Here is a 144179-nt window from a genome sequence, read left to right on the forward strand (position 1 = left end):
AAAACGTACGGTTCGAGCACGAAATCCAATTCCAGAAACCCTGAATCAACTGGAAGCTGCCCTAACTGAAGAATGGCAACGGACCCCACAGGAAGACATTAAAAAGCTAATCAGGTCACTTAATAGGCGTATGCAGGCAGTGATTAGGTCAAGAGGAGGAAACACTCCCTATTAAAGTAAGATTTAGGCACCCAAATTTAAAAACAAACGGCATAATCGTTTTGTACACAAAAAAATAAAATTGCGTAAAATTTTGTGTTTTCGTGTTTTGTCACATATTTACCTAAAAACCTATTTTTTGCGCACTATTTCTGTTTTTGTACAATCCTATAATTGCATTTTTTCATTATCAATCTTAAAAATATAAATATGTGATAGTTTAAAACCATACGATAGCTTTTTTACAAAAAATGTAGGTGGGTCGATTTTTTTGGAGGCCAGTGTATATTTTTGTATTATATAAAACAAATAGATGTTGTCGGAAAATTTAAACAAAAGTTAGCAAAGCGTGCCTAGAACGAGTTTTTTTACGTATTCGTATGATATTGACGTTAACTGCGTTTTGTATGGATTTATTATAGTCACTAGATGGCGCTGTTTTCATTCCATACGCAGTTAGCTTAGCGCTATCGAATAATTAAATAAACTCCACTAGGCACACAATTATTTCGATGCGATGTATTATTTTCTATTTACTTTTTTAATTTCTGACAAAACTGCAGTAGCAGAGCAGTATAGTTGGGTAGCTGTGGGTCATTTTTAAGCTGTTACTTTACTTTTTTTTACTGAAATATAATTTAGAAAAGATAACCGCAATTAATATATTTCACCAAAAGATACTCGTAATATTAAAACATAAATATCTTAATAACGTTACTATTTATTTTAAACATGTATTATATAAAAAAAAATGTGAATTTGATACAATTATGTCAGACTAACCGCGATCGTCTCACGTATCTGTAACCAACACGCCTTACCAACCGCATTTCTTCTATTTTTAACATAATCGCTGTTACTAATGTAATACGAAAAAAAAAAACATTACACTGTCATATTAAACATATAATTTTTTTTATCGATGATATTTCTGCAATATAATTGATATAATTTTACTTGGAAGTGTATACACTCCCGTGCCTCGGAAAGCCCGTAAAGCCGTTGGTCCTGCGCCTGAACTCTTTCCGGTCGTGTCGGATTGCCGTCCCATCGGATTATGAGAGTTAGGGAATAGAGTGCACCTGTGTTTGCGCACACACTTGTGCACTATAATGTCTCCTGCGTAGTTGGCTATTCTCACTTGATATTGGCCGCCGTGGCCGAAATCGGTCTGGAGGACATTATAATTTTACTTAGTGACAGGGCTTCGTGCAAGCCCGTTTGGCCATATTCTGCCACCAAACAGCGAAATTTAGTATTGTCGTGTTCCGGTTTGAAGGGTGAATTTACTAATGCGCCACATTAGCGATGTACGGAACGGTTAATATTTCTTACTGCAGCAGTTATTTTTTTACCGCCCATGCAAACTTTAGTTCCTCATTTTACGAAACTACAAACGGCTACGCTTTTCCATGAACTAGTATCTAGATTTAACTTTTAAATATGTATATACAAAAGTCAAAATACATAATATATTCATATTTCTAACTTAATTGTATAATTTTCTACGTTATATAATTAACCTTTATTTAAAATTTCACGCTTCTAGACCCTTAGATTTTGTCTGTCAGTCAGTCATTTTTATTAAGTGGATTATCAAAGAGGTAACTTTTAAAGAAACTTGAATTATCGGGAAAACAGTATCAAATTTTATTGAATACAAGTCATAAATTGTGTACTGAATGATTTCTTTTTGCTGTTAAACGTTATCTCAAATAATAAACGAGTTAGAAGTCAGAACGAAATTATTTAATTTAATGATATTGTTATTCCAAGAGATCTTTCAAATAAATGCATCACAACAAAGACCCATCGCAACATTAATAAATAAAAATTCATATTATAAAATTTACGTAAACGCTTGATCAACTGAATTTTAATTGTTCCTATTTTATTTGTAAATATTCTGAAATCATTCGTATTAATGTTATAAATGGGTAAGTGTGGTTGTCGGTCGGTTTATGATAAGAGAGTAAAAAAAATATGTATCGAAGAGTGACATAGACAATCGTCGTTAGAAAAATTCTCATTCAGAATAACTCAAATCAAAATTACCAAACAAAGCTAAACACAACCAACGATTTTAGATGACTCATGATTAAGAAAATTAAGTTTTGAATAAAGAACGCCCCCAATTCTGGTATCTATAATATATCTATAATAATCTTTTTCAAATTATTCAAATAAATATCGATGAGAAATTAAAAAAAAAAAAAACATATATGATAAATAATAATCACGAGTGCTAAATAATTTTCCAACTATCGTTAAATAAAAGCTAAGTTCCGTAGCAAGTGGTTCAGTACACGACACCATGAGGTAGCCTGAAGTTATTAAAAAAAAAAAAAAAAAACTTACGAACAAAAAAAATATGATCCTAAACGATTAAAATATAATACTGCTACAACTATGATATCTATAAGTTTTAACCTTAACAGGATTCGTTTTTAAAAAGCTACAACAGTATTAGAGACTCGCTGCCAACAGTCACAGCATAAGTAACATGTACTGCGTACAGAAGTTGCCGCTTGCTCAAGCTTAAATGCACTTTGATGCCCACGCATATTATTTCGCAACCCGACACTGACTGAAAGGGCTGTCGCTTAGCATAATTATATACACCCAAAAATGTTTATTTAAACGGAACTCGAAATCTCATTAATAATTTAAAATATATTTAACACCACCTCCAAGTATGTGTCGGCGAATTAAAACAGCGCCATCTAGTGGCAGTAATATGAATTCCATACAAATCTTAGTGAATGACAACGCTATGGAATAAAATAATATAATAGTAAAAAACACTGGGCACAATGGTCTTTAAATAAAATACACTTAATCGATTAAGTGGGAATAAAAGCTGGCTATTAATTTAAGTTATTCTATAGCGATACATATAAGTCCTGAGAGTACAACTAGCGACAACCGTGAGGTTTTATTGTATTAAATATACTTACGCACTAAGTGACGAATGCCTTCCGAATTATTACAAAAACAAAATGTTCGTACATGCATATCATTAAAAACCATTTGTTCTCAGATGGATGGCTTTTTTTTTAACGTTTAATTATATTATGAATATGATTACCATCTTACTAATATTTTATCGTAGCTTTTAAACAGATTTGTTTCCAACGAATACACGGATACTAGCGTGGAACGTCATACGCGGCGTCCCGCTCATACATATCACTATCGTACGGGCGGCGAGTCTTTAATACTATATATGATAACATATACTACTTAACATATTAAGAATGAGAGCATTTGCCTAAATAACATGCTAGAATGAGAGGGCAGAGCAACGACGGTTAAACATTCCATATAAATATAATTTACGAACCGAAATCACTTATATACGAATATCTTAAAATTACCTTTTAATAATAAGATACATTGCGAAAATTCTGACGATCTGTTTCCATTGTACATATCGAATCGTTCTCGCCCAACCTAAACCCATCGCTAAATAATCAGTCTTTCTATAACCTCACTTCTAGGCTCGTGCCGATTCATTCCAATTTCCTTTTTAAATCACCTGTTTCGATTCCGTACGGAATATTCAAGGTTTTACCCATATATTTATATAACTTGTATGTATGTAGATTAAAGTCAACGTAACATTTTTATTAGTTTATAAATGAAAACAGACGTCTCTCGACAAACCACTTTTATATCACAGCCAATACGACCGTCGCAGCTCGATGCCCATATTATAATGAAACTATACTTCACGTGACCATATTTTTATATAAAGATATGCTATAGATGCACTATAAACCGTTATAATTATACTAAATGACGCTATTTATCTTTCAATTGAATAATTTTCAAGCTATGTAAATCTAATTTACCGCATATTAAGACCAAAAATGTGTATATAGTATATATACTTAGACAAATACAGATTATATATAATCACATTACATAATTATGTTAATTTATATCATTTCACAGTAGATAATTTTTATTTATTTATAGGTTTTTAGTGTAAAATAAATTAACGTGTAATGAAACGTTAATTTATTTAGATTTTGTTTTCATTTGTTTTATAATCTGTGCAGTTTTTTTTTAATTTGCAATTTAAATTCTTAATGACCAGTTTATTTAATGAATAATCACAAATATTGAAATAAATATGTCTTACAGATACAAAATACCACATTACGATGTCAAATTTCATAATTAAGTGATTATGTTACTATGTCATTATCCTAATATGCTAGAAAATTCGGTAACATTGTATCATACTCAACAATATTAGTTATAGATTTATCAACATGATTAAATTCGCATAAAATTACATCTACAATATTATAATAAAACCAAGCGAAATGCCTATATTGTGATATCCGATAATAAGCCTAATGCATATAGTCATAGAGTCCATTACGGTCACTGAAGTTTCTTTACGAGGCCCAAAATCAGACCTGACGCGCACTACAGGTCCTTGCAAATTGAACCTTAGCGTATAAGGAATGAGGCCCTTGTTTAATTAATCCTATTAACGGATTATTCGGTACAATTTTTGTATCTTTTACAGCTGTATTCCAAATTCAAATTTAACACGCACTTTTGTTCGAATAAAATTTCAACCATAGCATTTTCATTTCGATCGGTGGTGTTCGAATTTCGAATTAAATGTCATACACGCACTATTTAGTACAGTCTATCAAATCTGAAACTTTATTTAAAGAGTAAGATTCACTATTCAAGTTAATATGATGTTCAAATTTCGAATTAAGTGTCTCGCACAGTCATTTAAATTTGAACCTTAATTTATAATAAATAAGGCTCACTCTTTAAAGTGTTTGTGGCGTGTGTTTAGACGGCTGCCGTTTCAGCCGCCTACTGACGGGTCACTGTCAGTTGTTCTTGTCGAAGTTATGAAGCGCCCAGTTGAAGGAGGCTGTCCAAGAGTTCTTGACGGCTTCGATGAATTTCTGTCTAAAATGCTCCATCGCTTTCTCCTCGGATAGGTCCATTACCTTAAGAATACAATGTTTTTTTATAAACAATATGTATAATGTCATCATTATACATTTTTTTTTTAACTTTTGTAGAAAGTTATCTGTTAAGTTTAATCTTGAAACTGTATTTAACCAATACCACTCAACTGATGGAACCTCAATTTTAATCTATGGTATTTTTTTTAAACAAGTAGTAATTAAAAGCTTGCTTCACTAAAGTTTTCTGTTTTAATAGATAATATTTTTCTTTGTTTTATAATGTAATATACCCCAATAAAGTATTAAATACAAACTTACCAAAGTTTCTCTAAGGTACTGCAAATCCTTTTCCGAACTGAGTTCCGGCAAACCGGTGGAGATCATCATTGAAAACAGCGATAGGATGAGATGTCCGTGTTTTCGGAGGATTTTGAACGCCTAACAAATAAAAAAAAATTATATAAAAACAAAATCGGATGCGGTATGATATTTTTGAATTTATGGTACTACCAGAAAACACTGAACAAATAGTCTTAAATATTAAAATGTAATAACTATAATAGTACATATAAAGATATGTCTAAATCTGGAAAGCCAGATTCAATTAAAATTAATAATAAAAAATAATATAATAACTATAAATAAAATAAATTCATCGGACTATTTCGTCTCTAGTAAATTTTTACCGCTTTGTATACCATTCCCACGACCCGTAGGGGCGTAATGGGTAAACATTTTATAAGGTTGCTGAACCCCTCTCCGTTTTGCTTCAACTTATGGGTCGGAGTCTTGGAGTCTTGTCTATGATTAACTTCATCTATCAAACTATTTTGTCGCTAGGCAGACTGAAAAATGTGCCACGTGGTGGCAAACGGTCACTATTTCCCATAGACATTGGCATTATAATAAATATTAAACCATCCCTTACATAGCCCCTTATGTCTTTAGCTACACTGGCTCACTCACTCTTCAAACCACAACACAACAATACCGAGTATTGCTATTTGGCGGTAGTATATGTGATAGATGGGTGGACCTTCCCAGATATAGTCGGCACGATATACACACAGATAATACAAAGAGTACCGTCTCGCAAAGGTCGCGGAATATCTTGAAGTCCAGCTGCTCGTGCACGCCGCCCCGCTGCCCCTTGTTGATGACGTGGATAAAATCGTGCGTCAACACGAAGGGTACGCGCTCGCGTTTGAAGCCGTACTTCTGCTTAAAGTGCCCCAGGAAGTGCCCGAAGTCGATGTGGAACAGCTGCAACACACGAACGACAACATTGTTAACTAATGAAATATTTGGAATTTATCACCTTTTATTGGATCGCCAGATTTAGAATTGTTTTCTTTTTTATTAATGTTGTCTGTATGTGTATATACATACATACTTTTTATTCCAACGACTGAATAGACAAATAAACAACTTTGACTTTAAATTGACGCAATATCATTGTTCGAGATCTTGAATAATCTGGTATTAATATGTGTCGAGATGAATTATAATCACAAATGAAAATTCAGTGGTACTTGCCCGGGTTTGAATCTACGATCATCGGTCAAGATTCACGCGTTCTTACCACTGGGCCATCTCGTGCTTTACGGTGAAGAAAAACATCGTGAGGAAACCTACATATGTCTAATTTCACTGAAATTCTGCCACATGTGTATTCCACCAACCCGCACTGGAGCAGCGTGGTGGAATAAGCCCCAAATCTTCTCCTCAAAAAAGGGAGAGGAGGCCTTTAGCCCAGCAGTGGGACATTCACAGGCTGTTACTGTAATATGTGTCGCCTCACATGTGGTCAAATCAACCTTAAATTGAAGCGGCGCCGCGCTCGCCTCATGTAATTGCTTTACTACTACCGAATGACTTACTTACAACTACACAATATTAAAAATGGCAAAGCGTTTTGATGTTATTTGTAAAAATAGAACAATCACTATAAATATTAAGACAAGTGTCGTTTTTTAGCGAGTCAATTAGCAATTTAATTGCAATATTTATTTTTAAACATTTTTTAAACTTATTTATTGCGGGCAATTTAACATTCCAAAGTCATTAAAATAGTGATGCGTATAGTGTACCGAAATTTTATCTTTATATTAAATGTATAATTGAAATGATGAAAGATACTACTTTTTTATTCATAGATTAGAATAAGGTTTAAGGTCGAATGTATGTCTATTCGTGAATATTTCTATCAGCTGGTATAATATGATGAGAACATGATGAAACTTTCTCTGATTCTAAAACAATTTCATCTGACGCATCTGAATGTTTGATACAGTTTTTATTAAACGGTTGAGCCATTTCGGTTGTATTAATTCATCGTAGGAAAGTCAGGTACCTGTCCGCTCTTCTTGACCATGATGTTGTCGGGGTGCCTGTCAGCGATGCCCAGCACGTAAGTCGCCACGCAGTATCCCGCACAACTCATGGTGAACTCCTCCACCGCCTTGTTGAACGACTCGTCACTGGGGTTCTGCTTGCGGAGCCATTCTGTAATAAGAATAGTGTGCTACAATTAATCCGATCGAAGACTCAATATGCCTGAATCATCTGAACATACGACCGGAGGTTACATTATATATCGGCAGAACAGCAAAAATTTTTAAGGAATAATACTCATTTTGTTCTTTATAAGTTCATCAATTACGATGAAAAATTAACGTCACATTAATAATGTTATATATCAACAAAATACATAGCTTGTTTTTCAAGTAATTTATTACTTAACATAAGCACGCGCACGTGTTACACGCCGTATAAATACGGTTGAACTAAGCGCGCGCGGCACATTGTCGCTTGAACTGTTGAACAGTGCAGACCTCTCTGGAAAGTCGTTACGCTCTTAGGTTTGAAAATACTTGTGAAGTATTCTTTTGAAAAAAAAAAAAGATCATGAAGATTTTATCAGCATGGATGACGTCACTGATATCTTTTATATATATGAATAACTGACCGACTGACAAATTAACAAACAGCGTAATCTACTGGTGCTAGCACCATAATAGTTTGCATGAAACCCTTTGGAGAAAGAGCTATGGAAATCTCACAGAATTCTTCATCTAAATAGACTAAACTAGAGTAATATACTTTGTCTGTGCTGTTTAAATGATTTAACCTAGCCGAGTGGAGTTAGACACTCACGGATCAGGTTGCCCCTGGAAATGGTGGAAGCTGCATTGAAGAGCGCGCTCTGCTTCTGTATGTTGGCGACCGTCTCCGCCTCGTCCACCACCTCGATCATACCCACTGCATACTCCATCGAGATGCAGTTGTACGGATTCAGTCTGGAAACATTAACAGCTCATATAGTGAATTTAAAAAAATGTATGCCTGGACAAGACAAAATCGATATTCGATAGTTCCAAAATGTACAAGAATGCCAGAAAGAAAGAAAATGCTTGAAATGGATTACAAATTAGCCCATAGCAAAAAAGTATTGAACACATTTGTATCTTGTCTATGCGATCCAATGCATACAAATTATATATATGCGATACAAATCTTATATAGTGTATTTATTTATTTATATATTTATTTGGTTCTCCAACAGTTGTATATAAGACACATTCAAATCATTTTACATTAACTTTACAGGAGAACACACCATTTACAAACACAATTACAAAATATACAAATCAAAAATAGAATAAAAACAGAAAATAAAAATATTTAAATAAAGAACAAAAAACAAAAACAGAAACAAAAGGTAGTAACTAATTATATTTTTCAATAAATTAACAGTTTATACTAAAAAAATAAATAAACAAGTTTGACATTGAATTGATTGATAACGACTTCTTTGGTCTAGATCAAAATAATCTATGGTAGTAATGATCAATTAGAAAAAAAAATATTGCCAATGAACTACTTTTAGATGTTAATAAGATAAAATTACCTAAAATCATATCCTGCATTCTTCCACAGCCTGTCCATGATCCTCAACATTTGCAGCGTGAACATGTCCTGTCGGAGATCATCTCCAATCTTTAATATAATGCGAACGTCGGACCCCGTCGGATCGACGTTTTCGAACTCAAGAAGGAGGGGACGCATCTTGCTGTCCATGACTCGACATCTTTCAGGTCTAAAACAAATAAGTTCATCAGTATTTATTAAAATTATCATAAGTATTTATTTTTTATTCATTCATAGTCTCATAAAGAGAGCGTCACCTAATGAGAAGTGGTCACCACCGTCCATAGACATTAGCAATGTAAGAACTCCTTACTTCACCAATAGGCCACCGACCTTGGGAACTCGGATGTTATGTCACTTGTGCCTGAAGTTACACTGGCTCACTCACCCTTCAAACCGGAATGCAACAATCGTAAAAAAAGCCGAGATGGCCCAGTGATAAGAACGCGTGAATCTTAACCGATTATCGTTAAGCCTGCATGTGTCTAATTTCACTGAAATTCTGCCACATGTGTATTGTAAACTGGATGCGGAAGGCGGAGGTCAGGGAGCTTTGGCGCACCTTGGGAGAGGCCTATGTTCAGCAGTGGACAATGATTGGCTGTTGATGATGATGATGATGTGTATTCCACCAACCCGAATTGGAGCAGAAGAAGCTCCATACCTTCTCCTCAAAAAAGGAGAGGAGGCCTTAGCCCAGCAGTGGGACATTCACAGGCTGTTACTTTAAGTATTGCTACTTGGCGGGAGATGAGCGAAGAGTCGTTTAGTGTTATGTGAGTATAAAGTATGTTCCGACGAGTCGGAGGCGACGCACTTGATGCGCTTGCAGACGAGGCTGGGCGTGAGCGGCGACACGAAGTCGCAGAGCGTCTCGACGCAGTGCTGCTCCTGCAGGTGTTGCTGCAGCGCCGCGCGCGCCTTCGAGATCTCCTTCTTCTTGCGCACGCACTGGCTGGCCCCTGGGCGGACACGACTCTTACTATCATATAACACTTCGTAACTAACTACCCCTTTGTTTTTCGTGTGATTGACTAAATGTGTAGCCATTTCAATTTAATGTCGATGTAAAGTAAGCGAAATCGGAACATTTAATTTTATAAAAAGTTTCGCATCTAGTGCTAACTAAGAAATAATTAAAGTAACTACCCAGTTTACTTTTTTGTCCAGTTTACGTTTATTATATTTTTGTTTAAATCAAAGCAATGTAATTGTTTCAAATTCTTCTTTACTCACATTTGAGCTTATCCAGGCAGGTGATCTGCCGCATGAGGCTGTTGATGTGGTCTTGACAGCCGCGACAGTACGCTTCCAACACTAAACCGAAGCGCACCGACACCGACGGCACGTGCATCTCAGATCTGAGGACGTGAATACGCCAAAAAAGTATTAAGTATTTTATAACTATATATTTCTTTGTATATGTATGTAACACTTAAGGCATTTTAATTTTAGACATGCTTGCATTTATTTTACCTTAAATGCCAGAAGAGGTAATGTCCGATGGTCATGTTATTGAAAGCTCGTTGCAATAGAAACACGGCCAGGTCGCACATTAGATACGACTCATGTTTTAAAGCTTGGACCAGTTGCAATAGATAAAGCAGGAGATCTTCATCACTGTAATAAAGTAAATATTATAAGATAATTATTCTTAAACATTTAAATGTCGACGCAAATATTTTAGGCTCAAATAAAAAAACTATAATGCAACATCGTCATGATAACGCTACTACTAATTTTCCGACGTGAAAATTGCTTCCGATCAAAGGCCGAGCAAAAAGAGGTATATCTCAAGATTCAAGGCAATATTTGTCCGTCGTTCAATAGCATCAGCATAGCGTCTCGGCAACTCCTCTAGTGGCAGACAACCAACCCACCAGGAAAAGCACTTCCAAGCAATATGAGGTGGGCAGGATATTTTTGCTTTGTCATACAACACTCGACACCTTAAAATAAAGGCAGCGGATGACGATGGTCTGTGGTGTGTCGTGTGATGGTCGACCTGATCTTGGCGAGGCACTCGACGGCGAACCCGCGCACGGCGGCGTCGGCGTAGGCGTAGTCCAGCAGCTCCAGCGCCGACTCCACGCGCAGCATGGGCCACGACGCCAGCGAGCGCGCCACCAGCGCCGCCTCCGAGCGCTCCGTCCACTCCACGCAGGACAGCAGCTTGGGCAGCAGCTCCGGGGCCAGCGCGCGGAAGTACTCCCTGGGGGTTATAACGTAGTTTTGTCAGGCATAAAAATTGAGGAAAGATTTAGTGTTTTTATAATAAACTATTTTGAAATTATTAATTCTAATCGCATTTTTGTAACCAAAAGATGAAGCGATAAATTATTAGATCCGGCTCTTACTCGCACGCGTAAGCTGGTACTGAGCACAAATATTATATATTAGTTCCTACCTTGACGCCCAAATATCTTTTTTCTCCTGTTCGTGCATTTCATACATGGGATCCTTTTCAGCGGTCGCTCGAAGTTTCTCGAAGTCCTCGCTCAGTCGCGCCATCACGTCTGGGGAATTGTTCTCTAGTTGATCCGCGTACGCTTTGACTGCCTCTTGCTTAGGAAATAATATTGGGTATTGACAGTCGTAGCTGGAAAACAAATATTGCCCATGAATCATATAACTTTTTATTCATTAACAAAATTACCAAACCAGACATAAAAGACATCCTATTACAAACTATCGAACAAAATCTTTTAAAATTCCTCTTATATTATTAATTTACTTATGTTATTTAATTATACTTAGTTACTCTTATACTTCGTTGCCCAATACTCCTAATATCACATGAGTGAGTGAGCCAGTGTAATTACAGGCACAAGGGACATAAAATCTTAGTTCCCAAGGTTGGTGGCGCATTGGCTATAAGCGATGGTTGACATTTCTTACAAAGCCAAAGTCTAAGGGCGTTTGGTGACCACTTACCATCAGGTGGCCCATATGCTCGTCCACCTTCCTATTCTATAAAAAAAAAAAAATCTATATACCCAATAAATATACTAAATTATGGGGCAGCTATTATCACTAAAGTGTGTTTGCCTGTTTGTTTGTTACATTTTCTCTACTAAACCAACCATTATTGTGCATACACGTTGTCAAGGGTACAGAAAATGACATAGGGTACCTTACAAATGGTACGTAATTGTTAGCATATTCCACCTTCCACTCACTTAGAGAAGCGTACTTGGAGAGCAGCACAGGAATCGATGTTGGGGTTGGAGACCACAGTACCCAGCGGATGTGACAATAGGTCGTCCCCCTGCGTCTCGTCGGCGACGTGTGTCCACATGAACAGGGTCACTCCATCCGTGCGGAGTTGTTCCTTGTAGTCGAAAATCATTGTGTTCGCCCAAGCCAACCTATTTATAGCGTCCTGGAAAAATAAATTTTTGATTGGCATTATTTTTATAAAAAAAGTAAAAAGGGAGTCGAATAGACTCATTGATGGTAAGTGGTCACCATTGCCATCGACATTGTCAATGTTAGAAATTTCAATCAAACCCGTACATAATCATTGGGCCATCGGCCTGGGGAACTAAGATGTTATGTCCCTTGTGCCTGTAGTTAAATTGATTCCTACTACTTACATTTAGCGATTAATACATTTGACAGTTATCTTACAACTATCAAGAAATTATTTGTTTATGTTGACGTAACACCTATGACTTGAGGCGACATCTACATCAATAAAACTGACCCAACAGAATGTCATGGCTCGAGCATGCTCATATAGTCGGTAGGACGATATTGATGAAAATTTAAAGATAGACAGCGTTGCTTTACATTTAATTTCTTAAACAATCCTGTCTTCTTCTTTCGAATGTCAAATCAATAAAAATAGAAAGTGAGAAATCTGTGTTCAACTAAGTAGCTAAGCAACGTTTATATGTAAAGCAGTTAATTGTCAATAATGAATATCATAAGCACTTTCATTGGTAACAAAGTGTAACTAAAGGATTTCTCACTTGATGATTTTGATATTTGACTATAAAATTAAAAACGAAACGCCCCTTTTTTTGAAATAAATACTTAAATAAAATATTTTATTAAAAAGTTCTCTTTAATTATACGTGTTTACCTTATTAGCGTCCTTCCCTCTTCTTTTATTCTTGGCTTTGGATATCTCATATATGACAAAGCAGAGTCTCGCCATGCGTGGAACGTTACAAACTTTTATCGGGAACTGAAGTTCTTCATCCCACTGCGCTTCACCCTCTTTCGAAACAACTGCTAATCGAGTCTTCTGCGGCTCGCACAAGGACTTCCCACCATGATAGATACCGGCTTGGCAAACCACCTTTAAAATAAAAACATATGTACTTAACCTCTTCTGGATCCTAAAACTAGATCAAATAGTAATATATCTAGTCTATATTTATATCTATCAAGTGGGATCTAAATCAACTGGGACTTCATTTTTAATACTTTCACATATTTTTAATAGATTTGTAAATGATTATTATCAAAACAGTAATAATAACCATTGATGATATTTATAAAATTGTTTTTTTTTTCAAAGTACTGAAGTACTGTCAAGATGACAGCCAGATAATGTAAATCTTAACCAGATTACGGGTTCCTGCATGTATCGGAGGGTAAATTTCTCCATACAATTATCTATCAACTCGCATTAGAACAGCCCGCTGGTATAAATTCAAAGCCTTCTCTTCCAAAAGCCTTAGCCCAGCAGTAGAACATTAAGAGGCATTTACTTTAAATTACTTAAATTTTAACTTCCATATTTTCAGACAAAGAAACCGTCTGAGGAATTATTAACATAGAACAAAGTCATCAAAATATTTTATAATTTATTTATTAATTAATATATTACCTCAACGAGTCTGCCAGGATCAACGTTGAGTCCACCAACAGTTTGCACCATACATGAATAATTTCTCTCGATCTTCCACGATGACTCGAAGTTCTTCTTTTTCCTTATCGTGTTTGATTGTTCTGAAGCGAGTCGTCTTCTCTCGGACAGTGAATAATATTGAAACTCACACGCAACTGCAAAGATATAATTATACAGTCAGTAAATCAGTTAAACTTGTAACATTACATTAGAATTACATAGTGAATCCCTAGTTTGTGTTCATTGTGGACATTATTTCATATGAAAATATAATTTTAGACGTTAATTTTGTAGCCTAAAAATGTATATTGTTCATACTTCCATTTACGGACGGCTAGCGACATCTCGGGTCGATATACTCAACCAAACACAACGTCATACCTTTTATCGGCCGCGATTGGTTAATTTCACTATTGTACCCGCACCCCTTCTCCTTGATGTCTGTACATTCGTTTTCAAGATTACATGCAATTTGAATTAAGAGCCTAACGCATCTTTTTCCAAACTCATCATCTTTCAATCATCATCTTGGGTTATTCAACCCATCATTAATACCGCTACATATATCATACAAGCATTTATGCAAGGACAACAAGCTTTTAAAAAATCATTTTTATCTTTTCGCTTCTTTTATACAATAGATAATCGGACGTACAAATGGGCCATTTGACGGTAAATGATCACAATCACCGATAGACATTGGTGCTCTATGAAATACTAACCGTCCCTTGCATCACAAATGCGCGTCCCAACCTTAGGAACTAAGATGTTATATTCCTTGTGCCTGTAGTTACACTGGCTTACTCACCCTTCAAGCGGAACACAACAATACCAAGTATTGCTTTTTGGCGATTGAATATACGATGAGTGGCGGTATCTTAAAACATTTGGTTTTTCTATTGCATAACTCACCGGCTATTTTATCCATACTGACAGTCATGACTTGAGGGACGCCATCTCGTGATAGCATCTCTTGTATATAAAGGAACTGTATGAGGGGGTGGTCGCCCAGCAGGTACTCTTCCCGCCCGCAGACCTACCATAAAACGTACCACAATTAACATTTATAAATCAATATAAAGTTAAAATATACAATAAATGTATTATTTTTTTTTTTTCATTTTAAAAAGGTAGAATATTTTAAAAAGCCTTTGTTTCTATTCAAAAATTTAAACCATTAATATATATAGTAATTAAACATTTTCAATGAAATTATTAATTCAAATAAACATACATCAACACCCTGAAACTATCGGAACCTTCCTCACCTTGAGCACATAGTTACGAGGATGTTCTCCGCGCATGTTCAGTGAGTTCGCCTTTTTTCTTAGTATTGTTTCTATATGCTGCTGCGGCGTTAAGCCAACTGGCACATTTGATGTAAAGGAAAACTGCAATAAATAATTTATGTTATATGTTACGAATCGGCTAGATTTGAATTCAATAATTCTCAGGTCAATCACTCCCAAGTTTTTATGCTAGTAAACTCTGAGACACTTCTCTCAATGTCAAGTTAGATGAATATGCTGCTTCCTTTAACAAGTAGTATATATATATGCTACATTTTTAATTCAGTTATTTATTAATTTCGAAAATCGATATAGAATATGCAGTATTATTATGTATTATAAACCAATTTTAGTCGATTTAATTCATAAAAAAAATCATTCAAAGCTCCCAATCTACATCAGACCTCCTTAGAAAATATCTCTATTTTTAAACAACACTGGCTTTGAACAATTTATATTATGTCATACGTCAATGTATACATTGCTAGGCTATGTAAAAATAGTGTCACCTAATTTATAAACAGTTCCAAACTTCGTAAATTTAATAAAAATCTCTTTACATCTCGATTATATTTAATTAAACGCATTTGTATATCGTTATAAGAAAAAATGCTTAAATCACATTATAAACTCCAGCCCGATGTAGGAGTTGAGCAGGAGTTAGAAGAATCTTTACATTTAGAAAATTTAAGCGAGGCCGTGGCAGAAGAAGAGCAAAAAGAAGAAGTTCCGCCTGCATTTGTAAGCCCAGAGAGGAAGCTCAATCGGTCCGAGATAAGCGTTCGACTGAGTCTGCTCGGCAAAACAGCTGAAGGCGATGGGTAGTTCCTAAGTTTTCTAACTTTTCAAATTTTTAATACTAGAAGTTTTTATAAAATTAAAAAAATATATTCAATCATTAGCCTACTCTATATATTTATATTTGTGGACGTATAATTAGTATATAAATCACATTATATATCATTATGTTTTTTTTAATTGTGATGTTGCTTTTGTATGACTATACTCCTTCTTTTTTTGTCTATTTCATTCATACCTTTTGGGATTCGGATACGCTAGAAGAAATTATTTGTCGATTATTCTGTTTTCTTTTGAAAAAAATATATCGTAACTTATATATGACAACGATCGTATTTACCAGACGTTGCGACAATGTTGGGCTTGTCTTGGCCACGTCGACGCGTCAAGCGGTCAAACGCTTACAAAACCCAAATATAATTTATCAAACGGTTAAAATACATCACGAAAGTTTAAAGCGTAAACTTTATTTATAATTTTACAGATACACATATCTAAAGGCGGTTTGTACTGGAATGAGTTTAACAAATATCACAGCGATCAAATCGTTCCAACATTTACAATTCGTTGACGTTTCCAACAATTATTTGACTTTAGAAAACTTACAAGTTGTCACGGAACTACCATTTCTACTTCTAATTCATGCTGATAAGAATCTTCTAAGCTCGGCCGGTTTAAAAAAGATGAAATACATGCAAGTGATCATTATGAACGATAATAAAATAACTACAGTGCGTGACGTTTATCAACCAGAGTTGTCCACATTAGAAGTCGGCTACAATAAAATTAGAAAAGTCGAACTCGATAAAATGCCTAATTTAAAATGTTTAGATTTCCGATACAATTTAATTGAAGATATTTCGAATTTTAATTTTCCAAACTTAGACAGTTTATATTTAGCTGGAAACAAAATTACAAGTTTAGTTGGTATCGAAAAATTGTTGAATTTGAGAGTTTTGCACGTGAGGAATAATCCAATAAGAGTCTTAAACGGATTCGACTCAAAGTTAAAGAAATTACAATACGTAAATTTGCGAAACTGCAAAGTCTCGACTTTAAAACAAATAAAGAAGTTACGGGTTAGTCATCAATCTCACTAAAAATTTATAACTGGATATATAAATTAAAAGTTATGTATATTGATTGATTTTATTGATATCCGATTTTATTTATCTTATAACTTGGGAATTAAGATCTTATGTTCCTTGTGCCTGAAGTTACAATAGCTCACTACGTAAACCGGAACGCAATAATACTAAATATTGATGTATAGCGGTAGAATATCTGATGAGTGTTTACGTACCCAGACGGGCTTGCACAAAGCCCTACCAGTCAGTAATATAATTTTTGCGGTCTTTAATTAGATGAGATATAAGATTTGATTCTGATTAACGAAACGCAGGCTAAAATATAAGCAACACTGGTGTGATTTGCCATTTCACATAGGCCGAAATTTTTCTTTCGACAGGTATTACACTCACTGGAAACTCTTATCGTAAGAGGTTGTCCTTACATGGGTGGAATAGGAGAAGAGGACGCAGAAGTCGCTGTCGAAGAAGAAGACGAACAATTAAGAATTGAAGTCCTTGCTTCACTTCCAAAGCTTAAGAGGCTTAATAAAGGAGCCGTTACACCAGAAGAGAGGTAAATGATAAAATACATTTAAAGGATTTTCAAGCTACTATGTATGACAACTGGAAAATTCCTTATGTCCAATTACTGAAAACTTTTTAAATAGCTTTATTTTTAAAGTCCTTTAGAGCCTTTCTAAATATAATTGTTTAAAACAGGACCGAAGCTAAAGAGCTTATGAAGCAATGGATAGAAGATGGTGAGAATAATGAAGAAGAAATGATGGAAGAACAGCATGATGACGAAGAAGAATCTAATGTTGACTAACTTTACTTAATTATAAACGATTTCATAGATTATAGAATTTATAGAGCTTTATTTGATATTAGAATCTTTTATTTTATATAAATAATAATTTATAAATGTATGTCTTCTAATAAACTATTTTAACAAAATAGAGAACATTAGACCAGTTAATAATTTGTTACAAATATTCCTATGACAGTATTTATTAAATCACGGTAACAAATTGTTTTCAATATAGTGATATTCAAGCAATTTTACTCTTTCTAATAAGTGCAGCTTTATTCAAATGAATAATTTTATGTATTTCTTTTTATCCAAACCTTTTGTAATAGAAATTTGCCCTCTATTGCAAGATCTTCTATTAAGGTATTGTATAGACCATTCCAATCCTTAGTAGACCTAAACAAGCCTTGAAATTTACATACGCTATGCTTTGCTATATTATGCACTACAAACAGTACTTTATCAATATATGTTTGTTTATAAGACAACACTATTCCACTTAAATACTTATATCCACTTTAATTTTACTTCCACAGAACTGATAACAACTTTGCCGACATTCAGAACAATTTTTCCATAACTACATAATTAATTACTATGAATATTTTACTCCTGTGATCAGGAGAGGCTATAATTGTCTAGGTTGCCTAGATATTTATTGAATTTAAAAAGGTTTTATTGGACAAACAATATCAATATCACTGATAGCTTTTTGAGAATGTGTAGCGAGGCTGTAAAACAGTGTTTCCACCGGGATGTGTTGTGCGAGGATATTTAGCAGGCTTGTTTCTAATTCAATTATATTTTTTCGCATTCATATATATAATACGTATATTCTGTATAAATATTTCTGTTAATATATTATTTTGGTGTTATTTGATTACATAAATTCCTCATAAGTTTTCCTTCCAACTTTCCTCACAAGCACTTTTCTTAATATAATGTCAGTTTTCGGTTTAACAGTTTCTGTTAAATATGAAATATCTTATAAAATACATAATACATTTCAAAAAATGCTTTCTCAGAGTCGATTTAAAAAACAATGAGCTTTCAAAGTCAGAAATGTACATTATTATAAATGTATTTTAAAAAAACAATAAACTTTACTTACCTGCTCTCGTTATAATATTAGTTTGATATAAAATCTCTTACCTCTGTGTTTGCTACTTTAGTGACGAGTATAAAACAGTTATTATTAAGGTGGCTAATTAAGGTGGTGGGAACGGTAGGATGATCAGCTAATCTCGGTGGACAATGATATCTTAATCTTTCTAATTGTGTACTCTGAGCTCTTTTTATTAGACTCTCCTCAGCTAAATATCTCATTCGCATCCGAAAGTCATTGACTTCCGAACTTCTTAAACTATCAAATTCATTTAAACCTGAAATAAATTTGTAAACATGATACAAAAACAAAGTGTACACAGTAATTTTTTAATTTTTAAATATGAAGCAAAAATGTTTATATTTTAGTGATTTTTATGGTTATTCCTAAATTTAGGATATTTTAACTATATATTATAAAACAAACGAAACACAAAAGGCATAGTTGAGTGTCAATAACTTTAGAAAAATTAAGTTTTAAATTATCATACCTTTTCCAATTAAATGACTGATCTGTGTATTCAATAAATGTTCCCCAGGCCTCTTAATGGATCGCTCAATTATCATGAGCACCCCAAACACAGGCCTAATATCACGGACCCTTTTATTTTCATCGTCTACCTCTTCTGGAACCGCTAAGGAATTTATGAATTGGAATACATAGCCAGACATCTCATGCAACATCCCAAATAGAGGCTGCTTCCCTGCCAAATCCCATAGCTCCTGAAAATTTATTTTATTTATACATATTTTTCTCCTATGTAATAATTTTATTTTGTGAATAGAATATAAAATATTGTTAATGTTTAACAAAGAAAATATATTCGTAAAAATGCAATAATAAAAATCATATTTGTTGTTTATTTAAATGTGTTAAATAAACAATATCAGTTTTTATTTAAGAATTTGAAATTAAAGAATTTAAAAACAACATGTATTTAATAATACTTTATTGCCAAATCTCAATCAAATTTATTTCCTTAAGAGCTTTTGCATCTAACACATTAGTTGCAGCCATAATTAACATGATAATAGGAAAACAAAGTTTATGATCTACTTTCTAAATATTAAAAGTCAAGTTATCTCTGTACACATTACACAATAGTTTGACCTAGTTCTCTGGAGCAAAGGAAACAATGTGTTGACATGCATCATGAGTCATGTTGATCAAATCTACAACCACTAACCTCCTTAATATCTTGAAGAGTTGCATCCCAACTGACTGTCACAGGAAGGTATATAGAATTTGGCATCAGGCATGTCAACTCCACATAATCAGACGGCGTGGCCGTCCAATAATCCCACGTATATGGGCAACTCGGTGCGGGAACCATTGTTTTGGTAATATTTTACCAGTTCACACAAATATTGTTGAGGTATACAACATCTTAGCACTTTCACTGATAAACGACTCACATAGCAACCGCCTTGTTATTATTAACTGAAAATTTTATGCGGTAAACATTAGTCATTTAAATTATAACTATGATGTTGAATCATAGCATTTCCTGGTATTTTGATTAGGGGACAAATCGCCATTCGAAAAGAAACTGTCAATGATATTACACAAACAACATCGATTAAAATGTCGTAAACACTCTTTCACTCATTACCTCTTTATTAAATGTTTACATAATTTATAATATGACACGATCCAATAAAATCACTCAAATATGTTTCTGAGAAATTGTAAATAAAGATTAAAGATTACGTGCAACATCTACGGCAGGTACTTATTGTGAAAAAAGTTGAATGAATTGCTTATGGTAACAAACAAATATTTTCTTCAGAATCTGTTATTGACCGCTAATGCTATCTCTACACGTTTATCTTTTTGACGTAAATAATGTAATACTCTGAGTTCTCGCTATAACTGTTATTATCGATATGAGTAAATTAATAAATAATATTGTCTTGGTAAATATGGATTAGTCTAGATTATAAAATAATAACTTAATCAAAAAATAAATTTTCATGGAATGATCAATTTTATTTTATATTTAAGATTCTAAAGTTTATTATTAAATAAACGTTTTATTTTATATTTATAGTTTTATAGAGCTAAATATTATTATTGTGTACTATTTTATTTGGCATTTAACTTGAATGAAACTTAACCTAAATGATGGCAATAAAAAAAAAACTCAATGACATATAACTCGTGATAAAAATTTGGAATTTTGGATATTTAGAATTTGAGATTTGTCATCGAAGCTTAAGGCGACGTTATGTATCTTGTATAAAATGTTTGAGCATTCAGTTAAAGTTCCCAGACATTATAAAGTAGCGGCAAATATATTTAAAAAAGCTTATACAGAAGGTGGCAGTGTAAAAACTTTATTGTACGACGAAAAACTGAGGCATTTTGTAAGTATATTATGTATTAAAATATAAATATTTTTTATATATATTTAAGATTGAAGCGAAATTTGTATGAGTTATACGTATTTGCAGAGAACTAATGTGCTTTACGCACTCATAACGGAAACTATTAAACATGCTGTCGATATAGAAAAGATGTTTGAAAGTTGTGAAATTTTGACAAAAGAACCGCGCTTAGATCCTTGGCTGGCAAAGATATTAGCCGCAGAGTTGCTTTTTGGAAAAAAGACATTGCCGGGAAAAAGCAAACCTGAGCTAACGATATTGTCTTACAAAGAGCAGTTAGAGAAAAACATACCAGAACATCAGGATGACTTGAAATCTAAAGGTAATATATATATTTTTTCTTTTACAGATTAATTCTGCAATATAGTACAGAGCAATGGCTGAAAATAAAGAGGGTCCTCTAATACCGAAACAAACACAGATGGCTGCTTTGGCATTGGCAAATTTATTTTTGTATAGTGTCGCAATGTTTACTTTGCCTTTTGTAGCATTCTTTGGTGTTCGTCACATCCTAACTGACTATTATCCTACAGAGCCATTTATAAGAACTTGCTGGTCGGTTGGTGCAGCAGTAGTTGTAGTTCAAATTATAGTGTGTCTTTATGCATATAAAGCATATCATGAAAAAGAGTATGATGAGGATGGTAATGAAGTTGATCAACATGCTTACACACCATCAACTGTGCCAGAAAAAAGTTCATTAAATGTGAAACAAGATTAATGCTTGCGTTTCAGTGTTTCAAACATTCCGTTGCACTTGTGTTCAGTATTATTACCAAAAAATTTCTTTGTATCACAAAGTGTATGTGTTTAAGTGCAAATAAATAGCCTATTCATAATACCCTCTTTTATTTAATAGAGAAAGTTATTTAGAAAATTAAGTGAAAGTAGTTATTGGTTATGTCAACGGTCGGTTGTCTCAAAATATTAAGAAACAAACAAACTCACTTTTGCATTTATGATATTAATATAGATCATGTTATGATGAAAAGAAAGATTAAACTTTATACTATGTATGGTGGATATTTACTTAGTAAAACTATGAATTGCAATGCATCTTTATTATTATTTGTAGTTAAATGTCCGATAAAACCTGTGCACCCTCCTACATATTGTATTAATTGCACTATATCAATAGATTTATGTTACACAAATGCCAATTCAATCAATATAATGAAAGGTTTCAAATTTGCTTAATATCCTTATTTATTTCTACAAAAGGAAATATGCAATAATGATGAATATGATATAAAGCATTGCCTGTACACAAACAAAACCATTTTTTTTATTCTACATATTAATGGTTATCTGTGTAGTTGTTCGCAGACCTCGTTATGTGCGGATCAATACAAACCTCTTGGCCACTTCAGATGCCATTAGAGCCTTTCAAGATGAAGGATACAAGTTTATCAGATGCACGTCAGGAACCTACGATGATTATTTGCAGCAAATTCAAAGTCTAACAGAATATGACTTTACTCAAGATTATCATGTCAAGACCATGTTTGTATTTGCACCAGGAACTAAACTACATGAACATGATTTGTATTTGGAAAATCAAATTATATTGCAAGATAAGGTATGTAATCATACTGTATAATCATCTATTACTGGTAGGCCTTTGTGCAAGCTCATCTGGGTAGGTACCACCCACTCATCAGATATTCTACCGCAAAACAGCAGTACATGATATTGTTGTGTTCCGATTTGGAGGGTGAGTGAGCCAGTGTAATTACAAGGGACAAAAAATCTTGGTTCCCAAGGTTGATGGCGCATTGGCTGTGTAAGCGATGGTTGACAATTTCATTCAATGGCAATATCTAAGTCGCGTTCAAGAGTGCCGCATTTTTGTGCCGCTTTAGGGTATCTTTTATTGACTTGCATACAAAATTTCAAGATTCTAAGTCAACGCGTTCAAGAGTTATATAAGCAAGAAAGTACAGTACAGTCGCGTAGAAAAGTTTAGGCTCAGGAATGTCAGCTGTCGGCTAGCTCTGTCGGCTAGTTTCAGCGACGTGTAAAACTACCACCCGTTTTAAATGTAGATTCTACCACAAATAACCGGCAAGAAATTCAGTAGTTACTCTTTTCCAACATTTCAAATACAAAATTATATCAATCATGAATCCATGAATATTTCACATTATTGTCTTAACCTCTCTTAATCTTATTTAGGCTACGGCCCTCGCCGTGCACCTCCTGGCGCCGCCATCAGGAAGCACAGTGCTGGACATGTGTGCAGCTCCTGGTATGAAAACTACGCAATGTGCAGCATATTTACGAAATCAGGTATAGGAATAATATCCCAGGATATTATTATGATTAAGATAAACTGGAAGACATTGTTATAAATAGTTGCATAAATTCGTAATGTCATAAGTACTCCATAAATACAACACAAAAACAATTTTAATTCCTCTTATTTATGTATTATTTAATCATACGAAGGAAAAAAATTGATAATATTGGTGGCGATAACTATTTTATTTAACAGGGAAAAGTTTACGCTGTCGAAAGAAATGAAGACAGATACAAAACACTTTGTGATTTCGTGGAGAAAACTGGTTCAAAATGCGTAGAGACCCTGCATAAAGATTCCCTTGAAATAAAGAGGGGTGATTGTGAAGATGTTGAATACATTCTTCTGGATCCAAGTTGTTCAGGATCGGGTGAGATTGAAAAATTAAATATATATTAATAATAATATTTGTATAAAACGCTCGAATGGCTGGATAAATTCAATTCACGTGGAATTAAAAAAGGACTTATATATCTTTTTAACTGTGAACATATATTTTTTTTATTTTGTTGAAACATGAAAAAATATTATCTTAAGAAGTAGATAGCTTATAATTATTATTATATTTTAATTTATGGCCAGTGAATCAATCAGGAATGACTCGTTTTTTTATAATATAATTTTGAAACATCCTAAGATTTATAAATTAGTGTTTTTGAATAATAACAATATCACTCGAATTTGGCTTAAAATCATTTGCCAATAATACTTAAGAGTCAATTAGTTCGTCATGACTTTGAAATGTTATATAAACTAGATTTCAATAAGTTATTGTATGGAAATCGATTTAGCATATTTAGGTAACTTAAATTACTTAAAAACTTATCACATGTTTCATTCATTATGTGCATTTCTTTATAAAATATATTTACTATCCTTTATCTTTTAGGTATGGATCTTCATGTACACAATTACATTGAGGACACAAGATTAGCTAGACTAACTTCACTTCAAGAAAAGTTTTTAAAGCACGCAATGAATTCATTTCCAAACGCAAAACGTATTGTATACAGCACATGTTCACTATTTCCCGAAGAAAATGAAAGAGTCATAACTAACGTTGTTAAAACTTCGAGAGCAAAATGGAGAGTTCAGGATGTGAAAGAACTTCTAAAGGGTCAATGGAATAATTTCGGTTCAGGAATGTATGGCAGCATGGGAACCAGATGTCTCTACGCTGTTCCAAATTCAGATTTTACTACCGGCTTTTTTTTAGCTGTCTTAGACAGAGATCCTAGAGATATGGAAAAGTCGCAGGAATCTAGTGCGGTAGACGATAAAAGTCACAGTAAAACAAAACATTCCTGGGAAGGCACTGATATAGAAGTTAAAGAAGAAATACTCTCGGACGTCAAAACAGATAAAAAGGTAAAAAAAGAGAAAATTAAAGTAGAAAATGATTCTGATGGTATTATTTTAAAAATCGAAGAGGAGGTTGATGTCTATAATGAACATAAAACAGAAGCAAAAGAAAAGCGTAAAAAGAAAGAGAAGGATACTTCAGAAATGTCAAATGAAGATAACACAAACAAAGTGGAACATAAAGATGTCGAAACGAAGAAGAAGAAAAAAAAAAGAAAAATGGATAAAGAGTCATCTACATTTGAACAAGTTGCCACAGATAAAGAAATAGAAATTAAGAAATCCGATAGCTTAAATGATAATAATATTAATGAAATAACAAAAAAGAAGAAAAAACGAAAAACTAATGAAGACTCGACACCAGATTCAAAACAAGACAATGAGAACTCTATTTATACTGAGGAACAAGAAAATATAAATGACAATGATGTAAATATTAAAACAACAAAGAAGAAAAAACGAAAAACGAATGAGGAAAATTCCACAGATGTTATAATGAAACAGGAACATTTAAGTAAAAAAGCAAGAAAAAAATATAACATTGAAAAACATGAAGATGATAGCAATGAATATGAAACAATTACTAATAATACAGTTATTAATAATAATGATGAACCTGTTAAACCAAAAAAGAAGAAGAAGAAAGATAAAACGAATGATTTAACTGAAAACGTTCATGAAATCAAAGACAATTCTAACAATAAATTAAATGATGAAGATAAAGGTGAAAACTTAAATAAAAAGAAAAAAAACAAATCGAAAAATGTTGAGGAATCAGAAACAAACGACATGAATGAAGTTGACGAAGCACCGAAAAAGAAAAAAATACGCAAGGCGTTCTAATTGTAAATGTTTTTGTTTTTTTATATTTTTCTAAACTGTAATAAATAACTTGATTAAATTGAATTGAATTTATTCTATACGAAAACTATGACTTAACTATATAATTTTTAGATCATAACCAGATTTTATTTAAATTGTCAATTTCCTGTTCGGTTTTCTACTCTTGTTAAATTTATATATTACACATGTATAAATATTTGCATAACATAATTATATTAACAGAAACAAAAAAACGCACTTTAATAATAATAATAATATCCTGGGACATTATTCACACACGGCCATCTGATCCCAAATTAAGCAGAGCTTGGACTATGGAAATCAGACAACTGATATACTACATATACTACTTTTCATTTCATTTTGATAATTACACCCAGACTGAGGACAAACAGACATGTTCATGCACACAATTGTCTATCCTGGGTGGTAATCGAACCCACAACCTTCGGTGTGAAAGGCAAGTAGGTAACCAACTACGCCAAACGGCTCGTGAAACTATTCGCTCCCGCAGGGTTTCGATAAATCCCTAAAATAGTGTGTGCTTGTATGAAGAACTTATATGTCTAAAATAGCGGTTAAGAAAATATGTAAGCCTAAACAGTAAACACAAAAGACAAACAAAAATAATGAATGTTTTGATTTTGCTAACACGCAGTAGGTTTGTTAAAAACAGGGCAGATATTTAATATTTCAGACATATATAAAAAAAAATATATCGTTATGACATTTAAGATTTAAAAACTACTAATCAGATTTATATAGAACTTTAACATAATCATAGCTTATAGTTTCAGGATGGATATAGATTATATAGTATACTAGTTTTTGCCGGGGTGTAAGGTGTTCTGTCCTTCCATTGGGTGCAACCGAATTTGAAGAAATATTGTATGTATATGTATTTACTGGTGGTAGGGCTTTGTGCAAGCTCGTCTGGGTAGGTACCACCCACTCATCAGATATTCTACCGCAAAACAGCAGTACTTGATATTGTTGTGTTCCGGTTTGAAGGGTGAGTGAGCCAGTGTAATTATAGGCACAAGGGACATAAAATCTTAGTTCCCAAGGTTGGTGGCGCATTGGCTATAAGCGATGGTTGACATTTCTTACAATACCAATGTCTAAGGGCGTTTGGTGACCACTTACCATCAGGTGGCCCATATGCTCGTCCACCTTCCTATTCTATAAAAAAAAAATCTGAGCTGAGATAATCGAGCTCTCATCTGAGCTGAGAGCTCGAATTGTCGACGATCGAGTTCTATCCTCACTTTTCACGATCACTCTACATCTTCTATCACAGGGAATGCTCTGAGGAATTGTTTGTATTAATCCCAGCCGCTGAATTTCACTACCGGTAATTGCGTCAGAATTCTAAATTGAAACCATACCACCTCGATGCCTGGAAATACACGACAGCGCTATTTTTAAGACATTTTTTGCCTCGCACAACCAGCCTTCACCAGCGAATTTTCCGAACCGATATGACATGGAAATCTTCAAAAAAAATAGCCTACTCATTCCTGAAAGGCTGGCAACGCACCTACAAGCCCTCTGGTGTTGCAGGTGTCCATAGTCAGTGGTAGTAACTTTCGATCAGGTGACTCCATTTGCCCTCTCTAACATAAAAACAGCCGTTTTGTATCCGAGCATAGGATGTATGCGTTTTTTCCTGCTTACATTATTTTAATGGTACACAACAAAAGCCGTGACAAAGTACATACATAGTAGGTAGTTACCTATACATAACTTAGAAAAATAAATATTTCGTCTAGTCACCTACTTAACTCTTAGAATCCGTGAACTCTACTAAGTACGTAATAAGTTTCATTTTATTAAACAGTAAAAAATTATCGCTGCGGCTACACGCTTATTTTCGTGTCACGAAGCCGTGCGACTCCATTTCGAGCGATAAATCTTACCGCATATTACAGATTTATTATTAATATGCATTTAAAACATACAATTCAATTACAGTTTTTTAATGTAATAGCTTGCGGTGCTAATATCTCCAACTACAAACTTGTGCTAATATTGAGTTTGACAATAAATAGTGTAGTTAATAATAAAGCTGTCCGAATATTATATGACTCTGTTTGAAATAACCCTCGGCCTGATTGAAAAATCACTCAGATTTTTTAACGTTTTCTAACACTTAGCACAGTATATATTCTATGTTGTAAAGTATAAACACAAATTTTATTTGTATTTATTAAATGATTTGAAGTTATCGAACAGTTGACGTACTCGCGTCGCCTGCATCAGTAAATGCAGCTCGCATTACTAAACTAGTGAACCAATATCGATAAAACATCAACTATCTTATATAAATATATTACAATTCACATTTGACTCTTACATACTATAACAAACGTTAAATTAAAGCTTGGCAAAAAGTCGTCTATATGCGATTAAAACGTTGTAATAATGGTTAAAGGTTTTTTAAAACGGCATTTAGTGCTTAATATTTTATCGTTAACATTATACTTATCTAAACCACATGTTTGATATTAGGTAGGTTTGATATTTAATTAAACTTTTTAGTAGACCTAAAAAAGTAATACATAGATACTTATTTCTATATAAGTAGCGTGTATTTGTATATAAGAAAATAACAAATCAAACAATTCTTTTGAATCGTCATATTACAGTATTGAATTAAATGTAAAGTTACCGGATCGGAATGTATATTCCACCGTGAAGAACTGGCAAGAGACTAATATTAGAAACCTACATTTTCTCCTATTTTTTTATTTATTGTTTTATGTTTATATTCTACACTAAGACGTAGATTTGATTAGTTCAACCTGAATTTTTACTTTATACAATGTTTTTTGTGAAAGGCTATAATCATTATTATGATATAACTTTACATTAAAACCATAAAAGTCCACCAATATGACAAAGTGTGTGAAATAGATATGTAAAGGTACCCTAAATTAAAAGAGGACTCGAAAGAGTCACAGCTGGCTTTAAATAAAATGCCTATTTCGCGATATAAATGACTTCTACACTTCTAAACTTTGGCATTTATAATAAAAAGTAGTAAATTATTATAAATTATTAATAAAAAAAGGTTTTCTTAAAAAAAAAACGATAATTCTATCTCAATTTGAATTTGTAAATAATTATACAAAAGCAAAGCGCATACATAAAAGCGCTTTAAATACAATATTGATATAAAATATTAAGCCTATTTTTAACAATTACCTTTTCATTAGCATTTATCATTTATGCCAGTATAGAAGCTAAACTTACACACTCCGAATTGGCTCAAGGACGTGAAATTAAAGTTACAAAATAATAAAAATAACCTCGTAGGAAACTCGAATGTGTTGACCTAAATAGTAGCATGAAATACTAATTAAGATTAAACATTAAGGTAATTGCGAAAAGTATTATATATGGACAAATACCAAATAAAATGTCTAAAATAAATATAGTCTAGATGGAGAAGCCGAGATACACATGTGACAGAATTTCAGTGACATTAGACACATGCAGGTTTCTTCACGATGTTTTCCTACACCGTCAAGCACGAGATGAATTGTAACACAAATTAAACACCTGAAAATTCAGTGGTGCTTGCCCGTGTTTGAACCCACGATCATCGGTTAAGATTCACGCGTTCTCCCACTGGGCCGCCTCGGCTTGTATGTTTGTACTTAAAGTTTATAATTCATCTCGTGCATGTGTCGAATAGAAAATCGCCCACATTTGTATCCACCAACTCCACCACTACGGGTTTAATCAGAGTGGAATAATCTCCAAACCTTCTTTAATGTACAGGAGCCGTTAGCCTAGCAGCGGGACGTTTACATTCTGTTTCTTTACTTTTTCAAAAAAATATATTTTAAACTTAAATATACTAATGCTATGTAATGACATTATGTACTTATCAACCACAATCATAAGCACCAAAAGTGTGTTGTACGATAATAATTTATATGGAACAAGTTTGACCCACATACATACTTACAAACAGTTGATGTTGAAAGCTGTGAAATAGTTATTGTTAAATTGGACCTACACACTCAAAACAGAACAAACCCACACATTGAAAGTTTTGAATTAATACAGTTCTTGTTGAGTTTAGTAAAACATGATATGAGCATGGAATGACGATAGAAGAATGAGATTTTTTAAATTGGTTGACTATTTTTTTTAATGTATTTAGGAAACGGAATTGTCATAGAAAAACAAATTATATGCGCTCAGAATGATGTATTGACGTGTTAACGCTACTTCTCTACTAAAAAAGTTAATTTAGGTTTTTTAATTTCATTTTATTTAAATTTTCGAAATACTTAAAGTATTTTCCTATATAGAATATGATTTGTATATGACACAATTTGTATATACAAACTAATTGCTTATTATATTACAGACCATAATTTTGCTAATTTGATCGTTCCTAGGTACTAGCCTATTATATTATGCATTTCTTGCAACAATATTAATAATTGAATGCCTTTTTGGTCTAGTAGCTAGATGTGAGGCCCCAGACCCGGAGGTTCTGGGTTCAAATTCCTAGGTCATAGCAGCCCGGAGTCTAAAAGTTGGAAGTGTGTACACTCCCTTGCCTCGGAAAGCACGCAAAGCCGTTGGTCCTGCGCCTAAACTCTTTTCGGTCGTGTCGGATTGTCATATCATCGGGTTATGGGAGTTAGGGTATAGAGAATGCACCTGTGCTTGCGCACACACTTGTGCTCTATAATATGTCCTGTGAAGTTGGCAGTATGTGTCCTCTGTTGAGACTGTCCGAAACGGCTAAATCGTTCCGGAGGACAAAATTTATTAATATTAATAATTATTGTTAATTCAAAAAAACAGTATTTATGATTGGTTATAATTAAGTAAACGCTCAATCAAACTTACTTACTCTACATTTCTAAATCTTCCTCGAGAATTTCACTGTGTATACAGTGAGTATGAATGTGTAGTGAGTTTTATCCGTTTAACAAATATTAACTGATATTTTCTATTATAATGGCATAAATAGCTATCAGCCTATTACTTCCTAGGTGGTAGGGCTTTGCGCAAGTGCATCTGGGTAGGTACAACAAAATGATCAGATATTCTACCGCTAAACAGCAATACTGAGTATTATTATTAGCGTTCCGGTTTGAAGTATGAGTGAGCCAGTATAACTACAGGTACAAGGGACATAAAATCTTCGTTCCCAAAGTTAATGGCGTATTGACGATGTCAGGAATGGTTACTAATTAATACATAGCCATCTCTGGGCGGTGGTGACCATTTAACATCAGGTGACCCAATTGCCCGTCCGCCCCCCAAAAATATAAAATTATAAATCCTTTGTTACTTCTTATATCTACGCTTAACATACAAAAATACATACGTAATAGGCTATTGCTTCTCAATCAACAACCTAAGTTGCCTAGCAACGAGATGCTGGGCGTGTCACACAGATGGGCGGCGCTATATATTTACTGTATACGCCAACCAATCACGAACGGATGCGCAATTATTATGACAGTGTCAGTCACCGCTTGTCACCAATACTTTTTTAATAATTAACATTCGAATTTCTGTTTTATTGCAAATATACAAAGCTTATATTAGCTTGAAAAAATATTTAATGGCTTAAAGCTTCCGTTATTGGCTCCCTTCATATCGATGACACCCATCAAATGAGTAGTGTGTTTTGTAACTTATACCTACGTTTTAAATGATTAGTGAGTGAGGGCTATGACTAGTAAGTCTGTCTATGACGCCCTTCATTTATCCTCCCGTCAAACTCAACAATGTACTGTACTGTATTCCAGTTAAAAGGGTTAAAAATTATTATTGTTATTATTAAAACAAAAAAACATAATAGAATTTAAATATTCCAAATTGAATGAATGCATACATTATTGAAAAATAATTTAAAAACCGTAAAGAATATACGTTTTTTTTACTTAAATGATCTTGGACGTTTAACCTAATTATAGACCTACCTATAATGCAATAAAAACTATGAGCAGTTAGAAATTGTGTCGTTTATGCAAATATGAGCGGCACGTATGTATGGAAAGTACCAGCTCTAACGCAATAAGAAGAATTACCGTGTAATTGGATATTATTATGCACACTTAGCTGTAACTTGCATGCTCAATATAGAAAAATATATATAATTTTACATTAAAAAAAAAACTACACAAACCATGCAACTTTGTTATTAATATTAGATACTTTAAAAGTGTAAAAAAGATATGAATATTTTTAAGTTTTTGCCACTAAGATATGATACCTTTCAAAGTGTAGAAATATACGGTAAATATCTCACATTTGGACTAAAGCTTACTCTCGGTTTTTGAGAAAAATGTTTGGACCTTATTCTATGACGCTGCTCTAGCGGCTTGGTAGAATACACAGTTTCATACGACACATGCATATTTCCTTCAATTGTGGAAATTTTGCATGATTTTTTTATGTTTATGACAGTCATTTAAATTTAATTTTATTCAATAACAACTACTGCTCGCAAATCAAATTTATTTTTGATATATACAAATATTTACTGGTGGTAGGGCTTTGTGCAAGCTCGTCTGGGTAGGTACCACCCACTCATCAGATATTCTACCGCAAAATAGCAATACTTGATATTGTTGTGTTCCGGTTTGAAGGGTGAGTGAGCCAGTGTAATTACAGGCACAAGGGACATAAAATCTTAGTTCCCAAGGTTGGTGGCGCATTGGATATGTAAGCGATGGTTGACATTTCTTACAATGCTAATGTCTAAGAGCGTTGGTGACCACTTACCATCAGGTGGCCCATATGCTCGTCCGCCTTCCTATTCTATAAAAAAAAAAATATATACTTTATTTAAATAACATACTCTAGTTTACATTAGAAATTCATTCAATGATTGACCTTTAAAGTAATAACTTAGCATTAAGATAAGAGTTTTGGTAAATCGGAGATTTTAAAAATTATAATTTGTATGACAATACAAAAATATATTTAAAATTTGTACTTAAATTTCTCTATAATAGCTAAAGAGTATTGACATACTATTGATGGCAGGGTCATATGCAAGGTCGACGTCAGTCGTCGACCTTGCACAGGACCACTCGGTGACTGAACAAACGGGGGAACTAATATCTCTAGAATGGTTAATATCGCTTACGACCAAGTGGCCCATTAGCCAGTTGCCTACCTTTTTTATATAGCACGAGATGAATTATAAACACAAATTAAGCACATGAAAATTCAGTGGTGCTTGCCCGGGTTTGAACTCGCGATCATCGGTTAAGATTCACGCGTTATAACCACTAGGCCATCTTGGCTTTTTAACATACTCAACAAACATATTATTCCTCTCTCAATTTACACAAAGAAAGTTTTTTTTCAAATTTGCATTCAAACAAACAAACTTTACACCCTTATAATATTCATACAGATGTAAAGCTGATTCAAAGAAGTTAACAGGTCACCTTGCGTGTTCGTTGTAACGTGAAAATCACATTAATCTTATGTCTGAATAAATCAATTGTATATTGTCAAAGGAAACATTTTAAAATAGTTTACAATAATCGTAAATTAGTCATAGTAATGTGGAAATGAATTTTAAAATATAGTTTTTAATTGTGTCGTATTATTTTATTCAGTAATTACACGAAAAATTGCACACTTCATTATATAATTGCAATACATCAAAAATGTCATGAGGCTGTAACTACTAAAGTCCCTCCCACTCTATCTTAAAGCCTATTTCACACACATTGTGTAATATATCAAATTTATAAAGTATTTTTTACTAAATCGCATGAATAAATAAATTAAACATTTATTTTATAAACACTTTCTGGGACAGCAAACACCTAGACTAAACAATAGAAATCAAAACAATAAGTCTATTGAGATATATAACTGTAAATATTTATTATTAGAGTCGTTATTATTAATATATAAGAACAATAAGAAATTAAATTCGTAAAAAATTTACTCTTTGTTGTTTATCACGCATTTGATTCAAGATGATAATTACCAAAAATTACTAAGGCGATAGTAATTACCAAATAACAGTTAAGTTAAAATATATGATCACGCCACGTAAAATAAAAAGTAAAATCTAGCGATATACGTAACTACGACCAATTGGCTCCGATGTATGCAAAAACGCCAAGACTATATCGTACCGATACTTGAAGATTAATAATTATAATAAATAAGTTTCATCTTTAATAAAAAGTGAATAGTTCGTATTTAAACTTAAGTTACTTACATTACTTTTTATAAAGAGAATTCATTAATCGTAATTTCAGTACTTTGTACCTTCTTTTTGTTTTATTCTTTAATCCGCACTACTATTTTAATTATTACATTAAAATTAACTAAATTGTATAAGAAATTGTTATATAAAAAGGAGCACAATACAGCTAAATCCATTATTGTAAAACACACGCGCCGCTAGAACGTACACGGGGGCGGTGGCCGCCACCCCGCCACGCTACCACCACAGAACGGTCACTCGATCCCTTTCTCAAAACATAACCGGACGACTACGCTGTTCAACGAAACTCCTTTCAAACAGATTTTATTAAAATTATAACGGCCATACTGTAATAGGCCAACGATTTACGCCAATAAGTGTCAAAACAGTAATTATTTCAGCAAAATTAGGGCGGCCGTACGTAGGTAACGCTTTGTTTTGGCGGCAAATCTTGGTTATTCGTTCGACGATTGCTTTAATGTAGCGTTCGATGTAATATCGGGCTTTGTGATTACCTGTGATTATCAGTACAATTCAAAGTGTCGTCAAAGGTAGTTCATGACTTCTGAAGAACCAATGGCGGCTGCGGCTGTGGTAAGTAACCATTTAATTGTCAAAAGGATTTAGTAACACTACGTTATTCTTAATTGAAAACATTTTATTTTTATTTTTTATAAATAAAAGTTAATCCTAGCTTTGTTACTGCTGCTGAAAATTAATTATGAAGGATGTTTTAGTGCAAAATGCTTAATTTTTTAAACATTTCTAATGAATTATAAGCTTTTGTTAATGATACTTAAAATGTATTTGATGATTTAATTATTTAAATCTATTATCATTATTCTTATATCATTTTACGTAACTAAAAAGTAAATGTAACATTAATTTTGAATAATGTTTTTAAGTAACTTATTTTTTGTAAATTAGCGTGATTCATATTACTTTTTGTTCATAAATTACTCACAAACTACTTAAGTATCGAAATTAAATAATTCTAAAGAAAATCGTGACTACAGTTACTTAGTCATGCGGCTAGGGTTGAACTCGTTATGTTTATCTAGTCGATCTTAAATGAATAAACGCCAGCCAAATATATGTTAACTCAAAATAAAATCAATATAAAGATGTAGAACTTACAGAATTACTATACCATAGGTTCAGTTGTGTCAAGTTCCTTTTTAAATTAATTTTATGTTTACAATATGTTAATGTTTCTTAATTAAAATAACTTACGGTTTATATATATATATATATATATATATATATATATATATATATATATATATATATATATATATATAAACATATTAATTTATTTAAAAAAAAACATGGTATAGAGTTTTAAATATGTTCTTTTTAAATAAAGCAATTTATGAAAGCATTAATTATTACTTATTATATTAATTACATACTTAAAACGTAAGAGTCAGCTCAATATATTATTTGGTGACATAATTTGATAATAAATTTAAAACAGCGACGCAAAGCGTTGACTGGAAAGTTAAAAAGTGATTTAGGTATAATTATTATAAACTTTCATGAATGAAAGTTATCCATCACATGCGTAGTATCTATCAGTTGATAAACGAAGTAGGCGCAACGCGAAGCGTCCAGTCGACGGCCGAGAGGTCCCGCGTGATGTCGCGTCGAGTAACTAGATCGCGCCAACACCGTCCTCAGGTTACTGCAGAACCGGCTCCGGCGCCAGAACCGGTACCGACAACCGAACCGGACCAGCAACCACCTTCTGATGACGAAAAATCGACGGAATGGCGTCCCTCCCGTCCAGCATCACCGCCTCAGAGACAAGATGACATCTCCGAAGGTTCGGAAGTCACGGCTCGCCCGGTTAGACCGGAACCGGCGAGCCGCTATGCAAACCTTAACTATTGGAAGGCGAGAAGGGTGACTTTTTACAGAAATGGAGATCCATTCCATCCCGGAGTCGAATTTAGATTTAAATTGGGCCGTGACTTGGTATCTATGGACGCGTTACTCGATAGATTGTCAGAGAGGTTGGAACTACCCAGAGGAGCGAGATTCATCTTCGGAATGGATGGGGATAGGAAGTATAGACTTGAAGAATTGGAGGACGGCGCGTCATACGTCGTATCTTCGTATAAGACTTTTAAGGTAACTTTTATTAAAATATTTTATAAGTATAAATGTAACGCTTAAACCTTTCCCGGTGACACAATTTCTTATATCGCAAGCAACAAATTATTATAATAACAGTTGTTTCTTTTAATACATTTTGCTTCATAATTAACCATATGTGCGTGATCCATAATATGGGTTATGTATAATTGTTTAATTAAAGCCGAATGATTTACGTATAGGTACAAAGTATAGCTGAAAATTTGGTTAAAATATTTAATAGTACACGGTTAAATCATAAATGTGTACAACGTGAACAATTTTAATAGATGGTATTTAGGTAAACGATAACTATAGCCTGACGAGGCCGCGTCCTTGTGATGTGGGTCACAGGATAAGAACCACGCACCGTCTCCGACATTTGCATTTTGACTGCGTATCCAACTTTACTCAATTTACTAATTGTTAACGAATACCGTCCATTATTTTCCATAGAACAGGAAATTATACAAACAATTATGCGGACTGTTTGGTTATTTAAAGTAGCTTAAATGAAACTAATTTTGTTGCCGACTTGGAAATTGATTTGATCGTATTATAGATTACGTTAATAGCTTTAATCCAAGAATAATACAGTTGAGGCAATAAGAATAAACATTTATATTATTTTAAATGAAACGTGGACTTATGAACGCAATATTCTTTACAATTGAACGGCGTGGTACATAGAGCAAACTTGGCAACGACATCGAGCCGAGGGCAATGCACCACCTTGCACTTAATATGCACCAAGGCAGTTCAACGCATAACTTTATATGTAATTTATAAAAAAAAAAAAAACAAAATAAAAAATACCCGAAGATTTTTTACCAAAGAAAATCCTACTATACTAAGGCTTATTGGTTAAGCTTTTGATGACGACGTTAATAATTTTAAATTAATATTAATATTTCAGACATTATAAATAAAAGTAAGACATAAATATAAAATAAATAAATTAAAATGTTGAGTATGATAATGTAAACTTTATAGATTTATTTTTTCTTCTACAAAAAGATTAATGAAAAAGTAGGTCTAGTGGTTTTCATACGACTTTTAAAATTAATGACTAACGTAGATTTTCCTTCATAACACTAACATCTTCGACGCAACTAATGGCTGTTACTCAATTATACCTCTGCAGAATTATAATCTGTCATAAGCGTTATCGACGAAAGCTTGAATATATGAATAAGTAAACAGAGAGGGCGGTCACCGCCGGTCGTTTGTTTTCTAGCTTTTTGTCGTTTTTACATTGAGTGAGTGAGGGCGTATTCACGCAATCGCGAAATCTTACATCATGCAATGATTATCGAAATTACTTATTTTCTTTCTAATATTCTATATACTTATTTGCTTATTAATATACAGACAGTGAATCAAAACCATTATATATTAACCACCAAATAAATACTCGGGATGATGTGAAAATTTGATATACTACCATTATTACATGATGAGTTATCTTACAAAATTTTAATAAATCTTATCCAAACTTATGGTTACATAAGTAAAATCCATCCTATTGTTACTAGTTGAATTTAAAAAAGATGAGGTTTTCTATTTGGGTTTACTGTTATGCGTGTTGTTTCTACATACATACTACGTGTTGTGTTTGTGTTTCTACATATATGCGCCAATTGAAAACCGATTCTCATAATTATTTTCTTAATAGATAAATTATCACTTAGAAGTGGTTCAATTTCATTTACATTCAAAGAAAAAAAAAAGTTAAGGATTTGTTACTTCGAATTATGCTTTGGATTCGATATTACAATTAATTATACTGATGTACGTGGAATTACCACTAAAAATTAAAAGTATAATCCATAAATGCGACTCTTTGGCCAACACTATAATATTATATATTTTTCTTTGTCGTTATTAAAAGTCGCCGTGGAGTACCGGCTTAGAATAGTACTCCCCCAATCTCATCCCGTGGGTGTCGTAAGAGGCGACTGAGGGACGGGGAAAAGGGGGGATGGGCAGCAGCGTCCCCCCTCCCATAAACATCCCATAAACATCTTACCCCCTACTGCGCTCGCCAACACGCCTGCCCAGCGCGGCGAGTATGGGCAAACCACCTCCCTAAATGGCAGATGCGCCCAAAAAAAGGCCCCCAGTTACCGGCAAGCCCGCTAGGCCCGACCAAGGTAGCGGTCGCGGTATCGGCAGGGCAGGGGGTGCTAAGAATCACCGGTTCACGGCAGGCTACCGTATAAAACGACTGAAAATGGCAACGTATAATGGACGCTCGATGAGGCTGGACCATCACCTCGCCGAATTAGAAGTAGAGTTAAGTCATATAAACTGGCATATACTGGGGTTATCTGAAGTCCGAAGACAGGGGGAGGACACGATAACTCTAGAGTCCGGTAACTTACTCTACTTCCGCGAAGGTGATAACCTCTCCCAGGGTGGTGTCGGTTTTCTAGTCAAAAAGGATCTCATTAGCAGCATTGTGGAAATCAGTAGTGTGTCGAACCGGGTAGCGTACCTTGTCCTAAAACTTTCCGACAGGTACTCCCTGAAGGTTGTACAGGTATATGCGCCAACTTCGACATACTCTGATGATGTGGTCGAAGCGATGTACGAGGACATCGCAAAGGCCCTCAACGACACCTCGAGGGCCCACTACAATGTTGTTATGGGAGACTTTAATGCTAAAGTGGGAGTACAAGATAGCGGTGAATCGAAAGTCGGACCTTACGGCTTGGGCTGCAGAAATCACAGGGGGCAAATGCTGGTAAACTTCCTCGAAGCGCAGGGGCTTTTTTTGATGAATTCTTTCTTTCAAAAGAAGCCTCAGAGGAGGTGGACCTGGCGAAGCCCCGATAACGTGACAAGGAACGAGATAGACTTTATCATCTCGAATAAAAGGCACATATTTAGAGATGTTTCAGTGATCAACAGGTTTAATACCGGAAGTGATCACCGCTTGGTTCGAGGCACTCTAAATATCAACTTAAAAGCCGAAAGATCGAGAATGATGAGGTCTACTCTCCGACCTACCATGCTCCAAGCTGCTCAAGGCTCCGAAAAGTTCCAAATGGAACTTCAAAATCAATTCACCGCGTTGGAAACCATAAGCAGCATTGATGAGAGAACCGACACGCTGGTCAAAATACTGCAAAACACATCCCGCAAGTGTTTTCCGCCACAGAGAAGAGACAACGCACCAAAACTCTCTGCTGAGACACTCGAGCTCATGAGAAAACGACGAGAACTACCATCGTTTTTGTCAGATAAGGCCTTAAACCGAACAATAAAAACGCTGACGCGACGCGATCTCCGACGCTCCAATACCCGTGCCATCAAGGCTGCGATTGAGCAAAATCGGGGATCGAAAGTGTTCGCTCGCAAGTTTGGGAGGCCGCGTCTGACAAAACTTAAAACTGAAAATGGTGGGGTCGTTACCTCTAGGCCTGAGATTATCGGAGAAGTAGAGAGGTTTTATGGGCAGTTGTTCTCTTCAAGATCGGATAAACCCATGGGAATCAGTATTGATGACCAGCGCGCCCCTCTTATGCGCCATTACTCCGAGGAGCTCCCGGTCGTTGACCAAGGAGAGATTAGGGCGGCTCTAGAACAGCTTAAAAACAACAAATCTCCGGGAGATGACGGAATCACAACAGAGTTGCTTAAGGCAGGCGGGACTCCGGTCCTGAAAGAGCTAGCAAGCCTCTTTAATTCCGTCATCCAACATGGCAAGACCCCGGAAACGTGGAGCGGGAGTGAGGTGGTACTGTTTTTCAAGAAAGGTGATAAAACCCTCTTGAAAAACTACAGACCAATCTCCCTCCTGAGTCACGTGTATAAGCTGTTCTCAAGAGTCGTCACGAACCGTCTCGCCAGACGACTTGACGAGTTCCAGCCCCCAGAGCAAGCCGGCTTTCGATCAGGCTACAGCACCGTGGACCACATCCATACTGTTCGGCAGATCGTGCAGAAGACCGAAGAGTACAATCAGCCGCTGTGTATGGCATTTGTGGACTACAAGAAAGCCTTCGACTCCATCGAAACCTGGGCAGTGCTCGACTCATTGCAGAGATGTCATATCGATTGGAGATATATCGAGGTACTGAGATGTCTGTACAACGCCGCTACAATGACTGTCCACATCCAGGACTGTAAGACGAAGGCGATCCAATTGCGCAGAGGGGTGAGACAGGGGGATGTAATATCCCCGAAACTGTTCACCAACGCGTTGGAAGACGTTTTCAAAACGCTGGATTGGACTAGGTATGGAGTCAATGTAAACGGCGAGTACATCTCACACCTTCGATTTGCCAACGATATCGTCATCATAGCAGAGTCGCTGGAACAACTCACCGAAATGCTGCGTAGCCTAGGCGAGTCTTCCCGGTGTGTCGGTCTCGGCATGAACTTGGACAAGACCAAGGTCATGTTCAATAGGCATGTCGTGCCGGGACCGATATACGTCGAGGGCAAACCTCTCGAAGTTGTTAGTGAATATACCTACCTAGGACAGATTATACAAATCGGTAGGAACAACTTCGAGAAGGAAGCCGATCGAAGAATTCGCTTGGGATGGGCAGCATTTGGCAACCTTCGTCAAGTCCTCAAGTCGTCTATACCGCAATGTTTGAAGACGAAAGTCTTCAACCAATGCGTCTTACCTGCCATGACATACGGTGCCGAAACGTGGACACTAACTGCGGGACTAGTCCACAAATTCAAAGTCGCTCAGCGTGCTATGGAGCGAGCTATGCTCGGAGTATCTTTGAAGGATAAGATCAGAAATGAGATTATCCGGAAAAGAACCGGAGTCACCGACATAGCTTGCAAAATTAGCAGGCTGAAGTGGCAGTGGGCTGGTCACGTATGTCGTAGGACCGATGGCCGTTGGAGCAGACGAGTCCTAGAGTGGAGACCGCGAATCGGCAAGCGCAGCGTAGGGCGCCCTCCAGCCAGGTGGACCGACGACCTTAAGAAGGTGGCGGGCACCAACTGGATGCGGAAGGCGGAGGACAGGGAGCTTTGGCGCACCTTGGGAGAGGCCTATGTTCAGCAGTGGACAACGATTGGCTGTTGATTGATTGATTGTATTGATTGTTATTAAAAGTATTATATTTATTTAATAGTTTGTGACAACACTTTGAAAAATAATTATTTAACAATAAAAAATAAAAAAAGATAGAAGTGACGCACTGTGTAGCACCGTAGCACTTTGTAGCACATGTATATGTTTTGTGTATATTGTAAAGTAAATCCGAAAGGATTTTTTGTTAATTTGTTTTGTTAACTTATTGAAACAGACCAAGCGTGCCTTACTTTATTATAGTTTATATAAAAAGGACCGATTTCGAATATTATTTTGTAAGCATTTACGGAACAGTACCTTTTGAATGGTGTCAGTTTCATTACATTACTTTTATAATAATATAAAATAATAATATAAAAAAATTACAAACATTTTCGATATTCACATATTAATATATGTATTGAACTCAAGTAATATTACTTTTATCGGTTTTCAGTATGATTTTATTAGGTCTCATAATCGCTATTAAATATCGCTAAAACAAAAATGCGGCATCTTAACGACCAGGGGAAGTTTTGTAAAGTCATTTCGAATATTTTTACTAAGTTAGCTGTGTCCCGCAGTTTCAACCGCATTACATTTCGATCATACTTACTTTTGCTTTCTCATACAGTTTGTATTGTTTAATATTATCATTTAAGTTACTACTCAACTTATTTTGTCGTTAGAAGATATATCATAGCCTACTTCAATGATTGGACTATTTAACGAAAAAAATAAGACAAAACAAACAAACTGATATACTCACGCATAGCATATTTGTAATACAAATATCGAAATATTATATATTTCATTTTTTTAAAGAACTATCTTTTAGGCTAACACAATTCATATTACAAATTCGAAATTGAAATCAAAATCGTTTTGTAATCCCTAAGTTTTCTTAAATATTATCATTTTTTGAATACAAACGGATATTAATATAATTAATATAATATAATTCATATATTTGAATCAGTATATTTAATTCTAATACAACATTTATACGTACGTTTTATTTTACGTGTATGCTTGACATAGTATCGACGTGACACAATATCTACCATAGTGTACTTTCTCGTTGCTGACAAATAAACATTAGTTCATATTTATTAGATTTTTTTTATATATGCGCCGCGATGGCAAATGACTCTACTCCACCTGATGGTAAGTGGTAGTAGAGTCCAAACGCGACGACGGCCAGTACAGTCGGGAAGAATGTTCTGTACTAGCCGTCCCCGCCTTGCCGGCCCACAAGATCCTTCACTCCTCGTATAATAAATGAAAAATAAATAAGCACATATTACTTACCAGATCATATCAGAGTAACAACATATAGTAAGACAATGATGCACAAAGGCGGTCTTATCGCTTAAAGCGATCTCCTATAGACAACCTTTAATAAAATAAATTTGTTTAGTGAACGGGTAAGATGAATTAATAAAATAAAATATGGATTTCTTATTCATAATTTATTAATCCGGTTGGCGTGGTTGGTAGTTACTTGCCTTTCATGCCAAAGGTCGTGGGTTCGATTCCCACCCAGGACAGACATTTGTGTGCATGAACATGTCTGTTTGTCTTGAGTCTGGGTGTAATTATCTATATAAGTATGTATTTACAAAAGAAAAGTAGTATATGTAGTATATCAGTTGTCTGGTTTCCATAACACAAGCTCTGCTTAATTTGGGATCAGATGACCGTGTGTGAATAATGTCCTATTATTATTATTAATCCAGAGATTGTACATTTTTTTTATTATTTCCCAGTGTCACGCTGAAGATATCAACATTAATTATGATTAAAAATCGCTATTGATTAAATATGTTCATTTATTTTTTATTTAAAACTTTTTTGATCACCACTATATGTAGTTGGAACAAAAGGCGGACTTAAAGCCTGAAGGTATTCTCTGTCAGTCAACTTTTAGGCTAAGCAGAAATCCGTGACGGCGATAATTAGTAATCAAAAATATACATACATACAAATATAATATCATCAAAATAACAGGATAGGAACTTTTTGACAAAATATGCTCACGGAGCTTGAATGTAAATTAAGAGGTAGCATTTCTGATATGTTCAGGTACTTTGTACCATAATCGGACCGCTTGAACGGAGTAAGAATTAGAAACGAAACCAAATATAACGAACATTGATACAAAATGAAATATAAAAAAAAGCTATTAAAATAATTATATTTTAGTTATAAAGACCGCTCAAAATTCTATTTATTTCAATAATTTCAATTTAAAAAATAAACTTGATATACATTATGCTACAACTATCAAATAATATTAAATCAATTAGAAATACAGTACAGTAACAGTAACAGCCTGTTAATGTCCCACTGCTGGGCTAAGGCCTCCTCTCCCTTTTTGAGGAGAAGGTTTTAGAGCTTATTCCACCACGCTGCTCCAATGCGGGTTGGTAGAATACACATGTGACATAATTTCAATGAAATTAGACACATGCAGGTTTCCTCACGATGTTTTCCTTCACCGTCAAGCACGAGATGTATTTTAATCACAAATTAAGCACATGAAAATTCAGTGGTGCTTGCCCGGGTTTGAACCCACGATCATCGGTTAAGATTCACGCGTTCTAACCACTAGGCCATCTCGGCTTTTCAATTAGAAATATTAAAATGTAAATAATTAAAGTATCAAAAACTAATCGGTGCTATCGCGTGGAAATGCATAAGTTGCACTTTTCATCCACCATCGACGGGCGGGTGTCGAAATTGGGGATATAGGTCAAGCATCGGATAGTGTTTAAAGGCTAGTTCATGATATTGCGAAATTACAAGGAAGTTTGTGAACGTTTAAGCGATCGAGGTTATCTTTTGCACTATCGACGTAAATACACACAGTCGTTATTTTTTTACCAAATATTAGGATTGCCTTTTTTGTTATATTTGCTAATTGATTTAACGTGCCTAAATTTTGATTTTATATTTAATTATTGTTAGAAAAATATTTTTAACGTTATGGGTTTTATGAAAACTTTGTTATTGAGTTTTTTTGTGTTCATTGTTACTCTATTACGATTCAAATGTTTTTGTCACATTATAAATATTGAAATACTAAAATCTTGATAGACGTTTTGTAAAATCTAGAAGAAATATTATTCTTTTTTCTTATATAGAATAGTAGCATATGTATGTGTCAGGTTGAATATGATAAAAAGTTTACCAGCTAATCACCCTATCTCAACGACAGAGAGCGCTCTTACGAAATATCAATACTGATGACATTGTAAGAGTCGACTGAAGGAAATTTTCGTGTTAAGCATCCGTCAATACCATAGATATTTAGTGTCCTAACAACCTGCATGAGGAAGATAGCCCATTAACAAAAGCATTCCCAAGGGTGGCGTTTGACGGCCGTTCTTGAAATTCTGCCAAATCTTGCAGTGTAATATAATACTGCACTGGCCCCTGATATAATAAATAAACTTTTCAAACTAATTACGATTTGGTGAAAGCATTATATTCTATTAGCCCTACAATCAATTAGGAAAGTAGCAATTCATAAAATGAAATCAAGGTCCTATATTTTGATTCAACCTTCGCCTAATTTCAGTTAACATTTTTAATGCGTAATCCTGAATAAGTTTATTGAGTCGCGTGTCGCTCGAAAGCTTTTCCTTGATATTTTTAACACGTGAGACTCCCATAAAAATCTTAATTGTGTAGTAGGGTCTCGATATATATGGGCTTAGTACTTAGTTCGGTTAAGGGTTGCGTGGATAAGCCGAGAATGACCTTGGTCGCCGTCCAGCCCCTGCCGCGCCAAAGCGGTATTCAAATCTAAATAGTCGTTGAAATCCAACCGTGCTATGCGCATTTCATTATCGTTTTAATATGTACTCTATTACCACTGACTAAGGTTGCTTTTAAGCTTATACTTGAAACCGCTAAGGTCGTTTTGTGATGTGTAAGTAGAGCTTTGTTTTGTTGGTGCGGATTCATCAGCTGTTGTAGTTGGGTCTAGTACCCTATATGGCGGCTTGCTACAACGACGTATCTTTGAAATCGCTTTTACATATCTGATAAAGTTTAACGTATTAAGTGAAAGTGCCCATATAGTGATAGTGTGATCCATAGCAAGATAAATATTCACAGCTTGTGTAGGATTCTTAACAAACAAAATTAATTATTTTTTCTGATTCCTTTAGTTTCTCAGTGCTAAATTTTTACGTATTTCAAAAATAATTTTGTCTCGTTATTTTATCAAGCCCGGTCGACGTAATCTTAAAATATTTAAATATAATATAAAGTAAATATTATTTAAATGTTTATATTATTAAGTACACTACAATATTCATACACTACAATAATTTAGAGCAATTATCGTATAAAAGAAATATTTATTTATGAAGTGAATCATTTATTACAAAGTTTTAATATTTTATGAATATTAGAATATAATTATAACGATTTAGTTGAGAAATAAAATGTCATTTATTTCTTAAATATAAATCTAGTTTATAAAAATAGTTTTAATTATTCAAACAATACAATATTATATGAAAGCACATCATTCATTGTTGTTATATTTTCTTATATTATATCATAAAAAGTACATGTTGTTACGTGACTAAGTGAAACAATCATCGCGTGTGAAATATGATATTTACCGTCGACAGCCCTTGAAGCCCTTATAAAGTTAAATATATTGCAATCATATATTTTCTTTATTACATATTATATTAGTGCTAGTTGAGTGCGTACGAAAGTGGCAAAATACATTTGCAACTTTAATTTCAATTTCGTTATTGTATTTTTTTTATCAGAAGTTAGACGAGCAAACGGGCTGTCTGTAGATCCATAGACATTGGGTCTATAAGAAATATTAACTATTATTTCAGGCAAATTAAAGATACTTGACTGTTATGTCCCTTGTGATACCCACTAGCTTACTGAAATACAGCAATACAGATTATTTCTGTGTGGCAACAATGTAACTGATAACTAAGTGGTAGTGGTGGAGCGCAAAGTGATACCACCACTCTACATTTTATGATTTATCGATACCATGTCTTTCCGAGATGGCCCAGTGGTAAGAACGTGTGAATCTTAACCGATGATCGTGGGATCAAACCCGGGCAAGCACCACTGAGTTTTCATGTGTTTAATTTGTGATTATAATTCATCTCGTGCTTTACGGTGAAGGAAAACATCGTGAGGAAACCTGTATTTGTCTAATTTTACTGAAATTCTGCCGTAGTGTAAATTGTGCCGTGGTTGGTGGAACAACCAGCATTGGAGCAGCGTGGTGTAATAAGCTCCAAACCTTCTACTCAAAAAGGGAGAGGAGGCCTTAGCCCAACAGTGGAAAATTTACAGGCTGTTAGTATATTTTCTTGACAAACAAAACAATAACTTTTAATTGACGCGGCGTTTGAACCCAGAACCTTACAAGGTAGCATGGGCTAGCCGAGGAGCATTATAAGGTAGCCATTAGAACAAGGAGATAGTCAAAACTGTATGAAAAGTCCGTATATCCCACTGCTTAGAATATTATCTTGATCTACTATGCTTCTTTTTGCATTATGAAATGATAGTGTACAAATATAAATATATATTTAAAGGTTCATCCGATATATACCTGCTAATTACATCTCGAATTTTCTTGGAAACACAAATTTAATTGTGTAGAAAAAGTTTCGTAACTAATTACACAAATTTGTAACTATGTTTTTCAAAGAATAACATTAGAAATAGAAAACCTTTTTTTTATATTATCATAAATTTCTTTCCATTTCGCCTACCACGATAAAAGATATTTGTTTCTTTGCAGTAAAATTTTAATTTCTCAAATACATTGGCTACATTTTTAATTACTATTTAATTGCGTATTATAAATTATTTTTTTTTTACGTTAAAATTTCTACATTACATAATTTACTCATAAACTAGCCCTTTGTTCTAATGAATGATATACACTATTCACCTTCCGAGTTACATTCAAGTTATTTGAAATAATTATTTTTTGTGACCTATTTTATCAGTAGGTCAAACATAATCACACATATGATTAGGTATATTTGAAATTTATTAGATAATATAAAATCTACACGGCCGTAGTTAATCTTTCAAGGCGACCCCAAGGCAGAATAAGCGGCGAGCACCCGTAATTTTCTGTTCAAATCAAGTATCGTAAGGTTTACACTTTGTATGCAAATGTCCGCGATGCACCGGATGGCTGGACCTACGTCACTACCGCATATGTATAAGCGTAAACAATCACAGTCGCCTTCATGGCTACTTTACGTAAAAGCTGTTCAATTCTGAAAAACGATAAGTGTTATGTACTAGACAATAGCGATACGTTTCCAAAAAATATCGCTATAATTATATTAAAATCAACCTAACAAACACTAAATAGTTTGCGTGGTTAACTAATGTCTGTATAATATATATGTATATTATAATTATGATGTATATAGAAGACAACTCTTATCAAACTATTACATAAACACTAAACGGTGTCAAAAAGTAATCCGTTTGCGAACCGTAATAAAAATCTCTATATTATTTTTAGTGTGAGAAGATGTTAAAATGTCCCACTACTGGGCTAAGGCCTCCTCTCCATATTAGAGGAGATGGCTTGGTGCCACCACGGTGCGACGCCGCTCCATTGCGGGCTTGTGGACACGCATGGCAGATTTTCATCAACCACGTGCAGGTTTTTTCACGATGTTCTCATTTACCGCCGAGCACGAGATGAATTATAAACGGAAATTAAGCACGTGAAAATTGAGTGGTGTTTGCTCGGATTTGAACATGGAATCGTCGATTAAGATTCACATCTTCTTAGTAAAATAGATTTAGATTAAATTAAATTAGTTGATATTATATTAATTTTTTTAATGTATAGTAATTATTCGGATTCATTTCCATCCACCAAGATAAGCCAACTGCACAGGAGACTATACTACACAACTGTGCTCAGACACAAGTACATTCTTTATTACCCCACTCTCGAAAGCCAGACGACCGGAGCGAGTTCAAGCACAGGGCTTACGGCTTTATTGTTTTCCAAGACAAGTGTAACACTGTCTTAGATTAAAATTTTGGATTGGTAATAAATATTTATGATAATATAAAAAGGCTTATTCGCACTTTTCGCCCATCCTGGATTAGATTGCGGTTTGATCCCAGCCCTTGGGGTCTCATAAGCTAGCCCCACGAGACAATCGATACCGAAAGTTTTAAAGATTTCTCATTTTAGGAAAAAACATCTAAGCTAAGCTACTCGAGATCGCTAACCTGCACTTGGGGTCTTGAACTTGAGTAAAGGTGACGAACGCTACTGACATTTACAGACTATACAAACGTGTTTATGCCTTCTCATTGATAAATAATTTAATAGTATACACTTATTCAATGAATCAAAGAACTTTCACCTTACTTTCTATTGCTTTACAGATTTTTTAATAAACATAAATTTGCACCCATAAAAAGTATTAAGCAATAGACAAAAAAAAAAACACATAACAAAATAAAGTGTAATAAAAACTGAGCAACTTTTCAACTTGTATGATACAAAATTTAATAAAAGTGTAAATTGGGCGTAATATTTAACTTTTAAATAACACAAGTAGAAAAGTAAGACACAAAAGTGTGGCGCCCGCGCCGAAGCCGCTGGTACTCGCCAGCCAGCTCGATGCTGGACAGCGACGAGGAATCGCCTTTCACTGTCATATCACTGCCAGTTTACACACCAGAGCCTCCTGTGAGTATACTGACTAGTTGATTTTATTAACCCACAAGAAATTTATCAACTTTGTTAGAATTTTCATAATTATCTTTTCTTCGCTGAATATACTACAGCATGTAATATTTCCATTGCTGAGCGAAGGTCTCATCTCCTGTTAACAGCAAGGTTGTATTTGCGATTAACCTTGGATTTATGCCTAGACCTATAGGGCACCAGGATAGGGATCACGACAGCCGAGGGGCCCCATCCAACAAAAAATAATATAATTTTACTCTAACCGCTTCGGAAAGGGGAATGGCGGTCTTGGATCTCGTAGTCCATGGCTAATTGCGATACTGGAAAGAGTAGAACTGCACATTTTTTTTAATACCAAAACAAAAACACACAACATTCATTTTTCATTAGAAAATTGAAGTTATATTCAGACTAATTGCTGTGGTTTAGGTACTGTCTGAAGAAGTATATATTTTCATTTAAATGATTTAATTAGCAATTAAGCATTGATTTTAATACTTAAAGCACGAAAGGAAATAAATGTAGTACTTATTAAATATCTACATACAAAATACACATCGATTATTTTATGTATATCGATGCTGTTAGTGTAAATACACACACTGTATGTTAATTATACAAAAAAGATTATTTCTTTATGTTAATATTCATATTATCATATTTTCAATACTAGATAATTCAATAAATAAACAGAAATACAGTAACATAAGACTACGACCCCTTTGGGTAATAATTATAGTAATTAATGACACAAACATTTAAATCTAGAAAAAAAACCTTTGTCAAAAATTTATAATATATTTACTACAAACATTATTAATGTATTTATTTATCTGCTTTAGTTTAGAGGTAGAAAAATATTATAATTTTTTAAAAACATTATTATACTTAAAGCGTCTACAACTCAATAATTTACCACCTAAAACAAAATCTTCATCGCTTGATTACAAAAGTAATTAGCGAATATTTTACATGCTTGTTTTATTTTATCATAATATAACATTTCTTTATACATATTCAAATACTTGCGTGTGTTGTGTTGACTCTCAATTATAATATATATGCTTTCGTAATAAAGTTTTCTGAGAAATATAAATAAACAAATATTTATTTTATCAAGAGAAAAATACGTACATACGGTCAAATTAACGTTTTTCTTAACGCTCGCTTATAGGTTTGCCTTACGTCACTATTAAGAATAAAGAAATCATTACAAAAAGACACATCAAAAACATTTTCATTTGTATCAAGCCCACAAAACACCGCAGCGCGCGGTTCGCTTGCTATGCAGCAATTTCTGACATGACCTCGTCCGCGACAAATTTTCTCTTCATTTACACGTGAATAAGTCGAACATCAACATTTCACAAGAAACTTACCTAAATCTTAGTGAATTCGAAGGGCTCCGAAGGCCACAGTGACTGTATGCTCTAATTACACGCATACGACGATAAGAGGTGTCCTTGGCGAACGGTCAGTACCATCGGCCAAGGACGTCAGCATAATTTGACCGTTATCGTGGCGGTTTTGTTTACCATCGTCAGTGGTTACTCGTCAGTTGCTCAAGTCGGTCGAATTTTGCAAAATATCGCGAATAAGAATTCGGTACTACGCTAAAAGCGCAGTCAATTTGCATATCACAGATAATATGGTAAGTTATATTTGTTTAAAAACTATCATATACATACAAATAATATGATTAATATTTTTTTTAAAGTATCAAAGCTTCATATCGATGTAAATGAGTAAAGAAACATTAAAAAGTTCCTATGAAATGAATGCAAAACAACATTAATCATACAATGTTTTCCTTATAAATTCTTTCTTTACCGACGCAGGTAACTCAACATTTATTTCACGCTAGTAATGTAATACTTCGCATGAAATCGGCCATCATAAGTAAACTAGGTTAAAAGCCGTGATATTTACAAGAAATAACAAAAAATATTCACCGTCTTCGACTAGGTGGAAGCGAAATTCTTCGTGTAATACCCATAAAATTGTTGAATGAGTCCGTAAAGCGATTTAGCATGCCTAACAAAATTGAAAACCTTATTCGTATAAATCAAGAAATTGCGCCTTAAATATTTGACTTGTAATTGTCTTTATTATAATTTCAAATAATAAATTTGTTCATCAAAATCAAATCAGATAAAAAATATTTATTATTCCTTATTAACTATTCAAAAGAAAATGAACAATATTGTTTTGTCTTTAGTTATATTTGATAGATCATTCGCGTTTAGCAAAATTTACAATTAAGCCACGTATTGCTTACACGGTCAGTATATACGAAATTGTGTCAGGGGCGCTTCGTTCTGGCCTGTGTGATTATATATTAAATATAGAGAATAATAATTTAGATTCTATCAAGTGATTTTATCACAAAATTAAAAACAGAATACAATAATAATTGTAATGATTTGTAATTTATGTGCTTTAAAAATGCTCTCTTAATATCCAATCTTTTTAAAAAACAGTAATTTTTATATTATTAATAATTTACTAATGACTACTTTATTTAAAACCCTTTGCAACTAATGAATCCATATTTTACCATTGATGACCTAAGTGATTTATATATAGTTTATATACAATTGCGTTATGTATGCAGGCTGCTAGTTACGGCAAGAAAAACGGTATGTGGTACGGCGGGACGGCGACCGGGACGAGCGGGTGGTCCCGCGCTGGCACACGCAAGCAATCCGTCGCTGAATCTGACGCTCCTCCGCCTGGCGGTGGCAAGTCTACTAGCGGAAGAGTAATTAGGATCATAAACAACATGGATCATTCTATTCAGGTAAAATTAATAGTTTTATAGAAAAAAATCAAAAAACAATTTTAAGAGATTTTAATTAATTTGAAACTAATAATTTCAGTTTAATTAAACTAACTCTTAACCAATCGTTAAATTTTATCTAAATTTTCCTTTCACATTAAAAAAAAGTAGTTTGACGGCCTTAGAGATATTATCATAAAGCTAATGATTTCAATTTAATAAAGATGTATTCATATGTTTAAAAACAAAACGTTCACGACATACGTACAAACTCTATATACACACACATGCACACAAAGATCCTCAAACTGTGGACATTTTTTCGTAAAAAATTGGCATTCCAAAGATCAAGTTTTAATTATTACCAAATAAAAAGTTAGATTAAAAAATGTTTTGTCAATGCATAGCATGATAACTTGCCACTTGTTTATATAAATTACATCGGGAATGATTCAAAAAGATATTTTTTTTGTATTTGTAACAATGTATGCATATCATTTGTAAATTTTCATTGTACGTTATTTAATAAACAGTTCATTTGAATAAGCTACTCGTTTACTTCGTAAAATTTTATTAGCAATTCAAAGGATACTTTATCGCCTGACACGTTAAATCGTATAGTTGCACGAAACAATTAAATTTGAATTTCACTTTTATTCATTTAATCCACATTGTTATCAGTAGTCCACCAAGCGCCACTATAACCGTGGCTACAGAATCGTTTACTTAGAATTTCGTGTGTGCTTTAATAAGACGTTTCCAATGGTCCTTGAGTTTTTAAAACTAGCGTGGCTTTTTTCTTGGCATTATAGTAAGCTATTATTACGACTTCGTTCCGCAAAGAAACAATTTCATATGAATTGTTGGTGTAATAATAATTTAATTACATTTTATTTTAGTGTCGTGTTTTGCTCAATCTACGCACGACACAACCATTTGAAGAAGTTTTAGAAGATTTAGGGCAAGTTTTGAAAATGAGCGGAGCAAAACGAATGTATACAATTAGTGGACAAGAGGTAATAAAACAGCGTTTGCGCAGTCCAATTGCTCTTACCATAAAAGTTTTATTCTGATATATTATCGATGACTTAACAATATTTAGAATAGATTAATTTTATACAGTAGGGCCTAGCCTAGATTTAGCCCACCCATCAATTGTGCTTATACAGCGTTTATAGACTGTGCTGTGCTACAAGCACAATTGGTGTTTTCAAAAATATTGCAACGATAAATTATTTTATTTTTGTTATTTTTTATTAACCAGGTTCGAAGTTTTTCTCAGCTACGCAATGAATTCGCCGACGTAGAGACATTTTATTTAGGTACCGCAATGGTACCACCGGCTCTAAGTCCAGGAATAAGTGCTCCCCTGCCAATAGAATCGCCGATACGAAGGTATTCTCTCTATATTTATTGAAAATAAATTTACAAATAGACTATGAGTAAGTAAATAATAAACCAAACCAAATTCATTGAGTTCTATCAAATGTCTTCATTGAGTTCTGTCAAATCTTTAAGAGATTATAGTCATTTATATTATTGTCGTATTTTGTTTTTACCATAGATCACGTTCAAGAGGGAATGTAGCAGCGCTGCCAGTGTCAGAGGACACGCGAGGGCGGCGAGCGAGGAGCAAAAGTCGTCCAAGAGTCCTTTATGCGCCAGAGGGAGAAATTATCCGCAACTCAGGTATTTGTTTTCATATTACATTGCGATTCAAAGGGAAAATGCTGCTAGCATTCTTTCCAACATTTCGCGCGGTCACGATTTGTACAGTAACTATTTTTAATTTTTATTTGTATTTATTTAGAATTTAATGTAAATTATAACATAAAATATATAAATATTCTAACAAGATTAAAAAAGTATTTACAATCAGATAAAAATATACTATTAAATATGTTTGTTTATATAATGTAAAATTACTCCTTCAGATTACACACTTCTAGAAGTATTGAAAGAAGAACCAATCAGGGTGACGATTCGTGGATTGCGACGAACTTTCTATCCGCCTATCCATCACGCGCCGATCGACAATACGCCACCGGAAAAGAAAATGCAACTCGATTGGGTGTAAGTATAATGTATTATTAAATATATGTATTAGTAAGCGTAGCCTTAGTATGGTGGTATTATATTCCCACGCGGTCTAAAACTAAATCAACTAGCAAATAACGAGAAATGTATGTCTTGAATAAAAAAACGGAATATAACAAAACACAAATGAATTTTGTAGTGAAATAGTTTATTCAAATAACGGAATACACAAAAAAGACAGATAGATATTATGTTTGTCTAACGTGGCGTTACTTACCATGAATATTATTTCTAATATAATTCTATCGTCTAGACGGGTGACGTTCTATTTATTATCATAACATTTATTTGATTTCAAAGTTATACACATGTTTTTTTCTTTAATGTATAATTGCGCTTGATAAATTTTTAAGTTATATTTATAACGCAAAATTAATCCAATATAAAATGCTATTTTAGTGTCAAAACAATTATCAATATATAAATAAATACTCCCTCTTGCTACCTGTGTCTAGATGGACGGGCCTGACACTGCATTTATCATATAATAAAATAAATTATACTTTATCTTTTATCTTTCGATGATCTTTCCTTTGACAAACAATAAATAAAAAACACAAAGTATAAACAAAGTCCGTACTGAAACTATAAGTAAGGGGTTTTTTTTGTATGAATCAGGTTAGTAGAATTTCTGAAAAACAAACAACTTAAAATTAAAATAGTATTTATTTAATTTAAATGACCAGAATAAACTAAGTCGATCACAAAGAAACTAATTATTCGTAATAGGTACGGCTACCGTGGGGCAGATTCTCGACGCAATTTATGGGTCTTACCGACCGGAGAGCTATTGTACTACGTCGCTGCGGTCGCAGTTATGTACGACCGAGACGAAGAATCTCAGAGACATTACATTGGACATACTGAAGATATACAATGGTAAGGACTATAGATAATTTGGAACGCAATTCTAAATAGCCAATGGGCTTTCGTAAAATGATCATAACAAAGACGAAGTAATATATTTTAAAATATCTAAATAACCACGTTATCGTTAAATACACAATCGTTTTCATAGCAATTGTATAACTGTTGATAATGATTAATTGTAATAGTTATTAAAAATCGAAATGTTCGTTCTTATAGTACAAAACATATGTACCAAATTAACAAAAGGTTACATTACAATCCAAGAGAGACAAATATATACTAATATTATAAAAGCGAAACTAACACCGTTTGTATGATACACTTCCATGGCTAGAACACTGAACCGATTTTGATGAAATTTGATATGAAGCAAGCTTAAAACACAAAAAAGTACATTGCTACTGTTTTATAACTACACCTCCCCACAACACCAACATCTCCCCCCGACACCAACATCTCGACCCTTGCCTAACATGCAGACAAAGCCGCGACGAATACTAGTTATTAATAAAACGAAGATTGTTTTTAAAAAGTTTTTGTTCGTTTTTAACATCTTGGCTTTCTTGTTGTCATTCAAGTCATTTATGTTTTTCTAATATGATTATAAATATTAAAATATTACAATAGTATGGAACTCCATCCGTCGCGGGAGTTAGTAGCAAGTGGGCAGCGCGCAGGTCGCGGTCGGCGTGCTCAAGCGCATGTGCGTATCTGGAGCACGGACACGCTGCAGACGTTGCACGTGTTCGGGATGGCGGAGTTTGAGGCTGGCGTGTCAGCTGTGGCATTCTCACAATTGGTGAGTTACTATTGTAGTGCAGCTTATAAATTTTATAGTTTTGATGTTTATTAATATTAAAGCAATTTTTATATTTTATAAATGCCTATATACTAAAATAATGACTAAAATTGAAAAATAACCGAGTATAGTATATATTCATTAATTTTTTTTTAAATATTTTAGTTAAGGAGTTTGTGTTCCTCTTAATTGTTTTAGATACTGTTTATACTTGAATAGAACGAAACAAAATAAAAAATAGTCTATCTGAGTACAAATAAAGCGGCTTTTTAAGAATACAAATGACAATAATCTATCATTATATAGGTTCGTTAACGTCATTAATTATTTTCAGAACGGTGGTAGCTACGTTTTAGCTGTAGACGCTGGCCGTGAAAGTATTTTATCAGTTTGGCAGTGGCAATGGGGACATTTACTTGGCAAAGTTGCGGTAAGTTCGTTTACGTGAAATGCTTGAAATATAAAACAACTTATTATTATCGAGTTGTGGAAACTTTTTTTGTTGCGTGTGTAATTAAATGAAAATTAATCGGGTTATTAATAATGAATGATTTTTATTTCAAGTGTAAATCTAGGTTAAGTTATTCAAAATAAAAGCGTTACATTTACTTTTTCGCTGTCTACAAATAAAAATCTAACACAGGTTCGAGGATTCGGCAGGATTTTTTTATTTCATATATTATAATTATAAGTTTCATAATTATTGTTCTTATTGGAAGCGATCGTTCCACTGACGTGACAACATATAAAAAGTAATTGCTTTCGAAAATGATATATCTTCGTGTTTCCGTAATATAGCGTGACGAAATACTGAGTCTCAGTAAAAATTGGCTTATTTAGGTTTCCTATTAAATTTATATGCCTCATATTCTCCATTTCCTGCATTATATTTAGCCATGACTACAGTAGATCTTACATGCCCGGCGTTTACCGCCTGGCAATGCGAACGGGCTAAAATCCGAATATAATGTATGTAGTCGATAACATATATATATGGATAGGGTAATAACAACTTAAGACATAACTTTAATTATTTTTTTACTGAAACTATGTACAGTCATTTATTTAGATTTAAAATTTAATAAACGTATTTTACATACGTAGTTAGCTTATAACCATCATCAAAATGTTATAAGCAAAGATATTAATGTTTTAAAGTAACGCGGAATAATAATATAATTTTACTGCGAAAACAAAAACACATTATAGTTTTATAGCCTTTTCACATTACTCATTATACATAAGTGGCAGAGTTCAGTATACCTATAAAAGACACGCCCACTACGTCGGTCGCTACAAAGCCGCTACGTGAAGTAGGGGGCTACATGAGCACTACGAAAACGTCTTTTTTAAATTCAATTTCAGCTTTTATGTTTATGCGTGTATAATTCAAATTCGATTAACAGATAAAAGATCAGAGTTTACATAGAATCATTGCTTAGCAACCGTAGACAATGATTGAAATTAAGATTAACCCAAACATTTTATAGGTATTTAAACCAATAAAATCCTACTTTCAGTATAAAGTATTGTGTTTTTTTAACATCGTAATTTATGAGATTTAATATAATATAAATAAATAATAAAAAAAACAAAGATATAGAGTAATAGTGCAAAAAGTTTCATCAAAAATATTACACCCCGTCTTATGCCTCTACTGGTGGCAGGAGGGCTGGTTTATTTTTCGCCCAGAGAATCGAAAAGGGGAAATGCTGCTAACTTTCTTGTTACCATTTCACGTGGTCACGATTTGTACAGTAACTATTTTTAATTTTTATTTGTATTTATTTAAGACTTTAATGTAAATATGTAAATTAAAAATAAATAAAGATATTAAGGTGAAGTTTTGTCAGTAATACATTTTTTTAAATACTAGGGTAGAAGTATTTTCACTAATTTAAAAAAGAATTTTACGCCAAAGACTTCAAATTTTTTTTTTTTTTATATTTTTTATTTATTTTTATATTTTAAGATATTAAGTAAAGTTGACTGGTGGTTGGGCTTTGTGCAAGCTCGTCTGCCAGCCAGTGTAATTACAGGCACAAGGGACATAAAATCTTAGTTCCCAAGGTTGGTGGCGCATTGGGAATGTAAACGTTGGTTAACATGTCTTACAATACCAATGTCTATGGGCGCTATTGACCACTTACCATCACGTGGTCCATACGCTCGACCGCCTACCTATTCTATATAAAAAAAAAACGTATATTGTAAATAAATTTTAAGATTCAATCGAAATTCTTTGCTTAATTATGTTTTTATTTTAGACACTACAAGAGGAACTGACTGGAGCCGCTTTTCATCCTCTCGATGACAATTTACTGATTACACACGGCAAAGGACACTTAGCGTTTTGGAACAGGCGAAAAGATGGATTTTTTGAACGAACGGACATTATAAAACCGGTATGCGCAAATTATCAAATTTAAAGCCTAATTTTAGAACTTAAAAATAAAAATTCCAAGCACGATTACTAAAAAAGTGATGTGTGTTTTAATTAATATCGATTTTAATTTACCGATTTATTTTTCTTAGCCTGCTCGCACACAAGTTACGGCTTTACAGTTCGAACAAGACGGTGATGTAGTGACCGCTGACAGTGACGGATTTATAACTATTTATAGCGTTGATAGTGATGGAGCTTATTTCGTTCGGATGGAGTTTGAGGTAAAAACCATCTTAAAATCATTGATTTGTGATCACTTATTACAATTAATATTTATAAGCAATATACTTCTTTTTAGGCACATATAAAAGGCATTAGTTCGTTAGTAATGCTATCAGAAGGTACTTTAATTTCGGGCGGGGAAAAGGACAGAAAAATTGCGGCTTGGGATTCCTTGCAAAATTATAAAAGGATAACGGAAACAAAGGTAATTGTCTAACTTAAAACAATCTTTTAAGTTATCTGCAAAAATATTATTTTAAGTAAATGTAAAATAAACTGGTACTATTTTGATGCAGTTTCATCTCTCAAGTTCACAACAAAAACTGATTGATATTATTTCAGTTACCTGAATCAGCTGGTGGAATTCGCAGTATTTACCCACAAAGACCTGGAAGAAACGACGGTAATTTGTACATAGGTACAACTAAGAACAATATAATGGAAGGTTCTTTACAGCGACGATTCAACCAAGTATGTATTAAAATTAAAATGGATATAAAATAATTTTCAGCCTTCATTTCAATACTAAGCCAAAATAAATTATCATAATTTCGTAGGTAATATTTGGGCACCATAAGCATCTAATGGGAGTAGCTGTTCATCCTGATGATGAAATGTTTGCAACTGCTGGTCATGACAAAAACATCGCTCTTTGGAAAGGCCACAAATTGATATTTGCTACACAGGTAAGTAACATAACAACTACATTAAATTTTAGCGCTTCCGATAAAGCCCTTAAAGAGGCCAGTGCTGGTGCTGGGCCTTATCTACTTGTAAGAAAAAGGGCAAATGAGGCATAATAGACAGATTTCCTCAAGATGTATTTCTTCGCAGCCGTGTACAAGATAAATTATAAACACAAAGTACGGACGGGAAAACTTAGCTTTATTTGGTATATTTGGTCTTTCTACTCCTAATCAGTTATCAGCTAATGGTTTAAAATAATCAACAAGTTAATTTTTATCCCAGATTTCCAGAATATTTTCGAAAGAAAATTGCTGGCATAGTTAGTAGTCATGTCTTATTTTTCTTATGTTATTTTCGATCAGGTCGGATATGAATGCGTATCCTTAGCGTGGCATTCTGGAGGTGGTGCTCTAGCTGCAGGTAGTACAGAGGGGCATTTAGTAATATTAAATGCTGAGGCTGGTGCTCACGTTGCCACTTTAAGAGTATGTGGCTCGCCATTAAATTGTTTACAATATAATTCAGGTAAAATACTAAAAATGTAATTTTTTTACGGATTGTTTCAAATTTGTTAATTTTGTTTTTTTTCTTTTGTAGCTGGGGATTTACTTGCAATTGGATCACAAAATGGAAGCATATATTTGTTTCGAGTATCACGTGATGGTTTTTCTTATAAGAAATCGAATAAAATTCGAGGTGCTCAACCATTGGTCCAACTAGATTGGAGTCTCGATGGAAGTTACTTGCAAACTGTTACTGCTGATTATGATCTGTCTTTCTGTAAGTATACTTTTTATATATAATCATCTAGCGACTTGCTTACAGGGCTAAATTTTGAGTTCAAACAGAGTAGGGACAACAAAAAGTTATTGAGTTTTTCTGGCAAGAAATTCACTTTAAAATTTCTTGAAGCTTTGAAGTTGGAAGTGCTAACAATCCCATGCCTCGAAAAGCCCGTAAAGCCATTGCACCGTTCTGCACCAAAGCTTAGGTGCACCGACCGTGTTGGATTGCCGACCAATCAGATATACATATAACGGCTGACGCTCATCCTAGACCATCATTTAATACATATAATTTGTTTTTCCAATTCATAGGGGACATAAAAGCCTTGTCACCAGAGAAAAGCCCTATAGCAATGAAAGATGTAAAATGGTCTACTTATAATTCAACAGTTGGATTTTTAGTTTCAGGTTAGTTTTTCAAAATATTCTAATAATTTTTTTTCAAAATTCTTAATTGTTTTAATGCTTAATTTATCAACAGGCATGTGGAATAACCGCTTTTATCCTATGACATCATTGATAACGACTGCTAGTCGTTCTTCTGCCAATGATCTTCTTATAAGTGGTGATTCTGATGGATATTTACGCCTATTTAGGTGAGACAAAATGTTATGCATTATTGATTTTATTTAATTTATTTTAAAAAGGCAGTCGAAAGGGCTTAATGGAGAGTTATGGTTATCCATAAGTACTGAAAGGAAGACGTAGAACCACCTCCAATACCAACATTTCGTCAATCAGTCACCACATCTAACGTATCATGTCTTCTGTGCCTGTCATTACCTTTGCTCACTCACTGCGGCACTAACATCAATACAAATTATTACTATTAATGCGGTTCAATAAATGGCGACTGTTGTTGGCGATTATGTTTTGAATACAGGTGAATTTATATTTATGTAAATATTTTTAGGTATCCATGTGCCAGTCCAAAGGCAGAATACAATGAAGCAAAGGTGTACTCGGGATCAGTTTATTCTGCCCGATTTCTTTTTAACGATCGTTGCATGGTAACTTCCGGTGGATCTGATGCTGCTCTAATGCTGTGGGAGTTAGTGGATGATTAGCAGCGAGCGGCGCCGGGGCTGCGACCACCGGCTGTCATTGTGGCGCCCCCTACACCCTCCCCTCCGCCCCCCGCGCTGACTAAGTACACTACGTTCCGAGTTCTGAATTTCGAAGAGCTAGATTGAACGGAATAGTGGTTTCAGGAGGATATTTCTATTTGATAATACAGTTAGATAATTCTGACGAGAACGTATGAAATGCATGAAAGACGTATTTTGTCATTTCATATTTTGACTAAGGAAGGAATAACTGTGGTAAAATAGCAAAAAAATTGCGACAGATTCGTTACAATTAAAAGAAAAAATATTTTGAAACATACTTTGCGTCATATCACACACTGCCATTTTAAAATGCATGAATAAAAAATAAAAACATGCATCGAAATTAACACATAGAATTTATTCAATATAATTGGCTTTTAGATATTTGAGACATTTCTTGTCATGGACAAAACTTAGTAGCTATTAGAGATTCGAAAGTACTTTTAAATTAAAAAATAATGTTTTAACAAAATTTAATATATATGTCTTCTAATACCTAATAATCAACGATTGGCTCTAAATTATAAGCTTATTAACAATTTAAAATAAAATATTGTTAAAAAAAATAATATAAATGAATTTTCCATAAAAATTGATAAGTATGTAATATGATAGAGGCACAATTTCGATTATAAACTTCCCATAAAAGGGATTTGATACTGTTTACACGTTTGCACAATTATTTTATACAGCAATGTTTGTGGCGGGCCACTTTCATCTGTAATAGGTCAAGTTCAATTTGAAACCGACTAATATACACATTATATTAAGTGTTTTCTACTGTCACAATCACGTGTTACATTTTTGTACGTAAAGTCCTGAACAGATATGTAGGCATTGTTTTTTTTTCAGAGATATTTATTACAAAATAGCTAATTGTTTTATATCTATTGTCATATGAAATTGTTCTTAATCATCAAATAAAATATGTATTTTATGTATTTGACGTAATACAATTATTGTTTTTAATACTGTTGATTCTATTAAAGTAATTACTCTACACATGTTTGTCTTTTATTTATGCATATCCTTGTCGCTCTTAATTAGAAAATCGTGTAAATAAAATATACATAATAATATAAATTAGTGAAATATTAAGAAACAGTCAGTAAATCTCCCACTGGCCAGAGGAATGCTTTACTGTGACGGCTTAACATAATTATATCATGTAAAATAACTAGGTAAGAATGTCATCAGGATTGATTTTGTAAGAAAATATATTTTAGTTATAAAATCATCGTTTTTTAGTACTACGGTACAAAATTACTAACTAGTTTAAAAATATTGATATATTTTATATAATATAGGTTTTTGATAGTCACTACACATTTTTGATGTTAAACTTTAAAGATGAATGTTAAAATGACAAGCTAGCTGTCACTGTCATTTGCTATTGTATAGTTAGGTTGAATTTTATTTTTAAGAGTCACACTTAAAAAAAACAATAATGTAATTTTTATTATTTACTTAGAACGTAAAAATCACGTAGCTGACGAGTGCTAGCAATTTAGCTATATTTATAATTAATTTCACAAAAGTAAGAAATCCTTATTCAATATAGAAGCATTACACTTACTTATTGTCAAAAAGCATACTTAACGAATTAATATACCTACTGTTAAAGGAAACTTTTGAATATATTGTGCAATTACAAGAGCTTATAATGAAACCAAGACCTTGTGGATGTAAGGGCTGTAGAACGTGTCTTGTTTGTGAAACATATTACGGCGCAGATGCTCTGAAGAACACAACCTCTCTTGATAAAGAAAAGAGCTATGTGTACTGTCCGCTATGTGATAAAGCCTGGAGTGGCTGGGATATAGACTTATACAAGCAGCATCCAAACCATGAAGGTAAATCGATAGATTATCCTGGTGTTTATATAAAGCTGGACTTTATATCAAAAGCCGAAGAAGATCAGCTTATAAAAAATATCGATGAAGTGCCCTGGGATATTTCGCAGAGTGGACGGCGTAAGCAAAATTTTGGACCAAAGACTAATTTTAAAAAGCAAAAAATCGTAGCTGGTAATTTTGATGGATTTCCTAAATTTTCCAAATATTTACAAGATAGATTTCATAGTATTGAATTATTAAAAGGTTATGAAGTTATCGAGCAATGTTCCTTAGAATATGACCCCAGCAAAGGTGCATCTATTGACCCTCATATAGATGACTGTTGGATATGGGGAGAAAGAATTGTCACAGTCAATATCTTAACTGATTCTGTCCTCACTATGACACCTTTTAAGGGAGATAAAAAGAAATACAATCTGTTTTGTGCGGAAAATTATCCAGCAGTAGTTCAGACCGATGGAAGTATAAATTTAGAATTTAATGACAAAGGACCCAGCATGTTAGAAATTAGTAAACCTCTAGAAGACAATGACGTAATAATAAGAATACCGATGATAAGGTATGTTAAGTATTATCAACATTTTGCAATATTTTTAATTTAGATAATTATTATCTTGTTCATAAGCTAGTTTATAGTTTAGGCTTTAATAGTTTGATTATAGAATTAGTACTATTTTAAATTTTTATTCTTTAATATTCATTAATATTGTAACCTACAAATGAAATTGACTTTAAAAAAATAAACAGTATTTGATTTTAAATGTTTATTATACAATATTACAAAAAGTAAAACCATTTTATTTTGAATTATATTCTTAACAGGAGATCACTTCTGATAATTTATGGGGAATCGAGATATCACTGGGAACATGCCGTTTTAAGAGAAGACATAAAAACAAGGAGAGTGTGCTTAGCTTACAGAGAGTTTACTCCACCGTACATGAACAACGGAACCCATGATACTATTGGCCAAGAAATCAGAAATAAAGCAAAAAGTTTTTGGGATCACCAGGAAAGATATAAAAACAGCTTACAAGATATAGCTATTAATAAACTAAGTATTTAATATAACACTTGCTCCGGTTGCAATTTTAATCAATTTATAAGTACATTTATAATGTATTTTAATTTTAAATATATAGTCATTCAACATTAAGTTTTTATTTTACCTTATATATATTTTAAATATAAGAAAACAAACAAAAGTCTGTTAATTGCTGTAAAATTTTCAAAATGCAAAGCTTTACTTAACAAAGTTTAATTAAAAGTATGTATAATATATTAAATACATTAAAATAAAAATATATATTTAGTCTTTCTTCAAGCTGTACTACAATCATGATGGGCTATGTAAACGCTATCTGCAACATTATCTTCTGTGTGGCGTGTACTTTGATTGTTCTCTTCGCGCGCTAAAATCATTTGCTCCTTAATTTTCCAAGATTGTAGAGCCTTTTCACTTTTCATTTTCCGGATGCATCTCGCTAAAAGGATCGCAAATATAACACCCAATAACTGAAATAAATAATTATATTTATATATTAAACATTGAGTAATTAATTCAGACGGTTAAATATAATTTAGAAATATTCAGATAGTAAGAACTTAATAAGTCTGAATCACGTTATATATTTAATTATATTATGGTCGGCGAAAACGTATAAAAGAGATCTTTGCAGATTATTAAATGCATAAAAGTATCTGCTATTTGTATTACAAATACATTTATTAAGGATTATTTAATGGGGATTTGTGGGAATAATCCAAGTGATTAAATTTTTTAAGTTAAAGTAATTCTGGTTATGATTTTTTTGCTATGACATAAGCAAATATTCTCCAGATACAAGTTTTAGGACGTGAGTCACGACGAATTCGAAGATAAAAATTTATATTAAAAAGGATATATATATATTCTACATTTTACCTGTATAAACATAACAGATACACCCAAAACGCCAATCACACTGGAGTTCTGTACAAACAAATTGACCAGCGCGGCCTTGCAACTGTTCGCCCTCATAGCTGTACAAAACTCACTTCCTCTTGTGATGCAACAGGTCTCAGGTACTATTACTGACACTTGGTCTCCATTGACAATCGTAGACACGACCACTGTAGATTGATTAGATGAGAATTCCATGCCCACGTAATCCAAGTAGGAATTGCTTCCGCAACAGTTGAGCTGATGACAATTATAATATTAATAAGGCAATAATAAAAAACCTGACTAATTAATTTGTCGGGCTATCAACAGAAGAATGCCAATGACTCAATGGAAGAAATTAAGTTTACTTGAGGATAGGGGTGTATGAAAGCCCGTTTCGTTTGGTACCCAGTCATCAGATATTCTGATTCTACCGCTAAATAACAATACTTAGTTATATTGGGTTCGGGTATGAAAGGTGAGTGAGCCTGTGTAACTACAGGCACAGGGAAGATAATATCTTAGTTCCCAAGGTTGGTTTCACATTGGCAATGTAGGGAACGGTTAATATTTTTACAGCACCAATGTCTATGTACGGTGGTGACCTAAATTATGAAATAAAATATATCATCATAGACTAAATTTTACACCTAGCCCTTCAATAACAGTCTACGTGATTGCTGTACAATGGTAAAATAAATGTTAGATGTTAATTAAGACGATAAACATTTACACAAGTCTGCACTCAAGTGGGGATAGAGTCAACTCTATATCCGGTTAGAATGTAAGGAAGACAAGCGAATTAACCGCCTGATGAAAAGCTGTCACCTTTGCCAATAGACGCTGGCACTCCAAGAAGTACAAAACATTCTTGATGCCGTCAATGAGACACAAATCATTGTATTTAAGATAATAGCTTTTATCTTGTGCCTGTAAAAACCTCTTAGCCACTATTGGAACACTACAATACAGTACTTATATTTTTATTGAGCTCTTGATCTAATCAATTAAGGTGTAGAGTAAAGTTTAAATCTTAAATAACATGTACTTACGCAAACTTGTAAGCGGTCAATTTCCATTGCAATTTCTGGATCGTCAGCATATTCTGCCACTGGTATATAAATGTAATTTCTCAATGACTGCGTGTCTAATGTAAACGCTAATATCACGACGACCAATTTTCCTATTAACATCAACGCCAAAATAAGTGCATACTGAAATACAAGAAAAAATGAAAATTCAAATATGGCCGATTTGAAAAAAAAATCGTTTAAGAAGTGTTTATGTCTTGGCCAAATGGATAAATACTTGTCGTAGGTGGAATCAGGAATCGACACCTTTGGAGCTTTTTGTTTAGCCAAAAATGTCATTTGCAACTAGGATTCCTTCGCTGTTGTTCCTTGCGAACAACAATAAATATAGAAGGCAATTATTAAAACCTGTGTAAATGACTGGTACTTAAATATAGCTTTGAACCGTTTAAGTACCTAACACTTAAATAGGCAGAAAACTAATAAATTAAAATATATCTTACCAAGTTAACCAAGCATGTGCTCTGTTTTAAGCTACCGAAGAACCCAAATAGAGTGACGATGAAAAGGAACATGCCCATAATAATGCTGAGAATAGAGGGCGTAAAGAACCGGCCCGTTGTGGCGCTCTCGTAGAAGAACGAGAACGTGTGGTAGTGGGAATACACGGAAAATCCCAGGACGATCATTAAACCTGCTATTATCTGAAAATAAACATTACTATATTAAATCATAAAAAATATATAATGTTCGCTTTGAAAAAAAATTTAAATCTAAAATGTTGTAAATCTAAAATCTACATGTAAGAAATCCTGAAAATACACAAAATACTATAATAATATACTTATAAAACCATTCATAATTAGTAATTATGAAAATCTATGAGAGACATTTATTTAAAGGTAGTCTTAATAAACAATATGTGGATCTAAAATCACCAGAAATATTCACAAAAGTGTCAAGAACCATGCAATACTTTCTGATTCTCTTGCAAAGAGGACTCTCATTGTTTTATATGATAACTTTATAGGCGAGTTATTTGTGGAAACAATATTTTCTAATAATGTTTGTTTGTCGTGGCGCGTTCTATATTGACATATTATTCTATAGATTTTGTTTGTTATAATAAAAGTATTTAAACTATTTTATTTTTGTGTTAGAAAAAAAATTACGTCACTTAATAACACAAGTGATTTTTAACATAAGTGAAAAATATTTTTTTAATCGTACTACATATGGATTACTAAAGATAACAATTATACTATCTTAAATTTGAAGTCGATTTTGGTATGGTATTTGTTTGTAAATTAGGCACAAAGATTGATTAATAAAATAGTGACAGTAACAAAAGTATACACCTACATTTTATAAATAACGCGTATTTTTCTATATATGATATGATATCAGACAAATGAACTAATAAATTATTTTCTAATATTTGTTGTTGCTTTCAATAGTATTCCTACAAATTGCCGAAATGGTGAAGATGTTTCCAATCTTGCTTCGAATACTTTATAAATAAAACAAACAGTAGTGATATATTTTATAGAAAAGTTAAATGACAAGCAAATTTTGGTAATTTAATGACTGTTTACGTTTATTGATTCATTCTTATTATTACTAATTTGATAAATAAATGGATTCGTCATTAAGTTACTTATCGATAAATGTTATTCATTTAGATTTTTTAAATAAATACTTTATGAAATGGATAACATTATACGTACTAGATAAAGTTATATTCGATAAACATTTAAGTGTTTTTCGAATTTATGAAAAAGCAACCAGACAAAATAAGTATCAAATGTTACTTTTGTTGACACAATATTTTTGTCTTTATATGAAAATAAAATCAAGATTGTAAGAATTTTCTTATTGTTATTGAATACGAAAAATGTAATAGGAAATGCCGTTAAAGGAATATTTCTTTAGAACAATTGTACAACATCTAGTGATGATCGTAACTTTTCCTAGGCCTGCATGATATTTTTTTTATTTTTTAATAATTTTATGACCTTAGGTATATTTTGCGGCAGCTAAACTATCGTGCAATATAATTTGATGTAGCTGTGTATGTAGAAATTTAGATACTTTTTGCAGGGATATTTTAGAATAGATTTACACATTCAATACTTATAAGATTTAGAATATGGTATAAGATTATCATAATATATTTCAATATATGTAATTAAAGATTTACAATACTAACGTTGAGATAAATAGATTATGCATTTTTACGTCTCATTACGAAAAGGAAATAAATAAAGCATTATAACTATGACTTGACATAAACCTCTGCGATACAGGTGAGCGTCCTCTAAGTTTAAAAATATATGTTACTGATATTTATCGCAGGTATAAACACTTCAGAAATGCGTATCTTTTGTTTCATAAGAATTAAATATAGTTTCCATTTTTATAAATAAACGGATTGAATCTAAGTTTGGCCATGAATATGAGTATATATAAATTTTCTATACAGTCAAAGAATAGGGGAAAAATTGCTATTTATTTCCCTTGATAATTTACGCGGATACGGCTTATCACAATCAAAATGAATTAAATGTACGTAATTCTTAACATCGTAATTTTCTATTTGTTCTGAATTACAAAATAAAAAGTATGTGGGCCTGATGGTAAGTGGTTACCAACGCTCATAAACATTGGCATTGTAAGAATTGTTAACCATCGCTTACATCACCAATGCGCCACCAACCATGGGAACTAAGATGTTATGTCCCTTGTGCTTGTAATAATGTATGGACGTCTTTGCTTTTTAAGATTTGCTTTGTAAGATACGTTACATCAAATTGCTAGAATATTACAATAGTATATAATATACTTTAATATAGGAATTAGTAATAAATAGTTAATTTACAATTTACAGCAATTATTTTTGAAATAAAAACTTCTTTAGGCGCGTTGCGCTTATTTATCGTAGGGTATAGACTCGTGGCTTCGCGTCACCGATATGTTTATATAATAAAATCGTTGAAAGTACAAATAATTTAAGTATTGTGGAAATTAAGGAGGATAATAATGATTGAAATTTATTTAAATACTAACTGTATATACAAATAATATAAGTGTATTTTAATTATTATATTATTTATTTAAATTAAGCTGTATTAATATTTTGTACCGAGTTTGCGTGTGTATTTTGATAATTAAAAAGCTTTATAATAAAAAGGGATAGAACTATTACTTGGAGTGCCAATAGATGTGGAAATTGGACAAATATAATGAAATAACAGTTTCAAGTTATCACTTGTTTCGGCAGTCCGTACGACTGTCTGTTTTAGGTTTTCAAAATATTACATACATATTACATTCACATTTATAGCAGCTTAGATAAATGTATAATAATTATTAAAGATACTTACAATAAACATAGTTGTGATCGTCAACAATAGAAATCTTATAGATTTCATATTGTACTCGGTTTCAGTCTTGGTGAACATCATTTTTCGTGAATTATGGACTTCCATTATTCACTTTAAAAGAGCACTGCCGACGTTCTGTGCACTGAAACCACAAATAAGGTATCGTGGCTCGTATCTTGATAGATGCTGATAACGCTTTTATGTATATTCGATCAAAGATTAAAAATTCAACGAAGCGATTATTATAAACTTTTATCGAAAATCGCTGGCGATGAATATAAATCATTTATATATTTTACTAGCTGCCCGTCCCGACTTCGTACGGGTAAAATAAGGATTTTATCACATGTGATTTGAGATCAATGAGTTATATAAGCATTCGGCTATCTATTCACCCATACAGTACAATTCTACTAATTAAATGATTACGATATATTCCCAATTCAATTCTAATCCAACTTTGACTATTCTATGTTTATTCGTAACGGAACCGAAACAATATGATGTTAACATTTACCGTTGTGTCAAAACCAAACTTATTTGGGAAGTTTTATGCCAATAGTCTATAATTAAATTAACGAATATGAAAACGGATAAACGGCAATGACCACGCTTCGATTCGATTGCGATAAAGTGACATTCTGTTAGTAGAACTTCCCCTAGTGCTAAGAGCATTTGAGAGCATATGCATGATGTGCAGGTATCTTAGCGATATACGGTATGGTTAATTGAAAATTCGAGCGTCAGATGATATTAGCGTAAGGTTTCGAGTGTCATTTGTTTTTGAAAGTACGTTAATGTGTGCGTGACGTCGGTACATAAGTTCACATGTTTACACATTTCTTGTAAGTTAAGGTACCTTCGCAGTCACACAAATTTTTTTAATGATTTTATTTAAATATCAGTTTCATATAAAAATGATTGGTTCCAATTTTAAAGTATTTGCAATATTTATCAAACATAAATCGCTCACAAATTAATATCTTACTAATTTTATAAGGATTTATAGGTACTTTGTGAAAATTAAACTAAATTATAAATATCATCATTTTTTCTTTTCTTTTAATAATTACAGTGATTATAGTGTTATATATGTATATGATGGGGGTATAATATTTCCTACTACGTCGGCATATTAAGCTATATCTATAGCTAAACAAATATCCAATATACTATACAGCGCATTTTCGTCTTAAAAGTATAAATTAAATTAATACGAAAGGTAAGAAAGATGTATATGGAATTTGCAGTTTCTGAGATGAACCGAAGGACTGAGGAACCGAAATAAATGAATAAAACTTAAAGTAATATGTACAACAATAAATATTTAACAATTGGAGCGACATTTAAATTCAGCCTAACTATATTTATTTATATACACCTATCCTAATAATTTTAACTTTTAATAATTAAAGTAAAATGAAACTTAGTTAAGTATTATAAAACATATATTTTAGTGACATTCTTCTTCTTGGTACTTATTACCTACGTGAGTACCAAGGAATTGATATATGATCAGTGGTGTAGCTAGGTGGACAAGGGCCCCGGTACATAATAGGGCCCTTATCCCCTCTTTCTGCGTAGCTTGAACTTATATTGGCCTTCAAAATTATAGAAAGAAATTAATAGAATTAGGAAGGATCAGAAGCGATCTTGTCCAATGCTGTTTCTTAAATATCTTTTTATAATCTTTAGTTTACTGAAAGGTCTTTCTGCTGCCGCGGAAGTAACAGGAATTGTAAAATTGCTGTATATACTTCCGTAAGGTCACATTTTTCATTTTTTCTTTGATGCCTCTCTCTTTTCAAAACTGAGGTTAGAAGGCCCCCTGAACTCCGGGGCCTTGGTGCACTGCACTACGTGGCCCTGCGATAGCTACGCTTCTGTATAATATGATGTATGCACTTCTCATACACAAATCATATGTATTCGACCTGTTTTATAGAAGTACAAACTACCTTACTTTTACTATAATATTACCTTACTACTTCTTGGTTAATATTAACTCATATTATTTTCAGTCGGTACATTTGAATTTGGTTGAATGGCGACATGACATGCTTATTATAATAATTTATTATGAGGAGTATCTTTACAGTTTATGCTTCTCTAGAATTTTCCACGCTACAATATTATTCTTGCATTATCATTGTTTCATATTGCACAATGGCAAACATTAAACTTTACTCTTAAGAGTCAGTGTACTCCTTATGTAGTGCTTACTTCTGTAATGTACAAAATAATTCGAATATTCAGCAAAAGTATACTAATTAGTCTAGTATTATTTATAAATAGTAAAATAATGCGCAATACCTCTATCTGTATCTCAGTAATTCTTCTAAACCACGCATTGTGATATGGTTTTCAATAAAATAATCAAGGTTTTTTTAGGTTTGAACTATGTAAGTGTTTAGTACAAAAAACTGTTTCGTCCGCTTACATGGTTAACGCTGGCTAAACCTTAAAAGACATAACAACGTACCAGAACATCGTAGGACTAAAAAGGCCTACAGAAAAGACGGTGATATGTCCATGAGGTAAACTCAAATTTACTATGTTTATCTATGACAGTTTAGTAAAAAAATATATTATATAATCAATATCCGTTTCGATAACACGGTTAAATAAATGGTGCTTTAATAAATTGATCTAATAACGTGGAAGTTAAAAAAAAAAGTATGTTTGAATATTTTTATATATTCTTTACAGTTTAGGGTTCTGATTCTCTATTGCTCAAAAAAGAAAATTTTTTTAAAATATAGGGTTTATTTTTTCATTGTGACGCTGAATTCCTGTGGATGGGCTGTTTGTCAACGTAGTGAGAATTTTGGAGTTTTTTGAGGACGGTAACACACAGAGTATGACAGATCGGCAAGTATGATCACGTTTTTGTTTTTTCCTGATTCGGCAAGCCAACAGTACAATATTATACAAAGAAGACATTTACCGATAAATTTTCCACTAATAACTATAATAATTAAGAAGCAGAAAAAAACAGAAAGACAATTAAACAAACAATTAAAACCAAAATCTTAAACATTGAAGTAATTAGAAAAATTAAAAATCCATAAACTAAACGTGGTTAAAAAAAAGCAAAAATATTAAATAATTATACATTTTCATTTTCGTTACGGGCATTATATTTAATGTTTAAAACAAATCTTATTATTTTTAAAAGTTTTGACTGTGTGTCCATGGTCTATAGCTATATAAACCTATGATAATTATATATTAGAGTGACTCGTTGAACGAACTTGTAAAATTAGTCTGTGTGCCGTAAACAAAAAAAAACATGCTAAAATATCTTATAAGCAAATACATCGATAGATGTACTGAAACAGGGTAACAGCATTATTATCTGCGAATATAATGTAACTATAAACAAAAGAGCACTATTCTAAAATATCTACGAAGGTATTTTAAAAGAGTGCTCAATTTACATTCGAATCGTAGCTGACAATTTCTATTTGTCACCCTAACCCGTCTGTGGTGTTCAGTATGTACGAAAAGGACCTTGTTTTAAAAGTACATGAAACCGGTAAAGATATTTATATCGATAAAACACAAAACAAAAGCAGTGTAGGTATGATAATACTGTGATCCATATTGATATGACTTGATAAGTATTATCAGTTATTTATTTAACACGCGAACGTAACACTTATTGACATTAAGCTATGTACTAAGAATGGAAATTACTTTGGAATAGACACAAAATTAATCAATAATGTAATAATGTATCATAAATCTACAGCATTTTCTGATTTTACGTTTTTTATTATACTTTTTATAAGTATAAGATATAAGCTAAGCATTTTCAGGGACTATGACGTCTATAACCGTTTTTTTACAGAAATTGTTAAATTATACTAATAAATAATATTACCATTATAATAAATTAATAAAATTTAAATTAAATGAAAAAAATACAACGAAATAAATAGCATCTAAATTCAAAAGTTTATTTGAAACCAGAAAATCAATACATATAATAAAATGTAACTGATCGCTGTCTGTACATGGAAGATATTTAAGTAAAACTACTATCGGGGGCTTTATCAACGCTATAGAACCCAAAACAATGATTGTTGCAGTTTTTGTCTGTATGTCTGTGCGTTTGTGCACGCTTAGCTTAACTGATTTGAGTGAGGTTTTCACAAATGTATTGCGGCAAACTTCACTTAAAATTTAGTGTTTGTTTTATTTCAATCGGTGTATAAATAAAAAAGTTACATCAATTTAAAGAATCACGTCGAACATTCGTTAAAAATGCTATAAAATAACAGTTCACTTGTATTGGCTGGTACTTTGAGCTACCTATAAATGATAGTCTATAAAATTATGATTATTGAAAGTTATATTATTATTAGGTATAGGAACAAAATAATGTTAACAAAAGAACAATTTCAGAGATTTAGAAACTTCCAATGTAAGTTGAGCTCTGATCTATATGATCAATCATATTAAATAGGGTTCAGCATATGCTCGACATTCGCGGTTAAACGCGCCCACGCGTATTTGTGAAGCGCGCCGATTGCCGTGCTGTTGCCTATAGCATTGAGTTATTTGCAGCGAACGCACGTATGTCGGCGACGCATGGCGCTCCTTGGTAAACCTCTGTCTGTATTCGTTGTTTATATATTTTGTTAGGTTAGGATAGTAGGATTGGCGCTTGAACTGTCAAACCGTTCGGACGTGTACAAGTTGAATGTTATCAATGTTTCTTGTATGTTTTCTTCGAATACCCTCGCTTGTTTATTGGTTTTTGTTGTTTTCTGTCGTGACATATTATATTGGCTTTGTGTATGGATTTGGTTTTTCGTTAAGGATTGGTTTTGTTGTTTGGTTAAAGGTCTTTCATAGACCTATTTTTGCTTGTTGTTGTCGTTGTCGTTGTTGTTGTTTGACATAATTTTTTATTGTTGTTGTTGTTGTGTCGACGATGGACGTTGACACAGAATTGTCGTCCAACAATAATAATGTTAGGCGTAAACGCCCACTTGTGGGAGTCGCCCTGCTCGATTCCGGCTCCGATACGGAGACGGAAGTCAGAGCAGCGGCTAAATGTAGCAGTGCTCGTCGGGGGAAGCTTGCTTCAAGAGGACGCGGAAGCCTTGCTCAGGCTAAGGCCGAGCTTAAGGCGAAAGCTGGCCAAGGCCAGGGAAGAGGCGTTCGAGCGCTCGCTCCGGAGTAGGGCGTTCCGGAAGGGCACTCCAAAAGTTGTTTTGGACCCGGAGGAGTCTGCATCGGATGCCACGGGAGATCCCACGAAGCTGGGCGTGAAGGAACTTCGCGCACAAGCTGGCCGTAACGCAGCCCTCATTTTAGAGGTGGCACAGAAATCCAACTTAAAAGGAGGGTTTGTGTCAACATTGAGGGAGTCCACGGCCTCTCTCCACGGTATTGTTGATGCCCTGGCTTCCAGGACGGAAGCGGAGGAGACCCGCCGGCTTCGCGCGGATAACGGACGCCTACGCAAGGAAATAGAGGACTTAAAGTCGGAGCTAAAAGCCCACCGCCGTGAGTTCACGGAGATGCGAACAACGGTGGCAGCGGCGAACGATTCAGTGGCCAACACCACGCGGGATGCGCAGGCACTTGAGCAGTTAAAGGCACCCATAGTGTCTGCGGTCGGCGCAATAAACTTCCACTTGAACGGCATCGAGGAGCGCCTCCCTCCTGTCAACGAGCATCGCCCCCCCTTAGCGGCGGACAAAAGGCGGGAGTTGATGCAGCCAAACGGTCCGACCTATTCCCAGGCGGCCCAAACGGCTTCACCGCCTTTTGTATCACCCACAGCCAAGCGAGTGGCCACGCCTGTGCGGAAGCCGGTGGCTCTAGCCGTACCACCAATACCGATAGTTGGTCCCTCTGTCGCCTCGACCGCGCCGGAGTCTCAGTTACGGGAGGCCCAGGAGTCGTCCTGGTCCACCGTAGTAAAAAAGGGGAGGAAGGGAAAGAAACCTTCCCCGACAACTGTTGTACCCACTACAGCTACGCCAATGAAGCCAATAGCACCTCAAGCTCCGAAACCGAAGTTGGCTACCCCTCGCACGGCTGCAGTAATCGTAACATTGCAGCCGGAGGCGCAAGTAAAGGGTGTCACCTACGTCCACGTCCTGGAGCGAGCCAAGCAGGGTGTAAAGTTTCAGGACCTCGGTATCTGTGGCGGTCTTAAAGTCCGTCGTTCTGCGACGGGTGCCAGAGTCCTGGAGCTGCCTAGGGCGCAGTCGGACCAAGCAGAAAAGCTTACCGAGAAGCTCCGCATGGTTTTGGATGGGGTGGCTAACGTTATCCGCTCCACAATGAAGGTGGACTTAAGGGTGATGGGCCTAGACGACTCCGTCACTAGGGAAAAGTTAATCGCCGCTGTCGCTCGTGAGGTGAGTTGCCCCGTTGAGGTGATTAGGTGCGGAGAGATGTCACGCGGACCCGGATACATGGGTATGGCTCGTGTGGCATGTCCGATAGCGGTGGCGAAAAAACTGTCTGACAGCGGTCGTCTTCTGGTTGGATGGAGTTCAGCCAGGGTATACGTTTTGGAGCAGCGTCCTTTGCGCTGCTTCAAGTGCATGGGTCTTGGCCACACCAAGGCACTCTGCCCATCTAGGGCAGAACGTGCGGGGCTTTGCTTCCGGTGCGGCGTCGATGGCCACAAATCGGCGGGCTGCACGGGGTAGCTGCGCTGCGCCGTGTGCGCGGACGCTGGAAAGCCCTCCGGGCACATGATGGGGTCGAGGGCGTGCAACCCACCCATCACAAAGGGTAAGGTGGTCTTAGGCATACAGACCGTCTCCTTCGCCACACCTGTCGTAGCACGCAGAGTGTCGGAATGGAGGGTAGAGGAAGAGGTGGAGACTCTGTCGGACCACCGTTACATCCGATTCGAGATCTCTACCTCTCGCAGGCTGGCGGAACCCCAGAGGGTGCCGACCACTTTGCCGAGGTGGTCTCTTGGCCAGTTAGACCGCGAGCTAGTCAAGGAGGCCGCCATTGTGCAACGGTGGGGTTCCGCGGGACTAAGGGAGGGTGCCAGCATGGAAGAGCTGGCGGGCCGCATGAGCCGTGCCCTCAAAGAGGTCTGCGATGCGACCATGCCGAGGACCCGCCGCAGTGCCCAGTTCCGGCATGTGTACTGGTGGTCGCCCGAAATAGCCGAGCTTCGGGCGACGTGCAATCGGGCGCGGCGGGCCTACGTCCACTGTCGAAGACGCAACGGCCTCGATGTGGACCTGGAGGGACAGCTTTTGGCCGCTTTCCGCCAGCTAAAAAAGGACCTGCAGCTGGCAATAAGTCGGGCCAAAGAGAAGGCGAGGGAAGAGCTGCTAGTGAACCTCAACCGAAACCCATGGGGGCGAGCATATCGAGGGGTTCGCGGAAAATTCCGCACCCAAACTACCCCCGTGACGGAGACGCTGCCGCCGGAGCTCGTTCTGCGCCTGGTCGGGGAACTGTTTCCCCACCCATGCGAGTTTGTCCCTCCACAGATGGCCCCTCGCTCTGTGATAGAAGACCTAGTGGTTCCACCATTGATCACGGAGCGAGAAATGGAGATGGCCCAGGCCGCTTGAGGACCAAAAACACGACGCCGGGTCCGGACGGTGTTCCAGGGCGTGTTCTGTGCGATGCCTTGGAATACCTAGGTACAAGGCTTCGGGAGCTGTTCAACGAATGTCTGCGCAGCGGGCAGTTTCCGAAGCCTTGGAAGCAAGGAAAGTTGCTGCTCTTGCCAAAGGAGGGGCGGGCATCAGGCTCCTCTTCGGCATATAGGCCGATAGTGCTGCTGAACGAGACGGGCAAATTGTTTGAGAAGATTCTCGCCGCTCGTCTCGTTCAATACCTCGACGAGGCCGGTCCGGGTCTCTCGGAGGCTCAGTTCGGGTTCAGGCCGGGCCGTTCAACGATCGACGCCTTGAACGCCCTGAAGACTCGGACCACGCAAGCAGTGGCCCAGGGGCAAGTGGTCCTGGCGGTGTCGATAGACGCGACTGGGCGGGACTTTGGGGAGGCGGCCTGGCCGAAGTTAGAACAACTTTGACCGTGGACCGAATGGAAATGCTGGGACTGAGGGTCTCCATATCCAAAACGGAGACTCCTCTTCCACGGTCCACGGAGAGGCCTCGCTCGGGGGGCGAGTATCACCGTCCACGGGACGGTGATCAAGGTGCAGGCCCAGATGAAGTATCTGGGCTTGATCCTGGACGGTCGATGGAGCTTCAGACAGCACTTCGTGCAACTCGGCCCGAAGCTCATCAACACAGCTGCCGCCTTGGGTCGCCTCCTACCCAACGTGGGAAGACCGGGATCGCTATGTCGGCGCATCTATGCTGGCGTAGTGAGGTCGATGGCACTGTACGGGGCCCCGATATGGGTCGATGCGCTCACTGATCACAACCGGGCCCTCCTGCGGAGGCCGCAGAGGGTCATAGCGGTAAGAGCGATAAGAGGGTATCGTACGGTGTCTTGGACAGCGGCGACGCTCCTCGCGGGCGATCCGCCCTGGGAACTCCAGGCGGAGGTGCTCGCAGAGGTGTACCGCTTCCGGGTCGAGGCGAAAGACCGCGGCGACCGTCCAGGGTCGGCGGATGTCGGGCGGATCAGGGCTCTAGCCCAGCAAGCCCTGATAGCCCGGTGAGAGGAAGATTTGAAGTCCCCCACAGCGGGCCTGGCGACAGTGGAGGCGGTACGTCCCCACTTAAATCGCTGGGTCAAAAGAAAACGAGGCACGCTTTCGTGTAGGTTAACGCAGGTACTTACCGGGTACGGCTGCTTCGGTAAGTACCTGCACAAGATAGCACGGCGGGAAATGCCACCTTCATGCCACGAGTGTGGTGCGCCAACCGACACGGCGCAACACACCCTGACGGAGTGTGCCGCGTGGGGGCCCCAGAGGCTTTCTCTGGCGGAAGTTGTCGGCGGAGACCTCTCCTTGCCGAGCATCATCAATGCGATGCTCGGAAGCGATGAGTGTTGGTCGGAAATGGTCTCCTTCTGTGAAAATGTAATGTCGCAGAAGGAGGCCGCGGAGCGGGAGCGGGAAGAGGACGATGCTGAAAACCTGCTCCGCCGAAGAAGACTGGGGTGAAGAATGAGGCGCTATGCGCACCTTCTCCCTCCGCCGCAATAGGCGTCACTGGGACTAGGGGGTTCTCAGTACCCTGGTAATCCCCATAGAGAATGGAGGCCTGCATACGCTGGCCACTCGTCAGAGCGTCGCGGTAGCATGCACAATCGATCCCGTGGCGCTACTCGTTATGAAGGAAAGGGTACCGCTGGTTTTTTAGTGGGTATTCCGTTGTTCGGGGCGCACTTGGCGCCTCGGACATCGGCGAGCCCCACATACCCCCCCACTGTTCCCGTGGGGGAAACGCGTAATGCGTTTTTCCAGCGTAAAAAAAAAAGGTTAGGATAGTAGCTTTTTTAAAAAAACTGTACACATTACGAATTAAAAAAAAAATTAAAAATTTAATACACATTTCTTTTGTTTTTCGATGCTATACATTTAACTAGATATTGCCTGCGTTTTCGCTCGCGTGTAAATAATAAAATATGGTATGGAAGTCTGTGTTTTAAAAATAAGAAGCATGAAATGTTATTCTGGTTAGAAAAAAGTATATTATGGCTTTTTTTCATCAATGAACTTACAGTGATGCGTCTAGTTTAACTTTATATATTTTATAGTGACCTAAATGGGTTCAACCAAATTTCATTTTATTTGTTCTAAAATGATGCATTATTTGCGAAGTAGTTTTTATAAACATGGTAATTTGGTTATTATTCTTATGAAAGATATCGAGATAAGATCATAGACAGTTTTTAGTACATTTATAGTTTTGACATATTTCAACAGGTACTTGAGTAGGATAATACTAATACTTAACTATTTGTTTTCAGTTTGTAAATAACTTTGTAGTTATTTTTTTTAGGTTAATTAGGTTTTGTTAAATTTATACTGAGTCGGTTAGATGATAATAAGTAGGTACTTATATTTACCTTTCAGTGTTAAAACGACACAATTTCCTGTGAATGTTTCGTTTGCAGTATGTCGGAATAGATTTAAGGAATGCTGTTTTCTCATGGCCAATTGTATGTTGCCCAATTTAAATTCGTGTGAGGCGAAACCAATAAATACTAAAATCCCATGAAAATAAAACTAAAAATATTGTATATTGCTGAAATATTATCTCTGCTTTTAGTGATTTCTTTAAGTTATACGCGGGTGAAGCCGCGGGTACAGCTAGTATTACGTATACGTACGCTGGTATGTTACATTTTACATATCGGCTTAGTCACAAAGTTGATGGAACTCTTTAGAAAATAATCAATCGAAAATAAAAAATAAAAGCATCGACTGCCATGTTAAAATAAATCATAACTGAACAGATTAAAGATTTAAAACTTGGAGCTATCGTAACTTTTGTTCAGCTCAAAAATGCCTATCCAACAATGTATAAACGTTGCTTTTTGTTTATTCGTTTAAAGGATAGATAAATATCCCTTAAATCTTTTATAAATGCATTTATGCATAAGACATATAACTCAAAATAAATTTAATTTGATGAAAAAAAGCGTGTATATATGTATATATATATATATACAAAAACAAATACTATTATAATATATAATAGTTACAAATATATATATATATATATATATATATATATATATATATATATATATTGTGATTGTATTTGAATGACAACTGTGTAACTGAAATGTTGGAAAATAGTAACCACTACGAGAGAGAGATGGCCCAGTGGTTAGTACGCTTGATAATTAACCGATAATCGCAGAATCAAACCCAGGCAAGCACCAAACATGAATCCTGAACGGGAAAGAGGCAGTTATTTTACCTTATTACTTCTGAAATTCGGTTCTCTACGGAACAATCGACATCCCGAACCAGTGAAAGCTTTATTAAAAAAATCCTGCAAAATTACGACTCATAGGTGCTTGTATAAGCCTACTTGAATAAAGTGTATTTCTATTTTGATTGTAGTTTGTGAAATACTACTCCCTCAAAACCATCATTTGATGTAAATTAGTAAAAATTTATAGAAATATAGTTAAGATCTATACAAAACGCAATCTAAACCAAAAAACGACTGTTAATTACATAAAGTAACGACTTCAATAGCACGTGATTAGCTTATGTATTTGACTCAAAAAAGTTAAATAAGAAGAAATAGGAAAAGGGAAATTAGGAAAATCATAAATAAATACAATAACGGTTTTTAAATTTATTAAATAAAAAAAACATTCAATTATATTTGTGATAAATAATTACATGGAACATAAAGAATAAAATAGGTATTTATTTCAATATTTATATCACTTCTAAAATATAACTTAAAATTTAAAAAAACATTACAAAAAAAACAGTGTTGTATCTACAAAATCATATAAATACCAAAAACAGTGATTTTTTTTGTAAAATGTTATAATAATTTTAATCATTTTATAATATTCTTAAATTACTATGATTATAGTTAGCATTTTTTTATAGTTTTCTCTAAGCTATACATATAAGCCTCGTTTTAAAAATAAAATTACATTATTAAAAATTTGGTCCACAATCTCGTTATATATAATTTAGTCCTGTTTAACGAAATTGATACTTGGAATGTTTATAATCTCTTAAAATATTTTCATTATAACTTGTTACGGATATTTTCAATTTAAAAATTCTTTTTTTACTTTATTTTTTGACTATTATCCTCAAACGTCAAAATGGATAGGGTTAAAAAAACAACAATAGAATTGTATTTAATTTGTGTTACATTTTTCATAGTTTCTTTTTAAGAAAGTGACGAAATGTTTTTGTTATAAACCTTAAGCATTATTTTGTCCATGGAATGGGACATAAACTATGGGTGCACTTTTCTCCTTCTCGGGGTTAAGGGAAGTGTACGCGTTGACCATGCGCTCCTGGATCTCCCATCGTCTGCGCTCGCGCTCAGACTTTGCTTTACGAATGGAACTGGCCAGCGAGAACGAGAATACAATTCCGATAACCTGAAATAAGACAAAAAATACATTCTTGCTAAATCTGATTCTACTTCATTATTTTTAAATGACGAAAAGTTTATACAAGATACTCTAAATATTTTGAAGGAAAAGGATTTATGTTTGTAGTTAAAAATTGTTACATACCTGAATAAATGCAATCGTCATGGCGCCTGCACCAAGCAAGCCTGCACTCTGGTAGATCAGATAAGTGATCCTGGGGAGGCAGCCATTAGCATACAGTTTAACACACTCGTCAACTTCTATGTCTCCAACAACTTGGTAGTGTGTCTGAGCGCAGCAGGAGTAAGGAACGGTGATGTTGGCTACGGAGATACCTGATTTCTCAGTGGGCACATCACCCCAGTCGAGGTAGCTATCGACACCGCAACAGTTCAGCTGCAAATATAAAAATTAAAAACATTAAGGCGATTGATTGCCTAAAATTAAAGCGTTGCGATCATGACACCTTCAGCTATTATTCTTAAAAGATTTTTGTATTATTTTTCCATAACACATATTTAATCTTTGTACATTTTAAGTAGATCCCAAAAAACTCTTTCAAATTAAGAATGTAGAATTATCGTGTTTTTACATACCCTACTTTGAATGAAGTCGAAAGCATCGGTTACTTCTGGTTTGTTGTAATACGATGGAAGTGTCTCTCTCAAGTTTGCGTCCAACATATTTGCGACCTGAGAACGCAACGTGTACGCAGCGATGGCAGCTGAGATTTCAAGTACCAACACCAAACTGAGGATAACTGCAAACTGAAATTTATAAATTATATAAGTATGTATTTACAAAAGAAAAATAGTATGTACAAGTATATCAGTTATCTGGTTTCCATAGTACAAGCTCTGCTTAGTTTGGGATTAGATGGCCGTGTGTGAATAATGTCCCAGGATATTATTATGAACCATCAGATAAGTTTCTGAAGTTAAAATGATAATTTAACAAAAAAATCAACGATATCCCGGACTGAGTTTTTTTTTAACACATTAATTTAATTATTTTATTAGTATTACTAATACTATCAGATTGAATTCATATATTACTTTGACTTTTGTTTATTTGTGTATGTATTACTTAGTTAGTTAGTTGTTTTCCTTCACAGTCAAGCACCAGATAAGCAGGAATTAAGCACATGAAAATTCAGTGTTGCTTGCCTGGGTTTGAACCCACGATCATCGGTTAAGATTCACGCGCTCTAACCACTAGGCCATCTCATCTTTTTGCCTGGGAATACTTATCATTCGATTTTAGAATATTATGTGTAACATTTTTTTGAACATCGAAATAGTGACTAATTTCAATCAACAGCGATTATTTTTTACAAAAATATATTTGTATTAAGCTACCAATTGTACTAATTTTTGTAATTGTGTAATGTATTAACATATTTATAACGCCTGTTATTCATTTATATATTTTAAGAAAATAGTATTTTTATATAGAATAGATAGGCGAACGCGCATATGGGCCACCTGATGGTAAGTGGTCACCAACGCCCATAATAAACATTAGCATTGTAAGAAATGTTCACCAGTGCTTACATCGCCAATGCGCCACCAACCATGGGTAGTTCCCAAGGTTGGTGGCGCATTGGCAGATGTTATGTCCCTTGTGCCTGTAATTACACTGGCGCACTCACCCTTCAATCCGAACACAACAATACCAACTATTGTTGTTTTGTTTTTTTTTTTGTTATAATTAAATATATTGATCATGGACGCTGATTGCTTCACCCGTGAATCAAATTACTACTATAACAGGAATTATACAAGTGATTTTCTTTGAAAAAGCGAAGTTTAGCGATAAGGCATCAAGAACACATTTGCGCTTCATATCACAGCTCGTTTCACTATCACATAAAAATAATCGTGAATCATTCTTCATTATCTATTTCCTTTGTATTTTGTGATAATAAAGTGCTTTAATAAAAGACAATTTCTCTTTATATCAATTTGTCAATGACTTGCCCTTATTCCATTGTTATGGTCAGCGCATAAAACACCACAAGAAAGAATATTTAAAAGTAGGCCGTTTTACGGCCTGCCTGCCATTCCCCCTGCCATTTCCTTATATCTGAGATTCATATCTTAGGTGGATGTGTTGAATTCAATAAGATCTGATCTGTTCAGACCAACGCTGCCTCTGTTCTTTTCTCTTCGACTTTGCACTATTCCACACCAGTAAATATCTCAGTAAAGTTCTCAACTTTGGTTTCGTTTTTTCTGATAATGTGACTAAAGTAGACCAATATTATATATTACGTATATTAAAAATAAATAGAATATTTTGATTGCAATGTCAGTTGTGTTCAAAATATCTTCGAACTTACAATGTTAACCAAGCAGGTGCTCTCCTTCAAGGCACCGATGCAACCGAATAGGGAAACGAAGAGCATGATGACTCCAATGACGATGATAAAGGTCGCCGGTGAGAACAGCTGCGTGTCCAGGAAGAAAGATACATCGTAGTAGATCGCGTAGATCGTTGTGCCCACAGAGATGATGAGAGCGGACGTGAGCTAGAAATAAAAACATTAATAATATAATCAACCAGAATATTATGACACTCGTAATATATAGCAAAACTTATACACTGCCATTTGGTGAATATATACATATGTGGTAAAATTTATAACATGCCAGCATGTAGAAAAATACCATGAATAAACTCATGATATTCTCTTTACGAGAGCACAAAATATACCTAATATATTGAATCTTTTCTTTACATTGTCTTTTGTTATATTTATTTACTATCATATATTTTACCAAGATTTTCGATTGTGTATGGTGACCTACATTTAATCTAAAATTAAAATCCATTCAATATCAAATATAAATTCGGAAAACTAAAAATAAAACTGTTAATATTATTCAGTTAGTAGATATATTTAATAGTAAGTGAAGACCAGCAAGCATTCTGTTAGGAATATGTCAAATCATTAAAAAGTAGTAAATTGTCTATGGTTTCATCTTTGATTAGTGACAGTACGCCGCAAGGCTACGTATGAGTGGGGCATTTGCCGGATACGTCTGTCATAATTACATGTACATAGTGACTCGGAAGATAAACAAGAATAAAGACGTACCGAGTGCTAATAATAAACTATATAGCGGCCAGGGCGCGCTAGTCTATATAGGCAATTATTATTTATTATTGTCCTTTTACTTAAGTGCATTAGGTAACGCTCCCGAAAATTATTTTTTACAATATAAATTTTCTAAACTGTTTTGATATTATAATAAAGTTTCATCTTATTAAACTTCATTTTTTGCTTTAAAAAAAACATAATATGAAAGTAGAGAGTAAATTATCTCTACAGTGCTAGCAAGTCTCCAAAATCGGTTAGAATAAATATGTAGTAATTGTCGATTGAGTAGTTAAGACGTAAAAGCGTAACAAACAAACAAACGTACATTCACATTTTTAAAATTAGTAAAGATTTAGCTAAGAACAACAATAGGTAATAATAATGTTATGCAATAACTAATAATAATGTAGTAATGTTTAACAGTAATGTTTCTAAGTTATATTTTTGTTTTAAATGTTAATTTATCTTAAAATTATTAATTAAAAATTAATATACATGCGACCAAATAAAAAGTAGCAGTAGTAGTATATTTGATTATACTCGTGTATAGCAAAAGTGTAAGAAATAAAAATAATAATTTTAGAGGTAAAGTCGACCTTGCGACGCCTACAAGGGCATTAGCGGTTATGCGGCTACAGTATGTACATGGTATTGATTTTTCACGACTAACATATCACATGCATTGTTTACAAAGCAACGGCAGAATGGAAACCACATGAGAATTATTACTTTGTAATTATTTCTTTGTTAAGACTGTCGTATAAGAATTGCAAAAAAAACCATCGTATACCTTCCAATGTATTGAGTATGTATTTTGCTGTTTGTTTTGTGTATTGTTTGTAATATATAATAATTACTTTACATAAATTAAATACAAGTCGATATGTGAGGGGTATCTTTGTATTAATTTTACCCTTACGAAGTCGGGACGGCAACTATTACTACCTATATAATTATGACATTAAAGTACTTTAAAAGAAAATTGTTGTACCGAATACCGTAATGGCTGGAGCTGGCAAAACTACACTTATAAAATTTGTAGATTTATAAAAGATATTTAGAAAAAAGTTAAGTATAACTTCATTCTAATAGGAGGTAATTGAGTAAATGTTTTTAAGTTCACATTTGTGAATTCTGACAAAATGACATTTATGACAATTATGACAAAGCAATTTTCTAAACTAATTAAATAAAAGTCTGTTAATGGTGAATTGTGTTTATAAAATTTTGTATTTATTACTATTCTTATTTTATTTTATTATTGAAAATATAAAAATAATGGCACGGATATAAATAATTTGTATCTTTAAGTTACATCCGTGCCAACGGTTTGTTTCACCCTATAACTTGCTAATTTAAATTATAATATATATCTACATTACAAATATGATGACATTTAGTAAAATTCTAAATTAAAAAAAAATCTTAATTACGATTATTTTTTTTATTAGACCGTCGCAGAATGAAACTATTCCGTTTAACTTTATTTAAGTACTATGCCTATTAACTATACATAATATGATATTTTCATATTTTTACTGCGTATCATTACAATGTTTAATGATTTTAGTTAAATTTTATAAAACAATATTATAAATATTACGATGCTTGTAACAAATATATCTTACTTTGCATATCTATATTATGTATAGTTCGTGATGATGTTAATTTTCTCATGTAATTTGATAAAAAAGTCGTAGAAACTGAAATAAAAAACTTTTAAAGTTATAGATTTTTAAATTGTAAGACAAATTTATCTCAATGTTGTTGGCAATGCTACTTTTTTTGTATTTCACAATTGTTTGCGAAATACGTAATGAATATTTTCCTTGCATGAAATAAAAAGCAAATAAAATATTTTACCATGATTTTATGAAATAACAAGCAATATATCTGAGTTAAATGACGATAAGTGTACATACAAAATGTAACACTCAAAATTATTATTACAATTAAATAAATCTCTAATAACCGTTACAAAAATATGATAGCTTTAAAACCGTCACTTGGAGAAACATATATCGATAATTCGACTTTTAAATTTATATAGATACGATTTTTTTTTTAAATATTTGAAGACTAACTAGCAAATGTGCCCATAGAAATTGGCACTTCATGAAAAATAAACAATTTCTTCCACCGTGAATGAGCAGCTAACCAAGATCTTTATATAACTTGAAACATGACACACACCACTAAATCAGTAATTTTCTAACTAATTACTAACATAACTTTAAATTATGATAAATTAACATGAAATGCGTCTTTAAAAGTCAATCACTTATTACTTAGAATAATTTCGATACGTTTAAATTACTTCTGCAGCTTTAGTGTTTATAGAAAAAAAACAACGGAATACGTATAATTGAAATAGAAATTGTATTGTTGTATGTGTCAACAGTAATCTTGCTCTTTGTTTTTATTACAGATAACGTTATTTTCAGTTCTTGCCGTATATCGCGGTCTGGAATTAACTTTGCTGTTTGTATGAAACAACGTATGTCATCAACATTACAATTGATACGTTTTCTTCTAATATTAGCAGTCACAGCCAAGAAAACAATGCTATATATGAAGAATAATTATGTAAATGTTTTGGCACACGTGAGTTATTTCTGCTAGACTACAGTAGATACGTGTATGTATTTGTATATAGTATTCTTATACTTATTTCTATCCAATATATAATCAATACAGTTTTTTTTGTATATTTAATGTCTTTTAATCCGATTTTGACCACGACGGTCATTTCAAGAAGGATCAGCCAACTGCGCAGGACATATTATGGTACAGAAGTGTGTGCGCAAACACAGATGTACTTTATTCTCTCACTCTTTTTATACAATAAGACGGCAATCCGAAATGACCACAAAGACTTGAGACGCAATAACAACGGTTTTACGTGCTTTCTGAGGCACGGGATTGTACCTACATATGTATGTTTAATTTGCAGGCTACGGGCTGCTACTGAGATTCTGCGATCCGAGAAAACCCCAAACCTTTTTATTGGCCTGACCGCGGTTTGAACCCAAGACCTCATGACCTGTGGCCTTATATATAGCCACTAGTGACTAGACCATCGAAGCAGTATGTGCCTCCTGACTGTATGTAGTCAAGACTACCAGTAAAAATTGGCATTGTAAGAAGTATATAACAGTCTTTTTTTGAGAAAACACAGTCAGAATAACGTTCAGGTACTCCGTGAAGATATTATATAGTACATTTATATAATATTTCTCAATAAAAGGCTATAATAATAAGGAAAAAAGATTTTTCAAATCGGACCGGTAGTTGATCTTAACATCTTCATACAAACAAATACTTCATCTTAAAATATTAGTATAAATTTTCCTCTAGCATTATAGTTGAATTGAACGTTGAAATAGAATTTCTATGTTTTGTTTCTTTTATTGAACAAAACGTATTCTTTTATCGATTACGTCATATCCATCATAATAAAAATATTGATATCGCTATTAGTCATTTATTAATAATGAAGCTTACACAATATTTGTTGAGTGCAATGGATTTAACAGTATAACGAGAAAACCAATTAAAACATAGGCTGTGCGGATTACATTAAAAGAAGACCTTCATATAAAAATATAATTACAAAAACCTTGAAAACCTATATACTAGGTAATACAATCGAGTTAATACCGATCGTTATATACCAAACTGCGTTGCTTTAATCTATCCTATACCTGTAACGATGCCACATCACACGCTGATAAGCGGAACAAATAAAATTAAATATCATACGTATGTTCGACTAACTCACCACAAAAATAGCAGTAACACACAACAGCATGTACTTTATGCACCTCATGCCAACTTCTAGATTGTTCTGCGCCATTTTAGAACACAGTCGAAATTAACGCGGGCACCTTCACTAAATGACAGTTATTAGTACACTGAAAACTAAGGCGACACTTTTCAGGATCGCTATCAACTGATATGCTATCGCGCGCTCGGCTCAATGACTACTAGTTTTATACGAGTCGAATTTTCTTCGACCAATTAGCGTATGTATTTTGTAAGCTATGGTAAATACATACATATAAATACTAATAATACTTCACGTTAATGTTTCCACTGTTGATGGCAGTGGCCTCGTGTTTATTGGTTGAAACGTGTGACGTCACAAATACCCACATTGTAACGATAATATACCTATATGAAGTCATAAAAAGAAAATACAATTAAAAAAAATGTAATTTATTTATTTAGTAAAAATATGACGCATAGTACTGACAACTACTAAATTTTATTGTAAATTTCGCTGAATACTGTAGGTATACAACAACAATAACAGCCTGTTAATGTCCCACTGCTGGGCTAAGACCTCCTCTCCCTTTTGAGGAAAAGGTTTGGAGCTTATTCCACCACGCTGCCCCAATACGGGTTGGCAGAATACACATGTGCCAGAATTTCAATAAAATTAGACACATGCAGATTTCCTCACGATGTTTTCCTTCACCGTCAAGCACGAGATGAATTATAACCACAAATTAAGCACATGAAAATTCAGTGGTGCTTGCCCGGGTTTGAACCCACGATCATCGGTTAAGATTCACGCGTTCCAACCATTATGCCATCTCGACTCATACCTATGTATGTTTGATAATATCAAAATTCAAAATTCGTTACCGAAAGACTCATTATAAGACTGGGCCACCTATATCCATTAAATTTGGTATTTAACCGTAGTAGGTAGTATCGTGGTAGTTCGCGGGTACAAATCCGAACAAACACTACTGATTAATCTCACGTTTAGTATAATGTGTTAGTAGGTTAGCGATAAAAAACAGAGAATTTGATACATAAAAATTGAACAGAGCATATACGCAACCTCGTTTTTAATTCAAAAGTAAAACTTATAAAAATTGAGGTCAAAAATGGGCTTATTTCATTGGTGGTAAATAAAAAAATAAATAAAATATTATTAATATTTATTACAAGCAATAGTAATACAGCACTACAATTATCTATGATGATAGTGTATAAAATCATCATTCTAAAAACGCTTCGCGGCAAACCTGGCTTGAGTAGTGTCCGGTAACTTTGTCAAGGCCCATAGCATAGGGTCAAAATAAAACTCATTACAAAATACATAGGGTAGAGTTGTCTTCTAGCTACACAAATATTTATGTTAATTAGATGTAAGAAATCTTCCTGAAATAATAAGTGGATTGTGCGTTTATTCCATGCCGACGCTTATAAATATTGAATAGCAAAGAACCGAGGTAGATCTTTGTAACGAGAATGATAATAGTATGGGGATATAAATGTCACCAGGTATATTTACCGTGACTACTTCCAAGTTTTTGCAAATATGATGTTAAATATTGTAATATGTTGCCGTTTTTTATACCGACTCCTTCTAACTTTATTACATCTTCTTAATTATAACTACTCTAATAACAATTAAATCTGAAACTGATGATTGAGATCAACTTTCTGATTTTTTAAACTTTTCCATCTTGATATACGTAAGTACAATTTTCCTTTCTCCACGAATGCTTAAGGCCACCAGTTAAAAGATTGTCAAACACATGGCTGCTTTAGTATTCGTCAACAAATGTTTATTTTTTATTTACATAAGAATTATTTACAATAAGGCCTTAAATACATATATTTGCTTGAGTGCAGTGTTAATATCTACATAATATATTCAAAATTCACACTTGTACCTAATACACATAACTATTATATAAAAGTTATATAACTAAAAGATTATATAAGTACATCAAGCTTTTAACGGGAAATATGCAATGTTTGACAAATTGTTTACAAAAATACAAAGTGATATATAATATGAAGACCATCGTTATTTTGAATGTATGTTTTCAATTCCTGAATTCATATTTGGAGTTTATTTTTATTCTTAATTACAATATCAATTTGTCCTAATTAAATAATAATTAACATCGTTTTGTTATTTTTCCACAGCACGGTGAAAATTATTAACAGAGAAAAAAAACAATATATATTTATGTTATAATTTAATATTGTATTTTTTTTTAAATTACACCTAACATAAGCTTTCATTACATTACTTTATGGAAACTCTCTCTCTCGTCTCGTGATGTTAGCCAGCCATACTGCACCACCAACAGCTAGAGCCTAAAAAATAAAAAATAAAATGTCAATGGTTGGACTTACACAAAAATTAAATTTATCTGGAAACAGCAAAAAAACAAATATGTCTTTTCTATCCATTTTACAGACTAGTTCGAGCAAATTAGTCAATCAAAACCCACTCTTTCTACTTCAATTTTCATTACTTCTATTAATTTCCAGGGTTCTACTATGTAATGTTTTTAGAAATTCATGAGTTTTTGCAAAGGGTCAATGATAAATTTTACTCTTTAAGTGTAAAGCGCAAATTAATTGAGATATTTGTAATAATGTATAATATACACTACGATTTAAAATACTTGGCAAGAAGTAATAAAAGATATACAATATCAATGACCAATATAACTTTTAATCATCAGCATTGAAGGCACGTGTTATTGCCATTGCTGCAGACTAATTTCTGTAATCTTTATCTGAGACATGTTTAATCTTGTAATACTAAAAGAACTAATAACTATTTTGTGGATTACTTATAAGAATTAAAAAATATAAGGCAAAATAGTACAAATAATCTCACCTGCATTAAAACAAGGAATATTCCTGATATACCGATAGCCGCAGCGTGTGATTGAACCCAATTACCAAAGGCTTCAGAACAGCCAGTGATGTATGCAACTGTGGTGTTGCAAGTGAAAGTATTTATAGCACCATAGACGTGGTTGCAGCAGCTGACAGGAACACCTCGAGACTCATTGGTATTCAATGGAGTCAGCCAATCGCTTGAGTTGATCACGCCACAACAAGTAAACTGGAAATTCAATACAAATACCAAATAGAAACGATAGATCTGGTTATAACAAGAAGCTTCGGAGCTTATGCCACCACGTTGCACCAATGCAGGTTGGTTTTTGCTCATGAGGCATATCTTGCTTCAACGCTAAGCATGGCATAAATTATAATAAAACGAATTAAGAAAGCAAAAACTCAATGTCCTTGTGTTCTCTTTACTAGGTAGTTTTGGCTCATGTGCTAAATATTAAATCATGTCGACCCAAATCAGGTCTTATCACATAATGTAGATTTTAAAATGATATTATACGTAAAAAGAGATTAAACTAGTTTCAAATATCTAATGAAATAAATTTCACCTCTTACATTGTTTATTATTTTAAGATCCAAAACAATGAATTATATTAATGAAATATTGGAAAAATTCAAAAAGTTTGGAAATTTTAGTTGACTTATTTCCTTCTTTCCTTCCTTATAAATACGCTTCTTATGTTATTAAAACTCTCAAATAATATTCAATAAAAAAAACTATAATATCCATTTTTCACTAATTTATGTAGCAGAGAAGATTATAAAGATATAAGACGAAGAACCTTACATCGGACTGTACTTCATCCCACAGCTTGGTGACTTCAAAATTTTTGTCAGGACCATAAAGATCCATGGTGCTGATGAGCTGCTTCTGCACGAGTGCCACTGTGTTCCCGCGCAACACATATCCAGCGATACACGCTGACAGTTGAAATATGAACATCAACAACATCGAGCCTGCAAACTGAAAGATTTAGAGAAATTTATTAAATCCTCAATAATCAGCTTAAAGGTATATGAGATAGATACGAAAATCTCAGGCTCAGTGGCGTAGCTACTATAGGACAACACAGGCGCGCCTAGAGGAATTAAAAAAAAAAACTATTGATGAGACTTATTTATGAAGATAGATTAAATTTACAAACTACTAGTAACATATTTCTGGCAGTCATGAAACTATAGTAATATTTTTGCCCTTGTAGATAACCATTACGTAATGTGAGAACTTTTATAACCATTTACGTAATGTAAGGTCATAAGAGTATTGCAATTTTGTATACTATTTTTTTTTTTTCAATTTATATATTAGGAAAGAGCGAATGGGTATGATGGTATGTAATAGCCATCTTAGCTAGCCTACATACATCACCTGTCTCGTAGGTCCACAAGGGACATAACATCTTAGTTCCCAAGGTTGGTGGCGCATTGGCGATGTAAGCGATGGTTAACATTTCTTACAATGTCTATGGGCGTTGGTGACCATTCACCATCAGGTGGCCCATATGCTTGTCCACCTACCTATACCATATATAAAAAAAGTTCCATTAACATTGTCACATATAGAAATATTTTATTTAATGTACTACAGATTAACAAAGGGCTCTGTAAACAGTTCTACTACTAAATAAGCCCCGATAAAAACATTATTAACATAATATTTCCTTTTGTAATCAGATGCCATATTGCAGCGTTTATAATACTTATCGTGAACAATGCGAATAGTTATAACTTAGTCACTTGAACGAAATTAGATAAACACCGATATCTATGCATTTCAAGAGTTTGTGCATAAAGATACTCATTTCTTGTATCCAATAAAATCAAGTCATCCATGCTTATAATTATTTCTTTATTTTTTATCTGCTTGTAATTTAGAGTTGAGGCCTATTTATTGTCACGGATAAAAAAAGCTTGGTAAAAAAGTAGCTCTCTGTCACAGTATCAAGATTTCATCTATTCCCGTCACTATACTATCAGTTTTTTTATACATGACATTGGCAGAATATTTTGCGCTCAAATAGCGTACATGCACGCCAGAAAAGAAAAAAAAACTCATTTCTACAAGAACTGTCATTTATATTGTCAAAGTAAACACTTATAACAGTACTATTAAATATCATTATGCAATAGCGATATTTTGTACCTGTGACAATAACATAAACTACCAAGTATCGTGTCACTGTTACCGTCCTTGAAAACATGATATGTTCATCTTTATTATTCATATACGTGTTGAAAGAGATACAGTATCATAATATACGTAGATTTAAAAAAAGACGTTCGTTGTTAGTTGAAAAATAAATTTAGAATAAATATTAACGCATATTATGTCTGTAATTTAATTGAACATTATTTTAGCACTCTAAAATAGTGCTTTTTGTACCAATTACAATTATTTGTTCGATAAAATATTTTAAATCAATAAAATGCTTTTACACTTTTTTTACACTTAAGTCACAGTTACTGTGACTCCTAGTAAAACATACAAACAATTTGAACGAATTAAATTTACAATCGGATTGCCAAAAAATAATAATTTGAAAAATCTTTTTTTAATTGTAATCGTTTACACTTTCATACAAAGTAACTTTAAGCCAAATGCACACAAGCGGACGTACCTAAGCCTATATTTTTTTATTCAAACTGAGTACAAGTTTATGAAGCTCCCTTTAAAATAGAACAAGTAGGTACAATTCTATTACGAAAATAGGCCGCTCGTCGCCCAGACAATAAAATGTAAATACCAACTAAATTCAGCTGTGACTTTTGAGATAAAATAACTGCTTAAATAAAGAAATTTTAATTATGAATGTATCTATTTAAAACATTGTAATAACAACCTAATCGAGTTCCACTTAACTTAAGTTTACCGTACGTGATACCGTTTTTTTACGTGCAAAAAAAATTTCGTTACGAGTTATCATTATTCTTGGCATAGCAGATATTTTTTCTAATTAAACCTACAAAGTGGATTTACATTATAAATCAATTGTATAATTTTTTTATCTGTGGTTACTTACCGCTAGAATCATGTAATAGTTTTCCATATATGCTCCGTAAAAACCAGCAAAAGAAATGAGGAAGATGATAATACCAGTCGCAATGCAAAACGCTGGAAGAGAGAAAAATCTCTCTGACAGGAATTCATGGTAACCATTGTACGCAGACTGCACAGAACTACCCACGGACAGTATTATAATTCCAGTCACCTGAAACATACACATTTAATAACACCAATCACTTGAAATGTAACGTTTCTGTAATCACATCACTTACCAGAAATAGAAAATTAACTGTTATTAAAGTATATTTGACGGTTGTGAATATTTTAGCCAACATTTTGGCGCAGTATGAGCACAAACGTTGACTTCCACGTGACAAGTAACCAATGTATAGTTTTCTCTTGGATATTTTTATCACTATTATAATCTTGATAAGGAAAACAAGCTGATTTATCTCGCGCTACACTCCCGTTCAACGGTTTCACTATTCGACATTATTGTAAAATAATAAAGCGACCTTCGATGTAAAGTGTTTTAATTATACTAAACATAGATGTGAAATGCTTTCCAATTTACAATAATACAGATATTAAATTATTATTAATTCTAAAAACGATAAATGATTTATTCGAAATTATTTTTAATTTGTTTTTAACTATTTTATCGGTTAAAAAACAATACCGTCAGCAAAGTTCAGGCAAAATATAAAAATAACTCAGAGCACAACACAATTCACTATGATAACGTTTTGTTTTCATGCAAGCGTTCAGACGTTGCGATAGGAACTGGTACTAATTAACTAAATGTGCATACATTTCTATGTATTGTCATTAACATTTTTATCAAACTTAGTGCTCACTGCCTTCTTAACGTTTATGTGTTTTGTTCCTACAGTACATTTATTTAACCTGTCTCGTTATATATTTCAAGCAGGATTATGAATAAAAACGCAAACTGTAAATTGTGCCACTAAATAATTTATAATTCGAATATATTTATTAAGCTTTAATCTATATTTATAACACTAATATATAAATCTGTTTGTTTATTTATTTAAACGCGCTATCTAAGGATCCACTAGACCAATTTGAAAAATCATTTGCGATAGTTTTATTATACTGTTTTTTAGATAGATAGTTTATTTATTGGAAAGAGTTATAGACTACTGGCCAATGTGAGCGGAGGAAGTAGCTTATTATACGGCTAATGTCGGAATGTGTCTGTAAATTAAATAGCCATCGAAATATTGAACTTTATTCACCCAAACATACGTTAACAACATTACATAATTGTTTAGATCTTGTAAAAACAAAAAATAGTTCAACTGTTTACTATTTATTACGTCACACGCTCTACTAGAAATCTTCGTATGGAAAATGGGCGATAAAATTAGTATCCGAAAATGACTTTCTCAGCCTTTTCATTAGCTTTCACATACTTCTTGGTACTAAAGTTACTGGATTTTATAAAACAAATAAAAACCGTAATTTTGTAGTTAATTTTTTTACATGTTATAGACATTTTATTAAAACTATAAATGTTTTATCTAAAGAAAAACAGTATAGTTATCGTGTTAAAAGAAAATGCACACATTGAGTAAATACCTACCTATTTATAGTACGACGCTACTGTCATAAATAAATAATAAATAAAAGTTAATTAATTTTCATTTTTAACTTTAAACAGAAAGTGTTACTTTAGGGACTAAACATTAAGATTAATTTAATTGTGTTTAATAAATATTTAATAAAATACCATATATTTCACCCGTAATTATTGTCTTTTGTTAACGAATTAAGTTAATTCATGTATTTGAGTATTCAGAGTCCTGCAGTCTCTAGATCATGACGTTATATTAAATAATTGATAGAAAATAACATATATATAATTCATTTTAGCAAAATATTTAATCTAAAATAAAACTCGGCTAGAATAAATAAAGGATTGCAATAATAATAATAAAAATATTAGATAATTTTCTACAGACGGCTTGTCCTTGTGCGTGATATTGCGGGCGGACGCGGACCAGCCTTAATACCTATGACATTTCGAAGTCGGGTCTGAAAGTTAAAAAGAAAAAAAAATCAATGATGGACATACTTTTAGATCTTCGCCTTAGGAATCAAATTAGAAAAAAAAAACTGTATTTTACCAAATGATGTAACGAATGTGTCTGTTGTGTTGTGAGTTGTTAGCATATAGTTTCTAACTTCGAAAAAACGTATCATCACGACCTAGAGTTAACCAGCTCTAAACGTTTGTATTAATTAGTCATAAATACACTTGAATTTTAATTTTACTATTAGTAAGTATACAATTCTTAGTAATTAATGCAAAAAACAACTAACAAATTCTAAGTCAACTCATTTTATACATATATTTTGGATTGTGTTTGTCATTTATTTAATATCTATTTATTTTATATTGAACAGTTTTTAATTATAGAGTATTTAGGATTCAAGTTCAACTTCTTCAAATCTTGACCGGTATGCCAGCCATGCAGCTCCAGCTATTATTACTACCTGTAACAGTTTAAGAATAGTAGATATTATTTTTTTTTTTAAATAATGTTTTATTTCTATACTTACAGCTATACCAACTCCATCATAAAACCCCTACAAATTGAACGTATAACAGAAATTTTTAGGCTAGTTTCACCACGCTGGTCAAATATGAGTTGGTATACAATATAATACATTGCAGCACATTTTCATCTGACACATGCAGGTTCTCATAAATAATAAATACAATTCCTCATCTTAGCTCTTTCTTAAAAATGATAGAATATAATCAAATATCACATTAATAATTGTCTATGAAACTTATCTACAATACACGGTGAGTACCTAAACTAGTTACCTATTTTTAAGGTTAGATAATTGTATGCCAATCTTGCAATTATATTGAAATACATACTCAAAATTCATATATATCGTGTACTTGTGAGCGGTGTACTTACCTGTAAACTAGTGACAAAAGCCCCAGTAACGCCAACAGCATACGCATTGTATCCAAGCCATTCCCCAAGTACACTCGCACATCCAACGGTGTACGCATTTGCCGCTGTGCATTCGAAGGGAGATATAGTTCCGTAGTCAATGTGACAACAGCTTATTGGTATTCTATTAGGGTTCCAATCGTGGCGACCTGCGATGCCACAGCATTTGAACTAGGAAAATATATTTTAAAATTAAATTCGACACATATTAAAAATCCCTTCTATTTGAATTTCAGTCAAATTAAAGGACTAGACAATAGCACACTTGATATTATAGTGCGTAAGTATGTATTAAAACATAAATTCATTATTATGCAAATCTTTGCTGTCAGACCAATGCGACTTAGTCCAATGTAGGACTGAATTCGTAAAACCTAGCTTATTACGATATTCCTAAAAGTTCAAAAGTCAAATATTAAAAATAATGAAAAGTCACAAATCTATCCACGACATAAATAAATGGTTAATTAAAAAATAATTATATTATAAATATGAAATTATCATTCATATATTTATTATTAAGCCTCAAATAGAAAAGGTCATATTTCTTAATATACCTAGTTGTAATATAATAGTGGTGTAGTAATTTTGTGCAGGCCCGTCTCGGTGGGCATCACCTATTCATCAAATATTCTACCGCTAATTAGCAATACTTAGTATCGTTGCGTTCCGATTTGAAGGGGTTTTTTTATAGAATAGGAAGGCGGACGAGCATATGGGCCACCTGATGGTAATTGGTCACCAACGCCCATAGACATTGGCATTGTAAGAAATGTTAACCATCGCTTACATCACCAATGCGTCACCAACCTTGGGAACTAAGATGTTATGTCCCGTGTGCCTGTAATTACACTGGCTCCCTCACCCTTCAAACCGGAACACAACAATACCAAGTACTGCTGTTTTGCGGTAGAATATCTGATGAGTGGTGGTACCCAGACGAGCTTACACAAAGCTCTACCACCAGTATCAGAGTGAGCCAGTGTAAATACGCGCACAAGGGACATAACATCTCAGTTCCTAAGGTCGGTGGTGTATTGGCAATGTAAGGAATTGTTATTATTTCTTACATAGCCAATGTCTATGGACGGAGGTTACCGCTTACCATCATGTGTCTCATTTGCTCGTCCGCCTGCCTATGACATTAAAAAAATAATGTTGTAACTGAATTTACAGAAATTTTGCAACTAATAATCCCTTCCTTTAAACTTACTCCCATTTGTAAATCATCCCAGATAACAGCAACTTCTCTTCTACTCTCATAAAACTGTAGACTTTGTGACATTGGAGCCCTTATCTCATTGGCTGCATCGTTTTGTAGGCCGAATCCCAAAATCGTAATTGTAATCTCGAATACCAGTATAACCAAAAGAAGTACAACATACTGTAAAGTTACATATAGTATTTACACACAATGTTATTCAAATTATTAATAAGAAAATATGAGAAATATACTAATTAAATAGGACTTGTTATATTAAAAAAAACTAGCTGGTCAAAGGCTTACTCTCATCGTACCGAAAATTTTGGAGTTTATTCCACCGCGCTACTCGACGTTCAACAACAATACAAATTGCTAAATAAACATTTGGTAGAATTTCGTCCGCTGTACGTAAGTTACCTATCGATAATTTCCTTCACCACTGAGAACGCGATTAATTATAAACACAAATTAGTCAGGCACTTGAAAATTTAGTGCTGCTTACCCATAGTAAGTTCAGTTAAGCCCAACCCAATCTATTTACTGGATCAAATCGGCTGTGTTTAAAAAAAGACTAAAAATATATTTTTGAAATTCCTAATCGAGTCATATCATGACCATAGAAACGTTAATGTAAAATCATAATGCCTTATAAAATAAAATAGCTAACATAAGTCAACTGACAAATTCAGGTTTTTTATTTCTTAAATATATACTACCATTATATGACTTCTTAATCATACTATAATAATTGTTTACAAATAAAAGTTTTTAAAGTTGCTTGGTATTTCAAAAAGTATCAGCATTAATCTGTACGTTTGTTGAAATAATGATAAAATATTAGCAGACACCGATATAGCTTTTTAATATTCTACAATAAATAATATCACTTTAAATAAATGTCTACAGCATATTACTTACCCCTGCAATAAAGTAAAACTGTTCTGAAAAAGCTCCATAAAATCCAAGTAAAGAGGCAAGGAAGATGATCACAGCGGTCGCGATAATAAAACCAGATAAAGTAAAGAATCTCTTCGTCATCAAGGTATCATACTGATTAAAAGCAACCAGCACCACTACACCGATTATCAGAAGAGTTATTCCAGTTAGCTACAATAAATATTAATATTAAATTCACCTTTTATATAGGAATTAAATTAATGCATGACAACTATTCTTACCAAAAATAAACCGTTTATAGCTGCTAACAAATACCTTATTGATTTCAAGAACTTTGGTAGTTGCATTTTTTATAAGACGTAAGCACTTATTCAAACAAAACGTTCCGCGGTCTAAGAAAATATATGTGATAAGGTAACTGGAACTGAGATGATAATATTATATCAATCTCATTATCCCATATCTAAGTTATCTTGACATGTTCTTCTAATCTTGAGATGGTTTTTAATAAACGTTTTTAGAACTTAAAGATTTGTTTGAATATTATTTGTAACATTTACAATTTCACTGCCTGGTCTTGAGCAATGTAATTTCGCATATGCCAATAAAATCCAAACTTCAACTTATCATATCAGTTTATGGTTTATTTTTTCCAGAATCGTAGTTTTAAAAAGTTACGTATTTTTCTATCAAATAATAATAAGAACAAATGATTTTTTACTTAAAATTGAAAACAATATTTAGAGTGGCAATCTTAAATAATAACATAAGACTGTTGTAAGCTGGTAACATTAACAATTGCCGAGTTTCGTGGATCGTGGTAGCTGCGTGTTAAATATCGTTTGCTTCATCCAAAATAATATTTTTTTATTTGGCGGTAAGCTCAGGATTTTATTCGCAATTTAAAAATTACTATTTAAAGAATTATTATAAGCATAAATATATAACAAAAGAAAGTTGCGACGAATATTACTATCCTTGAAAGCTCGTTTGGCTGAGTCAACAACGCAAATCGATGTTTTGGCTTGTTATATGCGCAGCGAAAGGGAGTAAAAAATATTCTTTTGTTCCAGATAAAGTTTTATAATTAGAAAAGAAGAATAAGTGATTTAAAAATGGCTATTGGCGCAGGAATGTCTTGTGTGAAGTACTTGTTATTTTCCTTCAATCTTTTATTCGCCGTAAGTATTATTTTTCCTTAACTTTTTTTGACTTGAAGGTGGGTTGTAACGTGGGAATTTGTAACTTATTGAATAATTAAAAGACGAGAGCCTTAAATCTTAAAGCTTAGAATGCCAATTTGTTTTTTTTTGTGCATTCAAATCATGAAATCATTTTACACTTAATTATTGCACAATATAATATTTCGTATAAACTCGTTCCTACAAGTTTATATTAAAAAAGCAAATATTAAATTGAGTTCTAAACACTTTTCTTTTTCAAAGTTATTAATTTTATTTGTGACATTAGTAAAATACTGCCTTCAATTTTGATGTTAACATATGGTTGTTAATAGAATGTTTTTTTTTTCATAAAAGAAAAAACTAATATGTCTTATTTTTTATTTATGGAATACCAACATGAGTAGTTCATAAGATAACTAATTTATAACTAACAATAATTATTTTCTTAGAATCAAAATCAAATCTTTTCTTAAATATGTGTACTTAATGTACATAAAAATAATTTTTTTAATTAAAAAAAATGTTATAAAAATAAATTGCTTGCTTTCATTAAAGTATTGTATTTTGTTTTTAGATAACAGGATTGATAATCCTGATAGTTGGTGCCAAGTCAGAAATCAACGCTCATCCTTATGTTAGCCTGACCGATGAGAGTTTCTACACATCAGCTCCGGTAATCCTGATCATCGTTGGCCTGATTGTGTTTGTCGTCGCCTTCTTTGGATGCTGCGGTGCTGTTAAGGAGAACCACTGCATGATTGTAACGGTAAGTAATTAATATAATAATTATATTATACATTAACATTGCCTATCAGTGAACACTCACTTTAATCTAAGTATAATCAAGTCTGACCGACTTAGAAAACTAGGAAATCAATTTATGCAAGTATTACAATGTAATGTGTGGTGTAAAAAAAATACTTTTGTTGTTTCCTTTATCATTAAATTTTATTTGATATAAGAATAATAAATTTTAATAAAAAAAAGTTAATTGGTTAAGACAATAAAGAATATTTAATTATATTCCATGTCCAATCTTCAGACGAAGCTATGACGACGCAATCTGTAATATCTATATTGGAATTATCTTGTTTTTACAAGCAGTACTTGTAAACAATTCGATCTGAAATGGCATTCCGAGTCTTGTTTATTTTATATAGATAACATTGTGAATAATACACCATTCAAGTTATTGCAATTGTTTCACATATTGAATAGTTAGGTACAATGACTCAAACATTGAGACATATTTATAAAACATATCGATTCATTATTTGCTTACTGGTATAATTTATGACGATTTTTCATTGTAAATATAAAGGTAACTTACAAACTCATGCAGCTAGATTTTTTCATTGGAGGGAATCATGATAATTGTTATTATAAATTCACAGTGCTCTATCAACTTTGTTAACCAAAGCTTATTTATCCTGCCAAATGCACTGGCTCACTCTCGTGTTTGACGCTAAAATAACTGGGAAGTTGATACTTTGTCTTCATGAACACAATACCTTTCTTTATAGTGCATAGAATAAAAAACAAAATAACTCAATTGTTTATTGCGTAATATGGTAATTTAAATTCAATTTTAAATGAAGATGCAGTGTGAAGACCTACTGACGCATCGATCTATCTCTTTTGGCTTCAGTGTCGACGGTCGCGGGATCGATTATTTTAATATATGCTTCCTCGTAAACCTATCGTGTTAGCGGGGCGTGACCCATCGTGACGCATATATGTGGGTAGACGACACGTTGTTTACCTCGTGGTATTTAAAACAAAATTAGAATATAGACAATTTAATTGATGATTGATAAAACAAATCCAATTTTCACTGTAAAATATTTCTATTTTTCCATTTAGTTTTATTTTATTCGTATATGTTAATAATATAATTCAGAATTCGATATTGCAAACGCAACATAGTTGAAATGCTCGTTAAAACCTAGCGAAGCTTTTATAAATATTAATTAGATCATTTTTCCCGACTGTACTGGCCGTCCTCGCGTTTTGAGTCATTTGCCTTCCCGGCAAATATAAAAAAAAATAAAAAAAATCTTTTGATACACATCGTAATACTAATTTGAAAACATTATGTGCCATTATTTTTAATAAACTCTTAATATTCCTGTGCTATTATTGCCTTTTTTGCCCTAATTATTTACGAAATCAGACATCCGCATTATTTATTAATGCATTAAAATGAATAAGTAATTAACTTAATGTTTTTGAAAGCTAATGCGTCTTTAGATAATGGGGACTTTCCAGCAATATTGCGATATAATTATATTGGTAATTATGTTCTTTTGTAGTTCATTCTCTGTTTTTGCTATCTCATTATCATAGCGGAAACCGGAAATGCTTGTACTATTCTAAAAAAACATTCATATTTATACCCATTGAGCTGTTCAAATGATCAAACAATTGAATAAACACAACATAATAACATAACTTGCTACCGGTCCCGGCTTCGCACTAGTTGAATAAGCGTCTAAAACGTATAAATAATATTATACAATGTTGTATATAAATGAAAAGTCGAGATGGCCCAGTGGTAAAAACGCGTGAATCTTAACCGATTAACGTGGTTTCAAACCCGGCCAAGCACTTCTGAATTTAAATGTGCTTAATTTCTGTTTATAATTCATCTCGTGCTTTTCGGTGAAGGAAAACATCGTGAGGAAACCTGCATGTGTCTTATTTCATCGAAATTCTGCCACATGTGTATTCTACCAACCCGCACTGGAGCAGCGTGGTGGAATAAGCTCCAAAACCTTCTCCTCAAAAAAGGGAGAGGAGGCCATAGCCCAGCAGTGGGACATTTACAGGCTGTTACTGAATATTATACATATAACTCTATTGGTTAAAGATCCCAGCCGTTATGATTTTTTCCGAAATCTTCAACGACCAACCAATCGTCATATTCCTATTTAAGATTCCCCATGAATTTGAGATTATCGTCTTCAGACAGACAGCGACAGCACTTTGCATCATAAGATGTGACGAAGCACAGTCAACCAGTTAAAAAGTTATAATGATATAAAGAAAACAAAAATGTAAAATCAATCTCAATATATACTTTTCAACTAAGATTATACAACTGGTATATACTGGTGGTAGGGCTTTGTGCAAGCTCGTCTGGGTAGGTACCACCCACTCATCAGATATTCTACCGCAAAACAGCAATACTTGATATTGTTGTGTTCCGGTTTGAAGGGTGAGTGAGCCAGTGTAATTACAGGCACAAGGGACATAAAATCTTAGTTCCCAAGGTTGGTGGCGCATTGGCTATAAGCGATGGTTGACATTTCTTACAATGCCAATGTCTATGGGCGTTTGGTGACCACTTACCACCAGGTGGCCCATATGCTCGTCCACCTCCCTATTCTATAAAAAAAAAAAAAACTAGACTTTTACAAGTACTTCTAAATCGACATTTCACAAGATTAAGAAGCCCTTGTGACCGAATTATAAGGACTCGCCAATAGCGCGGCAAATCTTACGTGTTTATGTGTTTGGGGAAATGCCTATTCTTTCATTATCATATTTCGATGTGATGGCAATTTGACAATATCGAGGAAATATTAGAAGCACAACCAATTACAACCACAAGAAAGCAACTACACCAACTTCTTAACCTCGGGCTTCTACTAAGAATTATATGACGGAAACCCACTTTTATTGGTTGACCCACTTTTAGTAGCTCGATCTGGGAATTCAACCTGCGGATCTACGGAGCCCTGTAAGCTACATAATTACTAGATTTGCGAGGTTTCTTTATCAAAAATATAAATATTCTTTATTCAAGTTGTCTCATAAAATATGAAAATAAGATTATGAAACCAATTATAAGCGAATCCGACTTCTCTGTGATTTAGACACAACTTTATACTTGCTCAGATGAAAAATAACAACTTTCAAATTTCGATTTCTCGTCTGCAATACTCCAAATATCATTTCGATAAAAGTGTCACAATATTAATTAAGGGTATAATATGCTAAATCTCAGATCAAAACTCGGTATCCACTTTTCGGAAGCTTATCTTAGTGATTATAGTCTAATCTATAATCAGCTTCTAAAATTAAAGTCCTAAATGTTTTGTCTGTGTACTAGTTGTAATCAGATAAAAGAACCGGGTCAAATATACATTCTTATTTGTCTTATAAAAGGATGTAAAAAACAATGTCCTGCATGACTGACTGACTGATTTTGCATAACACGTCACGTAAAAATGTTGTTAAATACGTTTTAGTAATTACAAACGTCTAGAACAAACGATTGTAAACTCACTGAAACTATTGGTATTTAATACTCCGCAAGCGAGACCGCCTCTATAAGTTTTATCCTTACTAATATTATAAATATTGTTTGTTTCTTTGTAACTTTTTCACGTCTTAACTACTCAAGTGTAGAGAAAAAGACATATGGTACCAACACCTCATACGCTTGCGAAGCCGCGAGCGGGAATTTTTTGGCTTTATATTAATAATGAATTAAGTTACAAATTAAATTTATATTAAAACAAGAAAACGCCTATCAAAATACATCTTCGTTGTTCAATACCATAATGCTCGGGCTTAACGACCACAGGCATAATTATGCCACAGCAATTAATTAACCGTAGCCTAATTAGCACAGCACCTTGAGCACAATAACCGGGGGGAAGGGGAGTGCAGGCTGATATTCAACGGATCGGTATGATATGAATACCGCCCCTACAGGTATACGTATCATAATTTTCTTAGATTTTATTCATGATAGTCAGTTTTATATGTCTGTTACGTTTTTAATTTGATTAACATAACGTGGTTTAAAATATTTTTATGTATTTTAAAATTATGGTCATTTGTTTTTGACGTAATAATCTTCAGTTAAAATAGTCCTAATTAATAAAAATTAACGTTTGTCCTCCATGATTTCTTAAATTATTTACTAGCGAATCTTCATAAAAGATAGCATTTATTTGACGGTACTTTAAATAAATGACAATATTATAAATAACAGTTGCAAGTCTTGCTAACACCATCATACTGTCTAGCAAGTGAATTTCAATAAAAATATGATAAATGCATTAAATTCTTTTTTAAGTCCAAATATAATTACTGGTGGTAGATATTCTACCGCAAAACAGCAGTACATGGTATTGTTGTGTTCCGGTTTGAAGGGTGAGTGAGCCAGTGTAATTACAGGCACAAGGGACATAACATCTTAGTTCCCAAGATTGGTGGCGCATTGGTGATGTAAGCGATGGTTAATATTTCTTACAATGTCAATGTCTATAGGCGTTGGTGACCACTTACCATCAGGTGGCACATATACTCGTCCGCTTTCCTATTCTACAAAAAAAAACTTTTGTTTATAAAAATAACCGTGCCAATTATGTGATACCTCGAAAGATGTTTTAATAACAAAAGATATTTTGGTTTAAGCGTGATACGGTTGTACATAATATAACTTTTACGCTTCGACTTGTATATTATTTTGTTATATGGACAGATTGTACGGCGGAAATCCGATTAGTTAAGTTCTAAGAGTTCATTATTAGGGCTTCCGTTATTCAACTATTAAACAATACGAAACACGCGACATCTCTCATTACCCGACTACACTTAACTGTGATATTCCGTTGATTGAGTGAAGTTGGATTTCATTATGTACTTTACACTTACGGACTTATAAAAATTGCTTAGTGACTGATTAGTTGAAACATAGATTTGTCCCTTTCTATCATTATCGTGTTGACATTCGAAAGAAGAAGACACGGCATTGTTTAATTAATTGCTATACAGTGTTTATAAAGTAAGGCTGTTAATGTTCTAGCGAATGTCCCGTGAGAGTTGCAATATCTCTTTAATTATTATTTTTTGTAATCAATTTACTGCTGCACCATTTATTGTACTTTGGTGGTAGGTGAGTACTGTGGCAGCAACCTTTGAGGTACTGTCAACAACAACAATACCAACTATCAACTTAAAAGCTGCATATATATATATATATATATATATATATATATATATATATTAATTTGCGGTCGTGTTATACTGGCGTCCCATCGGACTAGCGAGGCACCTGTGTTTGTGCAACCGTGCCCTATAATATATTCTGCCTTACTATCGTGGCTAATTTTTATAATTGGCCGTTGTTGTCAAGCGATTTGGGATATTATTCGTATCCAATTGTAGATTAAAAATATCTTAAGTTTCCAAAGTCAGTGTTGCCATGGCATTATCCCTAACCAACATGGTTGATATTTCTTACGCCAATGCCTTTGGGCGGTGTATATAAAACTTAAACATTTATTTAGACCAAGAGCTTAAAATTACAGACATTTTTTCATATTTAACCTACAAACAAGCATTTAGTGGTTACATAACCCTATTTTAATAATTCAGCTTGGCCACAGGCACCAACATTAGAAGGTTTACAGAAATATAATTCTCTTTTAATGCAACATATCGTGTACGATTTCTTATAACGATTAATTACTGACCACAGCGTAGATATTTTATATTGGACCGTCTGTTTGTTTATTTTATAAGGCTGCTGATCCCGAGGGCCTAGGTTCAATCTCCGGGTCGGGCCAGTAAAAAGTTTTCAAGTTGGTTTTAATGCGTATTTTACACTCCACTGTAACGTAAAACCGTTTACCCTGCGTTGAACCCTCTCTGATCGTGTCGGAGCGCAATACTCTCGGATTATTAGAGTGATAGAGAGTGCTGCTGGTCATGCGCACTTAAGAAAAATTGGCAACGGTGACCGAAATCGGGCCGGAGCAAATTAATCGATTTACCTTTTGCCTGTAGCTGCGATCGCTTGAACATACAGCACCCTTTAACGTGTAGTAAATATTAAAAACCTGATGACGATATAATATAGACTTAGGAAACGCTTTATGAGTTTAATTTTGATAAGTCGCTAACTATTTCATTTTCTTCTTATAAATTGTAACGTAAATCAGAATATATCTGTTCAGTACTCTTATATTATTATTTTTTATATTAACCTTATTTTTATAAATGTGAAAGTACGTTTGTATGTATGTAGGTATGTCCTTCAATCAGATTTAATTTATGTCCAGCGAGACGACGGCCTCGCTTACCTCTTACGGTAGTATGTAAATAAAATCAAAGTTGGCTAAAAATCTCTTTAAAATATTTTTCTCAATTTATAATACATTTCGACTTGATCTCTTAAAGGATATTATACGAATATTATAAATGTAAAATTTGATGTAAATGTTGACGATTCTTACTCGATCACGCAAAAACAGCTGAACAGATTACGATGGAATATAAATAGTTTATAACTTGACTTAACACATGCTACGTAACACCTGACCACCCACCGCATCGATGCAAGCGGAAGCTAGAAGATATAAACAAAGTATATAGGCATAAAAGCTTTAACGTAAATTCTTAAAAATCAAACAACTCAAAATTAGTATTAAATGTAGTTTAACTGATTAGCAATACATTTAATGGGATGATATCTATATTAAGGCTTCAGTTTTATGTCTCATAAATATTACGTCACAGTGTCTTCGTTAACATAATGCAGGTTGCATTAAAATGATTTCGAGTGAAACCTGTTCGACGACACGATAAATGCGGCCATTTAAATATCGTTATTTCACAAATTTAATGTTGCAATATTATAACTGATAGTAAAAAATGCTTAAAATCTCCGTGTTGTTTTCGCTTGTTCTTCTCGGTTCTTATACATTGAATAAATTAATTTGAATTTAGAAGCTCAGGAAGCGAGTTAGACGTCCAATATGCTTATTAAAAACAAAAAACAATCACAGCCTTCTATCGTATATAAAATAATCCTCACTCTTAAAGCCTTTTGCATGCGAAAGGTAACAATAACAATTTTACTAGCAGTTAAAAGTAGACCGCAAGCAATTGAAAAGATTAGAATCCGTGACCTCTGACACGTTGGTCGTCTCATCTCCTAAACGGACGCTTCCTTTTCTTTAATTTGATGTTAATAGGTCCATTTGAGTTCGTGTGTGTTCGTGTTTATGAAAGGTGTCGTATGTGTTCATCTTTCATTTTAAAGAATAAGAAGGGAAGGAATTTAAGAAACGATTCGTTTTGCTTACCGATAATAGAATTAACTAAAAGGCGGTACAACGTTGGTGTCTTCAAATCCAGAGTGAACAGGATTTTTCTAGGCAAGCGTGCCACATCCTAGACCGTGTCTATGCTTAACATCAGGCAAGACAACGGTCAAACGCTGGCCTATTAATGATAAAAAACGTTTTATAATAAACAAATGAATGTGACCTAAGGACATATAGTAACGAATTTTAAGGCTCAATACTCAGTTAACACTCAACGGGCATTTATCGACCACAGCTGTCGAAAGCTGAAAAAAATACCAACACAATCTGATTGGTACGTTCAAATATTCAATTATAACCGGAATGAAACATTGTATGCGTATGCGCACAAGACAAGACTATAATTGGTTAAAGGAATACACATAATAAAAGAAAGTACGACCAACTTTGTAAGCATATTTTGATCAACACTTTTTTATATAAAGTTAACAAAACTGAAATAATTATTATATATAACGCATATGTTGTTCTGTACAAGGTTAAATAGATAATAAGTGTGCAGTTAGTATTCATTGATATCCATGTAGAATATATAATTTTGTTGTGTTATTATTATTACATATGATATAATTGTTGAAATCTGCTAACTACTGAGTTTCTATCTCAAAAACTTTAAAATACCTATTTAATTTGATCACATTTGTTCGACGTAAGTATTTTCGGAATCTAAGAAATAGGTCGGTTTTTATATATAATTCACGTAAGTATTAGTGTGGCTTAGCGTTCGAGAATATTCATTTGATTGCAACATAATATATATTTAGCATTAGACCACGAAAAAAATATATCTGATTACGTCTGTCGTGCTTCATCTAAGAAGTTAATTGGGTGCAATCGATTAATTACTTGTACATACAGTTGTTACGTACGGTATTATTTATTTCAGTCAGCGACATCGTAAATGTGTCAGGCCTATCTTAAAAAAAAACATTTATAGTTATAAAAGAAAGTAAGTAAGACTGGATTTTAAAACCTGTTATCTTTTAAAGAATATTGTGACGTCATGGAATGGCTTCAATAATTATGTTATTAAAGCCTTGATTGTCTGTTGCATTGTTTAATTAGTATACAAATAATGAAAGGTAAAACATATCAAATCAATCTGCATTCTAGGGTTACCAGAATTAAAATTCACCGGAGAAGTCAATTGTTAAAAGTAGCATTAGTATATATCTACTTTCATTCGTTTACATATAATCGACGCTAATTTTAAAACACGTTAATGATTATCATCATAGATGAATCATTAACTCAACCACATTCTCTATTAGTAGAATAATAATAGTGTTTTTTTATAAGTTATGTATAAAATCAGTACATATTCAATAACATACATATTGCATTTATATTCATTTACATAGAGTATCATGTATGTATTTATATAACGAACGGCCATAAGTGCTCCGATAAGAACTATTTTCGAAGCACTCGTGATACGCGTTTACGATGCTCACTATCTAGTACTGAAGCTGAAACATAAATAACTACAATGTATATACATTTATAAATCAATGTAATTTACCGATTTATTAATTAACATTTTTATGTGCCGTCGCTTGTTTTTGAAATTTCATCTAGGACGGCGACAGTTTAAACTCGAAACGATTTCTCGAATTTAGTAAGTAAGTGATCTGATAAGTACACCTAAATAACGATAAATCAATATTTACATTTAATTCTCGAAGTAATTTAATTTTTAACCGACTTCACAAAGTAGGGATGTTCTCAATTCGGTTAAAATTTTTGATTGGAAGATTATACTTTCCGTTAGGTACCATTTATATTTAAAGAAAAAATATTAAATCACAGCATATTGTATTGTATAAATAATAAAAGTTAAAAAAAATTAAACGCCTATTAAGTAATCAGTCTGCTCAAAAAACATGAATATCCTATTATAACAAAATTAATAGAATGATAGTGAAGTAATAATAATCAATATATTCGCGTTTTGAATTTCATAATATAAATATTATGTATAAGTGAGACAACAGTACAGCAACAGCCTGTTAATGTCCCACTGCTGGGCTAAGGCCTCCTCTCCCTTTTTGAGGAGAAGGTTTGGAGCTTATTCCATCACGCTGCTCCAATGCTGGTTGGTAGAATACATGTGGCAGAATTTCAATGAAATCAGACACATGCAGGTTTCCTCACGATGTTTTCCTTTACCGTCAAGCACGAGATGAATTATAAACATAAATTAAGCACATGAAAATTCAGTGATGCTGGCCCGGGTTTGAACCCACGATCATCAGTTAAGATTCACGCGTTCTAACCACTGGGCCATCTCGGCTACAAGACACTCGGGAGACAAGCACTATGAGTAAACTTATTATGATTCAGCTACAATTTGTAAAATCCTGATTATTTTTTCCTTATTTATTACCCACAGATAAAATAGTGCCTTGTCATAGTGCCTATCATTTTGATATATAACGTAATGAAAAGTACCTATAATATTCGAAAAAATACCCGAACTATAATTATTTGTTGTTAGATATATATTTAGAATTCGGAACAAGTACAATTAATAAATATCTCTGGCCATTCTCAAGGAAGACTAGCCAACTGCGCAGGACATATTATTATAGTGCACAAGTGTGTGTGTTACACAGGTGCCATTTTGGTTTTTTTTTACACCAATAAACTGATACTTTTTACTAGAAGGAAGACCTGTCGTAACATTCAGAGTATTTTATTTTTAATCTGTATTTTGCAACGTTAAAATTATTAGCTTAACACTAAGTAAACTTATAAAAAAAATTATCAGTGTATTTGTTGACTTTGGTCGTGATATTTATTAAAATCGATCACAGTGTGTATTTAAAAAAAATACAAACGTCTTCACAATGGATGATGCGGTTGATTGAAGACTAACCTTGATATGGTGACTGTAGTTTCCTCTGTCCTTTATAACTAGGTTGTTTCTATGACATATATATGCAAAACCTTTTAAAAATAATGTACGCCTTTGAATCCATTTTTGTAAAGTGATATTGTATATGAAGAAACCTTAATGATTCAAATTAATAAATTTGCTTAATATGGAAGTACGAAATATACCTATGGTAATCATTAGCAGATATATTAGTAACCCACTGCTGGGCTCAGTTAAAGGTTATTCTACTATATCGGTGTATAGAACTTTATTCTCATTACGACAACGTCATTTACATGAGAACTTATATCTAAATTATAAATATAACAATTCGTTCGGATCAGCAAAACAGATGAGATAACAGTTTCAATGAATTATTTTAACAGAGAAACGTTACAGAATATGGTTATAAAGTCGAGATTTAAACATAGGAAAATTTGTTAGAGTTTTTACTTGTTTAGGTAAATTGTTATAAAGTTTTGCTCCTTCAAAAATAATCATCATCTACATAGAGTTTTTTTCGTTATATTTTCCTTCATCTCTGAGTATGACATATATTATAAATACATAGCGGCATACAAAACAATAGAACTTGTTCGGACTTGAACTTGCAATCTCAGATTACAATACACGTTATCCAATCATCTGAGCTATCTCAGCTCTCATGTAAGACGTGACGTAAAATAGTAATATGGAGGTTCGTGTCCCCTCTTAATAGATAACAACAGTACTGCAATTTATCTATCAAATCTTGCTTCTTAAGCGTACGTATCCCAAACGACTTTTGACTTAAAAATTATTTTATCAAATAATAAGTAAGATTCACTAAATATAAAAATAAAATACATGAAAATAGTGTATAATAGTTTTATAAGAATTTTACTGTATGTAGAACTGCCTTGTTAGTCTAGCAAGCTATCTCATAAACCCCGTATAATAAACTAAATTAGACCCCCGCAATAAAAAACTCTTGCCTCGAAAAACACGTAAAGCCGTTGGTGCCGCGCCTGATATCTGTCCGGTCGTGTCGGATTGCTGACCCGTTGGATTATGAGAGAGTGCACCTGTGTTTGCCCGCACACACTAGCACTGTAATTCCTGCAGTTCAGTTTTGAAAATGGATGCCGTGACCGGTCAAAGGGACACCATAATCAACATGTATTTGTTCCCCGCTTAGAAAAACTAACACAATATCTTACCAATAAATATTTAAAAGCATAATTATTCAACAAGACTTGTTTTTAGTTTTCAGTGTTCCTGCTGATGATATTCATAGCTGAGCTCGCGGTCGGCATCGCTGGTTATGTGAAGCACACGGAGCTTGAAACATCCATAGTGCGCACTCTCAACGCATCGATCCAGCAATACTCGACCGACCCGGACATCAAGAAAAACTACGACATTATCCAGACTGATGTGAGTTATTCTTACTTAATATAATATATGTGCATTCAATACCTTAACTCAGGGTGTGGAAATTGGGGAAGACCATTAATCTGGACCGTTCTTGCATAAAAACTGTAAATTAACTTTTAAACTGTTTTCCGATTTTTTTGAGCTACAAAAAACATCAGTCGAATGTGTTAAACGTTCATTTTCATCGGTTAATTCGATCAAAATGTATCGTCTTCAATCAAATTTAAAGAAACCGAAATCAACCAATTAAATATCTAATAACATATGAATCAGTGACTTATTATTTAATTTATGTTTTATATAGAACATTTTTAAATTGAATAATTTCTTACGTTAAATACGAATATTGTAAATATTTTTTATTTTACTTTCGAATCAAATTTGGTTTTATTGAGCCTTTTTTATTTTAAAAATATCGTAATATTTTACGCTTTAAACCTGTATCCAAAATATAAATTTTATATCTAATCTCTATTCAAATGGGTTGGTTCAATGAAAGTGAGTAAAAATAAAAGAAAACAGCAGCTCGTGAAACTAAAACTCTCTGGACTCTCAATAAAAAAATGTAGTTTTAAAACCGTTTTAAACCAATTGCTAATAGAAAGGAAAATAGCAAGAAGTAGTAGATCTGCAGATGCGAAAGAGAGAGCTGGTTATTCCTGACTGGCCTTGCCAGACCGGGTACGGGCCTCGGGGTTTTGCCCCCTTTACCCGGGCTGTTCCTCACCGGCAAGTAATGTTGCCGTGTCTTTTCATTTTGGCCCGAAGGGCCAGCATCTCAGTGACTGTTGTGATGGTGCGAAATAATTGTGATCAGTTTGTTACAAAAAAAAACTCATCTATCCTTACATGAAAACACTGAGTCGAATTATGTGCAATAACAATTTTCTGCTGAACTACTTTCATGGGTTTCCAACCCTAGACCCTAGAAAACACGTAGCCATGCAAATGATAAATGGAGACAAAAAAGTGAAAGTAACTGTTTCACAAATAACAATTGTAATAATATAATGCGTGTAATGACGACCCTTGACGCGTAACGTTTTGCAATACACACATTATATGACCACGACAACTTCCTGTAAAATCATTGTTTAAATATGTCGTTATGTTCTTTATTTCACTTAAATCATCACTATTATATAAAATAAAATATTCATACTGTTATTTATTTTGTAATATAAAAGAACAAATTGTTTATATATATACACTATAGAAATAAGAAAATGAACACCGACAATTGTCTTGTTTTTTGGGCTTCTTGATGGTGAATGATAAATCTATCATTATTTACATCGTCAACGAGCCAGCAACTTTGGTAACTAATATGTTATATAAATAATATCCTGGAACATTATTTACACACGGCCATCTGATCCCAAATTCAGCTTGTACAGAGCTTGTACTATGGAAACCAGACAACTGATATACTACATATACTACTTTTCTTTTGTAAATACACACTTATATAGATAATTACACCGGGACTCAGGACAAACCGACATGTTCACGCACACAAATGTCTGTCCTGGGTGGGAATCGAACCCACAACCTTCGGCGTGAAAGGCAAGGTCTACCAACAACGCCAACCGGCCCCTCAAATGTTATGTACCTATAGATACACTGGCTTCCCTTCAAACAGAACACAACAGTTAGTAGATAGTATTGTTGTTTGGCGGTAGAATATGTTATGAGTGGGTGGTACCCAGACGGGCTTACACAAAGCCTGATAGGGCACGCAAGTTGGTAACAAAAGTTGGAACATGAACACTGTAACGTGTATTTAATTGAACAAAGTAGGGGTATTTATAGCAGCTATACAATATCTTTACAATAACATTATGTATTGTCTATATAACATTGATACAACTTAAAAAACTTGTAGCATCAACTTTGTGACTCCGAAGAGTGCATCCTTTCGGGGGCAAAATATTTGTTTCTATAATAAAATGGCAAAATCCAAAAAAATATATAGCGCAGATATTTATAATATATACAGGTTGACAGATGAGGACATTGTGTATAATTGCCTATCTATTTGCTTTAGAAGAGCCGAGATGGCCCAGTGGTAAGAACGCGTGAATCTTAACCGATGATCGTGGGTTCAAACCGGGGCAAGCACCACTGAATCATCTAAAAATCAGTGCTGTGCATTAGCACAGCTTATACTGAGATTGAACCCCTTGCTACCTACACTGTATTCTTTAAATTTAATTATTTTTCTTCTGTATAATCTATGTAATGTATGTGTGTAGCAAAATAAATGGTTTAAAAGGTAAATGTTTAAATGAATTTTCATGTGCTTAGTTTGTGTTTATAATTCATCTCATGCTTGATGTTGAAGGAAAACATCGTGAGGAAACCTGCATGTGTCTAATTTCACTGAAATTCTGCCAAATGTGTATTCCATTAACTCGTATTGGAGCAGCATTGTAGAATAAGATCTAAACCTTCTCTTCAAAAAAAAAAAAGAAGAGGTCTTAGTTCAACAGTAGGACATTCACAGGATGTAATTACAAATTAATCCTGTAAGTAATTTTGGAATTAGTTTGGCAGTATTGACATATGCTCTGAACAGTAGTGGAATAACTCCTTAAGTACAGGAGTCTTTTAATTATATATTATATTTAATTCAACAGATGCAATGTTGCGGTATATACGGTGTGTCGGACTGGAAGGCGAGCGGACAACCCATCCCGGCCACGTGCTGCGCCGGACAGGAGATCACGAACAACATGACCGTCGACTGCACTCCCGACTCCCCCAGCATCCACAAGAAGGGCTGCCTCGACCTGATCCTCAACTACATGAAAGAACTAGCGCTCGTCCTGGGTGGAGTTGGACTTGGAATTGCATTTGTGCAAGTAAGTATTTTCAAATATAATTGAATTCAGTTCAGATCAGACCCAACATCCCAATGTGACCTTCGAGTTTAATTTGCCAATCCCATCATATATACCTTATGGCTGTTATCTGTACTCCAAGAAAAGATAACATTTAGTCTATTCCAACCGCAAAACAAATAAACAAATTAATGCGATATAAATGGTCGAGATCTTGAATTATCTATGATATTAATTACGGATTCGCGAAAAAATGGCGTTTTGAACGCCGACGAGGTTGTTATCGGAATTTTGGAAGTAAAGTAGATATAAATATTCGAACGGAATATTATATGTAACAGTTATTATTATATTAATAAATCGCACGGAATATGCGAATCTAAGTATTTATTTTTTTAACTTTACTTTGTTTGGAAAAGATTATTTAAATACTTGATTTTTTGGTCGAAAAATAAATGAAGTTTGAAATAAAGTTTATTATTTTGTTTAAACATAAATGTTATTTCTGTTTATTTATATAACGCATTGTTTCAGCTGCTCGGAGTCGTATTCGCATGCTGTCTCGCTCGCTCGATCCGCAGCCAGTACGAGACTGTCTAAATAAGTTCGGCGTCATCTACGTTTTATAGCGATTCCATTATAGTTTATATAAATTGATCTGTTCATAACATGTTGTGATTAAGTGAAAGTCCAATGTTTTGTTATTTTTATAATTTGAATATTTAATTTTGTAATTAATTATTTTTATATTTTATTCCATACAAATATATTTCAACAGAGAAATATGTATTCAGTACTGGTAAACATCATTAATGTATCAGCTTAGACGACGTGAAGCACAAAGATCACAGAGTGCTCAGGATAGAAGACTGATTTTCAAATAGCAACGGATTTTCGAATGCCAAAACAATTTCATCACATGCACTTCGTAAATTATATAATGTTTAAAATTTTAATATTTAGAATTTAGTAAATGTATTCTACTATCTCTTCTACGTAGTTTTATGCACGTTTGTATTGGAGGAGGTTTATGAGATGCACAAGTTTGAGTATTATGATCTCAAATTTTGCATCTTATAAAACAATATGTGGAGCAAAGTATATTGGAAGTGTTTCTTAGTATTTATATTTACATCAATAAATCTGTATATGATGGTAGTTTTTGTTTTATTTGAATATTAAACGTCAAATAAATGAAAATATATTTAAAACAGTTAAATATGCTATAAAGTGAGATGGCCCAGTGAACGCGTGAATCTTAACCGATGATCGTGGATTCAAACCCGGACAGGCACCACTGACTTTTCATGTATTTAATTTGTATTTATAATTCATCTCATGCTTGACGGTGAAGGAAAACATCGTGAGGAAGTCTGCATGTGTCTAATTTCACTGAAATTCAGCCACATATGTATTCCACCAACCTGCATTGGAAAAGCGTGGTGGAATAAGCTCCCAACTTTCTCAAAAAAGGAAGTCTTAGCCCAGCAGTGGGACATTCACTGGCTCCTACTGTATTGTACTGTAAATATGGTAAGGTAGACCCAATTCCATGAGTATTATTTATGAAAATGATTACATATTATAGCTTGTTCAATTGCATTGCGGTAAATTTATTTACTAAACAATTGTTTCATCGACGCCTTTTTTTTTATAGAATAGGAAGGCGGACGAGCATATGGGCCATCTGATGGTAAGTGGTCACCAGCGCCCATAGACATTGGCATTGTAAGAAATGTCAACCATCGCTTACATCACCAATGGACCACCAACCTTGGGAACTAAGATGTTATGTCCCTTGTGCCTGTAATTACACTGACTCACTCGCCCTTAAAACCGGTACACAACCGGAATACAGAACTGCTGTTTCCTGTAGAATATTAGTGCAAGCTCGTCTAGGTAGGTACCACCCACTCATCAGACCGTGCAGATAAGCTCTCCTCAGGGGATTTTTTTTACGCTGGAAAAACGCATTACGTGTTTCCTCCAGATTAACAATGGGGGGTATGTGGGGCTCGCCGGTTTCCAAGGCGCTGAGTGCGCCCTGAACATCGGAATACCCACTAAAAAACCAGCGGTACCCTTTCCGTCTTAACGAGGAGCGCCACAGGATCGCTTTCGCATGCTACCGTGATGCTTTGACGGCCGGCCCTCCTCAGGGGTTCCCCTGAGGAGGGCCGGCCGTCAGAGCTAACCTAACGAATATATTACAAACGAATACAGACAGAGGTTTACCAGTTGAAATGAAAACCGCACCTAAACCAGTTAAACCGTTTCTAAGATTAGCGCGCACAAACAAAAATTCTAACAATCATTGTTTTTGGTTCTACTGTGTTGATAAAGACCCCCATATAATAATTTTACTCTTATATCTTCGATGTACACACAGCGAAGTCACATTTTTATTATATGTAATAGTAGATATGGCAGCCTCAATATAGCTTATTTTACTGTTTATAATCCCAGTATTCGTCATAACGTAAAGTTAAGTGATGTGCAGTTTGGTTTTCGGCCAGGATTCGACGGATGCTGCCGTCTTCAGCCTCAAATCGACGGTTTAAAACACAAACAGGGGAACTTCGGTTTATGCTTACTTCTTAGACCTAAGCCGTGCTTTTGACTTAGTTAACTATCAGCGTCTATGGCAAAAACTAAAACTTTCTAATGTACCACCTAAGAAGAAGATACTGGTACGAGAACCAAACTAACTTTGTGAAATGGGGTAACTACGTCTCTGGTGATTATGTACTGGAGTACGGCGTGCGCCAAGGTGGGCTGACCTCTCCGGATCTCTTAAACATTTACATTAATAACCTGATTGAGGAACTTAGAAGTACAAGGCTTGGATGCCACATAGGCACAACGTGCGTTAATAATCTGTTACGCTGATGACATGGTTCTTCTGAGTCCCTCAATTAGAGGATTGAGGAGATTATTGAGCGTCTGTGAACGGTACGCGAGTGAGTATGGCCTCATGTACAATGTAAAAAAGACGCAAATGATGGTGTTCTGCTCGGGCGGGGGCCCGGAGAGGTTACCGCTGGTTTCTTTGTATGGTGTACCAATAGAAAGCAGATCAGTTTAGGTACTTGGGGCATATTCTTACTTCGGATCTACGCGACAACCTCGACATAGGGCGTGAACGAAGGGCTTTGGCTGTTCGTTGTAATATGATTGCACGTCGGTTCGGGCGATGTAGTCCTGAGGCAAAGCTGACGCTGTTTCAAGCGTATTGTCAGTGTTTTTACACGTGTCAGCTGTGGTGCAACGGCACAAAAAGTCCATGTAGTTAGCATCAGAGTGCAGTGTAACAACGCGTATCGCATTCTGATGAAATAGCCTAGGTACTGCAGTGCGTCAGCCATGTTTGCCGACGCCAGAGCCCCTGATTATTTTGCGATTGTTAGGTCGCGGATTGCGGCAGTTTGGTACCGCACTAGGAATTCTGGGAATGAGATTTTAAGAATATGCTCTAAGTGCCCTGAAAATCCCATTGTTAAGTACTGGCGTGCCGTACATCGCGACAACCACCAGAAATAGTTTAATTGTGTAGTCCAACTTAGTTCTTACTTCTTGTTACTAACAATAATATAATAAGAAATTTGTAATTTTTTGTTGTATCTCAATTGTATGGGCTTTTGTCTGAGGATAAATGATTATTATTATTATAATCTCCTTGTACATGAGACGCTCGCTTTTATGTTTTTGGGTACATATATTGAGAATCAATAAAGTAATGATTACTTCAAATTTACCTCTCAATTAATCATTAGTTCCCTAGTATTAGTTCCTAGAGTACCCCTCTTCTGCAGAACAAAAATCGCATTAACATCGGCTGCATTAACCCGAAGTAGCCCTTATACTCCTTAATGTAAGACCTTATACTCTGCAAAAAACTAAAATACACAAGACGACCCGTATTTACATCAGGCAACATTCTATTTTTCCCGCGAAGTCTGCATTGCTGACTACTCACCAATCCATTCATATATTTAAAGCTTACCATATATAGTGATACCTAAGAATTGTTTTTCTTAAACATCTAAATGCACCCCATTCAACAGTAGATACTTTTATACTTATCTTACGTTGGAAATAGTGAATTTTACAAGTTGTCTTTTTCCTGTGTAACAGTAAACAAATGTACTATCGGAGAGAGCATTATTCCTACCGATATATAGACATATTATTTTAACTTTGATATATGATTTAAAAATAATACGCTTCACAGCGTGACGAAAAAATAAAACAACATTTAAGTGTCTAGTTACACACGTTTTTATTTTCCTATTTTATACCATGATATAAATTTTAACAAAGGATGATTATAAGGGTTCAAGTTCATGAACAAGTTACGAGGAACATCAGTCGCGTCGAGTACAGCTGTTGTCTTGCAAGCAACACATTTCGAGTCACAATATAAAATAATTTTCAAAATCACATTGACAAAATATATCCCAGTCACGAATACAGATGCGGTATTCTTTCATTGTATGTCGCAAGCATTTGAATCTCACAGCACCAGTTTCACATCAACGAAATTAAATTCTAATATTTATCATTTATTTATTTCTTTTTTTCACAACGGTATCACCAAAACATTCATATACACGCGACATACACTTCGCTAAAAATTACACGGCTAAGTTTTTTTTTTATACTTTAAAACTAGGGTTAAGACATACATTACCTAAACAATAAAATAACTTACATTCTAATAACTGTTTACACACTAAACGGAATATTTTAGATAGACGAGTCGTTATATAATCGGAAGTGGAAGCAGAGAATGCCTGGTTAAGGTTTGGCACGCCAGTGCAATAGTTACACATTCAAACATACGGAGTCCATTACAATTGTGAACATATTTCGAACTGTTATTTCAACTCACTTTGATATGTCGATTTCATAAAAAAGATAGCCATCACATATCACTGCTGAATTTAGAAATATTTGATAGTTAAAAAAAAAACTGCAATGGAAAAATTGTTTTATAGATCTTCATTGAATAAATAAGTTTTATATAATAAAATACTACGCTTGATGAATGTCTAAAATATATAAAATAACTCACGTACATAAAAAAAATGCCACAATGATGTTAATAAGATACATAATAGAACTGAACAATAATTGCACTCCTAATGCATAAACAATTGAAATTCGATCGATTTAGAAATTTTATTAAATTTACTATCTATATAATGGACCGAATAGGTACGAAGTTAACTAAATCACAATATAATTTTATATACATAAATATTGAACTACAGATTTCAAATAAACTCGATTGCAATTGTATTCATAAGTACTATTGATTTTAGAAATGGCGACTAGAACCAAATTTTTAACCTTTACTAATAGAAAGTGCAATATTTTTGAACTCTTTCTGTATCATAAATTTTCTCTGAATGCTATATCAATTATAAGGATGTTCTTTATATCCTAGCCTATTTCAAAGAATTTGTTCAATGTAAGTATCAGAAAATACATTATAAATAAACCTTATGTATCAGACTAAATTTAACAAATTATGAAGTCAGTTTTGGTTTTGTATACATTGTATTCAAAAATGATTTTTCTTGTTTACCGTTCATCACAAAATGTGATTATTATTTTATTTAGAAACTTATTATAGACATTTTTTATCTGAGGCTTGTTTTATTGGATTAAAAAAATGTCAAGCGTAAACAAGCTAGTCATTAAGAGCAATTTTAAATTTCACAACAAAGCACAGTCATAGTAGGGACAATTTTTAATACTGTGACTTTTTTCTCTTTAAATTACAAATGTTTATAATTTAAATAATGAAAACTTAAAAAAAATATATGTCACACACTGACACAGCCACTATAAATGTAATGATTGCATACTAAAAACGATTAATTGGTTAAAACAAATTAAGGATATATCCACAACTTGAAATACTTGACAAATATTTGGAAACAATGTACTTTGACATATGAGTAGTAACTATTAAATAGTTTAATTATGTACCGACAAAGTGATTGATTGATATAAACTGGAGACAATTGGCAGTCGAGTAGTTATTTAATAATCTTATAATTAATCATCCAAATCACGTGTCTATACCAACCAATTACAAAAGCGATCAGTACACCCTGCAATAGTCGAATGCTTTTAATTCCCATGAAATAATTGGGAATAATACTTAACTAGTACAAGTGTTTGAGATCGACACATAATTGTGGCATAAATTGACCCAATCACTTTTAAGCCTATGTAGATATATGTTCCGTATAACCTATCGCTTTATTCGTATAAGACTAGCGATTAGGATCAACAAAAAAGATAATATTTAAAACTAAAAAACTCGTCGCCTAAAATAATAGTCATACCGTTTCGAAGCGTTAAAAATTCACATTAATTGCAACTAAATATTGAGAAGCCATTTTAAAAGTATGCACTTTTTTCAATTTTTCAAAATGTAAATAGTTACTTTTAGATATTATAGACTTTCGTAATATTTAGAAATATCTATATAAAAACAAATACTTACAGGATGAAAATAAGTCTTGACAAAACTATTGAAAAACATGCATACTAGTAAATGGTTAATGTTAGCTTATATTAACGTGAACAGGATGGAGTTAAAACAGAGTGGTATTGAGTATGATAATTTTCCATGTAACTGGTAGAGCAATCATGTCGCATAACGCTTGGTCCAGAGGCGCGCGATACGATCGTGTTCTTCTCTGTTTTGGAGGTACTGCGTTGCAATACTACCCACTAATGGATCAGCTGAAATATTAAATAGACATGTTAGTTTAGTGGCGTCACTTCCTTGTCTAAAAATAATTATGACTTGTACCACAAGTCAATAAACAAGTTTTTTTTTTAATTTAATTTATATATAGACTATCAACAACAATACCATCAATACAAGATTTAGAAAAAGACAACGAATATTAATATTAACGAATAAACCCTTGAACCAGAAGCAGAAAGTACATAATGAGTACTTAAAAAAAATATCTACAGAAATTGTAAGGCATATAAAAATGGAAACTATAGGAGATATTTTGCCCGTACACAAAGACGTTGTACAAGGGAGATACGTTATCCCCAAGCTGTTAAATGCTGTGCTGGAACAATACAAACAAACAAATAAACTGGGACTGGTCTTAACATAAACAGTAGCCCACTAAATCATTTGAGATATTGTCCAGTTAGAAGATCCTAGAAAACTAGTTTTTTTTTTTTATATAAAAATAGAATAGGAAGGCGGACGAGCATATGGGCCACCTGATGGTAAGTGGTCACCAACGCCCATAGACATTGGCATTGTTAGAAATGTTAACCATCGCTTACATCACCAATGCGCCACCAACCTTGGGAAATAAGATGTTATGTCCCGTGTGCCTGTAATTACACTGGCTCACTCACCCTTCAAACCGGAAAATAACAATACCAAGTACTGCTGTTTTGTGGTAGAATATCTGATGAGTGGGTGGTACCTACCCAGACGAGCTTGCACAAAGCTCTACCACCAGTCCTTGTGCCTGTAATTACACTGGCTCACTCAGCCTTCAAACCGGAACACGACAATACCAAGTACTGCTGTTTTGCGGTAGAATATCTGATGAGTGGGTGCTACCCACCCAGACGAGCTTGCACAAAGCTCTACCACCAGTAATTCATGGCAGAGCTAGAAATCAATAAGACAAAGCTGACGACTAACTCCAAAAAGTTGACATTAAACTTTATAGTAACAATTATAATTATGTGAGCAATTATGTTTACCTTGGAGAAATTATCTTCCATCATTACACAATGGCCAAGAACGGTGACAAAATAACTTAGAAATGGAAAAAATACTGGTCTCTGAAGGAGATAATGAAAAGTATAGATTTGAGCATGCATATTACGAGGATAACTTGGATTCTGTCTTTTATAACATATGGCTGCAAAGCTTGGTCGCTTGCTGACCATCAGAGATAAACTAGCAAAATGTCAAAGGGCAATGGAGAGCAGCACGTTTGGAAGAAGATAAAAAGAAAAACCTAAGTTACAGGTATTTATAACACTCGACAGAACACATGCCAAGTCATCGGAATTTCTATGGGATTTTTGATAACTATTACAATCAATATAATATTAGTATATCATTTCATATATCCATATTATGATATTCACTTACTGTAATATATACAAACATATATGAAACTGTTAAATGTATAAGCAAGTTAACTGCTGATATATATTTTTTTCTAAACCAATACCAATTTAGCTCTTATATCAGACAAGATCATGTTTAGGAACACAGCAATTTTAGTAATACAGCAGTAGATTAGAGGTATACTATAGATATAGTGAATAGATAACTTCAAAAAGGTTTACCTGGATTACAATCAGTCAAGAGCGAGCATATGGACAGAAGAACTTTTGAGATAGTCAAGGCCGGTGACCAGTTGTCTTTAAGGATGTCTAGACAGATCACACCCTGGCTGTTGATGTTACAATGGTATATCCTTGTTCGGAATGTCACCTGAAAATTTTATCAATGATTAGAATAAATAATTAACATGTACACGTATCTATATAATCAACGACAATAAACTCTGTTTACAAAAATATTTATTACTGTTATATAATTAATGAATGTTTAAAAGGTAATTAAATTATGATCCTGGACTTTTTTGTCCTGCTAGTAAATACTAAATAATGATTTTCAGTTATGGTGGGATCATCTTCATTTTACAATAACAATTTTTCTCATAATAATACTGATATTCTACATTTATTGTTATCTAAATATTAACATATTTCTTCTAAATAGAAAGTGGCTGTTGTGATATAAGATGTGTATTAATATATGTATATGTTAGATTGAAGGTAAACCAAAAAAAATATAAAAAAAAATATATATATATATATATATATATATATATATATATATATAAATATATATATATATATATATATATATATATATATATTATATATTATAGATAGTTTTTCATTATAATGTTGGATATTATGAGGTAACACTGTTATGGAATTGAAAATATTATAAGTATACTTTTATGTAGTTATGAACTTTAACAAAAAAAGGAGATATTTTAGGATTGTGTAATAAAACGGAATATATAAGTATACTTTTTTGTTTATAATAATAAATATACCTATAATTTTGTAAAATATAACTTGCCTTTGGGGGTTTGAAAGGGTATTCTGCTGAAAAATGAATGTCTAGAAAGAAGACTCCACCTTCATACACTGAGCCAGGTGGACCAAGAATTGTAGAAACCCACTCGTACAGGTTGTCGCCTTTTGGTCCAGCACTGCAATTTGGTGGAGGATCCAGAGTTATCTCAGCCAGTTCCTTTTGAATCCTTTTTGCAGATGTACCAAGTGCTTTCGACATTTTTGGATTTGTTTTATTCTCCTTAGATTCCGGTTTATTCTCCCCAATTGCTCCGCTCGAATTGCCTCTACCACGTCCCGTACCACTTCCTGATGAACCAGACGCACCAGACATTATCTAAAAGCATCAAAAAACTCATTCCGCTAAACCAAAGAGCAAATTGTTAGTAAGCCAATATAAGCTTGTGTTAAATTTAAGTGAAAATACTGACATTACATAAGTCTACAATATACTACACCATTAGCAAAATCACAAATACAAAAAGGCTTATTCAGTAAATAAAAGTAATTAAAGAGGATATGAAATGCCAAATGATATAAAAGGCAAAAAAGTTGTATGGAGAAATTTACATTACATAAAATTCTATTAATTGTAAAGACTAAATTAAGAAGCCTGAAGCCATTATTCACTGATACTAAGAGTAAGGATTAATCAATATGTTTAAGTTCAATTAAAAAAAACAATTACATATAAATAAAAACATTGATGTTTATAGGCTCTTTTGTTCAGTGTACATTCTCTATTTTTTTTTAAATTATTAAATAATGTTTAGTCACTGAACAGAATAAAAGAAAAAGATTAATCAGTTTTATGTCCATAGAAGTCTTCACATATATTTATTTAAGTAATAAAATAAATAAAAAAAGGATTTTCTTGTAAAACATCACATCTTTCGAACAAAGAAATTGTTACTTCGTGTGATTAACTCCCTTCTCAACAACATATTATTAAAAATAGATAATACAATTATACGCCAATAATTAAGAGAAAGTAAAATAATTGCCTAAACAGATATTTAATGGAAAAAGATTAGTTATACCTTACGAATAACAGTCGGCCATCTTGTGGGCTTGCGTTATCCGATAATTTACAATTTTTTGGCCAACCACTGTGACAATCCTAATAACTATATGTATTCCAAAACGCAATCAATAGAAGACAAAGGAACCCATCCAGAATATGTACAATTTGTGTTATGATAATAATTGAAACTCCGTGTTAGATGCTCCGAACTGCAAAGCGCAAATAGGCAGCCTGTTACTTTTCCAGAGGATTATATACACACAATTAAAAGGTCTAAATAAGTTATTAAATAACTATGTTATACCTTACTAAAACTAAATGTTGATTTGGCCTGTTTTCGTAAAAGTAGTTAGAGCTTCAATCCTCTTCTACCACATTTCGTCCATTTGTACATTACCCTCACCAACACAACTGAAAGTCACAAACGCACACACGTTAATCACAAAAACAATATCTTCATAATTCAAAATCATGCAAAAAAATTAGTGTTAATCACAATGAACGTACGTGTCAAAATGTTTAACCTAAGATTGTATTAAATTGAAAAATAAGTAACATATAATAGATTATTTTTACAAGTTCACAATGCACAACCACTTTCCGACATGTTTATTAAAAAACCGGCATGTTGCCATGTAAAGAATTCAAAATTAACAAAACACAAACAAAACACTAATTTTTGGTATACTTTTCTGACTTGTATTATTAATACTAGAAAATATTTTAATTGAATCTATTATAATTATGTTAAGGCACAAGAATATATAAAATGAACGACATATATTACAAAGAAAAATTATATTAATTAAGGCCCAATGTAAGAAAAGAACAAAATGAAAATTACAAATATTTTTTTAATTTAAGGTTTTTAAATTAAAGTGCATACCAATAAATAATAAAAAGTTATGCAGAAAATAATATATATACCTGCATTTTTTACTTTCATATATTTTTAAAGATAAGGAAATCTATACCTGACCATTTTAATAAATTAGGGTTACGTTAGGCACATTTTAATTGTAAATATTTTTACATATACACTTTTCTTCTTCAGACATTTGCTTCTTCTTCTTTTTTTCATTTGATCATATAACGATTCTTTAAAAAAATATTTCAGATCCTTTCAAATTGCAACCCTCACTCAGTCTGACAGTTGTCAACTGTGTCACAGAGTATAATCATTACCATTTTTATGACATTTCATTTAATCATAATAATATATTTAAGATTCTTAAGAGTACGCCAGAAAAAGAAGAATATATGTATTTGGAATAAATAGAAGTAACTCAATTAAATACCTGCATTTTAATCGCCAAGTCAATAAATTTAGTATCGCAAGATGGGAAAACGTCAACACCAAAAGGATAAAATGTAATAGTTTATTATGCACACGAAAATGATAGGATAAATGTTTTTAGCATACTTTTAAACACCTTTTTATTATTATAGGTACATTACTCACACCGAATGGACCACTATTTACGGTGGTAAAAGATCGGGAACCATTATAGAAGAGGACACATCATTCAAACGTCTTCCTTTTGATCACTGTTGCCTATGTTTACAACCTTTTAATGAACCTGTCTGTGATGCAGATGGAAACGTATTTGAGTTGCAACCCTTAATACCATTTCTAAAGAAGTTTAAAGTTAATCCTGTGACGGGAAAGGTAAGAGTACTACTGCTTTGTGACTTTTTTGAGTTTCAATTACTTCTAAATAAATAAATTTATTAAAATCTATTTTATTTAAAGTCATTATAAAAATACTCATCATTTTTCTTTTATATTTATTAGAAAATATAGTAGTTGGCTTATTGGGTTCTAACTAAAAATCTAAACTATCTATAATTATTCTTTTGTTTATAAAATCAGAATGATTTCTATGATACAGTTGAACTTGTCGGGATAATTAAAAAGGGAGAAAGAATCATTGATATTGTATTTGATATTGTACTTTATAATTTTTTTTTAAATTTGGTTTTTATATTATACTTTCAGAAAATTGACATAAAGAGTTTTATCAAATTAAAATTTTTCAAGAATTCAGAAGGCGATTATCACTGTCCTGTTCTATTTAAACCATTCACAAAGAACTCTCATATTGTTGCTATCGCTACTAGTGGTAATGTCTACTGCTATGAAGCTGTCGAACAGCTCAATATCAAAGGCAAAAATTGGAAAGACCTCATCAATGATACACCATTTACAAGAGCTGATATCATTACTATTCAGGATCCTAATCACTTGGGAAAATTTAATATATCTACTTTTCATCATATAAAAAACAATTTGAGAATCGAAACTGAAGGTAATATATCTTTTATGAAAAAATATTAAACATAAATAATATAATCTGCTTTATAAGTTCTTATCATTAGCCAATCCTTTTGATTGGGATCCAATAACTAAACTAAATTATAAAATATCACTAATAAATGTTTAATATGTTCCTACATTGCTATAACTTATGTATATGTACATATTTGTCGAGATGGCCCAGTGGTAAGAACGCGTGAATCTTAACCGATGAACGTAGTTTCAAACCCAGGCAAGCACCTCAGAATTTTCATCATCAAATTTTTAATTCATCTCGTACTTATCGGTGAAGGAAAACATCGTGAGGAAACCTACATGTGTCTATTTTCATAGAAATTCTACCACATGTGTATTCCACCAACCCGCATTGGAGAAGCGCGGTTGAATAAGCTCTAAACCTTTTCCTCAAAAAGAGAGAGGAGGCCTTAGCCCAGCAATGGGACATTTACAGGCTACTTACTACTTTATATTTGTTTTGTTTACATGTAAATAGGGATCTCAGGAGGTGATTAAATAATCTTTCAACCCGTTTCTATATGAAAATTACAATTCTTTACAGAGGAAATAGCTCTGAAGAAAGATCCACATGCCAGACTAAAAACTGTATCGGCTGAGACAAAGGATATTTTACAAGAGCTTGATAAAGAATATAAAGCACCTGAAACAAAAGAAGTTAAAAAGGAGGAGGTTACAGATTTCAACATTTATTTTTCTGCATACTTATCTTAATGCTTAAATCTTAGCAAATGTAAATGCTTAATATTTTTTATAGTTAGCAGATAAATTCAACGCAGCTCACTATTCAACTGGTATGGTGGCAGCAAGTTTCACATCAACAGCCATGGTGCCTGAGACAATACACCAAGCTGCTGTACTATGTGAGGATGAAGTCAAATATGACAGAGTTAAGAAAAAAGGTAAGGTATTTTACATAAATAATGGTGTGTTAAGGTAATACTCATATTCCTATTTACCCAACCAATTGTTAATTACAGTTGTTAGGAGTGGGGATGACAATAGCCCACAGGTCTTGATTGAACCTGTGATTTTTATATCGCTAGGCAGCCCTATACACTGTTGTGCTATTGATGCTTTAATGATTATTGATGCTCTTATATTTGCTCTTATATTAAAAGCATTATGTATTATATAGCTTAGTTTTATTGGTAAAAAGTATTCTATATTTTCTTTGTTCCAGGATATGTAAGATTAGTTACTAATCTGGGACAATTAAATTTTGAGTTATATTGTGACCTGACACCCAAGGCTTGTGATAACTTTATCAAGCACTGTCTCAATGGATACTACAATGGTACTAAGTTTCATAGGTCTATAAGGAACTTTATGGTAAGTGTACTGAGTATTTGCGTTAACCATTTTCTTAATAAAAGTTTCATAATTCAATAACATTATTGACTTTACAAATGTTGACTGATGAAAGACATGAAGTTTTTGATAATATTTCATCTTAATTTGTGTATTTTCTTTTTATATGTAATTATGTTATTTACTCTTTAGATACAAGGTGGCGATCCTACTGGAACAGGATTAGGTGGAGAGTCTATATGGAAAAAGCCATTTGAGGACGAACTAAAGCCGAATTTGCACCATACTGGGCGCGGTGTACTCGCCATGGCCAACTCTGGTCCAAATACTAATGGTTCACAATTGTAAGTGATTACTATAAGTTATTATTTGAATTCAAGATCAAAGTTGTTTAATACAAATAGAAGCTTTTTTTTAATTTTAAGCATGTTATATTTTTGTCTATATTATTCTAGCTTTATCACATTTCGTTCCTGCAAACAATTGGATGGCAAGCATACAATATTTGGGAAATTAGTGGGTGGATTAGACACATTAAGTGCTATGGAACAGATTGAAGTAGATAATAAAGATAGGCCCATACAAGACATTATCATTGAAGTAGCTCAGGTGTTCGTTGATCCATTTGCTGAGGCCGAAGAACAGGTGAGTCTTATTGGACTCCTAGATATTGTTAGAATTGTTTTTCTTTCTTAATTAAAACATATTATTTGTCAATTTGTTATATCATTAAAGCACATGCTTTGTTTATAGGGAACATCTCTTAGTATTTTTAAGAATTATTTTATGAATAAATTGCTTGGTGGTCAGTTATATTAAACTTTTTTGGCATCATAATGGCTATTGTAAGCTTTCATACTACTAATAGGAACTACATCATTTGATAGATTATTAAAAAAACTTTAAGGGCTACAATTGTATTATTTAATTATATATAAACTTATATATTAAAATATAATTTATCAACAATAAAAAAATATATACTTTTATTACTGAATAATCCTTTTGTAAATTATAAAAGATAACTATGTTTTATAGCTTGCATTGGAAAGGGCTGAAGAAATGAAAAAACTGGCAGCAGAACAGGAACTTGGTGTTAAACCCAAAAAGGGCTCAACACAACCACTCAAAGTATTTAGAGATGGGGTTGGAAAATATCTGAATTTACAAGAAGTACCCTCAACTAGCAAACCGTCAATTACTCAAGAAGTCCCTGCAAAGAAACCTAAAAAGGATGGTAAATATAACTTTGGAACCTTTGAATCATGGTAATAAAAATAATTAATGTGTATATATATGGATAGGATAAATAAAGTATATTTCAACATTACATACATTTATTTAATACCCCTAATACCAAAATTGTACAAGTAATTCATACTAATCTCATACAACATAAAAGTAATGTAAATTAGTACAATTTGTCCACAATGTTAATCCTTATAAATAAGATACATGATTCGATAAATACTGATAACACATCAAAATTATGCTAGAAATATTTACAAAATTATCCTTTGGAAGCATAGCCACTAATTTTATTTGTTGAAATCCACCTAGCTGACATTCTTGTTGTAAGCATAATTCTTTTATTGTGTACATGCTATGTTTTACCCAACCGAGCAAACATTAAAAAAACCCTTAAAGGAGTGTTTGCATGCTATAAAAGCTACATGACTATAGATAAGCAATGTTTTGCCCGCTTGGGATTCAGTTTGTGTATGTACTTACATACTGGAATCCTATTATTACTGAAAAAAATATAGCCATGTTAATTCTTGAAGATATAAAGAAGCTTTCTAATTTTGTAAGTGAAAATGTGAGAAATGGGTTTAGTAGTTTCAAAGTTTATTGATTACAAACAAAAAAAATCTTCCTTTCTATATAGTATTAAGTATAAATGACACCCTGGTAGAATAAAATAATGAACAGGCCATTTAAAAAAAAATGATGAGTTTTTTGCCTATTCTTAATTCTGAATTATTACTTAATAAATAAGTAGTTTTTTGACATTCTAGAAGCAAGTATATTTTTATATTTAATTAATTATATTTGAATAATTTATTCATTTGTATTACAATCTAATATAACCTCATGAGCATGATAATTTCTACATTTTTTTTTAATAAACACTACAGACTACCTATACACTAAACTACAGATACTAGATAATACATTTATTAGAATTATAAAATGCATATTTTTTCTTAACATTTCTAAACATTACAATAACATTTGCTATAGGCAGTAAGTCTGGTGCAGAAACTTAACTAATTGTTAAGAATGGTGAAATTCAAACCTTTCACAGTAAAAGCTATTTAATTAAAATTCTGACGGCGACGAACCGTTCTCTGCTTGTCAAACCTCATTTCCATTTCTTCCAATACTTTTGGTGTATAACGGACTACAAGTTTAACGGATCCCACGGCCTGTTTTAATAATTCTACAGCCTTTTCATGATTTTCACCTTCTACTGACACGCCGTTGACAGATAGAAGCTGATCTCCTCTCTTTAGGCCTCCATGACGATCTGCTACACCTCCCGGTATAATTCTTGAAATATATATGGGGGAATTTTGTTCCTTACCACCCATGACGTTGAATCCAAGCCCCTCTTCCGTTTTAGGCAGTTCGACAACGCGGGGATGAGCATGACCTTCTGCTGCTGCGAAAGCTGCTACCGTCGCTTTAGCTGTTGCAGAAGCCCGAATATCCGCAGAACCTTGAATATCTACTGTTTCATACACATGCTCATAAACTTCTCTAACAGCATTTAGGAAATCACTTTGTAGCACTTTTTGCAATGCAGCTAATTTCGTAGCAGGTACTTCGCCACTTTGTTGAAGTTTCTCCAACAGTTCTATTGCTCTTTTAATGTCTCGAGCTAGTGTCAATTGCTCCCCTGTAGTACTCATTTTTAACTTATATATTTTTAAAACTTTTAAATGGGCGTGTTTATTACTAATGTACTACTTCTCAAGTTAATCGATACGGATACAAAATACATTTACACTGACCTGCCAGACTTAATTGTCACTTTGACGTCAAAATAAAATATACCTACATACTTAACCAAAATTATTCTAGTCAAGTGTTAATGACATTTTTTAGATTAATAGAATACTGAAAACAAGGTAACTAATATGTCATAAAATTTTTGAGCATTAATATATTATTAAGCATTTTATTTAACACGAAAATTTTTTATCAATATGAACGAATATTAGAACGCAACCCAGACAATAGTCACAAAAAAAGACAATTTGTAAATGTATTAGTGACAGTTTGTCAGGTGTGCCAACAATTAAGAATTTGCCATATTTGGCTAATATTTTCGTGTATAATTTTGGTGATATAAGTGTATATTTATAGGATCTTCTATTATAGTGGACCCATTTTTACATTTCGATGTATGATTTAATTTAAGAAAAAAACTCAATATATTAAATCGTGCGTCAGGTGTTAGAAGACTTCGTTACCATGGATGACTTAGGTAAGTAAGCTGTTATCACCATATAACCTGTTTGTCTCGCAGTCAAGCTGAATGACGTGTTTTATTTAGAAATGTAATCATCGTTTATTTGCAACTGTGAACAAAGATTTTTTCCTCTTATTAATATTACTGTGGAAATTAAACGTAGCTTAAAAATGGTATACAGTTTATTTCGATATGATTAACGTGAATATAAATAACACATTAAAAAGTTCATTTGTTTACCTGTCTTGAAAACACTAGCGAAATTCTAATTCCTTAATTTATTTATGTACATCTGATATTATATGATAAAAGATAAGACTTATCTGTTTTATGATGCACAAAATACTATCAAAGCTTGGGTCATTGACTTTTGACTATTCTGTAATCATTATTTTTTTGATAAATAAGTACAAGTTTTTTGATACTTGTCATATAAAATGTATTTATTATATTTACTTTACTAATAATTTAATGTTTAATGTAAAATAAATATTATCTGAAACTCTTTTATAATGCTGAATATTTTCAATGCTTATAATCCTTATTGAATAGATTAACAAAAATTATGTACTAAAATTAGTACATATGGTATATTAGAAATATATCTTCAATTATAAATAATAAAAAACAAATTTGCATCAGTATTTTTATCATAACATTATATTTAGAATATAAATGAATTTCGATCTCATTGTACCTAGTTTCAATTCCGAACTTGGAGATAATAGTTAATTAAAGTATACACATTTTGAACACAAGATTTATTGTAAACTGTATTTAAAATATAATACTTTTAATAATAATTGTTTAAGAAATGTTTTCCCAGTGCCTTATACATACACTTGCAAGCCATTCAATAAACTTACCCAAAAAGCTTGTATACAAAGTATTTCAATAAAAATGAATTAACTAATACAATACTTTGTGCAATGCCATCATCATGAGAATCGGTTCAGTAGGTTTTAATATTGATACTTATGAAATGTAATAATTCACACTCATTATGCGGTGAAAAGAAATTGACCTGATCAATTTTTGTCCCATTTATCTAATAATGCTAATATGACCGTTTCATTGTTTTGGACTTCTCGCTTAAGCGCACAAATACTGTGATGTCAAGACTGGGTTGGCAAGTGTTTGGCTTTAATACTGGCGTCAATTAAAAATTCTTGTTTAATGCTCATTGTTACAGAGCATTATCGTGTATTAGCATGACCCTATCGCTGACAAATCCTTAAGAATGTGAGAACATGAACCAGTGAAAATATCATCTCTGCCACCAGGGTCAAAAATGATCTTAGACTTAGCTTTAAAGAAATGACATTCAACTTAATGCAAGAACCGTTGTCGGACGAAACTTTATTCTGTAAGCCTGTAGATTCGGCATCTCCTGCAATTCAGTCACATCGTGCACTCGTCTGTGAACAGAACTGGCTACCAACACTCGAGCGAATTCAAGGCGGGTGACGTACGGTCAATATCGGAGTAGCACGTCTTCTATTATTTCATGGCTTATTTTAGCTATTTCCTTACTGTCCATTGGGTAATAGCCACGCCTTGACCTTGCCTGAGCACCTATCTTTGGTCCCGATTTCGCATCTTAACCCCTTTTGCATAAAGCAGTGTTTTGAGGACTTTCCGATTTGTTTTCCGAAGATTTGTCGATTCATTTGCTCGCAAATGTAAAATAAATAAAAAAAATTAAGTACATTGAGTAATTAAGTAAAATATTTTAATAATTATTACCTTCTTCCTTTTCTACCTCTATAGACATCTAAAGAAAAGTTATGTTCTGACCAATCAGAATTAAAATGTCAACAATTAGGTTAGCCAATCAGCGTTTCCAATTGTCATAAAAACTGGGATTGTTGCAACTAGTTGCAAAAATTCAAAAAATAATATAAAATATAAAATTTTCAGAATCGTCTGAACAGACGATTCTAAAAAGCTTCATTAGATTCCTTACCCTGTCCATTACAATCGTCCTAGGATTTTCTCAGTAATCTGATTTGCCTGATTATCCATTTATACGTATAGACGTAATTCATTTATAACCGTTAATTGTTGTTAACAAAGATTTACGTAATACTTTTCGTTATCTTGTGACGCATAAATAATGGAATGTGATGATGATGAAACTAATGTAATGTTATGAATGAACGAGTTATTAAGCACCTGTACCAAATCAAAACATACAGTTTTTTTTGTTTTGAATTCAACGAAAAATATCTTAAATCTGTCGCGCTACGACACGATTGTAAATAAATTTAACATTTTATAATTATTTTATTTAATAATAAACATTTTGCTTAATTGTAAACTAATATTAGTACATTCAAGGAATACATATATTACTGGTTATATAAATAATCAAAGAATATTTTTACAAGTTTTATTTTACCGTAAATAAATTGACATTCATAAAAAAAAATAACAAAATATGTCAAATAACGATAATTCCATATTTTCCCGGTAAAAATTAAGCTGACTCAAAGACAAAGCTGACTCGTATAGAGATTCTATGTGATAGTAGGGATAGAAAATAAAATCGATAAAATGAAAATGTTTCATGGCCACGTTACCGTTTTAATTTATGAAAATGTAAAAGCGCCGTTGCGTAAAACAAATCATTATTGCCTTTCATCTTGTCTTTTATATTGGCATGATTAATGACCACTATTGAGGCTACCCCACCCAGCAATCTAATAAAAAGCTCTAATGGCCGCAGGACAAGGACAAGCATCGATAGACACTTAAATAGTAAGATATATTCTTTTATGTTTACCATTAGGTAAAATTCAACTCATAATGTATTTTCACAAAAAATAGATTAACAAGATTATTTTTTATTTTTGTAAGTCATCCTTGCTAGCGTGTATATGTTTGTCTATAGACTAGTATCCGGCAACTGAGAAGATGCATTCCTGCGGTGCTATTCTGTAAGAACTCACTTCATTACTCACCCGTGAAATGTTGACAACCGTCTTATGGCGATATTCTATTCTAATGCGTGTATTCTTGAAATGTTATAATTATTATGGTCAATGTTGCATATCACTTTCTGATATTTTATGACAGTTTTCTATAGTTTCGAGTTTATTCTTTTAGAATAGCCCTAGTGATCCGTGAGTGAATGGACGAAAATAACTTTGAAGTAGCGAAGAATTTAAGATAAATAAATAATCAGTATCGTTAATTTTTCTTACTACCGACTAATATAATTAAAAACAACTAACAATAAATGTTATAATTTAATTTCAAATATTTGCGGTTTTTTTTATATCAACACTACAAAGATGTAGTGTTGATTCAGTCATGTGAGATGTTATGTCCTTTGTGCCTGTAGTTACATTAGCTCACACACCATTCAAACCGGAAAACACAAATTGACTAAGATCTAAAACCAAGTAAAAGTGGATCTTGATAAAATTCTTATGTTTGTCACTTGAATTGGTTTCATATAGGTAATATGCGGCACTGATTCGCCAGTGCTTCACTTGTTCTTATAACTGATATTGTGCCCGGTGATTAAGGAATGTATAGTGAAATTCAGATATATTTGTATTAACCAACGTGCGGTGAAGTAACGTGACGTAATAAGCTCCAAATGGAAGGAAGGAGGCTTTTGCTGTAGGATACATATTATATAGATAAACATAAACTCACATAAGAACAAATAAAACAATTGCTGCCCTAAAGGTTTTTGTAATAACAATAAATTGTGTAATAAGTATTAGTTTATGAAAGCTAATACCAGAAACATTATATTAAGACAGACCACCAAGCAATTCCAACCAATAAAAAAAAAGTCGAGATGGCCCAGTGGTAAGAACGCGTGAATCTTAACCGATGAACGTGGGTTCAAACCCGGGCAAGCACCTCTGAATTTTCATGTGCTTAATTTCTGTTTATAATTCATCTCGTGCTTTTCGGTGAAGGAAAACATCGTGAGGAAACCTGCATGTGTCTAATTTCATCGAAATTCTGCCACATGTGTATTCCACAAACCCGCATTGGAGCAGCGTGGTGGAATTAGCTCCAAACCTTATCCCCAAAAAGGGAGAGGAGGCCTTAGCCCAGCAGTGGGACATTAACAGGCTGTTACTGGTTACTGATTACCAAGCAATTTATGCATGAAGTAATTTTCAAAAATACTAATCAAGGGGATTCCCTATGTGCAGGATTAAAAACTGTACGCAATTTTCAATATTTAAACTTAAAAAGCATATAGAAGCTGTTTTTTGCTGATTTGTGTTTTATAAAGTTTCTAAATTACTATTTGTAATCATTATGTTATAATTTATTATCAATCTCATTACAAGTGAACTGTGTTCTTTGACGAGTAAATAAATGACTTTAAGACTTTAGGGATTCTGCAAAAGTACTACAATTATCTGTCAGTGTTACTTTAATTAAAAACCTACTTTTTTATGCCCATACCTAATATTGATATGCAATGATTGCTGTAATTAGGTCGTGCTTTTTTAGTCGTTTAAATAAGACGATTTAGTCACATGTCTCGTCCAATGTTAACGACAAGATCAAACGAAATCTACCTCTCCGAAACAGACACCATAATCCCCTTTCTCGACGTATTGATCTTAACCAATGACTTTAGGTATAATCGAATAAATCACTTTAACGAACGTTATATTTTTAGACATATCTATCCAATGGCTTATAACGACAACAGATCCCGACTTCGGACTTTGGTTTGAATACCGGGTTGAGCCAATTTAGTAAAAACAAAAGTAATTGAAGTTTTATAGGAATTCTCGGTGTTATGTTAAGGCGACCTTAACATAACACCTCTACCGAAAGCACGAAAAACCATTGCATATGAACTTGAGCTGTGTTTGATCGTGACTGTGAGTATGAAGGAATAAAGAGTGCGCCTATGTTTGTGCACATACTTGTGCACTATAATATTTTCCAAATTAATTTAAATTAATATTGAAAATATACTATTGTTGTTTTAATAGTATAACAAACAAAATAAGCAGAACCCTGTCTCATTTGTTTCTATGTTATATAAATTAAACTTCAGCGCATTAAACTTTTAGATATAATGTAATTGATATAATATCGTATTAGTACCCGTACTTGTACGTACCAATGAGTGCATGTTTAATTTTTTTTTAATTTTTTTTATTTATTTACAAATATAAGTAAACATTACAGGTTTAACCTAAAGCATATATATATATATATATATATATATATATATATATATATATATATATATATATATTGATTAAAATGATACTTATATATGTATGTATCTATAGATTACATTTATGACCACCCGTGTTGTCGTATTACTTTCCCTACATTACGTATACCGTTAATACAACGTAACCCCAACACGATAATGGCACATTCTCCTATTAATCTTAGGGTTGCCATGAATCGTAGCTATATGTGACATCAATTCCATCGCGCACAAAGAAATTTGGCAACTCATTTCTTTGTCGCACTTCCAAAAAATGGAATTCCTTACCAGCTCACGTGTTCCCCTCCTCTTACAACCCGGGTTCCTTCAAACGAGGCGTGAAGAGGCATCTTGCGGGCCGGCAAGGCGAAGGCGGCTAGTGCAGAACATTCTTCCCGATTGTACTGGCCGTCGTCGCGTTTGGACTCTACTACCACTTACCATCAGATGGAGTAGAGTCATTTGCCCTCCCGGGTAATATATAAAAAAAATTCAATTTGATTTAAGTTTGCAATACCTTTTTGTTGTTTGTTATGCGTTATATATTTATTTAAAAAAAGATATTATGTAAGGTAACACTTTCCATTGAAATAGTTTTTTAAAGTCGAGAATATCAGAGTTCATAGTTTTAAAGGACGGCAGCCCTAACTATTCCCCTCATGACAATTAGCCTGATTATCTGCCGTTCAGGTTCGTTAGAGACTGTTGAAATACGTGAATGACACACCCACCTCATACTAAACTGATCACACACTTCGGTGCCCTGTTTAGTATATTTCGCATTTCGAACATTTGACATTTAACTAACGAACTTAACGATAAAACGAAAAGTTCAAACTTCGAATGCTCGTTTATTTCGTTGGGCAATGGAAATCTGGTTCGAATAAATGTATAACTTGACAGTGGTCTTTCCTAACATAAAAATCTAGTCCTGTAATATGGGTTTTCGTCGCCGTTTACATTTCAATGCGAACAAACCAAGTTTAAACTGTATTCGTTATTTAATTCTGGTGTCAATTGTGTAAGTGTGAGTTCATGAATAAACCTGAAAATACAAATTGCGTCATAGCACGTCACGGGCAATTTTCTGATGAGTTGCGTGTTACGTTCCCGATGTCAGTCAGTTTGACGCGTACACCGTACCGTGTTGTTTGATAACTGCGACACATATTTCTACATCGTCGGTAACTAAGTTTATTGTTATTTCTTAAAGTTTATACTTGATATTGTTAATTCAGACAGTTCTATGGCAAGCGCATCACTAATCTTTCACGTATTTATCATTTAACTGTTACGAGAAAAGCCTGGTAATTATACAATATTAATTTTGACGTCATCTAGAAGAATATGCCATGAGGTCAAGTACCATGTTTTTGCTATGCCTTTTATGTTTTTGATAACATTAATTGGATCTATCTTTGTTACGGTTACCCTTGGTTGTTTTGTTCTTGGCACAGTTTCAAAACTAGCCGAAGTCTAGACTGTTTGTATATGGCAGCAATGACCTGTACCTCGTTAGCAAGATTGTATAAATTTAAAAGATAAAATGATATAGTGACCAATGATCGATTCAACTACAGTAAGTTACATTTATGCAGAATTTCATTTTACTTTGAAAGTAATGTCAGGTGTTTTTCCGTGACTTGAGGGATCAACTTTATCTAAATAAGTGCTCATTTCATCAACAGTACCGATCAGGTGTTATTAACTATCTAAAAATTTATGATATATTCTAATGGACATTGTGACCTTTCCTGTTAGCTAAAATGATTTAAGGACACGTATGATTTAAAACTGCGAACGTGAAAATTGCGTCTATCACGTGCCCATTTTCCTATTTGCTAGGTAAGTGGGCTGTGTTAGCACCGCCGCCGGCGGAGTCCAGAGCAAATATTGACTTCCTTATTAGTGCCCTCGAACAATAGATGCATCGTAAAAACCGACTCATCGTTAATTTTCGAATTGTTGGTTTAATTAGCTGTAGTTTGTTGGTTTAATAGAAATCATAAAAGTTTTCTGGGACGCGTTCGATTTATTATTTTTTAGTTGACCTGTCTATGAACGTATTTAAGTGTTGCGATATCCTTTATTGTTTGTAGAAGTTTTTATTATTTTCTAAATAACGATAGGGTAAATGACTTTGTTGCTATTCTACTTTAAACTTACAGTACATTTGACTTTAGGTTAGCTGAGATACAAAACGAATAATCCCCATTTAAATGCATAAAATTTATCGTTACTACCATCCGACAAACATACATACATCATCAACCCTTCGTCGTCCATTGCTGGATTTGCCCCTCCAATAGCACGCCACTGAGCTCTAACTAACTAGAATTCAATAAAGATTTTTATTATTATTATTAAATAAGTTATGAAAAGGTAGTGTCAAAACAAGAAGATAAGCAGTGTTATATTATAAAAACTGACATCATATCTCAATCGTGAAATGTCGGATTTACTTACGGTGCTACGCTATTTTGATGCGTGTATCCTTTAAATATTATAATGAATAATAATCAATATTGCATATCGCTTCCTGACATATCATAACTGTTTTCTAAGTGTTCGTTTTGTTCCTACTGAATAGCTATAGCTATTTTTAAACGTTGTTATAACTTTACCTAAAAACAGAGTACACCTTTTTTATATAGAATAGGATGGCGGACGAGTATATGGGCCACCTGATGGTAAGTGGTCACCAAACGCCCTTAGACGTTGGCATTGTAAGAAATGTCAACCATCACTTACATAGCCAATGCGCCACCAACCTTGGGAACTAAGATTTTATGTCCCTTATGTCTGTAATTACACTGGCTCACTCACCCTTCAATCCGGAACACAACAATATCAAGTACTGCTGTTTTGCGATAGAATATCTGATGAGTGGATGGTACCTACCCAGACGAAATTGCACCAAGCCCTACCACCTTATTTCACTATGACGAAAACTAGTGCCTAGTTCATATTTGAATAATATTTTTTTTAATCTAGTCGTTCACTATAATTATAAGACAATAAAGTTTCACGGTATAACTTAAAATATTTAATATCGTTAGCTCATAGACAACAGATATTTGAATCAGCTTGTTTACCTACATAGGTATTTGAATATTCGAGACCGTTACAAGACTTTGAATTGTCTTTATGTATAATATAATAAGAAATGTAAATTTTGCTTGTCTGATCTTATAGTATTTTCATAATCATAATACCTTTATCTCCTATTTTAAATATTACTAACTAGACCCCGGCCTTGCAATTCCTCCTTAAATTTGATTTTAAAAAAATTAAAAGATTTGCGACACTGATTTTATATTATGTAATATATAATATCTTTCAGAAACTTATTCGCAATTTTCATTAACAAATGCTCAAAATATTTTTCATTTATTTACTAGCAAAACACGCGGTTTCGCCGAAATTTCTGAATCTATTATTATTCATATTAATTCCTATTCGAATTATACAATCAATAAAATATTAAAATTACAAGCAATCTTTTTTCTTTTATTAACTAAGGTAGGTAACTTTAAAATACGATAATTTCACACAAGTTTGTAACATCTTGGATTGTTATTTATGATATTATTTTAAATATAATCATCTCATTAAATGCATTTACGTGATATAATGGAAGCCAAGATTAACGTTAACATAACGATATACGAGTACTCAATTATTATGATATCACGAGTTGAAAACATTCAGTGTTTGTTAATCTTTAGGTTTATGTCATACATATGTAAATATTTTGCCAATAAATTGAAGTTATATCAATTATCAAAGTGTCCCATTCACGTCGAATGTCTAAATAATTATCCTAAAGCGATCGTTGGAGACAATTCTAAAAATTTCCGCCGTCCGTCTTACACAATATAAGTCACGGTGAAATTCTCAATCACGAATTCCCTGACGGTATATTCTAATTTAGTTCCTCGGTCTCTTCTCGTAAAGATCTAATGAAGTTCGGGCGTTATATTGTTTTGCTATAATTTATTAAGTTACTTGTGTTTATCGTATTTTTATTTATTGTATTAATGTGACCCGATTACTCGATGCGTTGTTTATTTACAATGCTTAACGCTTTGTTATATATATACATTTTATATAATGCATGACTATATGACTAATGTGACGTAATAACTTATTTTTAAAATGCTACGATGTTTTAAATTGTGTATAAAGTGCAAGATATGTTCAATTATTTTATAAATTATAATATATATAATTCTTTAGGATATGTTTTATCTTTTATCTGATTATAAAGCAAACATATGTTTTTGCATCTTTTTTTGTTTAAGATTTTTATTTATTAATTTTCGATCATGTAAAAATCCTGAATAGAATGTGGATAAATTAGTTTAATATTAATATTACATATGTTCATACTGAAAAATCTGTAAAAGTTAAATTAAAAAAAAAGTTAAATTTTAACTTCATTTTGTCTTTGCATATATAATATTTACCATAACAAAATACAATGGAAAATAATATTTTATCAGAAAGGTATAGAGGTAAAAAATTAAAAGCTCATTTTATCGTTTTAAATATTTGTCAAATAAATGATTCAGAGAATTGTCCATGTATTTATTATATCAATATTGCGTTGCGTTCTTTATTTAATTATATAATCGCTACATGCTTGGCAAAACCTTAATTTCATGGTTATCAGCAAATCGCACTGTCAAACACATCCGGCTACACGATGCGCACGAGTCACTCGCGGCGCTTCCGGACGTCACTCTCACTGTCACATTTCTCCTTTACGATGCTCGTTAGATTGAAAGCCACACTTTGATCTAACGCTCGACTAAACGACTTCTTATAAACGACGTTAATTACTCTTTAGCATTTGAGCTGGAACTAAATTAATTATAACCCTCATATTTCATATAATATACCGTTAAAATATTAATAAGTGTTATAGGCTTGAACAAATATAAGATGTAATTTTTTATGTCGGGCGTTTATCAATCGCTTAAGTAAAAAATACGTGTCGGCTTATAAAAGGCATTGAATTTCGATGATTGCAATAGTTTTTTGGTCATGTTATTATAAATAATCTCCAGCCGGTGTGGCTGGAGTACCCTGAGTCGGCGCCGGCGTCGCTAGCAACTCTACGATACTTTAGTTGTGACTGGGACGCGTTGACGAATACTCTGCTCGCTGCACACCTAGCTTCGTCGGAGCGACCTCGCCCTCCTGACATTGCGTCTCACTTATCACACACCGCTTATCGACAGCCGATACGAAAACATCGATATAATTTACGTTATCACTAAAATTGCGTCAGTTATGTACGTACTTGCGACCTCGAGTTAGAATTTAAATTTCGAACAGGCTTATCAGTCTCATTAAAGGAGAGTTGCAGGTGATTCCTGGTATAAATATTATTGTTTGTTTACTCGGTTATTGTGTAGGCTGTGATTATGGTGCGCTAACCGTAGTGTTGTTTCCGTGGGTGTTTTAATTCATAAATTATCATCGCTATTTGCCCAAGATGGATCGGACAATGTACGGCAAGGTGCTGCCAGGCACTTATTACCCGTTTCGCTGCGCGATGAAGGAGAACGGAATATCGCCGGGCTGTGAGTATTATTTTCATATATTTTAATATTAAACATCAGCGTTGTAATGTAATAAATGAAATGTTACTCGTGCATTTGTTTACAATCACGTGTCAGTGTACAGCGAGCGCGTGTTTTAGTTACAAATGATCGTATTCACTTACGGTTTCACTTAACCATCCGGTACGTTTATTTTTATTATAAGCCGCGGAAGAGAAGCGTATCCATTAATGAATAGTGCATCATTGTGTTTATTTACTTTATGATCGAGTGTACTCGAATAGAATAGTAATAATCATTTGTGTACATCGTGATAGTTGCCAGATTTTTATTTATAGATTTTATATTTAACTTCGAAACGTCACGGTGTTTTTGTGAAATGTTTTTAACTAATTGTGGTTTTTCGCACCGAGTGTCTCTGATAAAATCGTGATGAAGTCATGACATTGTTTGTGATATAGATTAAAATGTTTTCATTATCATTTAGTGATCAAGGTTTAGTTACGTTTTAGCATTAAATATTTTCGTGATAGACGAAAGTGTTAACACGTTTCACTGCTACAAATCTGATAGTCGACTCCTTATTATCATAAAAAAACGTTTACTTATAATTTTTAAATTCTATTATCAAAGACTGTGGAACTGTTTGCTTTTAAAATAACGTAACTGCATATGTCTTTATATTATGTATTTGTACAAATAACTTGTTGTTTCAGCGTTTGTTATTTTGTATTCAAAGCTATTTTGTTTGTT

At 33.4% G+C, this 144179-nt stretch overlaps 13 protein-coding genes across 20 annotated transcripts in view; 6 read left to right on the plus strand and 7 right to left on the minus strand.

The window, feature by feature from the left end:
• Positions 1-4216: 4216 nt before the first annotated feature.
• LOC126769953 (phosphatidylinositol 4,5-bisphosphate 3-kinase catalytic subunit delta isoform) lies at positions 4217-20696 on the minus strand. Of its 2 annotated transcripts, none has more exons than XM_050488989.1 (20): positions 20683-20696; positions 20159-20412; positions 19463-19694; positions 19020-19249; positions 15168-15290; positions 14812-14935; positions 13879-14054; positions 13126-13344; positions 12218-12420; positions 11446-11637; positions 11044-11250; positions 10515-10658; positions 10275-10399; positions 9856-10000; positions 9019-9207; positions 8265-8407; positions 7462-7613; positions 6195-6371; positions 5427-5546; positions 4217-5147 (listed from the first exon to the last, which is right to left on the minus strand). In XM_050488989.1, the coding sequence occupies exons 2-20, from the start codon at positions 20303-20305 to the stop codon at positions 5025-5027; spliced, it is 3171 nt and encodes a 1056-aa protein (XP_050344946.1). In that variant the 5' UTR covers positions 20306-20412; positions 20683-20696; the 3' UTR covers positions 4217-5024. The 2 variants fall into 2 exon arrangements, with proteins under 2 accessions (XP_050344946.1, XP_050344945.1); XM_050488988.1 differs by lacking the exon at positions 20683-20696 and adding an exon at positions 20585-20677.
• Positions 20697-21072: 376 nt separating this feature from the next.
• On the plus strand, positions 21073-25926 carry LOC126769979 (28S rRNA (cytosine-C(5))-methyltransferase). Its single transcript, XM_050489059.1, has 6 exons — positions 21073-21338; positions 21426-21681; positions 22676-22938; positions 23535-23648; positions 23854-24028; positions 24548-25926. Exons 1-6 carry the CDS (start codon positions 21216-21218, stop codon positions 25861-25863), a joined length of 2247 nt encoding a protein of 748 aa, XP_050345016.1. The 5' UTR covers positions 21073-21215; the 3' UTR covers positions 25864-25926.
• An 8713-nt stretch (positions 25927-34639) lies between these two features.
• On the plus strand, positions 34640-61633 carry LOC126769955 (echinoderm microtubule-associated protein-like CG42247). Of its 2 annotated transcripts, XM_050488992.1 has the most exons (20): positions 34640-34675; positions 35762-36214; positions 51617-51802; positions 52681-52797; positions 53046-53176; positions 53346-53470; positions 53716-53854; positions 54608-54757; positions 55376-55547; positions 55882-55977; positions 57815-57952; positions 58083-58214; positions 58292-58420; positions 58558-58686; positions 58773-58901; positions 59265-59427; positions 59500-59682; positions 60000-60095; positions 60169-60283; positions 60601-61633. In XM_050488992.1, exons 1-20 carry the CDS (start codon positions 34640-34642, stop codon positions 60752-60754), a joined length of 2973 nt encoding a protein of 990 aa, XP_050344949.1. In that variant the 3' UTR covers positions 60755-61633. The 2 variants fall into 2 exon arrangements, with proteins under 2 accessions (XP_050344949.1, XP_050344948.1); XM_050488991.1 differs by lacking the exon at positions 34640-34675 and having other exon boundaries at positions 35720-36214.
• Positions 61634-62196: 563 nt separating this feature from the next.
• LOC126770047 (alpha-ketoglutarate-dependent dioxygenase alkB homolog 4) lies at positions 62197-63802 on the plus strand. Its single transcript, XM_050489186.1, has 2 exons — positions 62197-63211; positions 63475-63802. The coding sequence occupies exons 1-2, from the start codon at positions 62460-62462 to the stop codon at positions 63716-63718; spliced, it is 996 nt and encodes a 331-aa protein (XP_050345143.1). The 5' UTR covers positions 62197-62459; the 3' UTR covers positions 63719-63802.
• Positions 63706-69158, minus strand: LOC126770054 (CD151 antigen-like). Its single transcript, XM_050489195.1, has 5 exons — positions 68991-69158; positions 66111-66311; positions 65629-65790; positions 64577-64834; positions 63706-64167 (listed from the first exon to the last, which is right to left on the minus strand). Exons 1-5 carry the CDS (start codon positions 69093-69095, stop codon positions 63973-63975), a joined length of 921 nt encoding a protein of 306 aa, XP_050345152.1. The 5' UTR covers positions 69096-69158; the 3' UTR covers positions 63706-63972.
• Positions 69159-80818: 11660 nt separating this feature from the next.
• LOC126770060 (CD63 antigen-like) lies at positions 80819-88158 on the minus strand. The gene is made up of 5 exons (XM_050489205.1): positions 87884-88158; positions 83341-83529; positions 81596-81766; positions 81144-81395; positions 80819-81005 (listed from the first exon to the last, which is right to left on the minus strand). Exons 1-5 carry the CDS (start codon positions 87956-87958, stop codon positions 80823-80825), a joined length of 870 nt encoding a protein of 289 aa, XP_050345162.1. The 5' UTR covers positions 87959-88158; the 3' UTR covers positions 80819-80822.
• Positions 88159-89037: 879 nt separating this feature from the next.
• On the minus strand, positions 89038-94577 carry LOC126770079 (CD63 antigen-like). Its single transcript, XM_050489235.1, has 5 exons — positions 94060-94577; positions 93804-93992; positions 91571-91747; positions 90761-90991; positions 89038-90228 (listed from the first exon to the last, which is right to left on the minus strand). The coding sequence occupies exons 1-5, from the start codon at positions 94120-94122 to the stop codon at positions 90163-90165; spliced, it is 726 nt and encodes a 241-aa protein (XP_050345192.1). The 5' UTR covers positions 94123-94577; the 3' UTR covers positions 89038-90162.
• A 1202-nt stretch (positions 94578-95779) lies between these two features.
• Positions 95780-99271, minus strand: LOC126770086 (leukocyte surface antigen CD53-like). Its single transcript, XM_050489242.1, has 5 exons — positions 99166-99271; positions 98906-99094; positions 97997-98167; positions 96745-96954; positions 95780-96307 (listed from the first exon to the last, which is right to left on the minus strand). Exons 1-5 carry the CDS (start codon positions 99229-99231, stop codon positions 96236-96238), a joined length of 708 nt encoding a protein of 235 aa, XP_050345199.1. The 5' UTR covers positions 99232-99271; the 3' UTR covers positions 95780-96235.
• Positions 99272-99650: 379 nt separating this feature from the next.
• LOC126770082 (CD63 antigen-like) lies at positions 99651-116489 on the plus strand. 2 transcript variants are annotated; one of them, XM_050489239.1, is made up of 6 exons: positions 99651-99761; positions 99958-100065; positions 100643-100834; positions 112318-112488; positions 115128-115352; positions 115866-116489. In XM_050489239.1, exons 2-6 carry the CDS (start codon positions 100000-100002, stop codon positions 115929-115931), a joined length of 720 nt encoding a protein of 239 aa, XP_050345196.1. In that variant the 5' UTR covers positions 99651-99761; positions 99958-99999; the 3' UTR covers positions 115932-116489. The 2 variants fall into 2 exon arrangements, with proteins under 2 accessions (XP_050345196.1, XP_050345195.1); XM_050489238.1 differs by lacking the exon at positions 99651-99761 and having other exon boundaries at positions 99894-100065.
• A 3459-nt stretch (positions 116490-119948) lies between these two features.
• LOC126770102 (ubiquitin-conjugating enzyme E2-24 kDa) lies at positions 119949-126163 on the minus strand. 4 transcript variants are annotated; one of them, XM_050489262.1, is made up of 6 exons: positions 126031-126151; positions 125828-125934; positions 125540-125732; positions 124504-124836; positions 123693-123840; positions 119949-122093 (listed from the first exon to the last, which is right to left on the minus strand). In XM_050489262.1, exons 4-6 carry the CDS (start codon positions 124831-124833, stop codon positions 121996-121998), a joined length of 576 nt encoding a protein of 191 aa, XP_050345219.1. In that variant the 5' UTR covers positions 124834-124836; positions 125540-125732; positions 125828-125934; positions 126031-126151; the 3' UTR covers positions 119949-121995. The 4 variants fall into 4 exon arrangements, with proteins under 4 accessions (XP_050345219.1, XP_050345221.1, XP_050345220.1 ...); XM_050489264.1 differs by having other exon boundaries at positions 124504-124808; positions 126031-126142; XM_050489263.1 differs by lacking the exon at positions 125540-125732 and having other exon boundaries at positions 126031-126163.
• A 544-nt stretch (positions 126164-126707) lies between these two features.
• Positions 126708-130493, plus strand: LOC126770009 (RING-type E3 ubiquitin-protein ligase PPIL2). Its single transcript, XM_050489113.1, has 9 exons — positions 126708-126894; positions 126973-127192; positions 127523-127832; positions 128400-128527; positions 128613-128757; positions 129039-129187; positions 129359-129510; positions 129622-129811; positions 130205-130493. The coding sequence occupies exons 1-9, from the start codon at positions 126863-126865 to the stop codon at positions 130436-130438; spliced, it is 1560 nt and encodes a 519-aa protein (XP_050345070.1). The 5' UTR covers positions 126708-126862; the 3' UTR covers positions 130439-130493.
• Positions 130494-130645: 152 nt separating this feature from the next.
• On the minus strand, positions 130646-132273 carry LOC126770100 (protein lin-7 homolog C). The gene has a single exon (XM_050489260.1). It carries the CDS (start codon positions 132079-132081, stop codon positions 131485-131487), a length of 597 nt encoding a protein of 198 aa, XP_050345217.1. The 5' UTR covers positions 132082-132273; the 3' UTR covers positions 130646-131484.
• A 367-nt stretch (positions 132274-132640) lies between these two features.
• The window catches only part of LOC126769993 (paxillin), a 66179-nt gene continuing 54640 nt past the window's right edge, over positions 132641-144179 (plus strand). The window contains exon 1 of one of the 2 annotated variants that reach the window (XM_050489088.1): positions 132641-132659. In XM_050489088.1, the coding sequence (XP_050345045.1) occupies positions 132647-132659 (13 nt within the window). In that variant the 5' untranslated portion in view covers positions 132641-132646. Of the gene's footprint in view, positions 132660-143082; positions 143448-144179 lie in introns of those variants that run through there. The other variant, XM_050489086.1, reaches the window with a different exon arrangement.

The sequence above is a fragment of the Nymphalis io genome, chromosome 8 (assembly GCF_905147045.1).
Source record: "Nymphalis io chromosome 8, ilAglIoxx1.1, whole genome shotgun sequence".
In the NCBI taxonomy this organism is placed as follows: domain Eukaryota; kingdom Metazoa; phylum Arthropoda; class Insecta; order Lepidoptera; family Nymphalidae; genus Nymphalis; species Nymphalis io.

What these genes read in the sequence shown, in the direction of transcription:
- LOC126769953 (XM_050488989.1), bottom strand. Translation starts at nt 20,305, where the DNA reads ATGGTTCCCGCACCGAGTTGCCCATATACGTGGGATTATTGGACGGCC. An exon ending in CAGTATGGATAAAATAGCCG is followed by an intron (nt 14,055 to 14,811) that starts GTGAGTTATGCA and finishes ATATCTTTGCAG; the next exon opens with TTGCGTGTGAGTTTCAATAT. An exon ending in AGTACCTTAGAGAAACTTTG is followed by an intron (nt 5,148 to 5,426) that starts GTAAGTTTGTAT and finishes TGTATTCTTAAG; the next exon opens with GTAATGGACCTATCCGAGGA.
- LOC126769979 (XM_050489059.1), top strand. Translation starts at nt 21,216, where the DNA reads ATGTTTGAGCATTCAGTTAAAGTTCCCAGACATTATAAAGTAGCGGCA. An exon ending in GGATGACTTGAAATCTAAAG is followed by an intron (nt 21,682 to 22,675) that starts GTAATATATATA and finishes TTATCTGTGTAG; the next exon opens with TTGTTCGCAGACCTCGTTAT. An exon ending in CAGCATATTTACGAAATCAG is followed by an intron (nt 23,649 to 23,853) that starts GTATAGGAATAA and finishes TTTATTTAACAG; the next exon opens with GGAAAAGTTTACGCTGTCGA.
- LOC126769955 (XM_050488991.1), top strand. Translation starts at nt 35,720, where the DNA reads ATGTCGCGTCGAGTAACTAGATCGCGCCAACACCGTCCTCAGGTTACT. An exon ending in CTTCGTATAAGACTTTTAAG is followed by an intron (nt 36,215 to 51,616) that starts GTAACTTTTATT and finishes TTATGTATGCAG; the next exon opens with GCTGCTAGTTACGGCAAGAA. An exon ending in AGAAATTATCCGCAACTCAG is followed by an intron (nt 53,471 to 53,715) that starts GTATTTGTTTTC and finishes TTACTCCTTCAG; the next exon opens with ATTACACACTTCTAGAAGTA.
- LOC126770047 (XM_050489186.1), top strand. Translation starts at nt 62,460, where the DNA reads ATGAAACCAAGACCTTGTGGATGTAAGGGCTGTAGAACGTGTCTTGTT. An exon ending in ATAAGAATACCGATGATAAG is followed by an intron (nt 63,212 to 63,474) that starts GTATGTTAAGTA and finishes TATTCTTAACAG; the next exon opens with GAGATCACTTCTGATAATTT.
- LOC126770054 (XM_050489195.1), bottom strand. Translation starts at nt 69,095, where the DNA reads ATGGAAGTCCATAATTCACGAAAAATGATGTTCACCAAGACTGAAACC. An exon ending in CGATCACAACTATGTTTATT is followed by an intron (nt 66,312 to 68,990) that starts GTAAGTATCTTT and finishes GTTTATTTTCAG; the next exon opens with ATAATAGCAGGTTTAATGAT. An exon ending in GCACATGCTTGGTTAACTTG is followed by an intron (nt 65,791 to 66,110) that starts GTAAGATATATT and finishes CTTGTATTTCAG; the next exon opens with TATGCACTTATTTTGGCGTT.
- LOC126770060 (XM_050489205.1), bottom strand. Translation starts at nt 87,958, where the DNA reads ATGGCGCAGAACAATCTAGAAGTTGGCATGAGGTGCATAAAGTACATG. An exon ending in GCACCTGCTTGGTTAACATT is followed by an intron (nt 81,767 to 83,340) that starts GTAAGTTCGAAG and finishes TATAAATTTCAG; the next exon opens with TTTGCAGTTATCCTCAGTTT. An exon ending in TCGACTTCATTCAAAGTAGG is followed by an intron (nt 81,396 to 81,595) that starts GTATGTAAAAAC and finishes TTATATTTGCAG; the next exon opens with CTGAACTGTTGCGGTGTCGA.
- LOC126770079 (XM_050489235.1), bottom strand. Translation starts at nt 94,122, where the DNA reads ATGTTGGCTAAAATATTCACAACCGTCAAATATACTTTAATAACAGTT. An exon ending in CAGTTAATTTTCTATTTCTG is followed by an intron (nt 93,993 to 94,059) that starts GTAAGTGATGTG and finishes TGTATGTTTCAG; the next exon opens with GTGACTGGAATTATAATACT. An exon ending in GGGATGAAGTACAGTCCGAT is followed by an intron (nt 90,992 to 91,570) that starts GTAAGGTTCTTC and finishes TTGAATTTCCAG; the next exon opens with TTTACTTGTTGTGGCGTGAT.
- LOC126770086 (XM_050489242.1), bottom strand. Translation starts at nt 99,231, where the DNA reads ATGCAACTACCAAAGTTCTTGAAATCAATAAGGTATTTGTTAGCAGCT. An exon ending in AGTTTTACTTTATTGCAGGG is followed by an intron (nt 98,168 to 98,905) that starts GTAAGTAATATG and finishes GTAACTTTACAG; the next exon opens with TATGTTGTACTTCTTTTGGT. An exon ending in GGGATGATTTACAAATGGGA is followed by an intron (nt 96,955 to 97,996) that starts GTAAGTTTAAAG and finishes ATATTTTCCTAG; the next exon opens with TTCAAATGCTGTGGCATCGC.
- LOC126770082 (XM_050489239.1), top strand. Translation starts at nt 100,000, where the DNA reads ATGGCTATTGGCGCAGGAATGTCTTGTGTGAAGTACTTGTTATTTTCC. An exon ending in ACCACTGCATGATTGTAACG is followed by an intron (nt 100,835 to 112,317) that starts GTAAGTAATTAA and finishes ACTTGTTTTTAG; the next exon opens with TTTTCAGTGTTCCTGCTGAT. An exon ending in ACGACATTATCCAGACTGAT is followed by an intron (nt 112,489 to 115,127) that starts GTGAGTTATTCT and finishes TTAATTCAACAG; the next exon opens with ATGCAATGTTGCGGTATATA.
- LOC126770102 (XM_050489263.1), bottom strand. Translation starts at nt 124,833, where the DNA reads ATGTCTGGTGCGTCTGGTTCATCAGGAAGTGGTACGGGACGTGGTAGA. An exon ending in ACCCTTTCAAACCCCCAAAG is followed by an intron (nt 123,841 to 124,503) that starts GCAAGTTATATT and finishes TAAAATTTTCAG; the next exon opens with GTGACATTCCGAACAAGGAT. An exon ending in CTTGACTGATTGTAATCCAG is followed by an intron (nt 122,094 to 123,692) that starts GTAAACCTTTTT and finishes TTAATATTTCAG; the next exon opens with CTGATCCATTAGTGGGTAGT.
- LOC126770009 (XM_050489113.1), top strand. Translation starts at nt 126,863, where the DNA reads ATGGGAAAACGTCAACACCAAAAGGATAAAAT. An exon ending in CAACACCAAAAGGATAAAAT is followed by an intron (nt 126,895 to 126,972) that starts GTAATAGTTTAT and finishes TTATTATTATAG; the next exon opens with GTACATTACTCACACCGAAT. An exon ending in TTTGAGAATCGAAACTGAAG is followed by an intron (nt 127,833 to 128,399) that starts GTAATATATCTT and finishes AATTCTTTACAG; the next exon opens with AGGAAATAGCTCTGAAGAAA.
- LOC126770100 (XM_050489260.1), bottom strand. Translation starts at nt 132,081, where the DNA reads ATGAGTACTACAGGGGAGCAATTGACACTAGCTCGAGACATTAAAAGA.